The sequence below is a fragment of the Lampris incognitus genome, chromosome 7, assembly GCF_029633865.1.
Source record: "Lampris incognitus isolate fLamInc1 chromosome 7, fLamInc1.hap2, whole genome shotgun sequence".
NCBI classification, from domain to species: domain Eukaryota; kingdom Metazoa; phylum Chordata; class Actinopteri; order Lampriformes; family Lampridae; genus Lampris; species Lampris incognitus.
The window spans coordinates 66,606,377-66,737,009 of NC_079217.1; the positions used below are offsets into that span (position 1 = coordinate 66,606,377).

At 46.6% G+C, this 130,633-nt stretch overlaps 4 protein-coding genes across 5 annotated transcripts in view; 1 reads left to right on the top strand and 3 right to left on the bottom strand.

Moving 5' to 3' along the window:
• The window catches only part of LOC130115698 (protein IWS1 homolog), a 44,134-nt gene extending 9,010 nt beyond the window's left edge, over nt 1-35,124 (bottom strand). Inside the window, exons 1-13 of the mRNA XM_056283480.1 lie at nt 34,955-35,124; nt 33,068-33,150; nt 28,890-29,502; nt 28,077-28,136; nt 24,367-24,574; nt 22,232-22,289; nt 21,943-22,052; nt 18,913-19,063; nt 17,894-17,976; nt 17,557-17,686; nt 17,287-17,404; nt 8,898-9,009; nt 2,161-2,217 (exon numbers count right to left, since the gene is read on the bottom strand). Coding sequence (XP_056139455.1) covers nt 2,161-2,217; nt 8,898-9,009; nt 17,287-17,404; nt 17,557-17,686; nt 17,894-17,976; nt 18,913-19,063; nt 21,943-22,052; nt 22,232-22,289; nt 24,367-24,574; nt 28,077-28,136; nt 28,890-29,502; nt 33,068-33,150; nt 34,955-34,997 — 1,826 coding nt within the window. The 5' untranslated portion in view covers nt 34,998-35,124. The remainder of the gene's footprint in view (nt 1-2,160; nt 2,218-8,897; nt 9,010-17,286; nt 17,405-17,556; nt 17,687-17,893; nt 17,977-18,912; nt 19,064-21,942; nt 22,053-22,231; nt 22,290-24,366; nt 24,575-28,076; nt 28,137-28,889; nt 29,503-33,067; nt 33,151-34,954) is intronic.
• A 4,521-nt stretch (nt 35,125-39,645) lies between these two features.
• On the top strand, nt 39,646-44,160 carry wdr74 (WD repeat domain 74). Its single transcript, XM_056283255.1, has 2 exons — nt 39,646-40,328; nt 43,275-44,160. Exons 1-2 carry the CDS (start codon nt 39,723-39,725, stop codon nt 43,818-43,820), a joined length of 1,152 nt encoding a protein of 383 aa, XP_056139230.1. The 5' UTR covers nt 39,646-39,722; the 3' UTR covers nt 43,821-44,160.
• Nucleotides 44,161-48,616: 4,456 nt separating this feature from the next.
• On the bottom strand, nt 48,617-104,682 carry zgc:162872 (BAR_ACAPs and ArfGap_ACAP domain-containing protein). Its single transcript, XM_056282936.1, has 22 exons — nt 103,779-104,682; nt 96,585-96,642; nt 89,013-89,132; nt 86,702-86,755; nt 86,131-86,189; nt 84,720-84,903; nt 84,343-84,387; nt 80,444-80,539; nt 75,769-75,843; nt 75,527-75,630; nt 72,930-72,981; nt 69,715-69,815; nt 69,298-69,406; nt 67,538-67,731; nt 64,183-64,252; nt 63,495-63,589; nt 60,896-60,957; nt 59,697-59,851; nt 56,672-56,781; nt 50,499-50,609; nt 48,993-49,054; nt 48,617-48,825 (listed from the first exon to the last, which is right to left on the bottom strand). Exons 1-22 carry the CDS (start codon nt 103,829-103,831, stop codon nt 48,617-48,619), a joined length of 2,178 nt encoding a protein of 725 aa, XP_056138911.1. The 5' UTR covers nt 103,832-104,682.
• Nucleotides 104,683-109,173: 4,491 nt separating this feature from the next.
• ilkap (integrin-linked kinase-associated serine/threonine phosphatase) lies at nt 109,174-120,130 on the bottom strand. 2 transcript variants are annotated; one of them, XM_056283637.1, is made up of 10 exons: nt 119,151-120,130; nt 118,399-118,523; nt 118,057-118,174; nt 116,698-116,804; nt 116,315-116,408; nt 115,991-116,078; nt 113,962-114,095; nt 109,948-110,067; nt 109,681-109,762; nt 109,174-109,589 (listed from the first exon to the last, which is right to left on the bottom strand). In XM_056283637.1, exons 2-10 carry the CDS (start codon nt 118,499-118,501, stop codon nt 109,449-109,451), a joined length of 987 nt encoding a protein of 328 aa, XP_056139612.1. In that variant the 5' UTR covers nt 118,502-118,523; nt 119,151-120,130; the 3' UTR covers nt 109,174-109,448. The 2 variants fall into 2 exon arrangements, with proteins under 2 accessions (XP_056139612.1, XP_056139611.1); XM_056283636.1 differs by having other exon boundaries at nt 118,386-118,523.
• Between the last annotated feature and the right edge of the window lie 10,503 nt (nt 120,131-130,633).

Genomic DNA, 130,633 nt, shown 5'->3' on the forward strand with positions numbered 1-130,633 from the left:
TATGAATGCGTTTATATATCATACCATATTACTTATATACATGACACATAGAGTACATATATTATACATGTTACTTATATACATGACATATATACATATATTATATACCATGTTACTGATATACATGACATATATACATATATTATACCATGTTACTGATATACATGACATATATACATATATTATACCATGTTACTGATATACATGACATATATACATATATTATACCATGTTACGGCCCAGAGCCACTCCCCTTTCCCCCGCTGCCACCTGGAGGGGTCGTCCATATGTAATTAACTTTATGAACCAAGCAGCCCAAAGCCGCTCCCCTTTCCCCCGCTGCTGCCTGGAGGGGTCGTCTCCCCTTTCCCCCGCTGCTGCCTGGAGGGGTCGTCTCCCCTTTCCCCCGCTGCCACCTGGAGGGGTCGTCTCCCCTTTCTCCCGCTGCTGCCTGGAGGGGTCGTCTCCCCTTTCCCCCGCTGCCACCTGGAGGGGTCGTCCATATGTAATTAACTTTATGAACCAAGCAGCCCAGAGCCGCTCCCCTTTCTCCTGCTGCCGCCTGGAGGGGTCGTCTCCCCTTTCTCCCGCTGCCACCTGGAGGGGTCGTCTCCCCTTTCTCCCGCTGCTGCCTGGAGGGGTCGTCTCCCCTTTCCCCCGCTGCCACCTGGAGGGGTCGTCCATATGTAATTAACTTTATGAACCAAGCAGCCCAAAGCCGCTCCCCTTTCCCCCGCTGCTGCCTGGAGGGGTCGTCTCCCCTTTCCCCCGCTGCTGCCTGGAGGGGTCGTCTCCCCTTTCCCCCGCTGCCACCTGGAGGGGTCGTCTCCCCTTTCTCCCGCTGCTGCCTGGAGGGGTCGTCTCCCCTTTCCCCCGCTGCCACCTGGAGGGGTCGTCCATATGTAATTAACTTTATGAACCAAGCAGCCCAGAGCCGCTCCCCTTTCTCCTGCTGCCGCCTGGAGGGGTCATCTCCCCTTTCTCCTGCTGCTGCCTGGAGGGGTCGTCTCCCCTTTCCCCCGCTGCCACCTGGAGGGGTCGTCTCCCCTTTCCCCCGCTGCCACCTGGAGGGGTCGTCTCCCCTTTCCCCCGCTGCCACCTGGAGGGGTCGTCCATATGTAATTAACTTTATGAACCAAGCAGCCCAGAGCCGCTCCCCTTTCTCCTGCTGCCGCCTGGAGGGGTCGTCTCCCCTTTCCCCCGCTGCTGCCTGGAGGGGTCGTCTCCCCTTTCCCCCGCTGCCACCTGGAGGGGTCGTCTCCCCTTTCTCCCGCTGCTGCCTGGAGGGGTCGTCTCCCCTTTCCCCCGCTGCCACCTGGAGGGGTCGTCCATATGTAATTAACTTTATGAACCAAGCAGCCCAGAGCCGCTCCCCTTTCTCCCGCTGCCGCCTGGAAGGGTCATCTCCCCTTTCTCCTGCTGCCGCCTGGAGGGGTCGTCCATGTGCCGATGCTTCCTTACGCAGTACTTTACCCCACGTTGGAAATGACAAGATCGCACCCACGACATCATTGACTCAAACTAGCACGTCAGCGGATGCTCCTCTGTACGAAGTTCGGGGTCTTACTATAGTGAACCAAATCCTGAAGGACGAGTTACGGTCCCGTTGTCTTGCCTACCATGATATGGAATAGGTAAAGGACGCCTTCAGCTGGCGCCGTTTGTTACCCGGTTTATCATAGCTGGGGGCGTGTCGGCTCGCCGCTGTAGCGGAGGCTGACACCTTGAGAACAAAAGTGGCGTGCCAGAGACGATCACTGCGTTAGTAGAAGTACACGTGTGTTACTTGGTGAACAGATCTGGTGTGAGGCGTACAGGACCTGTGTGGTGCTGAAACACAGGCCTCCACCGCATTGTTTCATTCTGTGATTCTGTGTGAAACTCATAGGAAACCCAGTCACCCCCTCTAGCGGTGACTGGGGGTAGTACCATGAGAAACAGTCTATAACTTATTAAATTGATAATATTAATTATGATAATAATTATAAATAACTGAATTATAATTAACTGTAGAGACAGTTATAAACTCACTGGTGCTTCTCCAGCTGAGAAGCAGCAAGCTTAATATCAACCTGATCTGAGGTTAATATTCACTGAACAAAATAAGACAACAATTTGTTCAATCAGGGAAATGAATGGAAAAAAATCAGTGGTGCTTACTTTTCTTCTCCGGTCAGCTGCTTCTCCAAGTCTCTACGAGGCGTCTGACCCCCTGAGCTGCACAGACAGACAGACAGACAGACAGACAGACAGACAGACAGACAGACAGACAGACAGACAGACAGACAGACAGACAGACAGACAGACAACCAAGGGTTAAGGCAGTGATAACAGCCATTCAGGGAAAGCAGAGAAAGTCCACTATGACCAGTTGTTATTTTTCTGGCAACCAGCTTTAGAGGAGGTGTAAATTCACGGCTCCTCTACAGACTGAGGAGTTCCCAGCATTCCTGACAAACGTTCTGGCCAAGACGTACCAGCATCTGACACACTGCCGAGGATGAACAGAACACCAACAGACCCTTCATGCTGTTACTGCCATTGTGCACCATGCCTCAGTTAGTCAGATCATCATTCTAACACAACACCATCCTGCTTCTCCAACCGTCAGACCAACTGCCAGTCCAATCACACACAGAGCAGACTGGTCAGAGTTGGTGACATAACTTAGACAAGATGCAGCAGAATTACAAGCACGGCGAGAGAAAAGCCCGATATCTTAAAATGCCGAGTGGTTTCCAGGAAAACAGCCAACACATATTTGCTTTTGTGCAGCGCAACTGTGTCATCTGACTTGTTCAACGATGTGGCTCCTGGACAAGCTTCCTACAAGTCACCACCATGGTGGTACAAGTACACCACACCTACAAGTCACCATGGTGGTGACTTGTAGGTGTGGTGTACTTGTTCCACGATGTGGCTCCTGGACAAGCTTCCTACAAGTTACCACCATGGTGTACTTGTTCCACGATGTGGCTCCTGGACAAGCTTCCTACAAGTCACCACCATGGTGGTACAAGTGCACCACACCTACAAGTCACCATGGTGGTGACTTGTAGGTGTGGTGCACTTGCTCCTCGATGTGGCTCCTGAACAAGCTTCCTACAAGTCACCACTGCTGCATGGTGTCAGCACACATATGCCCCTTAAAGGCTTAAGTTGTGAAAGACCCTGCCTTTTTTAAGTCATTCTTAAATGACAGGGAGACCCGGCGTACATCTCCAGTCTCTTATCTGATATTTCCTCACCTCTCCATCCTCACTTGAACAAGTAGTTCTGGGCCGCTATTTGAAGGCCACCCCAAAGCTCTTATTTCTGCTCTGAGGAGCAAGGATCAAGGATGAGGAGGACTCTCTAAGTATCACAAATTACAAATGTGCCTCCGTGGGCTTTACAGCAACACAACATCCTGTCCTTAGACTCTCACAACAGCCTGCCCAGAAGACGCTCAGCTGAATGCCATGATGTATAACTACTCCACCCCGCAAGTGTACGTTATCTTTTTAAACCTTGCTGTAAATGTGTGAAAAGTTCTTTACAAACATAAGATGGCATGGTAAAATAGTAAACACTTCCTTCCCAGACGAAAGACCAGCATCAAAACAACCATGTATGAAACAAAAGAGGGGAAATAGAGGAACATACAGAAAAGGACAGAGAAAAAATAAATAAGTACATAAAATAAAAAATAAAAAATGAAGGACAGAACACCTGGGGGGGGGGGGGTCTCTGCAAGTTTATCTACTAAGTTGGCGTTTCAAAGCATTCTCTGTTAATTTCGGCGAGAAGAAAGAACGACGATGCTCCCTGTGGAACATGCAGGGATGTGATCGTGTTTTCAGGAATCTATTCTTGTGCAAAATAATTTTCCAAGAATAATTCATGGTTGGATAAATATAGTAAAATGTTGTTTCTGTTTGATGAGAAAGGACATAATTCCTTCAGAAAAGCTTTGAGGATTGTGGCGTTGGGCAGTTCTAGACTAGTGACAGCAGGTCCATCCACCACAAGTGTGGAAAATGAAGACAGACACTTTATTTGGTCACGTACAGTTGGTGGGTTACAGTGAATGTGTCCTCTGCATGTAACCATCCTGTTGTATAGCAGCAGTGGGCTGCTGCAGCGCCCGGGGACCAACTCCAGTTCTTCTTTCCACTGCCTTGCTCAGGGGCAATGGCAGGAGTATTAACCCTAACATACGTGTCTTTTTGATGGATTGGATGTGGATTCACATTACCGTATTTCCTGGACTACAGGAGCATAAATCGCACTCAGCAAAAAAATGCATTGTTGCAAGAAAAGAAATATACACGTTGCTTTGGTATATAAGTATATATTGGGCGGCATGGTGGCGCAGTGGTTAGTGTTGTCGCCTCACAGCAAGAAGGTCTTGGGTTTAAACCCAGAGGTTGTCCAACCTTGGGGTCATCCCAGCTCGTCCTCTGTGTGGAGTTAGCATGTTCTCCCCATGTCTGTGGTGGGTTTTCTCCGGGTGCGCCGGTTTCCCCCACCATCAAAAAGACATGCATGTTAGGGTTAATACTCCTGTCTGTGCCCCTGACCGAGGCATGGCAAGACCAACTGGAGTTGGTCCCCAGGTGCGTTCCTCCCTATCAAGGATGTGCACATCCTCATCCTTGAAAGAGTGGCCACCGGCCTGTAGATGGTGTAGACTGTGGAGTCCTGGCCTGTAGATGGTGAAGACCGTAGAGTCCTGGTCTGTAGATGGTGTAGACTGTGGAGTCCTGGCCTGTAGATGGTGAAGACTGTGGAGTCCTGGCCTGTAGATGGTGTAGACTGTGGAGTCCTGGTCTGTAGATGGTGTAGACTGTGGAGTCCTGGCCTGTAGATGGTGAAGACCGTAGAGTCCTGGTCTGTAGATGGTGTAGACTGTGGAGTCCTGGCCTGTAGATGGTGAAGACCGTAGAGTCCTGGTCTGTAGATGGTGTAGACTGTGGAGTCCTGGCCTGTAGATGGTGAAGACCGTAGAGTCCTGGTCTGTAGATGGTGTAGACTGTGGAGTCCTGGCCTGTAGATGGTGAAGACCGTAGAGTCCTGGTCTGTAGATGGTGTAGACTGTGGAGTCCTGGCCTGTAGATGGTGAAGACCGTAGAGTCCTGGTCTGTAGATGGTGTAGACTGTGGAGTCCTGGCCTGTAGATGGTGTAGACTGTGGAGTCCTGGTCTGTAGATGGTGTAGACTGTGGAGTCCTGGCCTGTAGATGGTGAAGACCGTAGAGTCCTGGCCTGTAGATGGTGAAGACCGTAGAGTCCTGGTCTGTAGATGGTGTAGACTGTGGAGTCCTGGTCTGACGTGTTAGCTCTCCTGTGTTGTGCCATCCTCTTGGCCAGCGTCTGTTTAGTTTCCCCAATGTACAAGTCAGGACATCCTCCTGTTACTTAACAGCTACACTATATTGCTCTGTTTGAGCCGGGGGACCCAGTCCTTGGTGTGGCCCAGCTTCTGGCGCAGTGTGTTTTGTGGTTTGAATGCAACTGAGATGCGGTGTTTGGAAAATACACATCTCAGCTTTTCCAACACTCCCACCACAGACAGAATCACCACTGGTTTACACCACAGACAGCTGTTGTCCTCCTCCTCTCTTCGATCGGCTGGTGCACTGTTTGGGCATCTTCCTGGCTTTGACAAACGCCTGGTTAAACAGGCCCTGGTTAAGTGTGGTTATCCTAACTGGGCATTTGGGACGTGGATGCAGTTAAGAGACTTGAGATGCACCCCAGGTGTGGATTATAATGCTCAATGTCAACACCACAATAGGCCTTACAAGGGTTACCCTTGAAAATTATTAGTTATGTAAAGACAAAAAAAAAAGTAATTTATTCGTAGGGAAACCACATGCTAGCAGCCTACTTCTCACATCTTAATACTCTCATGTCTACCACGATGACTATGATTTGATAAGGCTGTAGCAAAGCTACTTAGCTGAATACCGTTATTAAATGTAAATATGTGGCTGTGTAAGTTTTCTGGAGTGAGCAAAAAATTAAACTGCAGTTAAGAAAATAAAGAAACTAAAATCATGGACTCTACCTCAGTTGACATGAATATTAGTAAGTTTTCACAAAAAGCCAGCAAAGCAGATTCCTTATGTTGATTGTTAAATTGACGGATGGCAACACTTTTGCGCCTCTGTGAATGACGAAAATGTCTTAGTTAACACAACCCATAGTCAAACATTGACTTTATTTTGGCCCCATTGGCTGTTTTTTTATACAACCAAGACTCTGTGCATGCATTATTTTACTCGTTTGAGTTTAGGGATGGAACAGGACCTCTGAATATTGGTGGGTGACCTGCCCGCTGGGTGGTGGCGTAGGTTTAGTTATCAGCTTTAGATAAACAATTACAAGTTGAGTAACAGTGCTGGATAAGATGGTTTAAAATGAACTATCCCACTGGAGGATGCCAGAGAAGAACCTCTTAAACACCCAGAGACAGGAATGACCTCATACTGAAGGTAGAGAGTGAGCTAGACCACTTAGCTAAATGACCAGCTTGGCTCTGGTCATCTCCCGGCTGGAATACGGCAACTCCCTCCTTGCTGGTGCCCCGGCGTCGGCCATCAGACCTCTGGAGCTTGTTCAGAAAGCAATAGTTTATTCTAAACGTTGACATCTTTACTTTTTGTCCCAGGAAGGGAAAGAGAACTCGAGTCACGTTCAGGTTAAAGGTCACAGTTACAAGACACACTTGGCATGTGTACAGTGAGCACATTGGATTACAGTTAGAACAGAACACATCTGGGACTGTAGAAGTGGAGGACAAGTGATAGAGGAAGAAAATCCCTATCTTCAAGGCACTATAAGGTGAAAGACTGCCTGCCAACTCACCCCTCAAATGTTATAGTTAAGTTTGCAGATGACACCACAGTCATTGGCCGTATCACCAACAATGACGAGACGGCCTACAGAGATGAGATTCAGCACCTCACATCATGATGTACTACCAACAATCTTGTCCTCAATGTGCAGAAGACAAAGGAGCTGATTGTGGACTTTAGGAGGTCTAGAAGCTGCAGCCACTCCCCCATACACATCAACAGGGTGGAAGTGGAGCGTGTTTCCAGCTTTAAATTCCTTGGAGTCCACATCAGCGAGGACCTTTCGTGGACATTAAACACCCAGGCCCTTGTGAAAAAGGCCCAACAACGCCTGCATTTCCTGAGGAGGCTGAGGAGCGCCCGTCTACCCCCCAAAATTCTCCCCAACTTCTACCACTGCACCATAGAGAGCATCCTGACCATCTGCATCTCAGTGTGGTACGGCAACTGTACCTCAGTAGACCAGAAAGCTCTGCAGCGGGTCGTCAAGGAGGCCCAGCATATCACCGGTACCCAGCTCCCAGCCATAAAAGACATTTATCACAAACGCTGCCTTCGAAGGGGTCTGAGCATCAGCAGAGATCCCACCCACCCTAACCATGGACTGTTCTCCCTCCTGCCCTCTGGGAGGCGCTACAGGAGCCTCAGAGCCCGCACTACCAGGCTCAAAAACAGCTTCTTTCCACAAGCTGTTGCCCACCTGAACCTGGCTACCCACTGAATGTCTGTAGATATTTTAAATATTTTGTGCTCCAGCTCTCTTTTAACTTATTCTTAGCTTTTGGTCTTCATATGTGTATATCTTATATTGTGTTTGCTGTGTTTGTCTGTGTCTGTCTTGCACTGTTTGGTGAAGCCACAGCCCTCATTTCATTTTTAACATGTGCCTGCACATTGTTTTTAATGACAATAAAATTGAATTGAATTGAATTTGAATTGAATTGAATTGAAATAATGAAAACACCCTCGTACTGCCTTTGCTGGGGCACGGGTCAAGTCTGCTTTAGAGTCAGGATTGTGACTTTAACCTTAAATAACAGCTGCTTTGCATTCAGGATTGTGCTGCCAGATCATAAATGAATGGCAGCTTTTATTTTGACATGGAAGGAAGGAAGGAAGTTGAGTTTGGCGGTTTTTGTGCATAGGCCAGGAAGGAAAAAAAAAGATTTACGAAGAAGAAAAATAAAAGGTGCTCATGACAGGAGAGACAGACAGTGTGGTGTGAGCTGCAGATAGGTGCTAGTTGAGAACCAACTAGCCAACTGACCAACATTGCAGCAGGGAGAGCTTCATCTTGACGTAATTTGATAAAAGATGTAGAATCATTTGGTTCATACCCTTAAAAGAATGATTAAGTAAAAGGATAAAAGGAGCTTTAGTTTCTGTACATGTGGAATGGAATTAGCAGTAATGGCAGCGTTGTGTTTTTTTTTTCTTTTCTTTTTTTGTATTGTAAAGGTTTTCAACCTAACAACACAATCATCAAAAAGCTTGACGGGTGAAATAATTCAGTAAAACAAGACTACAGAAGATGGCTGTTTGAGTTGTGCCATAAATTCCCTCTGGTTGGGTCAAGCCTTTTTCAAGTTTGGGCAGAAGCTGAAGCAAATTCCCCTAAAGAACTTGACAAGGATGTGCCTTTAACAGTCACAGAGCTCCGAAACACACCAAACTTAAAGAGACACTGCCAGGAGGCGGGGCTAGCAGTGCAACCATGGCAACCATGCAGCGTCCAACTGAACCTGATTGGAGGAGAGAAGACGTCAGGCTCTTCAGCCCTCTCCAGCTTCTGGGGCTGACTGGAGGGGTGACGGAGGGATGGAAAGAGGGAGAAAGGAGGAGATGAAAGGAGGCTGACAGATGACATGAGTGAATGGAAGACTGAGAAAAAGAACAGATGAACTCAACACACTACTAAAGACAGAGAGAGAGACAGAGAGAGAGAGAGAGAGAGAGAGAGAGAGAGAGAGAGAGAGAGAGAGAGAGAGAGAGAGGCTGAATTCATCAGATAAGTGATTCTTGTATGAATGGGCTCATTAGGGTTTTGTGGTCAGACCTTAGCCGTCTTCTCTGGGGCATCTGTTGGTCCAGGTCTCTCTGCTGCCTCTCCTCCCTGGTCATTCCTTTATAGTTGGACGTCAGGCCAAAGATGGGCCTTGACCACTCATCTAGAGAGACAGAACACAGAACCCAGCATATGAGGAAAAAAACTCAGCTGACAAGAACAAGAACCAAAGAACCTGTTTTACCAAGCACCAGTCTGCCGAGGAGTTTATAGAGTACAGATTAGAGTATAGTTTATAGAGTATAGATTACAAAGAACAGAGTATAGATTATTGAGTATAGATTATTGACTATTGCAAACTGGTCTCTTCTCTCACATCTTTTCTCCCTCTCTCTGAATGATGTCTTCTCCTTTCTCTTCTTGTGTGTGTGAATGGTGTGGTGTGAGTCTCCCTTGTGGGCACATGCAGTCTGTCCTCCTCCCAGGTCTCCTTGGTGATGGTGGTCACCACCCGGACACTGCTTGGCATCCTCCTCATCATATTTTCTTTTTATATATCTTATAAATAAAGCCATATAATTTTGTTATCCTGTTTCAATGTTATATCCTTCTCTCATTCAGACGTGTGACTGTGTTTTTTGGTTTTGTTTTGCTTTTGTCTCCATGGTGATGGTGGTCACATGGCTCAGGTCCTGGGCTGTTCCGCTGGTGTCTGGACACTGCTCGGCATTCTGCTCATCATATTCTTCATATATTTTATAATTCTATTATAATTCTGTTATCCTCTTCCAGTGTTGTATTGTGTAAATTGTGTAAACACAACATCATTGCACGTTGTCCATCTTGGAAGATCTTCCTCTGGTGCTCTCCCTGAGGTTTCTTCCTGGTTTTTCTCCCTGTTAAAGGTTTTTTAGGGAGGTGTTCCTTACCCGATGTGAGGGTCTAAGGACAGGATGTTGTGTTGCTGTAAAGCCCCTGAGGCACATTGGTAATTTGTGATACTGGGCTATACAAATAAAACTGACTTGACTGTTCCTAGGGCGTTTTACTAGTTGGGCCAAGAACCCAAACTATCCATCAATACTGAAAACCTGGTTTTCTACCTGACCCATTGGGTAATATATATACATATGCGTATAGATATTTATATCATAATATGGGGCATGTGCATCAAAACTCTACAAGCCAGTAGAATATACTGTAATTGTGGAAGTATATTTTTCCCCTTTGTTATAATCAAGGGTTTTCCTTCAGACAGGAAGGCACCAAGTTCTGAGTCCCCCCCCCCAATTGTATTCGTCCAATTCCCCCACTCTTCCGAGCCGTCCTGGTTGCTGCTCCACCTCCTCTGCTGATCCGGGGAGGGCTGCAGACTGTCACATGCCTCCTCCAATACATGTGGAGTCGCTAGCGGCTTCTTTTCACCTGACAGTGAGGAGTTTCACCAGGGGAACGTAGTGCGTGGGAGGATCACGCTATTCCCCCCAGTTCCCCCTCCCCCCCGAATAGGCGAGGTGCCCCGACCGACCAGAGGAGGTGCCAGTGCAGCGACCAGGACACATACCCGCATCCGGCTTCGCACCCGCAGACCCGGCCAATTGTGTCCGTAGGGATGCCCGACCAAGCCGGAGGTAACACGGGGGTTCGAACAGGCGGTCTTCATGTTGTTAGGGTAGGCAACAGACTAGACCGCTATGCCAACCGGGCACCCTGTTTTCTTTGTTTTTATTTTTGTTTGTGTTTTTGTGTGAGTGATGTCTGCAAGTGCTAGAAGCTGCTGTGTACTGGAGTCAAATTCCTTGTGAGCATAGACACACTTGGACACGGCCAATTGTGTCTGTAAGGACGCCCAACCAAGGTGGAGGTAACACGGGGATTCGATCCGGCAATCCCCGTGTTGGCAGGCAACAGAACAGACTGCTATGCCACCCGGACACCCCTGAGTATCTCTATACATAGGTGCTTACTTAATTTGAGCCTTATTGAGTTATTGGTCACTTGATAATTACTCCCTGGGGGATTGGGGATACTTCCTCTCACGCTGTGAGACCATCGCCCTTCCTATATGCTAACTACACTTGTTTATGCAAACAACACCGGTCTAGGTCTCAGGCCAAACCCGAGGACATTTAATGTTCATTGATTTACAGTTTCATATTGCTGGGGGAGCCAGTAAGGCCAACACACTATAATAATGAAACTGATGCAACCCTGTGAGTTTAAATTACACCCTATGTAGAATCCTATGAAGAACTGTTCCCTTACATTACAGGAGCCAGTCCATCAGAACTTTTGTTCACTAGCACTAGTCTTCCTTGCCCGCAATCACAAGATTAAAGCAAACTGAAATGTTCACTCTAAAAGTGCTGACTTTGAGAACTTATTGTGCTGTAGGGAAAATTCTTCCACATAATGCATTTAACATCAGGCCCGATCAGTAGCAGTTCCACTTCCAGTGTGGGATGATGGCAGTGTGAATTCACGTTCGCAGCGGCCTCACCCAGTAACGGTGTGGGAAGATGGCGGCACGACGTCAAATTTGCAGCGGCCTCACCCAGTACTGGTGTGGGAAGATGGTGGCACAAATTCACATTCGCAGCGGCCTCACCCGGTACCGGTGTGGGAAGGCAGCGGCACGAAGTCACATTTGCAGCGGCCTCACCCAGATATATATATGTGTTAGTTTGGATATATATGTGTGTTATTTTGGATATATATATATATATGTGTGTTAGTGTGGATATATATATATATATATATATATATATATATGTGTGTTAGTGTGCATATATACATGTGTTAGTTTGGATATATATGTGTGTTAGTGTGGATATATATATATATGTGTTAGTGTGGATATGTGTGTTAGTGTGGATATATACATGTTAGTGTGGATATATATATGTGTTAGTGTGGATATATATATGTGGTAGTTTGGATATATATGTGTGTTATTTTGGAGATATATACACTACCGTTCAAAAGTTTGGGATCACCCAAACAATTTTGTGTTTTCCATGAAAAGTCACACTTATTCACCACCATATGTTGTGAAATGAATAGAAAATAGAGTCAAGACATTGACAAGGTTGGAAATAATGATTTGTATTTGAAATAAGATTTTTTTTACATCAAACTTTGCTTTCGTCAAAGAATCCTCCATTTGCAGCAATTACAGCATTGCAGACCTTTGGCATTCTAGCTGTTAATTTGTTGAGGTAATCTGGAGAAATTGCACCCCACGCTTCCAGAAGCAGCTCCCACAAGTTGGATTGGTTGGATGGGCACTTCTTTGAGCAGATTGAGTTTCTGGAGCATCACATTTGTGGGGTCAATTAAACGCTCAAAATGGCCAGAAAAAGAGAACTTTCATCTGAAACTCGACAGTCTATTCTTGTTCTTAGAAATGAAGGCTATTCCATGCGAGAAATTGCTAAGAAATTGAAGATTTCCTACACCGGTGTGTACTACTCCCTTCAGAGGACAGCACAAACAGGCTCTAACCAGAGTAGAAAAAGAAGTGGGAGGCCGCGTTGCACAACTGAGCAAGAAGATAAGTACATTAGAGTCTCTAGTTTGAGAAACAGACGCCTCACAGGTCCCCAACTGGCATCTTCATTAAATAGTACCTGTTAGAGCCTGTTTGTGCTGTCCTCTGAAGGGAGTAGTACACACCGGTGTAGGAAATCTTCAATTTCTTAGCAATTTCTCGCATGGAATAGCCTTCATTTCTAAGAACAAGAATAGACTGTCGAGTTTCAGATGAAAGTTCTCTTTTTCTGGCCATTTTGAGCGTTTAATTGACCCCACAAATGTGATGCTCCAGAAACTCAATCTGCTCAAAGAAGTGCCCATCCAACCAATCCAACTTGTGGGAGCTGCTTCTGGAAGCGTGGGGTGCAATTTCTCCAGATTACCTCAACAAATTAACAGCTAGAATGCCAAAGGTCTGCAATGCTGTAATTGCTGCAAATGGAGGATTCTTTGACGAAAGCAAAGTTTGATGTAAAAAAAATCTTATTTCAAATACAAATCATTATTTCTAACCTTGTCAATGTCTTGACTCTATTTTCTATTCATTTCACAACATATGGTGGTGAATAAGTGTGACTTTTCATGGAAAACACAAAATTGTTTGGGTGATCCCAAACTTTTGAACGGTAGTGTATATATATATATATATGTGTGTTAGTGTGGATATATATATATATATATATATGTGTGTTAGTGTGCATATATACATGTGTTAGTTTGGATATATATGTGTGTTAGTGTGGAAATATATGTATGTGTTAGTGTGGATATGTGTGTTAGTGTGGATATATACATGTTAGTGTGGATATATATATGTGTTAGTGTGGATATATATATGTGGTAGTTTGGATATATATGTGGGTTAGTTTCGATATATATGTGTGTTAGTATGGATATACTATATTTGTGTTAGTGTGGATATACATGTGTGTTAGTTTGGCTATGTGTGTTCTTGTAGTTCCTGAATGTGTTTTTGTGTGTATATTGCACTGCTGTGGGCTGGGGGAAATGGCATTTTGTTTCACTTCATGTGTGTAAGTACATGAGGTGAATTGATCCCTGAGTACACAGTATAATGGAGAAGTGACAGTACTATGGTAACAGTACTGGCAGGAAATGGTCAGTTTTCTACTATACATGACGTAACGTAGTGCACACAGGTGTCGCCATCGTTGTCCATGAAGCCATGTGTGTTCATGTTGTGTGGCATCATGTCCGCCATGGGGAACCCAGCGTAGCCGACACAACCAGGATGTGTTCTTGAATGGTTTCTTTACAGTAGACTAGAGCGGAGATTAGAAACCCAGGCAAACCTACACTGTAGTTTTTCTGGTCGTCAACTGACGTCATGATTCCTGTTAGCAGACGGTAACAAACCTGTTTTTCTGCCGGCTCAAAGACAACCAGAAACCACTGCAGGTGTTTTCCATGTTATCTCTGTTTAGATGGGGACAATGTTGGCCCAGAGACAACCAGAAACCACAGCAGGTGTTTTCCATGTTATCTCTGTTTAGATGGGGACAATGTTGGCCCAGAGACAACCAGAAACCACTGCAGGTGTTTTCCGTGTTATCTCTGTTTAGATGGGGACAATGTTGGCTCAAAGACAACCAGAAACCACTGCAGGTGTTTTCCATGTTATCTCTGTTTAGATGGGGACAATGTTGGCCCAAAGACAACCAGAAACCACTGCAGGTGTTTTCCATGTTATCTCTGTTTAGATGGGGACAATGTTGGCCCAAAGACAACCAGAAACCACAGCAGGTGTTTTCCATGTTATCTCTGTTTAGATGGGGACAATGTTGGCCCAGAGACAACCAGAAACCACTGCAGGTGTTTTCCATGTTATCTCTGTTTAGATGGGGACAATGTTGGCCCAAAGACAACCAGAAACCACTGCAGGTGTTTTCCATGTTATCTCTGTTTAGATGGGGACAATGTTGGCCCAGAGACAACCAGAAACCACTGCAGGTGTTTTCCGTGTTATCTCTGTTTAGATGGGGACAATGTTGGCCCAGAGACAACCAGAAACCACTGCAGGTGTTTTCCATGTTATCTCTGTTTAGATGGGGACAATGTTGGCCCAAAGACAACCAGAAACCACTGCAGGTGTTTTCCATGTTATCTCTGTTTAGATGGGGACAATGTTGGCACAGAGACAACCAGAAACCACTGCAGGTGTTTTCCGTGTTATCTCTGTTTAGATGGGGACAATGTTGGCCCAGAGACAACCAGAAACCACTGCAGGTGTTTTCCGTGTTATCTCTGTTTAGATGGGGACAATGTTGGCCCAGAGACAACCAGAAACCACTGCAGGTGTTTTCCGTGTTATCTCTGTTTAGATGGGGACAATGTTGGCACAGAGACAACCAGAAACCACAGCAGGTGTTTTCCATGTTATCTCTGTTTAGATGGGGACAATGTTGGCTCAAAGACAACCAGAAACCACTGCAGGTGTTTTCCATGTTATCTCTGTTTAGATGGGGACAATGTTGGCCCAAAGACAACCAGAAACCACTGCAGGTGTTTTCCATGTTATCTCTGTTTAGATGGGGACAATGTTGGCCCAAAGACAACCAGAAACCACTGCAGGTGTTTTCCGTGTTATCTCTGTTTAGATGGGGACAATGTTGGCCCAAAGACAACCAGAAACCACTGCAGGTGTTTTCCGTGTTATCTCTGTTTAGATGGGGACAATGTTGGCCCAGAGACAACCAGAAACCACTGCAGGTGTTTTCCATGTTATCTCTGTTTAGATGGGGACAATGTTGGCCCAAAGACAACCAGAAACCACTGCAGGTGTTTTCCGTGTTATCTCTGTTTAGATGGGGACAATGTTGGCCCAGAGACAACCAGAAACCACTGCAGGTGTTTTCCATGTTATCTCTGTTTAGATGGGGACAATGTTGGCCCAAAGACAACCAGAAACCACTGCAGGTGTTTTCCGTGTTATCTCTGTTTAGATGGGGACAATGTTGGCCCAAAGACAACCAGAAACCACTGCAGGTGTTTTCCATGTTATCTCTGTTTAGATGGGGACAATGTTGGCCCAAAGACAACCAGAAACCACTGCAGGTGTTTTCCGTGTTATCTCTGTTTAGATGGGGACAATGTTGGCCCAAAGACAACCAGAAACCACTGCAGGTGTTTTCCATGTTATCTCTGTTTAGATGGGGACAATGTTGGCCCAGAGACAACCAGAAACCACTGCAGGTGTTTTCCGTGTTATCTCTGTTTAGATGGGGACAATGTTGGCCCAAAGACAACCAGAAACCACAGCAGGTGTTTTCCATGTTATCTCTGTTTAGATGGGGACAATGTTGGCCCAAAGACAACCAGAAACCACAGCAGGTGTTTTCCATGTTATCTCTGTTTAGATGGGGACAATGTTGGCCCAGAGACAACCAGAAACCACTGCAGGTGTTTTCCATGTTATCTCTGTTTAGATGGGGACAATGTTGGCCCAAAGACAACCAGAAACCACTGCAGGTGTTTTCCATGTTATCTCTGTTTAGATGGGGACAATGTTGGCCCAGAGACAACCAGAAACCACTGCAGGTGTTTTCCATGTTATCTCTGTTTAGATGGGGACAATGTTGGCCCAAAGACAACCAGAAACCACTGCAGGTGTTTTCCATGTTATCTCTGTTTAGATGGGGACAATGTTGGCCCAGAGACAACCAGAAACCACAGCAGGTGTTTTCCGTGTTATCTCTGTTTAGATGGGGACAATGTTGGCCCAGAGACAACCAGAAACCACTGCAGGTGTTTTCCGTGTTATCTCTGTTTAGATGGGGACAATGTTGGCCCAGAGACAACCAGAAACCACTGCAGGTGTTTTCCATGTTATCTCTGTTTAGATGGGGACAATGTTGGCTCAAAGACAACCAGAAACCACTGCAGGTGTTTTCCATGTTATCTCTGTTTAGATGGGGACAATGTTGGCCCAAAGACAACCAGAAACCACTGCAGGTGTTTTCCATGTTATCTCTGTTTAGATGGGGACAATGTTGGCTCAAAGACAACCAGAAACCACTGCAGGTGTTTTCCATGTTATCTCTGTTTAGATGGGGACAATGTTGGCCCAAAGACAACCAGAAACCACTGCAGGTGTTTTCCATGTTATCTCTGTTTAGATGGGGACAATGTTGGCCCAAAGACAACCAGAAACCACTGCAGGTGTTTTCCGTGTTATCTCTGTTTAGATGGGGACAATGTTGGCCCAAAGACAACCAGAAACCACTGCAGGTGTTTTCCATGTTATCTCTGTTTAGATGGGGACAATGTTGGCCCAAAGACAACCAGAAACCACTGCAGGTGTTTTCCATGTTATCTCTGTTTAGATGGGGACAATGTTGGCTCAAAGACAACCAGAAACCACTGCAGGTGTTTTCCATGTTATCTCTGTTTAGATGGGGACAATGTTGGCCCAGAGACAACCAGAAACCACTGCAGGTGTTTTCCATGTTATCTCTGTTTAGATGGGGACAATGTTGGCCCAGAGACAACCAGAAACCACTGCAGGTGTTTTCCATGTTATCTCTGTTTAGATGGGGACAATGTTGGCCCAAAGACAACCAGAAACCACTGCAGGTGTTTTCCATGTTATCTCTGTTTAGATGGGGACAATGTTGGCCCAAAGACAACCAGAAACCACTGCAGGTGTTTTCCATGTTATCTCTGTTTAGATGGGGACAATGTTGGCCCAGAGACAACCAGAAACCACTGCAGGTGTTTTCCATATTATCTCTGTTTAGATGGGGACAATGTTGGCCCAAAGACAACCAGAAACCACTGCAGGTGTTTTCCATGTTATCTCTGTTTAGATGGGGACAATGTTGGACATGGTGAAATGTTCCCCCAGACTCCAGAGGGCAGGTTCTGTTTACCAAACTCGGGTACTTACTGATGAGTTTCAGCGCCAGGTCTTTGTTGGATCGGGATTCTTTGGGGTGTTTGTACAGGAACATGACGGCTCGCCCAATCCCGCTGTGTTTCAGTGTCTCCTGACTCACACTGGGGAGCTGGAGGGGCAACAAGGACAGGGCTGAGATCTGAACCCACAACCACCTGGACCACAGACTGGATGGAAGTCATGACAACACCGATAAGGAAGATCTCATGACAGTAGTTTGCTGCCACCAGTGAAACCAGCTGGTGTACCCGTGCTACTCACCTCTTGTAGGATCCTGAGCAGTTCCTCTCGAATCCGCAGGGCGGGGAGGCTCTTGTCTGGCAGGGGGCTAATCCACTCCTTAATAGCCGACATCACCCCACTGTCAATAAATGTCTCCTTCAGGTCCTGTCTGAAGACACAGTCAACGGGTTTGTTAGTTCAACAACACTTGTGTTCCTGCACTAGTAGTAGTTCAGACTGGAAGGTAGCATCATGTAAATATGAGTCTGAGGGGCTTTGGACACAGGGTCGAGAGTACTGCAGATGAGTCACATGACCAAGTGTGCGATGATGGAAGATGACTAATCTTTAAGGTCAGTAAACAGAGAAGGTTTACTTTTTCAGGTGCATTACAACTGTAGGGAGGAGAGTCAGTTTTTTCAGAGCTGGTTTCTTCTGGCTGTTAAGAGTCCGGTCCTCCTGAGAACAAACACACACACACACACACACACACACACACACACACACACACACACACACACACACACACACACACACACACACACACACACACACACACACACACACACACACACACACACACACACACACACTGTTGAAAGCTACATGTATTTGAAGTGAAGTATACTTAATAGCCTGCAGAATTTCACAATAAACAAGAAGGCGCCAACTTTTTTTTAGTCTTCGCACAAAATTGTCTTTGTGCAAGGAACAACAATGGCACGACAGTTTAATCACCGTTTGTCTTTTTTATTTTATTTTTGTAAATATTTTGCACAAAAATGATGCGCATCCAAATGTTTGGGTTTTAAGAGCAAAGGACACCCCAAAATAATTTAACCATGCCCATTTTTTTCCCCTTTTTCTCCCCAATTGTACCCGTCCAATTACCCCATCTTCTGAGCCATCCCGGTCTCTGCTCCACCCCCTCTGCCGATCAGGGGAGGGCTGCAGACTACCACATGTCTCCTCCCGTACATGTGGGGGTCACCAGCCGCTTCTTTTCACCTCACAGTGAGGAGTTTCACCAGGGGGACGTAGTGTGTGGGAGGACCACGCTATTCCCCCCAGTCCCCCCCCCGAACAGGTGTCCCGACCGACCAGAGGAGACGCTAGTTCAGCGACCAGGACACACACCCACATCCGGCTTCCCACCCACAGACACAGCCAATTGTGTCTGTAGAGATGCCCGACCAAGCCGGAGGTAACACGGGGATTTGAACCGGCGAGCCTCGTGTTGGTAGGCAATGGAATAGACCGCTACAACACCCGGACGCCACAACTGTGTCTTTCTAGCTGCAATGGCTGCTGCCAGCCTGACCATATGAATAGATTACACAGCATTTTCCATATTTCTTTACATCAGGAATAGGGCTTTTATTTTGACAGACAGACCTCTGCAGCTTCGTTCATCTTGGTGATCATGGCGCTGACCACATCGTCAGCGTCACTGATAAATGTTCCCCCGTCTCGGTTCCGTCTCCTCCTGCCGCTCTGGGCCTTTTTCCGAGCCAACATTATGTCAAAATCTGACATGAAACTGGTGCTGAGGAGAGAAAGATGGAGACATTCTGATTGGAGAACAATAAATGAGCTCCTACAGCAACCACTCATTTTCATTAGTTTTAGATCAACCACAGTGACAAATACATCATTACATTATACAGCAAGGACCCAGGAAAATGACAGCAACTTCACTACAGCAGCTCCATAACAACCAGCGGAAAGCTAGCGAGCTAGCGAGTTAGTTTACTGGAGAACTAGCGAGCTAGTTTACTGGAGAGAGCGTTGGGAGAAATGGAACAAATGGAAAAAACAAGACAAAAGGACAACAAAAACAAAAGACACACTTGCATTAAATACAGACGATTGGGAAGGTATGATGCATATTAAAACACACACAGCGGGTGGATAAGGGAGCAAGAGCTGACATGTTGACAGGCGGAAAGAGGTATTTGTAATGCAGGCTGGTGGTTCATGGGTGAGTACCACTGTGATAGGGTAACAGGGGTACTGTTAGGGAGTGGGGGGTCATGGGTGAGTACCACTGTGATAGGGTAACAGGGGTACTGTTAGGGAGTGGGGGGTCATGGGTGAGTACCACTGTGATAGGGTAACAGAGGTACTGTTAGGGAGTGGGGGTTCATGGGTGAGTACCACTGTGATAGGGTAACAGGGGTACTGTTAGGGAGTGGAGGTTCATGGGTGAGTACCACTGTGATAGGGTAACAGGGGTACTGTTAGGGAGTGGAGGTTCATGGGTGAGTACCACTGTGATAGGGTAACAGGGGTACTGTTAGGGAGTGGGGGTTCATGGGTGAGTACCACTGTGATAGGGTAACAGGGGTACTGTTAGGGAGTGGGGGTTCATGGGTGAGTACCACTGTGATAGGGTAACAGGGGTACTGTTAGGGAGTGGTGGTTCATGGGTGAGTACCACTGTGATAGGGTAACAGGGGTACTGTTAGGGAGTGGGGGTTCATGGGTGAGTACCACTGTGATAGGGTAACAGGGGTACTGTTAGGGAGTGGGGGTTCATGGGTGAGTACCATTGTGATAGGGTAACAGGGGTACTGTTAGGGAGTGGTGGTTCATGGGTGAGTACCACTGTGATAGGGTAACAGGGGTACTGTTAGGGAGTGGGGGTTCATGGGTGAGTACCACTGTGATAGGGTAACAGGGGTACTGTTAGGGAGTGGGGGTTCATGGGTGAGTACCACTGTGATAGGGTAACAGGGGTACTGTTAGGGAGTGGTGGTTCATGGGTGAGTACCACTGTGATAGGGTAACAGGGGTACTGTTAGGGAGTGGGGGTTCATGGGTGAGTACCACTGTGATAGGGTAACAGGGGTACTGTTAGGGAGTGGGGGTTCATGGGTGAGTACCACTGTGATAGGGTAACAGGGGTACTGTTAGGGAGTGGTGGTTCATGGGTGAGTACCACTGTGATAGGGTAACAGGGGTACTGTTAGGGAGTGGGGGTTCATGGGTGAGTATCACTGTGATAGGGTAACAGGGGTACTGTTAGGGAGTGGGGGTTCATGGGTGAGTACCATTGTGATAGGGTAACAGGGGTACTGTTAGGGAGTGGTGGTTCATGGGTGAGTACCACTGTGATAGGGTAACAGGGGTACTGTTAGGGAGTGGGGGTTCATGGGTGAGTACCACTGTGATAGGGTAACAGGGGTACTGTTAGGGAGTGGGGGTTCATGGGTGAGTACCACTGTGATAGGGTAACAGGGGTACTGTTAGGGAGTGGTGGTTCATGGGTGAGTACCACTGTGATAGGGTAACAGGGGTACTGTTAGGGAGTGGGGGTTCATGGGTGAGTACCACTGTGATAGGGTAACAGGGGTACTGTTAGGGAGTGGGGGTTCATGGGTGAGTACCATTGTGATAGGGTAACAGGGGTACTGTTAGGGAGTGGTGGTTCATGGGTGAGTACCACTGTGATAGGGTAACAGGGGTACTGTTAGGGATTGGGGGTTCATGGGTGAGTACCACTGTGATAGGGTAACAGGGGTACTGTTAGGGAGTGGGGGTTCATGGGTGAGTACCACTGTGATAGGGTAACAGGGGTACTGTTAGGGAGTGGGGGTTCATGGGTGAGTACCACTGTGATAGGGTAACAGGGGTACTGTTAGGGAGTGGGGGTTCATGGGTGAGTACCACTGTGATAGGGTAACAGGGGTACTGTTAGGGATTGGGGGTTCATGGGTGAGTACCACTGTGATAGGGTAACAGGGGTACTGTTAGGGAGTGGGGGGTCATGGGTAAATACCACTGTGATAGGGTAACAGGGGTACTGTTAGGGAGTGGAGGTTCATGGGTGAGTACCACTGTGATAGGGTAACAGGGGTACTGTTAGGGAGTGGAGGTTCATGGGTGAGTACCACTGTGATAGGGTAACAGGGGTACTGTTAGGGATTGGGGGGTCATGGGTGAGTACCATTGTGATAGGGTAACAGGGGTACTGTTAGGGAGTGGTGGTTCATGGGTGAGTACCACTGTGATAGGGTAACAGGGGTACTGTTAGGGATTGGGGGTTCATGGGTGAGTACCACTGTGATAGGGTAACAGGGGTACTGTTAGGGAGTGGGGGTTCATGGGTGAGTACCACTGTGATAGGGTAACAGGGGTACTGTTAGGGAGTGGGGGTTCATGGGTGAGTACCACTGTGATAGGGTAACAGGGGTAATGTTAAGGAGTGGGGGTTCATGGGTGAGTACCATTGTGATAGGGTAACAGGGGTACTGTTAGGGAGTGGGGGTTCATGGGTGAGTACCACTGTGATAGGGTAACAGGGGTAATGTTAAGGAGTGGGGGTTCATGGGTGAGTACCATTGTGATAGGGTAACAGGGGTATTATTAGGGAGTGGTGGTTTTGAGTGGACCCCCGGCCCGGTAACAAAGAAGAGAACTTACTCTTTTCCGCTCCTGTCAATTCCTTCATCAGAGTCAGAGTCTTCCTCTGCCTGCGCCTTCTCCTGCTTGAACTCCATTTTATCTCCTTCCAGCTCCTCTTGGTTAAAGCCCTATGCAGGGAGAACAGAAACTAATGCTACCCTGAACATACCAGACCTTTAAGCAAGGCACCAGCAAACTGGGCAGCCCCGCAGGTGTGACCGTTAAGCACGGTTTAAATTCTCCAAACGTCACAGGGAGCACAGACAGACAACAATGTTAAAAACATGATCAGGTTTGTCCTACTTACTGTGAACTCCTCCTCCTCCTCGTCTCCGGACTCTCCGAAGATGTCAGCGATCATTTTCCTGGGAGAGACGGAGCAATCAGCCTGCTAACCAACATCCATCCCCACTCACAACACACTACTGTCCCCACAGAATTCAGCAAAACACTGTTCACATCGGCACAACTTCTCTTTTCCAGCTCAACTGAGATCAATCCTGCCATGAACTGCAATGAAGACCCCACAGTGCTGCTACTCTACCACAACCATGGTGGGTCCAGCAGAACTACAGCATGACCCATGTTTAACAAGGTACCACTTGTAATACTTCAGCTTTGCTGAACCATCATGACAAGTGAATGTCATCATCCATCCATCATCCAACCTGCTTATCCTGCTCTCAGGGTGGTGGGGATGCTGGAGCCTATCCCAGCAGTCACTAGGCGGCAGGCGGGGAGACACCCTGGACGGGCTGCCAGACCATCACAGGGCCAGGAATGTCATAAGACTAGTAAATATCAGTATGACTAGCAAACATTATGACTAGTAAATATCAGCAGGTTGAATCGATCATCTGGACACAGCATTTACTGACAGACACGTTTCACCACTCAGTACATTTACACCATGGTAGAAAAAGTGGATTTATTGTGTTAGTCCGACTGAAACCGGACTTTTAAAACACATGTACACATGTTAGTCCCACTGAAATCCTACTACATGGACTTCCTGGAAGTGGGACTAACACACTAGATGATGCGGTTGGGGATGGATTTACTCTGGCATGTATACGCTTCAATCTGCCCCGAAGTGGCCTAGGCGTTCTGCGCATGATCCATAGTTACCGCAGCGGTCTTTCACCCGGGAGTCGAACAGCGTCGTATCAACAGTATTAAAAGTAAAGCACAGAGTCCGTATGAAAGGTACAGCGCTGTAAAGTTGTCCATGTTTTCACCGCTCCACATGGAACCTGCTCGCTAACTTGCTTGTGGCTTGTTTAGTATGTGATGCAACAGGTCAATGGGAAGAAGGTCCAATAGCAACCAGCTGAAAGGGGGCATATCACCACCTACCATACCGGGGTGGGACATACCTCCGTCAGTAAATCGATTCTCCCCCAGTTCTTGTATACTGGGACAATGACAGTAGTCCAAGTACATGTCCTGCTCGAGCTGTAACCGTAACGCCACTTACCTGTGCATGTAAACACACTGACTCATCTAAGTGACCTCTTCAGTCTCACCTGACTGCAGGTGTCCCACCCTTACAAACAATAGTGTCCTCACCTGACTGCAGGTGTCCCCACCCTTATAAACAATAGTGTCCTCACCTGACTGGTGTCCCCGCCCTCATAAACAATGGTGTCTCACCTGACTGCAGGTGTCCCCACCCTTATAAACAAAGGTGTCCACAACTGACTGCAGGTGTCTCACCCTTGTAAACAATAGTGTCCTCACCTGACTGCAGGTGTCCCCACCCTTATAAACAATACAGTGGCATAACAACCCAAACCAGCGACCACTTTCATATGCACTATTCACAGAGGATTTAGTACACATGAATAGTACACATGGCCATTGTAACTCTAATTAATGGTCAGGCCCATATTTGCATATGAAACTGGTGGTTGGTTTGGGTCGTTATGCCACTGTATTGTTTATAAGGGTGAGGATACCTGCAGTCAGGTGAGACTGAAGAGGTCACTCAGATGATGATGAAACATATCGGTCAGTAAAGGTTGTGTCCAGCTGACCTGCTTTAACCTTCTGTGATGTTCTTACCTGGATTACTGAGCAGCATCAAGACATCAGCAGGTGTTACTGAGTGGTACTAATTAAAACAAAGTAAATGAGTCAGATTTCTCCATTTAAAAACACAGGAGTCAGACCGGCTGTGTTGTTATATGATGCTCTACTCTCCCAAAAGACTCGGCTCACCCTCACAGCCCTATGCAGCCATCACAGTGAACTGGTTTCTACCAAAGGTGTTTCAAAATGGCATGTCAGAACATGTGCTGTGTATCTGCTGCCTCTCTATTTGAATTAGTTTGTCTTGTCCATTTTAATTTGTTGTTATTCGCATCACTGAACACTAGAGGGCAGGGTTCCAGTAGAAAGCCACACAGTTCCTTTACTCAATGAAAACCATCTGGTACTCACTCTTCCTCATCATCCCCGGAGTCACTGTCACTGCCGAATAGCGTCTTCTCATCTCTCTTCCCAGATGTATCCTTCATCCTGTCCTCCTCCTCTTCGCTGTCAGAGCCCAACTCTCTTAGTTTGGCAGCCATCTTTTTGTCAGGCCCAAAAGAGTCGCCGTCACTGTCTGAGTTCTCGTCGTCTGACACCGCCCGGCTCCTCTTCACCACTGCAGGGGGACAGAAAGGAGGACAGGGGTAACCTGCTTTATTCTGAATGGCTCCTACAATGTTTGAACAGATGTTCTGTTAATCTCAGGAGATGCGGTTCCTTCTCATAGATTATCGTGTCATTTTACTTTTTTGGTAAATGTTTTTGGAGTTATTCAGGAATTATTTGGTTGCAACTCCATCAACAGGCAGCCAGACCCATCATTCAACAGGTAACTGGTTTAACAAAAAACAAAAAAAAAAACGTTCCTCCATGACAGTCCTAGAATCCACTGGGTCATTTTCCACAGCATTTCTAGGTTTGGAAAATAGTTTCAAGACTGTTCAACGTGTTCCATGGACATGGAAACCAAGTAAATTGATGGTCGATGAACGCCAAAAGTTGACCTTTGGCCAACCTCTCTGAGCCGACAGTGTAAGTGACTGCTGGAAGGTTAGCAGAGCAGGTAGGTTTATCAGCTCAGTAGAGAAAGGACGGACTTGTGTTGATTTGTTGACCACACTTTAAACCAGGAGTTGGGTTGACTATGAATTAAGTAGCTCAATATACAGTGCTTTGAAAAAGTATTTGGCTCCTTCCTGATAGCCTCTATTTTAGCATATTTGTCACACTTAATTGCTTCAGATCTTCATACAAAATGTAATGTGAGACAACCCAACTCTTGATGCATGCTCAAGAATGTGCACCTGCTTGGTAGGGAGGTACGCTGGTTTGAAGGGAGTTACAGAGGCCATCTACGTGAAGAGGGAACGGACATCCCTGAACCCAAGAGGGGGGCGGAGTACATCCAGTGACAGCTGGTGGTGATATTGGGTGAGTGGGCTAACAAATGCTCTACACCCATCAATAGCACCCAACTTCAGCAACAGCAGCATCACATCCGTGATACCAAGTTACAGCAACAACACTATATGTATACCTTGTCATGCAAGTGCTCTACAACAACACTATAGACAAGTAGGCACAGGAATGGCCTGATGCCAAAAAAAGCTCTCTCTCCATCTCTCTCTCTCTCTCTCTCTCTCTCTCTCTCTCTCTCTCTCTCTCTCTCTGAGCAGAAGTGCGAGTGAGAGGACGGAGTAGCAGCGTGTCGCTTCAGTGTCAGTGAGTTTCTAAAACTTTAGTCTTGTCCTTTTCATGTGCTTTTTGTAGTCTTTAGTTAGGTTTTTGCAGTGGTAGATTTAAGTGGAGTTGTTTTCTTTAGTTTGGTAGCAGTACCACCGGCTTAGCGGGGCCACATGGCCATTGTGACTCCGGTGGTCACGTGCTCGGTGAGGAGCGCCGCCCAGTGGTAGGTGAACACGTGGGATATGGGAGCATAAAATGTGCATCCAGAAGGAAGAGTGCTATGGTCATGTTTCTTGATAGTGTTGATAAAGTCAACCAGGAGGTGGACAGCGGTGTGGTGATTAAGGACATGTTGACTCCCGTTCTGCCGCTGGTTAATCCTGCCACGAGAATCACCATTTCTAATGCTCCCCCCTACATGAGGAATGCCGCTTTAGAGAAGGAGCTTGCAAGATATGAACAGCTAGGGTCCCCGATTAAAATGGTCTCTTTGGGTTGCCATTCTCCTCACTTGAGACACTGTGTCCCATAGGAGACAAGGCTTCATGATTCTGAGAGATAATGCGGAGGATTTGGATCTGAAGCTTAAATTCAGGATTGACGAGTTTGACTACATTGTATTTGTTACATCCGGCATGATGAAATGTTTTGGCTGTGGGTCAGGGGGCATTTAGTAAGGTCTTTTCCTGAAAGAAGTGAGGGTAGGTCTGATCCTCAAGGGCCCCCATCCTCCCCTGATGCCGCCACGAGCTACGCATCTCCGTCTGGAGGCGGCGCTGCCAAGTCGGCACGGGGCAGACAGGAGGCCGGGAAGCGAGGGGAAGGAGAAACAGACCAGGTTGTGAAACAGAAAGATACTGAGTCTGGAGAACACAAGGAAAATGGACAGACTGAGCAGGCAGGAGAGGAAGGTGGGCTGGTTGAGCAGGTTAAAAAAGGTGATCACGATGAGAAGGTGACAGGACTTGAACAGGTGGAAGCTGATGGCCAGGAGGAGCAGGTAGGGGAGGTTGTACAGAACGAAAACGAAAATGAAAACAGCGAGAACGGGGAGTATAGCGAATTGGCTGGGCGAGATATGAATTGTGGTCGGAAGAAGCAAATACAGCAGACTGCTGTCAGAGTGGCAGAGTCTGTACTTGAGGAAGAGGAAGAGATGCTGTTGATGAAATGCCAAAAAAGTCTATTAAAAGGAAGCCCACAGAGGGTAGACAGGACTATTTAAAAGCAAAAGAGGGTTTCAAAATGTAAAAAGCCATCCTGCTCTTCATCTGAGGAGGACACAGAAGAAAGTGACTGTGAGTTAGTATCCACTCTTCGTACACAGGTGGACACTGAAGGGAGCTATGCTTTCCTGAAAATCAGGACGTTCTTACAGGTCACCAAGGGTTTGACTGCCCTCAAACCCTTGGTGACCTGTAAAATGTTTGGGACGATGGCGCTTGGCCACAAGCGGCATCAGAAGTCGATGGGGGCCCTTGAGGATCAGACCTACCTTCACTCCTTTCACGACACGACCTTATTAAATGCCCCTCCGACCCACACCATAAAACATTTCATCATACCAGATGTAACAAAGACAATATAGTCAAACTCGCCAAACCTGAATTTCAGCTTCAGATCCAAATCCTCTGCATTATTTTTCAGAATCATAAAACCTTGCCTCGACACAACGTGTTTCAAGTGAGGACACTGGCAACCGGCAGAGACCATTTTTATCGGGGACACTAGCTGTCCGTATCTTGCACGCTCCTTTCCCAAAGCTGCATTTCTCATGAACGGGGGGCGCATTAGAAATGGTGATTCTCTTGGCTGGGTTAACGAGCGGCAGAACAGGAGTAAACGTGTCCTTAATCACCACACCAACTTCCACCACCTGGTTGACTTTATCAACACGATCGAGAAACATAACTACAGCACTGTTCATTCTGGATGCACATTTTATGCTCCCATATCCTTGGAGAGTTGAAATGCGTGATGTTTTTCCTGTTGCAAGGTTTTGCTATTCCAAAGGTTTCCTGTCCTCATGCTGGCTGTTCAGCGCCCCCCCCCCCTCCTCCGTCCCCTCTTCCTCCACCCCCTCCATCTCCCCTACCTCTATCCCCGTTCCCCTGGGCTGAGGAAAAGAGGAAGGCCAAAGAGGAGGTTTATGGATGTGGTGAGGGAGGACATGCAGGTGGCTGGCGTGACAGAGGAAGATGCGGAGGACAGGAACAGATGGAAACGGATGATCCGCTGTGGCGCCCCCTAACGGGAGCAGCCAAAAGTAGTAGTGGTAGTAATAGTAGCAGATATGCAAAAATAGAGGAAATTAGGGAGGAGGAAATACGTTTTCACAGCACCGTATGCATAAAACCTCAACGCCATACGTGAATGCTGAAGCATCGTCCTGGAGCCACAGTGAGAGGCAGGACCAAGAGCTACGGTCTCACCTGGTTTGTCAGCTTTCTCCTCATCCTCACTGTCTGACAGCAAGGCCGCCTTCCTCTTCACTGCAAACACACAATAAAATGATAGATAATATTCAGACAAACAAAAAATCCATACATTTTTTAATGGTGAAGATTTAAATCTCAAAAAGAGATCTGCCCATGTGATTATAAGATGCAAAGTCGAAGGTCTGTCGAGATGGATAACGGTCTCAATGCTTATGGGCAACTACATGTTGACTGTGGGTGATTTCCTGGCAGCCAATCACAGTCCTATATGACTATGCCCTGCCTACCATTATAACATGACCCAGTCATCTGAAATCTGCCATGAGATGAGCTACACAGCAATAACAGTACAGATGTAGTATTAGGGTGCCAACACCTGCTACTGGATGAAGGGTTTTTATCAACAGTAGTGCAATGAAGACATATCAGAATCAAGTTTATTGGCCATGTAGTTTTGCACATACATGGAAGTGTACTTAACATCAAATAACAACACAACAATCTTTAGATATATACACAAGGATTGACAGGTGAAATAAGAGGTGATAAAGTGCAGTGGTGCAGAGAATATATCAGAGATGCTGAAATACATGTAATCAGCTTACTTACATACATGCCTGAGGTAGATGTACATGACAGAGTGCATACGTACATGTGAGTAAGTATATGCACTTGTATGTGTAGTGCTAGGAGAATGTCAACTGTACTGTGAAAATATGTGTGGAACAATGAGTATTACGTAGTACTATGAAAATATATGTACTGTACTATAAAGATATGATTTGATGTGTCCCGAGGTGAAGGTACCTGGTTTATCATCTTCATCATCGCTGTCATCTCCTGCCCTCTGCCCTTGTCCCTCGCCCGGCTCTCCCTCACTTCCTGCTGGAGCATTCCTCCTCTCTCCATCTTCTTCCTCACTATCCGATTGCATGACAGCCTTCCACTTTACTCCCTCCCCCTCACGCTTCTCTGCATCCTCTTCCTCAGAGTCTATCTGTGGCGTTGTGCGTTTGGCAGCCGTCTCTGTGTCAGAGTCACTGTCTGGTTCTGACCGCCTGACCCCCAATCCCTCCATTGCCTCAACCCCCTCCTTCTCTGAGTTGACCCCTCCCTCCTCCAGGTCAGAACTGCTCCCCCGACGCTTGGCAGGAGAGCTCTCTTCTTTCTGCTCCTCAGTGTCACAGGGGCTTCCCGTTTGTTTGACTGGTGAGTCATCGTCCTCGCTGTCTGCAGGCCTCGGGGCCTCTGGTTCAGACTCACTGTCTTTTTGGTTGTTGCTGAGGTCGTCATGACGGCCATCAGGGGCCTCTACCTCAGAGTCGCTGTTGGGCCCTCGGTGGACCTCGTCATCAGAGCCGCTGGCTGTCCTATTGGTGTCCATGGGGTGGGAATCCTCCTCACCATCACTGCCCTCTTCCTGTTAAACAACCAATCAGCACTGAGTCACCGTTTCAGTACAGGCCACGTGTTGGTTCCTCACCCAATCACATGACACATTTAATGAGAACCCTGCAGCAACACAGCAGCATAACATAAAGTGTCGTGGAAACGTATTTGCCCCCTTCCTGATTTCTTCTATTTTTGCATATTTGTCACATTGCATGGTTTCAGATCTTCATAAAAATGTAAGACAAGGAGAACCCAAGCAAACACAAAATACAGTTTTTAAATGATGATTTCTTTTACGGAAGGAAAAAGGTTATCCAACACCCACATCAACCATGTGAAGAACTGTCCCACTGAACTTCATGACTGGTTGTGCAAACTTTAGCAGCAACAGCGGCAACCAAATGCTTCCTATAACTGGAGCTCAGTCTTTGACATTGCTGTGGAGGAGTTTTGGCCTACACTTCTTAGCAGATTTGCTGTAATTCAGTGAAACTGGAGAGTTTTCGAGCATGAACTGCTTGTTCAAGTTCCTGCCACAGCATCTCTATGGAGTTCAAGTCCGGGCTTTGATTAGGCCACTCCAAAACCTTAAATTTTGTTTCTTTACCCCCCCCCCCCTTTTCTCCCCAATTGTATCCGACCAATTACCCCACTCTTCTGGCCCTGGACAGGCCACCACAGGTCAAGTCATCAAGGTCATATCAAGGTTGAGGGGAGTAACTTAATTATTGAGCATAAAAGACTCATTTGACATGGACTGGGCATTTAAAAGGGCAAAAACAATGGGAACAAGGGGCTTAGCTGGACTGGAGTCACTACAGCAGACTGGAATCAAATTATCTGGCCTGGGGGCGTCCGGGTGGCATGGCGGTCTATTCTGTTGCCTACCAATACAGGGATCGCCGGTTCGAATCCCCGTGTTCCCTCCGGCTTGGTCGGGCATCCCTACAGACACAACTGGCCGTGTCTGTGGGTGGGAAGCTGGATGTGGGTATGTGTCCTGGTCGCTGCAGAAGCGCCTCCTCTGGTCGGTCAGAGCGCCTGTTAGGGGGGGGGGGCGGGACTAGCATGATCCTCCCATGTGCTACGTCCCCCTGGTGAAACTCCTCACTGTCAGGTGAGAAGAAGCGGCTGGTGATTCCACATGTATCAGAGGAGTCACGTGGTAGTCTGCAGCCTCCCCGGATCAGCCGAGGGGACGGAGCAGTGACCGGGACGGCTTGGAAGCGTGGGGTAATTGGCCAGGTGCAATTGGGGAGAAAAAGGGTCAAAATATCCACAAAAAAAAAAAAAAAAAGAATTTTCAGTTTTCACTCGGGTTGTCTTTGTGTTATTATATTGTGTATGACGACCTAAAACAATTAAGTGTGACACATATGCAACACCAGAGGACATCAGTGAGGGGGAAGTGCATGAGACAAGTAGAACATCCTGAAAGGTAACAGAAGTCAACAATCACTAGCACAGGATGACAAACTGTCTACACTACACCAGTTCACTTCTTTTAACAGCTTCACAAGTCCTCTAACGACGACCGCTTATAATCTGTCCTCCTTCCTACACTCTCTCTCTGTCTGTCAGATTTATGAACCTGCTCCTCTGTCTACCTCAGCATGCACCGGGAGGACAGCAGGTTGTCATTCCTGGCTGAAAAGAGTCCCAGCTTTTGGAAGAGGAAGCGTGTGGTTCATGTTGGTACAGACGACATCAGCCGCCGGCATCCTGAACTCCTGAAGCATAATGTGAGCCTTTTTAACCTGCTGACAGGCCACCAAGGGAAAAGGTTCTTTATCTGCCGTCCAGTCACTACACTGAGTCATGAGACTGGCCGGCTCTCTAGTCTCAGTTTGCACACATGGATCCACCCACCAACTCTTTCACATGGTCGATTTTCATCTCACCTGACGTACATGTCTTTGGACTGTGGCAGGAAACCGGAGCCCCCAGAAGAAACCCACACAGACACGGGGAGAACATGCAAACTGCACACAGAGGATGACCCGGTGCGACCCCCAAGTTTGGACTACCCCGGGGCTCGAACTCAGAACCTACTTGCTGTGAGGCGACTGTGCTAACCACTGCACCACTGTGCCGCCCCCCAGTGATATATACTCTAGTGTAAACGTAAATGACACTAGGCCAAATGCACGCCTGCCTCGTCTGCAAACACACACTGTGAAGAACAATCTTCTACACATCACATCACAACTCCCTGAAACTACTCAGAAAACCACAGCCCACGAGTCATTCCATCTAAATATGGCTGTTTTAATGGAAGGGCATTACCCAACACCTCATTTGGTACGAATGACCTTACCTCTGACAATGTATGAATGACCTTACTGCTGACAATGTATGAATAACCTCACCGCTGACAATGTATGAATGACCTCACCGCTGACAATGTATGAATAACCTCACCGCTGACAATGTATGAATGACCTTACTGCTGACAATGTATGAATAACCTCACCGCTGACAATGTATGAATAACCTCACCGCTGACAATGTATGAATGACTCACCGCTGACAATGTATGAATGAGCTAGACTGTCCATGTACCACTGACACTTGGTTGGGTGTGGATGCACCAGCAACACTTAAAAGAAGCACCTCTTCAGCCTGTTTTTTTTTTTTGGGGGGGGGGGGTCCGCCTTTTTCTCCCCAGTTGTATCCAGCCAATTACCCCACTCTCCCGAGCCGTCCCGGTCACTGCTTCACCTCCTCTGCTGATCCGGGGAGGGCAGCAGACTACAACATGCCTCCTCCCATACACGCGGAGTCACCATCCACTTCTTTTCACCTGACAGAGGAGTTTCACCGGGGCAACATAGTGCGTGGGAGGATCACGCTATTCCCCAAGTTCCCCCTCCTCCTCAAACAGGTACCCCGACCGACCAGAGGAGGCGCTAGTGCAGTGACCAGGGCACATACCCACACCCGGCTTCCCACCCGCAGACACGGCCAGTTGTGTCTGTAGGGACACCCGACCAAGCCGGGGGTAACACTGGGATTTGAACAGGAGATCCCCGTGTTGGTAGGCAACAGAATAGACCGCTACACTACCCGGACTATGCTGTAAAATGTTACTCTATCTTATGATCTGTTATTTTATTATTATTAATATTCTCACATATTTTTATCCCACTGTTTGATTTTATTTGTCTTTGTTTTGTTTCACCTTTTAAATCTTTTTTTTTTTTTTTTTTTTGTCCAGCTTTTATTCAACTCTGTTTCCCATTATTCTCACATCGTTCTCTTATCGCTTGTCAGTCATCTGTGACGCACTCTGAACTGCACTAACCTGTATGAAAGGTGGTACATTTGATTTGATTCACTCATGGTCCAGGCTTACAAGCACCTACACACCATTTGTACCAAGTACACCTATACTACACAACTTAGACACCATTTTTACCAAAGTGCAGCTATGCTCTACACCTTACTCAGCGTGCAGAAGGACTACAATGGGCAGATAATTCTCTGATCTTCACGATGGATGCTGTCAAAAATGAATGCTGTCAAAAGCAAATGAGCGTTGATTCCCGAGTGCATGCACAGAGTGAGGAGATCCCTGCAGCTTGAGCACTGACCTCAGAGTGTTTGTCACTCCTCATCTCCTCCTCTCCATCTGAAGCCAGGTGTTCATCCTGAACCGGGGTCCCACCTCCATCATCTGGTGAGGAGGAAACAAAAGGTCAGACACAGCAGCAAACTCAGAGGAGCTTCTTTTAAAAAGCTGGAGAGCATGAGGAGCACGTTCATTTAATTCAAGCAGCGAAAGTACAAGTACATGCACCACTGACACGCACAGGATCCACATATAGATTCTGAATGTAACCTGAAGTTATTCCATTCACAAGCTGACCTAGTGCAGCTTCCAATAGTAGCCTTTTAATGTGCGCTGGGTCGGAAGAAACCAGCAAGTGAGTATCCCACGAGTTGTTTAACATACACAGTAGACTGGACACAGACAGCAAAATAAAACGTATTTCAGCTCAGAGGCGAGTGAACTCTAGATCAGTAGTGTTTAGTTTTAGCAGCATGATGTCAGGTGTCAGGTTAAATGAATCAAGGCAGAACTATTCAAGGAGGTGACATGAACATGGATTTCTATGGGCTGGGCGACAGACAAACTCAAACATATCTAACACATATGAAGTATTTCTGACTGAATAACTCCATACTGAAAATGTGACTGACTGTATTTAGTGGATGACTGATGGCGCTTTCCTATTATTTACACCGTGTTGATACATGATCATTAGTAATGTGGATGATGACCAAGCAGGCAGACACGCATTATTCATTCTAGTCCAGTAAGTTCAGAAAATGTTCCCCCTTTAATGTAACGCAGCCTTTAAGATCAGGGAATGACAACAACATTTAACTTATAATAATCATTACATTTATACAGCGCTTTATCTAGACACCCAAAGCGCTTCACAGTGGGGGGGGGGCTCACTTCAACCACCACTCATGTGCAGCACCACCTGGGTGATGCACCAGAACGCTCACCACACATCAGTGGAGAGGGAGGAGTCACTGAGCCAGTTACATGGGGGGGTGATTAGGTGGCCAGATGGAGAGAGCCAGGTTGGGAATGTTGCCAGGACACCGGGGACCCCCTAATCTTTGTGATAAGAGCCATGGCATCTTTAATGACCACAGTGAGTCAGGACCTCGGTTTAACGTCTCATCTGCAGGACGGCATCTCCTGCAGCACAGTGTCCCCGTCACTGCACTGGGGCACTGGCATTTTTGTTGTTTATTGGGACCAGATGGAAGACTGCCCCCTACTGGCCCACCAACACCATTCCCAGCAGCAACCAGCGTTTCCCGGGAGGTCTCCCATCCAAGTACTAGCCAACCTCATACCCGGTCATTCCGGGATGAAGATTCTGATTCTGATTCAGCAGAGCCAGGGTACATGCTGGTATGGCTGCCGGCCATACGTCACCGTATTACCAGAACCACGATCCCAAAACACATCTAGTCTCACATCAACCAGACTTGATGGACTTTGCACACGTTATTGAGTGCATCCAGCATGGTTAACCCTTCACTTTGGGGGAGAGCGGAAGTTTCTCTGCGGAGTTTCGGGTTAAGGGCTTCCATACATTGCAGATAACGTAATGTGGTTGTACAGCCCTATGAAACAAACTATGACCTATAGGTTTTACAGATACATTTAAGTGCATCCCTCCCCTCTTATTATCATTATTGTGATCTTAATGGGGGAGTGGGACCTGCCCGCCGTGGGCCAGGGGCCCGGGTGTAGTTGGGCACGGATGAGGTGAACTCCTGACACCGTAACCCCACATCGTGTCCACAGCACCACAGTAATGAACACAGTACACACTAATCACCCGGCTGGGGCGCAACTACAACGGGTCCTCCGCCCTCAACTCCACCACGGCCAGCTCCACCAAGTAGCGCCTGGGTCCGAGGACGAGGAAACAAAGCGCTGTAATTCTCACCGGACTGGTTCCCGGGCGTGAACTCTTCCCCCTCTCCGTCCATCACCAAGACCAGCACACGGAATACGACAAAGACTCCCTTTAACGCTCAGATACGAAGCAGCGAGTGAAGGAAACGACGTTATTTTGACGAAACGCCGCAGCCGGGAGACATTGAACAAAATGGTGTCGCTCTGGTCTTGTACGCATGCGCGGAGGTTCAAGTCGCGTCGTAATGACGTAATGGTTTTTATTTGCGATCTGAAACAAACAAGGCACATGTTCCTGTGTTGTTCAACAGAATCCCTCCGCCTCAGGCTGAGCAAAGGAAAACAATAACAAAACAAAAACAGGTACAAATGAGAGAAATACAATTAACAAGGAACGAGAGAATAAAAGCAGGGCTATCTCAAATTAACGTCAGTCTCTCTAATGAAGAAATGAGTTTGTTATGTTGGTGAGGGAATCGCGGGAGACGACTGCAGCAACACGTAGCTTCCATCCAACTTTCTGTCCTGGCGCTCTTGTTCTTCTTCTGTCCCCTTACAGCAACCCCTCTCCGTCATCCGTCCTCTCACAGTGCCACCCAGTGGCAATGGAATGCAGTGTCCACAAACGCAACAGAGTTTAAGGGCTTTCTTGTCCTTAGCAAGTTTTAGTGACTTACTCAAGAGTTTTAACTCATTCTTCCAATGGTTTAAACTACGTTTTGCTTTGAAGTATTTTTTGCATTTATGTACAAAAAACTTTCCCAATAACCACAGAATATTGAGAACAGAGTCAATTTCCCGTTTTCAACCAAACACCAAACTTGACTCTGTTCACTGTCAGAGGTGACAACTCTGTCTCCCTGGACTGTAGTCGGGCCTGTATATCACTCCAGAAAGACTTTACTGATTCACAACGAAATAACACATGTTCCACATTTTCAGCTTCCCTTTCACAAAATACACAGTTGTTCACATCGAAGTTAGCCCTCATTCTTAGGAAATCACCCGCTGAGTAAATCTCATTGGAAATTAACCTCTTTTACCTTAAGAGGAAGTGGGAATGAGATGTATCTGTTTCTTAGTTTCTAAACTTCTTCAGCTCCAAATTCCCTGAAAACATATTTGCTTCTAACTGGGTTGGTACGACATTCTTTCAGTAGAAAGTGTCTAAGAACTCTTTGTACATGTATTGTCACGGAAGTCTATTCCTTCGATGCAAAGCTTCCTCAGCCCCAGACAGATCTTTGTGTACAGAATGTCCTCTTTAACCGCTGACCCCGGAGAGACTGGTATGACTTTCATCATTCTGCTATAGTTCTTCACAGTACACTGGAGTTGGAATTTCTCACAGAACCCATTGTGTTGTAGTAGATTTTCTTTATCCTCCATAAAATGAGCAACAGCCCAAATCCCCCCGGATCTCCATTCCTCTAAGATTTCCAACATGTAATAAGCAGGATATAACATACAGATAAGCCACTGCCAATAATGTGAAGGGAGCAACAAATCCACACGTCAAACTCAGTCAAGTCTCCATATACATCAGATTAGTTGTTACATGTTGGAAAAGGACTAGGAGGAAGTGCACACTTGTTTTTTCCTACCTGTGTTTCTCCTACCTGTTTCTCCTATCTGTTTGTCCTCCCTGTGTTTCTCCTACCTGTTTCTCCTATCTGTTTGTCCTCCCTGTGTTTCTCCTACCTGTTTCCCCTATCTGTTTGTCCTCCCTGTGTTTCTCCTACCTGTTTCTCCTACCTGTTTGTCCTACCTGTTTGTCCTCCCTGTGTTTGTCCTCCCTGTGTTTCTTCTACCTGTTTCTCCTATCTGTTTCTCCTACCTGTTTCTCCTATCTGTTTGTCCTCCCTGTGTTTCTCCTACCTGTTTCTCCTATCTGTTTCTCCTACCTGTTTGTCCTCCCTGTGTTTCTCCTATCTGTTTGTCCTCCCTGTGTTTCTCCTACCTGTTTCTCCTATCTGTTTCTCCTACCTGTTTCTCCTACCTGTTTCTCCTATCTGTTTGTCCTCCCTGTGTTTCTCCTACCTGTTTCTCCTATCTGTTTGTCCTCCCTGTGTTTCTTCTACCTGTTTCTCCTATCTGTTTGTCCTCCCTGTGTTTCTCCTACCTGTTTGTCCTCCCTGTGTTTCTTCTACCTGTTTCTCCTACCTGTTTGTCCTCCCTGTGTTTCTCCTACCTGTTTGTCCTCCCTGTGTTTCTCCTACCTGTTTGTCCTCCCTGTGTTTCTCCTACCTGTTTCTCCTACCTGTTTGTCCTCCCTGTGTTTCTCCTACCTGTTTGTCCTCCCTGTGTTTCTCCTACCTGTGTTTCTCCTACCTGTTTGTCCTCCCTGTGTTTCTCCTACCTGTTTCTCCTATCTGTTTGTCCTCCCTGTGTTTCTCCTACCTGTTTGTCCTCCCTGTGTTTCTCCTACCTGTTTGTCCTCCCTGTGTTTCTTCTACCTGTTTCTCCTACCTGTTTGTCCTCCCTGTGTTTCTCCTACCTGTTTGTCCTCCCTGTGTTTCTTCTACCTGTTTCTCCTACCTGTTTGTCCTCCCTGTGTTTCTCCTACCTGTTTGTCCTCCCTGTGTTTCTTCTACCTGTTTCTCCTACCTGTTTGTCCTCCCTGTGTTTCTCCTACCTGTTTGTCCTCCCTGTGTTTCTCCTACCTGTTTGTCCTCCCTGTGTTTCTCCTACCTGTTTCTCCTACCTGTTTGTCCTCCCTGTGTTTCTCCTACCTGTTTGTCCTCCCTGTGTTTCTCCTACCTGTGTTTCTCCTACCTGTTTGTCCTCCCTGTGTTTCTCCTACCTGTTTCTCCTACCTGTTTGTCCTCCCTGTGTTTCTTCTAGCTGTTTCTCCTACCTGTGTTTCCCTGTTTACTTGTTTGGCATCCTTAAATCATTTGAACAGCTGAGAGAGGAGTTTATGCTTCCTACCACAGATTTTTTCAGGTATTTACAATTAACAAAACATAAAGAGTGGGATCGCATGTTGGCGCCCACTCCAATGGAAGAGTTCTTGATAAAATTACAAAGAGGGATCGGGGATAAGAAAGTCACAAGTCATGTTTACCAAATATTTTTAGGCTTGAATATGAATAATAGCCTGCAGATAAAAGGAAGATGGGAAACTGAAATGAACACAGATATACCGCAGGACATGTGGGAAGAAATATGCACTGAAGCAAATCTAGTAACCAATTCAAATACATGGAGGGACTTCCAATGGAAGGTGTCTATGAGATTCTTTCTCACACCAGAAATAGTGGCTAAAATGGGCCCAACACACTCAATTAAATGCTGGAGAAATTATGGAACACAAATTGCCAACCATACCCACATATTTGGGACATGCCCTAAATTAAGGACATTTTGGGAAGAGGCGTTTGAGGCACTTAAAGAAGTATTCCACCAAAACGTCACAAAAGATCCAAAGCTGGCGTTACTGGGATTAATGCCGGAAGGGGTCGATGGAAGAGCTAAAAAATACCTTTAGCAAATATTACTTACTAACAGCAGCAATTAAATGCATCACAAGTAAGTGGTTAGACTCTGACCCCCGTCCGCGGTGGTGTAGCGGTCTAAGCATCGGCTTTGTGTGGATGCAGTTGCCCACTGGGGACCGGGGTTCGCGCCCCGGTCTCGTCAGATCCGACTATGGCCGGACCCGGTGCAGCAGCAATATTGGCAGCGCCGTCCTGGGGAGGGGGGCGGAGTCGGCTTGTGTTCGTCACATGAATGCGTCTCTGGGGTGCGGGGAACAAGCAGTGGTTCGGCCTCCTGGAGGCGACTCCCTCCAGACTGCCGGCCGGAGAGACGCAGTTGGCGAACGCATGCGGTACGAGGGTGGGGGTTTGAATTAAAATGGGGATCGATTGGCCACTAAATTGGGGAAAAAAGGGAAAAATCAGAAATACATTTATAAAAAAAAAAATCTGACCCCCAACATCCAATTTATGGATTGAGATAGTATGGGAAATATACATCAGATGGAACAAATGACCTACTCTTTGAGACTCCAGAAAGCTCCATCTGTTAAGAGGTGGAGCCCGGCCAAGGCCATACTGACACAGTGGAGTGTTCCAGACCCTTGTGTGCAGTCCGTATCATACATGACGCGACTCTATCCTCTCAATGCACCCCATCTCTCACGCAGCCATACCACCACCACACACCCCCCCCATACACAGCTCCCCTCCCTCACCCCTCTTTCCCTGTTTTATTTATTTATTTATTCAGGCCTTTCATCCATACCCCCCCCCGTACACAGCCCCCCCACCCCTGACCCCTCCCCCTCCTTTCCCTGCTTTATTTATTTATTTATTCGGGTCTTTCATCCACACCGCCATCACAACTAACACTTCAAGCGGAAGGAAAGGCTTTTGTTTTAATTCCCTTTTGTTAAGTTATCTGTAAACCACGTGGGTACAGCTGAAAAACGGGAAAACCAGCAGGCAGCATTGTGAACGTGGTTGTATGAGTTGTGAAATTGAAATAGAAACTACGTGAAAAAGAAAGCTGTTAGTTTATGTGCGTCTTTAAACACCTTCGTGCCATGAACGAGAGTGGCCTGGCTGCTCTCGTGTCCCTTCGGCTTACGGTCCTCCGCCGCTGCAAAGCTTCGCCACGATAACGTTTCACTGCCTCGGACGAAAGAAAGACGGACCTAGCGTCACGCACTTCCGCTTCCGGCGTGACGTTCATTTGACGCGACAGTCTGTCGAGGAGCTCGTGTGTCGAAACATGGCGGGCGGCGCATAGGCGGCGGGTTTCTGGGTAGACTGTGCGCATTGAAGTCACCTGCGATGGCGGACAAGAGTCAGATCTGCGACACGTGGGTCGGCACGGAGACGGGGATCCTGAAAGGCGTCAGCCTGGCCGAGAAGAAGGCCTTCAGCTTCTGCGAGAGCAGCACCTGGAGCCGCGACCAGGAGGTGTGCGTGCTGTGCTGGGGCGACGCGGCGGAGTCGGAGGTGCTGGTCGCGGCCGCGAACGGCAGCGTCCGCACGTTCAGCGCGGAGAAAGGCCGCTTCACCGGAAGCAGGCCGTGCGGCGACGCCGCGCACGGCCGCTTCACCGGCCTGGCCGTCGCCGGCTCCGCGCTGGTGACGTGCGTGGAGAGCGGCCGGCTGCGCCTGTGGACGGAGGAGAGCAGCGAGCACGTGTCGGAGGTGCAGGCCGGCGGCAGCGTGGACCGGATGCGGCAGAACCCGTCCCAGAAGAGCACGGTGGCCACCGGAGGGAAGGACAACGGCCTGAAGGTCTGGGACCTGAACCGGCCGGACAGAGCCGTGTTCTCCGCCAAGAACGTGAGGAACGACTGGCTGGACCTACGGCAGCACGAGTGGGTCCGAGACGTGGCCTTCATCCCGGACTCTGAGAAGATAGTGACCTGCACCGGTTACCACCAGGTCTGTCTGTCTATAGTCTGTCTGTTTTCTGTCTGCCTGCCTGTCTAGAGTCTGCGTTTAGTCTGCCTGTCTAGTCTGGCTGTTTACAGTCCTGTCTAAAGTCTGTGTCTACAGTCTGTCTGTCTGTTTTCTGTCTGTCTGTCTAGAGTCTGTCTGTTTACAGTCTGTTTGTCTGCTTAACGTCTGTCTGTCTACGGTCTGTCTGTTTTCTGTGTCTACAGTCTGTCTAAAGTCTGTGTTTAAAGTGTCTTTACAGTCTGTCTAAAGTCTGTTTACACTTTGTCTGTGTTTACAGTCTGTCTGTCTGTCCACAATCTGTCTGTCTACAATCTGTTTACAGTGTGTGTCTACAGTCTGTCTGTTTACAGTCTGTCTATAGTCTGTGTGTTTAGTCTCTGTTAACAGTGTCTTGATGCTGCTCAGTAGTCCAGGTAAGAACATCACAGAAGGTTGAATCAGTTCATCTGGACACGGCGTTTACTGACAGACACGGTTCATCATCATCTAAGAGACCTCTTCAGTCTCACCTGACTGCAGGTGTCCCCACCCTTATAAACAATACAGTGTCCTCACCTGACTGCAGGTGTCCCCACCCTTATAAACAATACAGTGTCCTCACCTGACTGCAGGTGTCCCCACCCTTATAAACAATACAGTGTCCTCACCTGACTGCAGGTGTCCCCACCCTTATAAACAATACAGTGTCCTCACCTGACTGCAGGTGTCCCCACCCTTATAAACAATACAGTGTCCTCACCTGACTGCAGGTGTCCCCACCCTTATAAACAATACAGTGTCCTCACCTGACTGCAGGTGTCCCCACCCTTATAAACAATACAGTGTCCTCACCTGACTGCAGGTGTCCCCACCCTTATAAACAATACAGTGTCCTCACCTGACTGCAGGTGTCCCCACCCTTATAAACAATGCAGTGTCCTCACCTGACTGCAGGTGTCCCACCCTTATAAACAATACAGTGGCATAACGACCCAAACCAACCACCAGTTTCATATGCAGATGTGTGTGTGACCATTAACTAGAGTTACAGTGGTCATGTGTACTGTTCACAGAGGATTGGGGAATAGTTGCAGTCACAGAATTGTAAGATGGTGACAGATGTACTCTTAGCCCCCCCCTCCCCGGTTCAGGGATGGTCGTCCCCTCTTCACATAGATGAGACTGAAGAGGTCACTAACATGGAGGATGAAACGTTTCTGTCAATAAACGTTGTGTCCAGTTGAACTGATTCAACCTTCTGTGAACTTCTCTGAGTCTGTTTACAGTTTCTGTGTATGTGTGTGTGTGTGTGTCTGTCTGTCGGTTTGTGTGTCTCAGTGTCTCCTCTAGAATGTTCTTCAGGCCTGGTAGAATGAGCCATACTCCTCCTCAGCAGGCCTGCATGCAGGATGCACACTGCTGATGTGTGTCTCCACCAGATATAAAGCAACAAACCTTTTGTTGTGATTGTGTATCACAGAAACTGAAGAGGCCTCACAAATCAGGGAACATGTGATGCAGCCTCAGAAGGTGTTGGAATATTCTAGTGGGCCCAGGTGGTTTATCTCAGACCAGGCCTGTGAGGTGCAGTGTGCTTCACTTTAGATGGACGAGCACAGATAAGATGAGAAAAGACAGAGCTGGTGTCCAGAAGTGACATGAGAAAAGACAGAGCTGGTGTCCAGATGTGACATGAGAGAGGACAGAGCTGGTGTCCAGATGTGACATGAGAGAGGACAGAGCTGGTGTCCAGAAGTGACATGAGAGAGGACAGAGCTAGTGTCCAGATGTGACATGAGAGAGGACAGAGCTGGTGTCCAGAAGTGACATGAGAGAGGACAGAGCTAGTGTCCAGATGTGACATGAGAGAGGACAGAGCTGGTGTCCAGATGTGACATGAGAGAGGACAGAGCTGATGTCCAGATGTGACGAGAGAGGACAGAGCAGGTTTCCAGGTGAACTGGTTCAGGGTTCTGGTGAGAAAAGACAGACTACATGAAATCAGGTAAAACATTAAACTTAATAAATGTGAAGAAGTGACCAAATAAATACATAAATAAAGGTTAAATCAGGGCAGACAAAACCAATAAATGATGAACAGCTAATAAATAAAAGTAGAAGCACCGTCAAAAAGATAATTGGGGCCTCCAGGTAGTGTAGTGGTCTATTCCGTTGCCTACCAACACGGGGATCGCTGATTCGAATCCCCGTGTTCCCTCCGGCTTGGTCGGACGTCCCTACAGACCCAATTGGCCGTGTCTGCAGATGGGAAGCCGGATGTGGGTATGTGTCCTGGTCGCTGCACTAGCGCCTCCTCTGGTCAGTAGGGGCGCCTGTTCAGGGGGGAGGGGGAACTGGGGGGAATAGTGTGATCCTCCCACGCGGTACGTCCCCCTGGTGAAACTCCTCACTGTCAGGTGAAAAGAAGCAGCTGGTGACTGCACATGTATGGGAGGAGGCATGTGGGAGTCTGCAGCCCTCCTGGATCAGCAGAGGGGGTGGAGCAGCGACCGGGACGGCTCGGAAGAGTGGGGTGATTGGCCAAGGACAACTGGGGAGAAAAAGACACATGTTCATGTGGTAACACTGTTGTACTCATTGACAAGGTCATTTCATGTTGAAACGAGTTTAGCATGGTGAATGTTTTAGGGACTGTTGCAGGTGAGGTGTTGTGTTGTGTTGTGTTGTGTTGTGTTGTGTTAAACACTCAGTGTGTGGTAACTGCACGTGAATGTTTTAGGGACTGTTGCAGGTGAGGTGTTGTGTTGTGTTGTGTTGTGTTGAACACTCAGTGTGTGGTAACTGCACGTGAATGTTTTAGGGACTGTTGCAGGTGAGATGTTGTGTTGTGTTGAACACTCAGTGTGTGGTGATTGCACGTCCAGATGGGTTTCATGTAAGGGAAAAGTAGTATTCCTCCTTAAAAACAAACCTCTTCTCTTTCTTTAGGTGCGAGTGTACGACCCGTCTTCTCCTCAGCGCCGGCCGGTGCTGGAGGCTCACTACGGAGAATACCCGCTGACGGCACTTTCCCTCCCCGCTAGCGGCAACGCCGTTGTCGTGGGCAACACCCAGGGCAACATCGCCGTGCTGGACCTGAGGAAAGGGCTGGTCCGCGGCTGTCTCAAGGGGCTGGCGGGTGGCGTGCGTGCCCTGCAGTGTCACTCCTCCCTCCCCGTGGTGGCTTCCTGCGGCCTGGACCGCTTCCTGAGGATCCACAGCCTAGAGGACCGCTCGCTGCTGCACAAAGTCTACCTGAAGTCCCGCCTCAACTGCCTCCTGCTGGCCAGCAGAGACCTGCAAAGAGGAGGCAGCACTGCGGAGGAGAGCGGGGAGGTGGAGGAGGTGAAAGAGGAGGAGGATGAGGTGTGGAACAGCATGGAACAGATTGGACAGGAGAGGATGAAGAGAAAAGCCACTGAGGAGGAACAGGAGGAGGATGAAGGTACACAGAAGAGGAAGAGCAAAAAGAAAAAGAAAAAAGCTCAGCAATGACCAGAACAGATTTTTCTAAAAACTTGAGCCGGCAGAGACAAACCTGCCCTGACATGAGAGACAAGGGATTTATTTTTCCAACATTGAGGACTTTTGCGTTGATTTCCTGTTCACCTCCATGACAGGTTCAGTGAACTAAGAGCTGCGCTGAGCACGGGATCAGAACCGTTTAAAACGCAGCCATATTCAGTCCCAGTCGTTTGCATTTGTTGCTGTTTACTGACAAGACCCATCTGTCCCATCTGTCCCTACGGCTTTTTACAAAACTCTATTAAACTGTAAACATGAATGGAAATTGATGCCAGTTTTGTCATTGTTAGCCGCGTTTCCATCAAGCAAGTTTGATTGTAACTTGGTGAAAGAGGACAAAGATGTTACTTTAAAATGATGCAAATAAGACGTTTTGATTTGTTTCTCCTGCTGCAGGAGGAGGAGATGCTAACATGATGCTGTTGTCTGGTCTGCATGAAACAAGACTAGCCAGTCACTAGTCAGCTAGCTAGCTAGTCATGTGAAACAAGACGTGACTAGCTAGTCATAACTATTTCATGATTGTTTCATGGTGCAGCCAAGTTGTTTATGACCGCACCAGGACACCAGATGATCAATCACCCACCTGTAGGTGGAGTCATCCCCACCAAAAATAAGCCCAATGAAGGTGGTGTTGTCAGAAAACTTTAGGAGCATGACTGAGTGGTGACTGGAGGTGCAGCTGTTTGTATACAGGGTACAGGGAGAAACATAGAGGGGAAAGGACACAACCTTAAGGGGAACCGGTGCTGATGGTCCGAGAGTCAGAGACGTGTTTCCCCAGCTTCACTTGCTGCTCCCTGTCAGATAGGAAGTCGGTGATCCACCTGCAGGTGGAGTCAGGCATGTGCAGCTGGGAGAGCTTGTTCTGCAGCAGACCCGGGATGATGGGTGTTGAAGGCGGAGCTGAAATCCACAAACAGGATATTGGCATAGTTCCTGCAGAGTCCAGGTGCTGGAGGATGAACTGGAGTGCCATGTTTACTGCATAGTCCACAGACCTGTTGGCTCTGTAGGTGAACTACATGGGATCCAGGAGTGGGTCGGTGAAGGTTTTAAGGTGGCTCAAGGTACAATGTGCTCAAAAGACTTAATTACCACAAAACAACTCTATCCGCTGGTGTAAATGCGTGTTAGAGAACAATGAAAATAAAACACAGTAAATCTTATCCTAGCTAAAAAGTTGACCATTTAATAACACATTATTCCAGATACCCCCTGTTTCTCACCCCACATACCCCCAGTATGTGGGGTGAGAAACTGCAGATCCTCCAATTCAACATGTGGCTCTCCTCTGAACTAAAGCAGTCATACTTCCTCCTGTGACCAGCCATGTCCAGCTCTTCTAAATCATCATTTTAAAGAATATAATTGTATGTTTGACTGAAATACTTTGCAATGATTGTGTAAAACCTGGGGTTTATCAAGAAAAAATGTGGTTTTCAAGGGTTTCCAACATGTTGGTGCTGGGAAACATCATAGAGTTCTCATCCAGCCCAGAGATGCAGTCCGTCCGTCCATCATGTAAAAATCTGGAAATATTTTTGTAACTTCCGAGCTCTCGCTTCGACTACAGTCTGGAGCGATTCAAAAGGAGAAGCTCAAAAAATGAATGAAACATTTTATTCTGTAACAGCATCACATGACTAACATTACAGTCTGGAATGAGAGGAAGTCTCCACAAAGGGACAATCCACCAAAATAAATCAGATTTTACATATGGTTTTATGATCCATGATGCTCAAATCCAGATGAAGACGGAGAACTCTGCCAGAGTGACTCAGAATTTGTCTTCTAGTTTCAAGAAAACCTTTTATTCAAACATCTTGTAAAAGCATGAGCTATGAACACAGCATTAATGACCTGAATGACTTAAGTCTTTGTCCTCAGCGTTATGGCAACGAAGGAATTGTTCAGTCACTGACAACCAACCATATTTCTTTCATCAACGTCCATAGCAAGGGTCATAATGGCTTTCTACGGCCTGGGAGTTGTAACTCACGTAACATCAACATCCGCAGTAAATCTGTACGAGGTATTTTACAAACACCGACATGTGAATTCTGTTTGTTTTAAGGTGGATTTTCCCTTCAAGTTCTCTTGGTCCTCTCAACTGCTAAGAGTAAGCTCTTGACCTGTTCTTCTGGATTTCCAATAGCAACAGATGACCTTTTTAACCCTTGGTCACATATCAGTTCATGGGATGTGATTTTGGGGCTTCACACGTGGTTTGGTTTGTGTATTTTTGACCCTCTATTAAGTTTGGATAATTTCATCAGGTCTGAATGCTCCATGTGAACCGAGTTAGTTCAGAAGGTTTGCCAGAAATTTGAGCTCTCGGTCTGCTTCAAATTGGACTGTGGTGCAGACCTTTTCTGGTGTAACAGCAATTTCAATCAAGTCTGAACTGAATGATTTAATGTGTTGTGGGTTGAAGGTCAGACGTTTGATTTAATGTGTTGTGGGTTGAAGGTCAGATGTTTGATTTAATGTGTTGTGGGTGAAAGGCCAGATGTTTGATTGCTTTACAGCTCTACAGACTTGAGTGACAGAAGGGCAAGGCATCGCTCGCGAGTTATGGAAATGTAGGTATGTAAAGACGATAAATAATGCAGCCTGTTGTTCTGATAAGCTCTATCTCAAGCTAAAAGAAACCAAAATGTCACACTGTGCACCCACAATGCATTGTGAACAGGTCCCAATTTCCTCCTTTTGGTTCAGACATTAACCAGAAGGTGCAGCGTATTGTGTGATGTGAAATAAACCGGACCAACTTTAATACAGTGTTATTCTTTTGGACTTGTGGGAAAAATTTAATTATCCTTTAAGGACCATAGGAAACAGCCTGGAGACCAAGGCCTTGATGTGCCTCATGGCTCTAGAAACAGCATGGAGACCAAGGCCTTGATGTGCCTCGTGGTTCTAGAAACAGCGTGGAGATCAAGGCCTTGATGTGCCTGGTGGTTCTAGAAACCGCCTGGAGACCAAGGCCTTGATGTGCCTCAGGGTCCTAGAAACAGCATGGAGACCAAGGCCTCAATGTGCCTCATGGTTCTAGAAACAGCCTGGAGACCAAGGCCTCAATGTGCCTCATGGTTCTAGAAACAGCATGGAGACCAAGGCCTCGATGTGCCTGATGGTTCTAGAAACCGCTTGGAGACCAAGGCCTCAATGTGCCTCATGGTTCTAGAAACAGCATGGAGACCAAGGCCTCGATGTGCCTGATGGTTCTAGAAACAGCCTGGAGACCAAGGCCTTGATGTGCCTGATGGTTCTAGAAACTGCTTGGAGACCAAGGCCTCAATGTGCCTCGTGGTTCTAGAAACAGCCTGGAGACCAAGACCTTGATGTGCCTGATGGTTCTAGAAACAGCCTGGAGACCAAGGCCTTGATGTGCCTCATGGTTGTTATACAGCTCAGCTCACATCATTAAAAAGTGGTTAAATTCGTAACATTAAAATTTCACACACCTTAAAGTAACACTTTAGTAAAGATTATATAATAATAATAATAATAATAATAATAATAATAATACTATATGTAACACATGTAGCTCCAGAGAGAACTCCCTGATGGTCATTGTGAACTCCATGACCCATATTCAGCAGGGCTTTGGCTTCATTCATATTCAATTCAATCAGTTGCACATGAAAACCACAAACTGAAGGCCAGCGGCAGTTATCAGACCCTGGTGGGCTTCAGTTATCAGACCGGGGTGGTTCAGTTATCAGACTGTGGTGGGTTTCAGTTATCAGACCGGGGTGGGCTTCAGTTATCAGACCGGGGTGGGTTTCAGTTATCAGACCGTGGTGGGTTTCAGTTATCAGACCGGGGTGGGCTTCAGTTATCAGACCGTGGTGGGTTTCAGTTATCAGACCGGGATGGGTTTCAATTATCAGACTGGGGTGGGTTTCAATTATCAGACTGGGGTGGGTTTCAATTATCAGACTGGGGTGGGTTTCAATTATCAGACTGTGGTGGGCTTCAGTTATCAGACCGTGGTGGGTTTGAACCATCATCTCGAAATTTTCGAACAAGGCACCATATGCCTGTAACCTGTCAGTCAGATCTTCCACCTCATCATCATCATCATTCCTCTGATGGGGCAAAACATCTTCAGCCAGTTGTAATTACCAACATGATAATATGGGCGGAGATATCATGAGAACACACGAACACACACACACACACACACACACACACACCTCATGCGAAGGTTATGGGAGGCTGAGCATCACCAGAAGCAGATGTTACAGGTGTTATTTGTCTTATTAGTCTATGTACATACACAGGAGCAGGACTGACTGACTGGTTGTATTGTTGTGTGTCTCAGTAAATACACAACTGTCACATGACACTGATGTCTACTGAAAGACTGTCTATCACTACCTTTCTACCTGAACGTTTGTCTCGTGTTATCCAAGTTGTTGTTGCAGTTTACGTCATCGAACACATTCAGTAGAATTACACAACACCCATAACAATGTCCGACTAGATATTACTGTGTACTGGCCATCTGGGGGACAATAGGGGGCGCCACTGTCACTTCATGACATCCCAACCAGCAGATGGGTTTTCTCCACACTGACCTGAGTCCAGTAGCATAAACCTCCTCATAGGAACAACAGCAGGAGTGAAGGTCACACATTACATTTCGGCTACGCCATGTCTGTACACTGCAGGACGTGCTCCCACAACGCCACAGTCACACTGTGGAATTCTGGGAGAGCTGAAATGCCTGACGGCGTTCCTGTCCCGGGGTTTTGTTACTCCAAAGGTTTCCTGTCATCATGTTGGCTGTTCAGTGTCCCGCCCCCTCCGTCTCCTCCCCCTTCATCCCCTACTCCTCCTCCACCCCCTCCTCCTCCATCCCCCTGTGCCGCTGGGCTGGGGCGGCGGCGTGCAAGCCTGTCGGGGTCGTGCGAGGCCATGTGGCTGAAGTCACGGAAGATGTCCTGGAACGTCTCATCATCCCCTGCAGTCACAGAGGTTCATGATGAGCTACACCAGATCACCATAATCACTGACAGAGTCATCAATCAATCAATAAACAAATAAAAAGACTCCTGAAGTGGGTGAAAGGTCACCAACTTGTCATTAACAAACAGGACTTTGTGAAGTGTGTGTGTTCATGGTAGTTACCCATGGATCCAAAGAAGCCCTCCGAGTCCCTCATCTCCTCGTTCATCCTGGCCATGCGCAGCCTGCAAGTCAGGACGGCACAACCCACCATCAAGTCACATTTACTAACGAGGACACCTCATTTACTAACGAGACATTTCATTAACTGACAAGGACACTTCATTTACTAACGAGACACTTCATTAAGGTGCACAACACAGAGTAACTGATGAGTATTACTGATGTCTCTCTGACTACTGACAGTAACTGATGAGTATTACTGATGTCTCTCTGACTACTGACTAACTGATGAGTATTACTGATGTCTCTCTGACTACTGACTAACTGATGAGTATTACTGATGTCTCTCTGACTACTGACAGTAACTGATGAGTATTACTGATGTCTCTCTGACTCCTGACAGTAACTGATGAGTATTACTGATGTCTCTCTGACTACTGACAGTAACTGATGAGTATTACTGATGTCTCTCTGACTACTGACAGTAACTGATGAGTATTACTGATGTCTCTCTGACTACTGACAGTAACTGATGAGTATTACTGATGTCTCTCTGACTACTGACAGTAACTGATGAGTATTACTGATGTCTCTCTGACTACTGACAGTAACTGATGAGTATTACTGATGTCTCTCTGACTACTGACAGTAACTGATGAGTATTACTGATGTCTCTCTGACTACTGACAGTAACTGATGAGTATTACTGATGTCTCTCTGACTACTGACAGTAACTGATGAGTATTACTGATGTCTCTCTGACTACTGACAGTAACTGATGAGTATTACTGATGTCTCTCTGACTACTGACAGTAACTGATGAGTATTACTGATGTCTCTCTGACTACTGACAGTAACTGATGAGTATTACTGATGTCTCTCTGACTACTGACAGTAACTGATGAGTATTACTGATGTCTCTCTGACTACTGACAGTAACTGATGAGTATTACTGATGTCTCTCTGACTACTGAGTAACTGATGAGTATTACTGATGTCTCTCTGACTACTGACAGTAACTGATGAGTATTACTGATATCTCTCTGACTACTGACAGTAACTGATGAGTATTACTGATGTCTCTCTGACTACTGACAGTAACTGATGAGTATTACTGATGTCTCTCTGACTACTGACAGTAACTGATGAGTATTACTGATGTCTCTCTGACTACTGACAGTAACTGATGAGTATTACTGATGTCTCTCTGACTACTGACAGTAACTGATGAGTATTACTGATGTCTCTCTGACTACTGACAGTAACTGATGAGTATTACTGATGTCTCTCTGACTACTGACAGTAACTGATGAGTATTACTGATGTCTCTCTGACTACTGACAGTAACTGATGAGTATTACTGATGTCTCTCTGACTACTGACAGTAACTGATGAGTATTACTGATGTCTCTCTGACTACTGACAGTAACTGATGAGTATTACTGATGTCTCTCTGACTACTGACAGTAACTGATGAGTATTACTGATGTCTCTCTGACTACTGACAGAGTGACGATGTCGGCATGGGCGGTTTCCACGGCGATGGCCAGCGGGTCCTGCCCTCTCTCATCTACTGCATACTGATTGGCTCCTCTCTTCAGGAGCAGACACACCTGTCTGGAGAACCACACACACACACACACACACACACACACACGAGGTCAGTATTTCTTTTGTTGGGGAGGGGGATTTTTCCTCCTTTTTTTCTCCCCAATTGTATCCGTCCAATTACCCCACTCTTCGGAGCCGTCCCGGTCTCTGCTCCACCCCCTCTGCTGATCCGGGGAGGGCTGCAGACTACCACATGCCTCCTCCCATACATGTGGCGTCACCAGCCGCTTCTTTTCACCTGACAGTGAGGAGTTTCACCAGGGGGACGTAGCGCGTGGGAGGATCACGCTATTCCCCCCAGTTCCCCCTCCCCCGAACAGGCAACCCGACCGACCAGAGGAGGCGCTAGTGCAGTGACCATGACACATACCTACATCCGACTTCCCACCCGCAGACACTGAAGGTTTGAACAGCGAACTTTCACACCCCTCACCCTCCCCGGCTACAACACACAACCAACTGCACTCCCTGTCAGCCCCTCTCCCCTCCCCACCGAACCCCCACCCTCACTCAGGGTCTGTGTTGAGGACGTGTGCCAGCTCTTCCAGAACCAGAAGACCAGGGAGGCACCGGTCCCAGATGGCGTGTCTTCCTCCTCACTCTGTCATGTCCATCTACCTCAGACATGTGTGTAAGTAATAAGTGTAAGTAACACTGAGAGAGTTGTGTTGTACTGTTGTTATTCTATGTTCAGTACACTGAGAGAGTTGTGTTGTAGTGTTGTTATTCTATGTTCAGTACACTGAGAGAGTTGTGTTGTAGTGTTGTTGGTCTATGTTCAGTACACTGAGAGAGTTGTGTTGTAGTGTTGTTATTCTATGTTCAGTACACTGAGAGAGTTGTGTTGTAGTGTTGTTATTCTATGTTCAGTACACTGAGAGAGTTGTGTTGTAGTGTTGTTATTCTATGTTCAGTACACTGAGAGAGTTGTGTTGTAGTGTTGTTATTCTATGTTCAGTACACTGAGAGAGTTGTGTTGTAGTGTTGTTATTCTATGTTCAGTACACTGAGAGAGTTGTGTTGTAGTGTTGTTGGTCTATGTTCGGTACACTGAGAGAGTTGTGTTGTAGTGTTGTTATTCTATGTTCAGTACACTGACAGAGTTGTGTTGTTATTCTATGTTCAGTACACCGAGAGAGTTGTGTTGTTATTCTATGTTCAGTACACTGACAGAGTTGTGTTGTAGTGTTGTTGGTCTATGTTCAGTACACTGAGAGAGTTGTGTTGTTATCCTATGTTCAGTACACTGAGAGAGTTGTGTTGTAGTGTTGTTATTCTATGTTCAGTACACTGAGAGAGTTGTGTTGTAGTGTTGTTATTCTATGTTCAGTACACTGAGAGAGTTGTGTTGTAGTGTTGTTGTAGTGTTGTTATTCTATGTTCAGTACACTGACAGAGTTGTGTTGTTGTGTTGTTATGCTATGTTCAGTACATTGACAGAGTCATGAGACCAGAGTCACAGTCCATGTGTGTGTAGACCTACATGGTGGATACACCATGCTGACTGTGAGATTGATGTTGTCTTGGACTTGTGGACATGATTCACCACAGCTTGTTTTCTGCATGGAGCTGACATGCTCAGTATCAGGCTCAGGGTGTAGCCATGGTTAGCAGCATCGTGTTGTTGGGCGGGTGTAGCCATGGTTAGCAGCACCGTGTTAGGCGGGTGTAGCCATGGTTAGCAGCACCTTGTTGTTGGGCGGGTGTAGCCATGGTTAGGGGTACCATGTTTTTAGGCGGGGTGTAGCCATAGTTAGCAGCACTGTGTTGTTGGGCAGGTGTAGCCATAGCTAGCAGCACCATGTTGTTGGGCGGGTGTAGCCATGGCTAGCAGCACCATGTTGTTAGGCAGGTGTAGCCATGGCTAGCAGCACCATGTTGTTAGGCAGGTGTAGCCATGGTTAGCAGCACCATGTTGTTGGGCGGGTGTAGTCACACAGAAGTTGTTTGTCTATGTTTTCGCCCAACTTCCACAACGTACCCGTGCATTAATACAGGAAGAAACATGTGTGGACGGTGAGGACACTGCAGTGTCCCGTGTATTAATACAGGAAGAAACATGTGTGGACGGTGAGGACACTGCGGTGTCCCGTGTATTAATACAGGAAGAAACATGTGTGGACGGTGAGGACACTGCGGTGTCCCGTGCATTAATACAGGAAGAAACATGTGTGGACGGTGAGGACACTGCAGTGTCCCGTGCATTAATACAGGAAGAAACATGTGTGGACGGTGAGGACACTGCAGTGTCCCGTGCATTAATACAGGAAGAAACATGTGTGGACGGTGAGGACACTGCGGTGTCCCGTGTATTAATACAGGAAGAAACATGTGTGGACGGTGAGGACACTGCGGTGTCCCGTGTATTAATACAGGAAGAAACATGTGTGGACGGTGAGGACACTGCGGTGTCCCGTGTATTAATACAGGAAGAAACATGTGTGGACGGTGAGGACACTGCGGTGTCCCGTGTATTAATACAGGAAGAAACATGTGTGGACGGTGAGGACACTGCGGTGTCCCGTGCATTAATACAGGAAGAAACATGTGTGGACGGTGAGGACACTGCGGTGTCCCGTGTAATAATACAGGAAGAAACATGTGTGGACGGTGAGGACACTGCAGTGTCCCGTGTATTAATACAGGAAGAAACATGTGTGGACGGTGAGGACACTGCGGTGTCCCGTGTATTAATACAGGAAGAAACATGTGTGGACGGTGAGGACACTGCGGTGTCCCGTGTATTAATACAGGAAGAAACATGTGTGGACGGTGAGGACACTGCAGTGTCCCGTGTATTAATACAGGAAGAAACATGTGTGGACGGTGAGGACACTGCGGTGTCCCGTGTATTAATACAGGAAGAAACATGTGTGGACGGTGAGGACACTGCAGTGTCCCGTGTATTAATACAGGAAGAAACATGTGTGGACGGTGAGGACACTGCAGTGTCCCGTGTATTAATACAGGAAGAAACATGTGTGGACGGTGAGGACACTGCGGTGTCCCGTGTATTAATACAGGAAGAAACATGTGTGGACGGTGAGGACACTGCGGTGTCCCGTGTATTAATACAGGAAGAAACATGTGTGGACGGTGAGGACACTGCAGTGTCCCGTGTATTAATACAGGAAGAAACATGTGTGGACGGTGAGGACACTGCAGTGTCCCGTGTATTAATACAGGAAGAAACATGTGTGGACGGTGAGGACACTGCAGTGTCCTGTGTATTAATACAGGAAGAAACGTGTGGACGGTGAGGACACTGCAGTGTCCCGTGTATTAATACAGGAAGAAACATGTGTGGACGGTGAGGACACTGCAGTGTCCTGTGTATTAATACAGGAAGAAACATGTGTGGACGGTGAGGACACTGCGGTGTCCCGTGTATTAATACAGGAAGAAACATGTGTGGACGGTGAGGACACTGCAGTGTCCCGTGTATTAATACAGGAAGAAACATGTGTGGACGGTGAGGACACTGCGGTGTCCCGTGTATTAATACAGGAAGAAACATGTGTGGACGGTGAGGACACTGCAGTGTCCCGTGTATTAATACAGGAAGAAACATGTGTGGACGGTGAGGACACTGCAGTGTCCCGTGTATTAATACAGGAAGAAACATGTGTGGACGGTGAGGACACTGCGGTGTCCCGTGTATTAATACAGGAAGAAACATGTGTGGACGGTGAGGACACTGCAGTGTCCCGTGTATTAATACAGGAAGAAACATGTGTGGACGGTGAGGACACTGCAGTGTCCTGTGTATTAATACAGGAAGAAACATGTGTGGACGGTGAGGACACTGCAGTGTCCCGTGTATTAATACAGGAAGAAACATGTGTGGACGGTGAGGACACTGCGGTGTCCCGTGTATTAATACAGGAAGAAACATGTGTGGACGGTGAGGACACTGCGGTGTCCCGTGTATTAATACAGGAAGAAACATGTGTGGACGGTGAGGACACTGCGGTGTCCCGTGTATTAATACAGGAAGAAACATGTGTGGACGGTGAGGACACTGCAGTGTCCCGTGTATTAATACAGGAAGAAACATGTGTGGACGGTGAGGACACTGCGGTGTCCCGTGTATTAATACAGGAAGAAACATGTGTGGACGGTGAGGACACTGCGGTGTCCCGTGTATTAATACAGGAAGAAACATGTGTGGACGGTGAGGACACTGCGGTGTCCCGTGTATTAATACAGGAAGAAACATGTGTGGACGGTGAGGACACTGCAGTGTCCCGTGTATTAATACAGGAAGAAACATGTGTGGACGGTGAGGACACTGCGGTGTCCTGTGTATTAATACAGGAAGAAACATGTGTGGACGGTGAGGACACTGCGGTGTCCCGTGTATTAATACAGGAAGAAACATGTGTGGACGGTGAGGACACTGTGGTGTCCCGTGTATTAATACAGGAAGAAACATGTGTGGACGGTGAGGACACTGCGGTGTCCCGTGTATTAATACAGGAAGAAACATGTGTGGACGGTGAGGACACTGCAGTGTCCCGTGTATTAATACAGGAAGAAACATGTGTGGACGGTGAGGACACTGCGGTGTCCCGTGTATTAATACAGGAAGAAACATGTGTGGACGGTGAGGACACTGCGGTGTCCCGTGTATTAATACAGGAAGAAACATGTGTGGACGGTGAGGACACTGCGGTGTCCCGTGTATTAATACAGGAAGAAACATGTGTGGACGATGAGGACACTGCAGTGTCCCGTGTATTAATACAGGAAGAAACATGTGTGGACGGTGAGGACACTGCAGTGTCCCGTGTATTAATACAGGAAGAAACATGTGTGGACGGTGAGGACACTGCGGTGTCCCGTGTATTAATACAGGAAGAAACATGTGTGGACGGTGAGGACACTGCGGTGTCCCGTGTATTAATACAGGAAGAAACATGTGTGGACGGTGAGGACACTGCGGTGTCCCGTGTATTAATACAGGAAGAAACATGTGTGGACGGTGAGGACACTGCGGTGTCCCGTGTATTAATACAGGAAGAAACATGTGTGGACGGTGAGGACACTGCAGTGTCCCGTGTATTAATACAGAAAGAAACATGTGTGGACGGTGAGGACACTGCAGTGTCCTGTGTATTAATACAGGAAGAAACATGTGTGGACGGTGAGGACACTGCGGTGTCCCGTGTATTAATACAGGAAGAAACATGTGTGGACGGTGAGGACACTGCGGTGTCCCGTGTATTAATACAGGAAGAAACATGTGTGGACGGTGAGGACACTGCAGTGTCCCGTGTATTAATACAGGAAGAAACATGTGTGGACGGTGAGGACACTGCGGTGTCCTGTGTATTAATACAGGAAGAAACATGTGTGGACGGGCAGGACACTGCGGTGTCCCGTGTATTAATACAGGAAGAAACATGTGTGGACGGTGAGGACACTGCGGTGTCCTGTGTATTAATACAGGAAGAAACATGTGTGGACGGTGAGGACACTGCAGTGTCCTGTGTATTAATACAGGAAGAAACATGTGTGGACGGTGAGGACACTGCGGTGTCCCGTGTATTAATACAGGAAGAAACATGTGTGGACGGTGAGGACACTGCGGTGTCCCGTGTATTAATACAGGAAGAAACATGTGTGGACGGTGAGGACACTGCGGTGTCCCGTGTAGGAAGACACATGTGCCATATTAGATGGGAAACATGAACAAAACGCCACCACGTGTCAGAAAATGTCATCTTGTTGCACCTTCTTCTTCTGCAGATGTACAATGGCACCTGACTGCAAAATCAGCTCCACCTACTGCTCATCTCCATAGAAACCAACAACTCCACCTACTGCTCATCTCCATAGAAACCAACTGCTGATATTCACACAACTCTACAGGATGGAAATGCACACAAATTCACTTTCTTTTGCCAATTTTCTGAAAATTCGGCTAAAACCTGCAAAACATTTGGAAGGAAACCCCATGTATTTCTGCTGGAACATGTCTGTGTGCGTGTGTGTGTGTGTGTGTGTGTGTGTGTGTGTGTGTGTGTGTGTGTGTGTGTGTGTGTGTGTGCATCTACATGCTATACCCAGTGTGTCCAGCGGTGGCAGCAGCGTGCAGGGCTCCTTGCCCTCTCCGGTCTCTGTGGTTGACATTGGCACCGTTCTGCAGCAGGAACTCACAGGCCATCAGGGAGCCCTGAAAAAAAAACACGGACTTCCTGTTTGTTCATATGTGACCACTGACAGTATTACAAGTTATATTCCAACAAACCTACTACTACTACTACCACCGCCACTACTACTGCTATTACTACTACTACTACTACTGCTACTACCACTACTACTACCACTACTACTACCACTACTGCCACTACTACCACTACTACTGCTGCTACTACCACTACTACTACCACTACTACTGCTGCTACTACTACCACTACTACTACTACTACCACTACTGCTACTACTACCACTACTACTACTGCTACTACTACTGCTACTACTACCACTACTACTACTACTACTACTGCTACTACTACCACTACTACTACTACTACTACTGCTACTACTACTACTACTACCACTACTACTACCACTACTACTACTACCACTACTACTACTACTGCTACTACTGCTGCTACTACTACTACCACTGCTACCACTACTACTACTGCTACTACTGCTACTACCACTACCGCTACTACTACTACCACTACTACTACTGCTACTACTACTATTACTGCTACTACTACTGCTACTACTACCACTACTACTACTGCTACTACTACTACTACTTCTGGCTGCTGCCGTTAGGGGGCGCCACAGCAAATCATCTGTTTCCATCTCTTCCTGTCCTCTGCATCTTCCTCTGTCACACCAGCCACCCTGCATGTCCTCCCTGACCACATCCATAAACCTCCTCTTCGGCCTTCCTCTTTTCCTCTTCCTCTTCTCTTCTTCCCTGGCAGCTCCATATTCAGCATCTTATTCTCAGCATTTGTATTATATACCTACATCCAAACAAACCTGATGGAATACTTACAGCATGTTTTTACTTCACTATGCTAATATTCAAGTACACTTTGGTACACTTTAGGACCGAACCCCGCCACTGAGGATGCACAAGCCAGTGCATTCTTAGTGCTGGTCCCAAGCTCGGATACATGGGGAAGGTTGCGTCAGGAAGGGCATCCGGTATAAAATCTTTGCCAAATCAAATATGCGGATCATAAATCAGATTTCCATACTGGATCAGTCGAGGCCCGGGTTACCAACGACGACCACCGGTACTGTTGTCCAGCAGGGTGCCGGTGGAAACTATGCTACTGTTGGGCGAAGGAGAAGGAGAGGGGGAAGGCATGTCCAGAGGCAGCGGGAGAGGATGGAGGGCACGAGTGTGGAGGTGAGAGTCGGAACTTTGAATGTTTCTACTATGACTGGTAAAGGGAGAGAGCTGGCTGACATGATGGAAAGAAGAAAGGTAGGCATACTGTGTGTGCAAGAGACCAGGTGGAAGGGGAGTAAGGCCAGGAGTATCGGAGGTGGGTTCAAACTCTTCTACCATGGTGTGAATGGGAGGAGAAATGGGGTAGGGGTAATTCTGAAGGAAGAGCATGTCAAGAGTGTGCTGGAGGTGAAGAGAGTGTCAGACAGAGTGATGAGTATGAAGCTGGAAATCGATGGTGTGATGATGAATGTTATCAGCACATATGCCCCGCAAGTTGGGTGTGAGATGGAGGAGAAAGAAGAATTCTGGAGTGAGTTGGATGAAGTGGTGGAGAGGGTACCCAAGGAGGAGAGAGTGGTGATTGGAGCGGACTTAAATGGGCATGTTGGTGAAGGGAACAGAGGTGATGAGGAGGTGATGGGTAGGTATGGTGTCAAGGAGAGAAATGCGGAAGGACAGATGGTGGTGGATTTTGTGAAAAGGATGGAAATTGCTGTGGTGAATACATATTTCAAGAAGAGGGAGGAACACAGGGTGACGTACAAGAGAAAGACACTTTATTTCTGTCATTGTACAGTTTAAAATGAAATTTGTTCTCTGGGTGCGATGATGCATCCCTGTTTGACCCCTGTTCCCACAGTGAAGGGCTCTGACTCAGAGCTGCTGTTGCTTGTTTAAAATGGTGATGGACAGGTTGACAGACAAGATCAGGCAGGAGTCTCCTTGGACAATGATATTCATGGATGACATTGTGATCTGTAGTGAGAGTAAGGTGCAGGTGGAGGAGAGCCTGGAGAGGTGGAGGTATGCACTGGAGAGAAGAGGAATGAAAGTCAGTAGGAGCAAGACGGAATACCTATGCATGAATGAGAGGGAGGACAGTGGAACGGTGAGGATGCAAGGAGTGGAGGTGATGAAGTTGTATGAGTTTAAATACTTGAGGTCAAATGTCCGAAGTAACGGGGAGTGCAGAAGAGAGGTGAAGAAGAGGGTGCAGGCAGGGTGGAGTGGGTGGAGAAGAGTGTCAGGAGTGATGTGTGACAGAAGGGTACCAGCAAGAGTTAAAGGGAAGGTTTACAAGATGGTTGTGAGACCAGCTATGTTGTATGGTTTGGAGACAGTGGTACTGATGAAAAGACAGGAGGTGGAGCTGGAGGTGGAGGTGGCAGAGATGAAGATGATAAGATTTTCACTGGGAGTGATGAAGAAGGACAGGATTAAGAAGGAGTATATTAGAGGGACAGCTCAGGTTGGACGGTTTGGAGACAAAGCAAGAGAGACAAGATGGAGGTGGTTTGGACATGTGAGGAGGAGAGATGCTGGGTATACTGGGAGAAGGATGCTGAATATGGAGCTGCCAGGGAAGAGGAGAAGAGGAAGGCCAAAGAGGAGGTTTATGGAGGTGGGGAGGGAGGACATGCAGGTGGCTGGTGTGACAGAGGAAGATGCAGAGGACAGGAAGAGATGGAAACGGATGACTCGCTGTGTCGCCCCCTAACGGGAGCAGTCGAAAGTAGTAGTAGTAGTAGTAGTAGTAGTAGTAGTAGCAGTAGCAGTAGTAGTAGTAGTAGTAGTAGCAGTAGCAGTAGTAGTAGTAGTAGTAGTAGATCTTCATGACATGATGGACTGCGTGTTAACACAGTGACTGACAGATGACCCCTCACCCCGATAGCAGCTCCTATCAGCGCCGTGCGGCCCTCCTCCTCAGAGAGACTCCCATTCACTTCTGCTCCCTGTGCCAGCGCTACCGCCATGGCAACAAGGTCTCCCAGCAACGCAGCCTTGTATAAGCTCCGCCCCGCTGCCTCCATCCCTCCCTCTGCAAATACACAAACACAAACGTTCCTTAACAAATATAGATCTAAGCATTCTTCTAGTAAAATATAAAAAACAGGATTTTTCTTTCTCAGGCTTAACAGCGTTTGAGGTTAGAAAGAAAGTAACAAAGAACAAAAGAAAACAACGAAAGAAACAAAGAAAGAAAGAAACCAAGAACAAAACAATGAAACAACGAAAGAAACAGACCGAAACAAAGAAACAATGAAACAAAGAAAGAAAGAAAGAAACAAAGAATGAAAGTAACAAAGAATGAAAGAAAGAAAGAAAGTAACAAAGAATGAAAGAAAGAAAGAAAGAAAGTAACAAAGAATGAAAGAAACAAAGAAAAAATAAACAAAGAACGAAAGTAACAGAGCGAAAGAAGCAAAACAAACAAAGAACAAAAGAAACAAACAAAAAGAATGAAACAAAGAAAGAACGAAAGAAAAAAAGAAGAAAGAAACAAAGAAAGAAGGAAAAAGAAAGAAACAAAGAATGAAAGAAAGAACGAAGAAAGACAAAGAAAAAGAAACAAAGAAACAAAGAAAAAGAAAGAAAGCCACTTTATTTTGTCATGGTTTTCATACAATGAACTGTGATCTTACAATGAAGTGTGTTCTCTACATGTAACCATGCTGTTGTATAGGAGCAGTGGGTAGCTGCAGCACCTGGGGACCAACGCCAGTTACTCCTGCCTTGCTCAGGGGCACAGGCAGGAGTATTAACCCTAACATGCATGTCTTTTTGATGGTGGGAGGAAACCGGAGCACCCGGAGGAAACCCACTACAGCCATGGGGGAGAACATGTAAACTCCACACAGAGAGGACCTGGGACGGCCTGGGGTTCGAACCCAGGACCTTGTTGCCGTGAGGCAACAGTGCTGACCACTGAGCCACCGTGCCGCCCATGGTTAGGGATTGGGGTTAGCTACCAGCGTGTTTTAGCTCCAGTGAACAGCTTTTACCATCTGTCCCAGTCTGCTGTCCTGGTACACATTCACATACAGTAACTGACAGAGGACGCATCTGACTGGTTTGAACTTACGACTGTTCCGGATGAACCTCTTCTCAACATATTTCTCTTTAATCCAACTTTCTTTTTCTGGGCTAAAAGAGGAAAAAAACATGACACCTTGTTAGCCAATCAGAAAGCTAATGATTAGCTCCAGCCGCTACTCATATCTTCAGCCATGATCATAAACAAGTCTTAAAGGGACAGTTCGCCCCAAATCAAAAATACACGTTTTCCCTCTTACCTGTGGCGCCATTTATCCATCTAGATGGTTTTGGTGTGAGCTGCCGAGGTCTGGAGATGTCTGCCTTCTGTTGAACACAGTGGACCTGGACGGCATGCTGCTCGCGTTGCTCAAAGCACCAAAAAAATACAATTTAAAAACTCAACAGCACCGTCATGATCCAGTTACTCAAGATAACCCACGAAGCTTCTTGTGAGCAGTTTAATGTAGGAACTATTTTCTTACACCGAACTACACCTACGTGAAACTGCTCACAACAAGGTGTGTGGGTTATCTCGAGTAACCGGGTCATGATTTCTGGAAAGAGACGTTGCTGTTGAGGTGTTCAAATGTATTCTTTGGTGCTTTGAGCAACACAAGCCGAGTGCCATCCAGTTCTACTGTATTGGAGAGAAGGCAGACAGCCCTACGGCCGATAGCCCCAAAACTCGGCAACTCACGCCAAAACCATCTGGCTGGATCTAGATACACTACATGTAAGAGGAAAAACATGTATTTTTGATTTTGGGGTGAACTGTCCCTTTAATATTAAATAATAACCCAACAATACAATAAACAGTACACTGAGGTAGAAACATCAAATGTAAAAGTCACATCAAGAAAATATAATGTAAATATAATGTGTGTACTGTGTATAAGGTACTGATACAATATGATAACAGAATACAGTATAATAAAATATAATGTAAATATGTGTGTACTGTGTATAAGGTACTGATACAATATGATAACAGAATAGAGTATAATAAAATATAATGTAAATATAATGTGTACTGTGTATAAGGTACTGATACAATATGATAACAGAATAGAGTATAATAAAATATAATGTAAATATAATGTGTACTGTGTATAAGGTACTGATACAATATGATAACAGAATACAGTATAATAAAATATAATGTAAATATGTGTGTACTGTGTATAAGGTACTGATACAATATGATAACAGAATACAGTATAATAAAATATAATGTACATATAATGTGTGTACTGTGTATAAGGTACTGATACAATATGATAACAGAATAGAGTATAATAAAATATAATGTAAATATAATGTGTACTGTGTATAAGGTACTGATACAATATGATGACAGAATAGAGTATAATAAAATACAATGTACATATAATGTGTGTACTGTGTATAAGGTACTGATACAATATGATAACAGAATAGAGTATAATAAAATATAATGTGTACTGTGTATAAGGTACTGATACAATATGATGACAGAATAGAGTATAATAAAATACAATGTACATATAATGTGTGTACTGTGTATAAGGTACTGATACAATATGATAACAGAATACAGTATAATAAAATATAATGTAAATATGTGTGTACTGTGTATAAGGTACTGATACAATATGATAACAGAATACAGTATAATAAAATATAATGTAAATATAATGTGTGTACTGTGTATAAGGTACTGATACAATATGATAACAGAATACAGTATAATAAAATATAATGTAAATATGTGTGTACTGTGTATAAGGTACTGACACAATATGATAACAGAATGCAGTATAATAAAATATAATGTAAATGTAATGTGTACTGTGTATAAGGTACTGATACAATATGATAACAGAATAGAGTATAATAAAATATAATGTACATATAATGTGTGTACTGTGTATATAAGGTATTGATATGATAACAGAATACAGTATATACATGGCTATATGTATTCTGGTGTTCAATGTTTATTAGAATGTTTGAGTGTAAAAACTACTAATCCACCTTTACTTCTTCTTTCAGCTTGTTCCCCGTTTCTCAGGGGTCGCCATACTGGATTTGATAAGTTTCCATCGGTACCCTGTGAGGGCACAGCACCAATGGTGGTGGTTGTTAACCTGGGCCTTGACCAATCCGGTATGGTCTTGACTGATCCGGTATGGCCTCGACGGATCCGGTATGGTCTTGACTGATCCAGTATGGTCCGGTATGGTCTTGACCAATCCGGTATGGTCTTGACTGATCCGGTATGGTCTAGACCATACCACTATGGTCTAGATCAGTCTGGACCATAGCGGTATGGTCTAGACTTATCTGGTATGGTCTTGACTGATCCGGTATGGTCTTGTCAATCCACATACTGATTTGGCAAAATGTTAGGTGGGATGCCCTTCCTGACACCACCACTAACCCTGTGGACTAATCCACCTGTACTAGAGGCTAAAAGAGTGTCTAACAGGAAGGACATGACTGCTACATCCTGTGTCTGTTATCAAGCCCAGGTTAATCAGCTTCTCTGAGGTGTGTGTTGAACCAGATACTGGTTTCTGGAGTCTGGAGTGGGTAGAAATGTGTTTTACTCCATTAGGGACAAATGCTGCGACATTAAAACCTTTATGAATGAGAGCAGAACAAACCGTGGGCTGTGAGTGGCCGGTTTGATTCTCCCTTCCTCTTGACAGCGTGCCTCATAGATCTGGTTGATGACATCATTACCCAGAATACATAGCAGCTGAGGAAAAAGAAAGACCATTAATTAGGCAGCTTGAAGACTCAAGTCTGACTCTTCCTATAGCACGCATCCTGCATATATAGACTAGAACTGCTGTTTATTGTATAGCACAGACCAGCGGTGGCCTACCATATGCCATGGAGACCATGTGTATGCAGGTTTTCACTGCAGCCGGACTCCACACCAGCTGATCTCACTGATGAGCAACCCTCCAACCAAAGAGGAAGACTGTATCAGTGAAACCACCTGCTGTGGAGTCGGGTTGGAATGAAAACCTGCATACACATGGTCAGCCACCGCTGGTGTAGACCGTCATGTAGGAGAGGTTTGATCTTCTCTACAGGGAGAACCAGATGGGTGGAGTTTACCTACCTAAGACTAGACTAACTAAGACAGTGTGGATGGTACCAGATAAGTGGTCAATCACAGAAAAGAATAACATGGCTCAATACTAGACTGTGACAGCTTAGTCTGTGTGACGGCGTCTGTACTGCTCTGGGTAACGAACCTGACCGACCAGGCAGGCCTGTCAGGGTTTCACACAAACCAGCAGGTGTTTGGAAATACAAAATGGCTGAGGTGTGTTGTGTTACCTTGATCTGTTCAGACTCCCAGGAGTCCAGGGTGAGGGAACGCACTTTAGACAGATGAACCCCTAGACTCCTAAACACACATCATCATCACACATCACACACCATCATCATCACACAACACACAACACCATCATCACACACCATCATCAGACATGTGGTGTAACATTAGACACCTGATATCACATCACACTCACACTAGATCATCACACACCATCATCATCACACACCATCATCACACAACACACACCATCGTCAGACATGTGGTGTAACATTAGACACATGATATCACATCACACTCACACTAGATCATCACACATCACACACCATCATCATCACACACCATCATCACACAACACACAACACCATCATCACACAACACACACCATCATCAGACATGTGGTGTAACATTAGACACATGACATCACATGACACACTACATCATGACATGACGTTGAAGACGACATATATTCAAATGAGACACATGACTGAATAAAAAACACAAGAGCTGAGGGGTCTTGTTGTTTGACAACACCAACCCCCCCCCCCACACACACACAGTACAGTGAATGTGTGTAAAGGTGCTGTGTATGTTTGCTATTTAAATGACGTTGTCTTGTCTATGGAGATGTGCAGACAGCTGGACAACAGCTCAGCACTCGCATTGCATCAGTAACGTCAGCCATGTTGGTACCCTGTAGTAACTGTCCTATCATCTTTCACCACTAGAGGCACTGTCTCTCTATGTGCATTTTAAATTCTCTATCATATCGCATCATGACTCCCAGAGCTGGAACTCCATACCAAGGTGCAACATGACGAGGCGGACGGTGAAGTCTTTTACACCAGTGTCACCTCGTGACCAGCACGTCAGCCATGCTGTTCAGCTCTTCACCAGCACGTCAGCCATGCTGTTCAGCTCATCACCAGCACGTCAGCCATGCTGTTCAGCTCTTCACCAGCACGTCAGCCATGCTGTTCAGCTCATCACCAGCACGTCAGCCATGCTGTTCAGCTCATCACCAGCACGTCAGCCATGCTGTTCAGCTCATCACCAGCACGTCAGCCATGCTGTTCAGCTCTTCACCTGCACGTCAGCCATGCTGTTCAGCTCTTCACCAGCATGTCAGCCATGTTGTTCAGCTCATCACCAGCACGTCAGCCATGCTGTTCAGCTCTTCACCTGCACGTCAGCCATGCTGTTCAGCTCTTCACCAGCACGTCAGCCATGCTGTTCAGCTCTTCACCAGCACGTCAGCCATGCTGTTCAGCTCTTCACCTGCACGTCAGCCATGTTGTTCAGCTCTTCACCAGCACGTCAGCCATGCTGTTCAGCTCTTCACCAGCACGTCAGCCATGCTGTTCAGCTCTTCACCAGCACGTCAGCCATGTTGTTCAGCTCTTCACCAGCACGTCAGCCATGCTGTTCAGCTCATCACCAGCACGTCAGCCATGTTGTTCAGCTCATCACCAGCACGTCAGCCATGCTGTTCAGCTCATCACCAGCACGTCAGCCATGCTGTTCAGCTCATCACCTGCACGTCAGCCATGCTGTTCAGCTCATCACCAGCACGTCAGCCATGCTGTTCAGCTCTTCACCTGCACGTCAGCCATGCTGTTCAGCTCTTCACCTGCACATCAGCCATGCTGTTCAGCGCTTCACCAGCACGTCAGCCATGCTGTTCAGCTCTTCACCAGCACATCAGCCATGCTGTTCAGCTCTTCACCTGCACGTCAGCCATGCTGTTCAGCTCTTCACCTGCACGTCAGCCATGCTGTTCAGCTCTTCACCTGCACATCAGCCATGCTGTTCAGCTCTTCACCAGCACGTCAGCCATGCTGTTCAGCTCTTCACCTGCACGTCAGCCATGCTGTTCAGCTCTTCACCTGCACGTCAGCCATGCTGTTCAGCTCGTTAAGTAATTTTACATTATCCTCACACCCGAGTGCTGGAATAACTACTGCTGAGCTTGTGAGTTTAGTGTTGACTTTATTTTACTGATATTATTACTGATATACTGGGAGAACTGCCCACCGCCACAAGCCTCCTGCAGAGAGGCTGTCTGGTAGTACTGTGATACTGTGGAACTGATACTGTGTTACTGTGGTACTGTGATACTGTCACACTGTGATACTGTCATAGTGTGATACTGATATTGTGATACTGTGCTGCTCTGATACTGTGGTACTGTAATACAGTGGTATTGTGATACTGTGATGTTGCGGTACTGTGGTATTGTGATACTGTGATGTGTGATACTTTGATGCTGTGTTACTGTAGTACTGTGGTACGGTGATACTATGATACAGTGGTACTGTGATGCTGTGATACTGTGGTACTGTGATGCTGTGGTACTGTGACACTGATACTGTGATGCTGTGGTACTGTGATGCTGTGGTACTGATACTGTGTTACTGTGGTACTGTGATACTGTCACACTGTGAGCCTATCATAGTGTGATACCGATATTGTGGTACTGTGATGCTCTGATACTGTGGTACTGTGGTATTGTGATACTGTGGTACTGTAATGCTGTGGTATTGTGATACTGTGATGATGTGATACTGTGTTACTGTAGTACTGTGGTACGGTGATACTATGATACTGATACTGTGATACTGTGGTACTGTGATACTGATACTGTGATGCTGTGATACCGTGGTACTGTGATGCTGTGATACTGTGAAGCTGTGGTAAGGTGATACTGTGATACTGTGACACTGATACTGTGATGCTGTGACACTGATACTGTGATGCTGTGACACTGATAATGTGATGCTGTGATACTGTGATACTGAGACACTGTGATACTGTGATACTTTGATACCGTGAGCAGTCTGAATATAAGTCCCAGTCTGAGCCGGATCACCACAGTGTGATGTGATCGTGTGGTTGATCCTGTGGCTCCAAACCACAGCATCAACCACAGCATCAACAAACTACTCAGAACAAAGGTAACCACGTATTCAACCTTCCCTATTCACAAAGCACAAGACCCAGAAACCGTCTTGTGTTTTGACTGAACTGTACGATACTCTAGAGCAGCGTTTCCCAACCCAGTCCCCAAGGAACCCCTATCCTGCAGATTTTCATTGTAACCCTGCATAGGTATCCCTGCTTGTACTTACTCAACCAAACATCTCACAGCACTTAACTATGCAAGGTGTGCAACATCTGACATAATTCATTGCTGATTGGTTGAATAACTACAAACAAGTACCTATTCAGGGTTGCAAAGAAAATCTGCAGGATAGGCGTTCCTTGGGGACTGGGTTGGGAAACACTGCTCTAGAGAATCCATACATAAATACAACCAGGTTCTCATGTCCTGACGAAAAGCTCCAGATAGACAGGTACCTGTGTATTCCAGAACATTCTATACACATGGTGATTCCCAGGTTGACTGAGGCCCAGCGTGGCTCCTCCTCGCCACAGTCACAGCAGCGTTGGTTACCTGGACCCCTCAGGGCCACATCCAGTGCCGCAGCTCTCTGAGGCGGAGGGCCAGGCTGGGAGTTGCCACGAGCTGTCGACAGAGGGGAACCTTTGGGCTGAAGAACAGAGCAGTGTGCTAATGAGAGTCATTAGGATTAGTTGATTTGATAAAGTCCCATTTCCATTGGTCCACAAGTCACAGGTCCTGGTGCTGCTGTGACACCATTAATGGAGCAAGCCACTGAAACTACCAGGGTTCAATTCTCCACTGGCAGTAAATACATTAAACACAATCATAGTACAGTATTATGAGTGTATGATACTATGCAGTGTATAGTATAGGAAGGTACTTATTATAATTATTATGCAATCATATAATTTGAATCACTTAATTTCCAGGTCCCGTAAACGTCTGCATTGACCACAGGCATCCTGACATACAGTGTGATAAATGAGCTGAAGGTTTCAATACCTGCACCGCTTCACACACATTACACATCTTACCTCTGTGTCACCAGGTTTGTGCTTTTGATAAGTTAAGATATTTGACTGTAACTCTGTATCTGAATATGTATCAGAGTCAATGCACTACATATATCGAACAGAAGAATAAACTGTAAACTCTAATAACAAAATCTCTTTTAGTATAGTATAGATGAAGTTAGAATTTCCTTTTCACCACTGAGCTGTAATTCTGTCAGTGTGTTTACATTCACAGGTAAGTGGTGCCACGGTTACAGCTCGAGTAGGACATGTACTTGGACTACTGTCGTTGTCCCAGTATACAAGAACCGGGGGAGAATCCATTTATTGACAGAAGTATGTCCCATCCCGGTACAGTAGGTGGCAATATGCCCCCTTTCAGCTGGTCGCTATTGGACCTTCTTCCTGTTGACCTGTTGCGTCACATACCAAACTAGCCACAAACAAGTTAGCAAGTGGCAAGTTAGATGACAAAACATAAAGTTTGTCTCCTCGTCTGTCCAGAAATGCATGGTTCTCGCTCTAGCACTCGCCATGTTGACACAGTTGATACTACACTGTTCCACTTCTGGGTAAAAGACCACCGCAGGAACTATGGACCATGCGCAGAACGCCTAGGCCAGTTCAGGGCAGACTGAAGCGTATACATGCCAGAGTAAATCCATCCCCAACCGCATCATCTAGGTGTGTTAGTCCCACTTCCAGAAATTCCATTTAGAAGGATTTCAATGGGACTAACACGTTTACCTGTGTTTTAAAAGTCCAGTTTTAGTCGGACTGACACAATAAATCCACTTTTTCTAATGTCATGTACACATACTGAGTGTTAATATCCTGTTCTTCTCTCTTATGTTCTGTTCTACTACTACTACTACTACTACTACTACTACTTTCGGCTGCTCCCGTTAGGGGGCGCCACAGCGGATCGTCTGTTTCCATGTCTTCCTGTCCTCTGCATCTTCCTCTGGCACACCAGCCACCTGCATGTCCTCCCTCACCACATCCATAAATAAAATACTCAGCATATTCAACATATTCCTTATGTTCTGTTCTAATGTGTTCTTTTATGTTCGATTCGGTCCAGTTAAGTTTAGTCCAGTTCTGTTCCATTTTGTTCATTTGAGTCCAGTTTAGTTCATTCCAGTCTGTCTAGTCCAGTTCAGCTCTTTTTTGTTGATTCCAGTCATGTTCAGACTTACTTGTGTTGGTGACTCCTCTTTCTCCCTGTAGGCTGTGTCTATGCTGCCCTGCAGGGCACCGACCCAAACCTGCTTCAGCTCCTCTGAATCAGCCTGCAGCGCACAGCACCTAACACACACACACACACACACACACATACACACACATACACACATACACACCGCTGCATCAAATTTAAAAGTGACGGGGTTTAAAATGGGAGCACGTGAGAGTTGGTGCAGGACACAGTGGGATGTGAACATTCATACTGGTGTCCAGTGTGTCAAAAGGAGTTGAATGAAGTGCAACTGGACTTGGTATATATCCGTGAAGACGTTTCGCCTCTCATCCAAGTTGCACTTGATTCAACTCCTTTGGATAACCATGACCTGGATGAATGAAAACACTCACAGACACGGTGTCCAGTGTGGACTTACTTCTGAACAGAGACCAGCTCGAAGCAGAAGCGACGTTCTGAGTTGTCCAGAGATTTGATGGCACAAAGTCTCAGGTCCTCAAATAAAACCATTGGCTCCTCCTGAAAGACAAACAACAGCACCAGAATGACACTCTACCTCCTCCCCTCCCCCCAGCCACACCTTCTCTCTCGGTTCAGGAGAGGGATGCTAACAGGCTGTTCCGAAGACAGAACCCCCGCAAGGCAGCTGGACCCGATGCTGTCTCGCCCTCAACCCTTAAACACTGTAAAGACCAGCTGTCTCCAGTGTTCACAGACATGTTTAACACCCTCCTGGAGCCTGGAGGACTGCAAGATGCCAGCCTGCCTCAAAGCCTTCACCATTATCCCAGCCCCCAAAAAGCCAAGGACCACATGCCTAGATGACTACAGACCTGTCGCTCCGACCTCTGGAGTGTTGAAGACTTCTGAATGCCTTGTACTGCCCCACCTCAAGTCCATCACTAGCCCCCTCCTGGATCCACTACAGTTCACATACAGAGCCAACAGGTCCACAGATGATGTAGTCAACATGGCTCTCCACTCCATCCTCCTTCACCTGGACTCTCCTGGTACCTATACGCCAGGATCCTTTTGTGGACTTCAGCACCGCATTCAATACAACCAGCCCTGTTCTCCTCCAGGACAAACTATCCCAGCTCCACATGCCCCACTCCACCTGCAGGCGCACCACTGACTTCCTGACTAACAGGAGTCAGCGCGTGGAAACAGGGAAGCATGTCTCGGACCCTCCGATCATTAGCACCCGTGCCCCCCAAGGTGGCGTCCTGTCCCTGCTGCTCTTCTCACTTTACATCAATGGCTGCACATCCAGACATCAACCCATTTATGACGCTTTGCATCTCAACCACCTTTTGTTCTCCCTTTCGTATAATCTTGTAAGCACTTTTAACTTCATGTATGTGTTCTTCAACCTGATCAGTAGCACTTGTTTCTTTATCATTTTACCTACGTATGGCATTCATCCATCCATCCATCCATCCATCCATCCATCCATCCATCCATTATCCCACCTGCTTATCCTGCTCTCAGGGGCGCGAGGATGCTGGAGCCTATCCCAGCAGTCGTTGGGCAGCAGGCAGGGAGACACCCTGGACAGGCCGCCAGTCCATCACAGGGCCCACACACACACACACACACACACACACACACACGCCTAGGGACAATTTAGTACGGCTGATTCACCTGACCTACATGTCTTTGATTCACCTGACCTACATGTCTTTGATTCACCTGACCTACATGTCTTTGATTCACCTGACCTACATGTCTTTGATTCACCTGACCTACAGGTCTTTGATTCACCTGACCTACATGTCTTTGATTCACCTGACCTACAGGTCTTTGATTCACCTGACCTACAGGTCTTTGATTCACCTGACCTACATGTCTTTGATTCACCTGACCTACATGTCTTTGATTCACCTGACCTACATGTCTTTGATTCACCTGACCTACATGTCTTTGATTCACCTGACCTACAGGTCTTTGATTCACCTGACCTACATGTCTTTGATTCACCTGACCTACATGTCTTTGATTCACCTGACCTACAGGTCTTTGATTCACCTGACCTACATGTCTTTGATTCACCTGACCTACATGTCTTTGATTCACCTGACCTACATGTCTTTGATTCACCTGACCTACATGTCTTTGATTCACCTGACCTACAGGTCTTTGATTCACCTGACCTACATGTCTTTGATTCACCTGACCTACAGGTCTTTGATTCACCTGACCTACAGGTCTTTGATTCACCTGACCTACATGTCTTTGATTCACCTGACCTACAGGTCTTTGATTCACCTGACCTACAGGTCTTTGGACTGTGGGAGGAAACCGGAGCCCCCGGAGGAAACCCACGTAGACACGGGAAGAACATGCAAACTCCACACAGAGGATGACCCGGGACGACCCCCAAGGTTGGACTACCCTGGGGCTCGAACCCAGGACCTTCTTGCTGTGAGGCGACTGCGCTAACCACTGCGAGTCCTACTTTTACGGTATTATGTTTATGAATAAATCTATTTAATCGTAAAGTCATATTATGTGGTATGAGTTCCTCGACACTGGTTTGTAACACAGGTCTGTTTTAATGAAGAGGATGGAGAATCAAACACTAATCTCAGCATCTCTGTTGGCTGCTTTCATTGAGGACCTGATCCAAGCATCTCCTGATCCAGAAACAGCAGACAGATGGAAATATTTACACAGCAGCACCATTTGTCGGGAGAGGTTCACTTCTCGTACAAACACAATGCTGCGGTTAGGTGGTTAAATATATGACTCATAATCTTTTCTGAAACAGTCACAGAAACATGACGATGACTTGTGTTCCACTAAACATGCAGCAGTAAATGAAACGAGAGGGTGAACAGATAATTATATAAATATGTTTACATGACTGTTTATTACCGTTTTGGTTTACAATGGGACTGTTAGTCTGCATACAAACACACCCAGGCAGGCTGTATGACAAAGGCTGGCTGTACTCAGAGGTCAGAAATGTACCTCGAGTGTTAGTACTTGTCATGGTTGTGTGGTCTGGGTCATCAGGGCTCGCCTGGTCCCCATCCCCTGATTGGTATTTCAGCTCACCTGCGCCCCATTTGCCTGAGTGACCCTGATTGCCCCTGACTGCCCCATTTACCTGACTGCCCCTGCTTCACTCACCTGTATCCCTCTCCCCGACTGGCTGTTCTGTCCCCTCCCTGCCCTGCACACCTGCACCCAATCCCCCTGATTGGCTCCCCTACATATATATATATTCCCCCTGGTTGCCCTGGCTCCTTGTTGGACCGTCCCACACAGAGACACACACGTCCTGTTTTCCTGTTTCGAGCCCTCCCTGCTGTCTGTACCTGCTGCCTGTCAGTTATTTTGTTTTAGTCAAGCATGGTCGAGCCCAGTCTGTCTCTGACTCGTGCATTTGGGTCCTCCATCCCTGCCCTCAGCGTGACAGTACTACGTCACTGTGTACTCCCCGTACTCCAACAGAATGATTTTATAGCAGGGCTTACTGAGGCTGTACTTCCTCAGTGATAAGACAGTTATTACAATTATTACAGTTATTACTGTTATTATTCCTCTTTGTTACCCATTTGTTAACAATTACGTGATTAATACTACACCATTGATGGCGAAGTGCTTTAATTAAAAATGTACTCTCACCTTGTGGGACTTTCTGTAAATGAGTTGGTTATCTGTGATGGAAAACCAGCATCTGAAAAAACATATCAGAGAAATTACGTTTAGGTTTGGGAGACTACAAAGGTAAGGTTAAAGGTGACGAAAAAAGTCTGACAATTTCAGGAGAAAAGGAAAAAAACTCTTCATTTAACATTGCCGTGAAATACAGTGCTACACAACAGCTATCTCACTGTACCTGAAGCTATGCTACGTTTGTGTGTTGGTCTTACAGGCTCTTCTCATTTAGCTAATGAGTACACATGCTTCCATCTTCTCATTTAGCTAATGAGTAAACACACTTCCATCTTCTCATTTAGCTAATGAGTAAACACGCTTCCATCTTCTCATTTAGCTAATGAGTAAACACACTTCCATCTTCTCATTTAGCTAATGAGTACACATGCTTCCATCTTCTCATTTAGCTAATGAGTACACATGCTTCCATCTTCTCATTTAGCTAATGAGTAAACACGCTTCCATCTTCTCATTTAGCTAATGAGTAAACACGCTTCCATCTTCTCATTTAGCTAATGAGTACACATGCTTCCATCTTCTCATTTAGCTAATGAGTAAACACGCTTCCATCTTCTCATTTAGCTTAAGAGTACACACACTTCCATCTTCTCATTTAGCTAATGAGGAAACATGCTTCCATCTTCTCATTTAGCTAATGAGGAAACATGCTTCCATCTTCTCATTTAGCTAATGAGTAAACACGCTTCCATCTTCTCATTTAGCTAATGAGGAAACACGCTTCCATCTTCTCATTTAGCTAATGAGTACACATTCTTCCATCTTCTCATTTAGCTAATGAGTACACATGCTTCCATGTTCTAATTTAGCTAATGAGTACACACGCTTCCATCTTCTCATTTAGCTAATGAGGAAACACGCTTCCATCTTCTCATTTAGCTAATGAGGAAACACGCTTCCATCTTCTCATTTAGCTAATGAGTACACATTCTTCCATCTTCTCATTTAGCTAATGAGTACACATGCTTCCATGTTCTAATTTAGCTAATGAGTACACACGCTTCCATCTTCTCATTTAGCTAATGAGGAAACACGCTTCCATCTTCTCATTTAGCTGAGGAAACACGCTTCCATCTTCTCATTTAGCTAATGAGTACACATTCTTCCATCTTCTCATTTAGCTAATGAGTAAACACACTTCCATCTTCTCATTTAGCTAATGAGTAAACACGCTTCCATCTTCTCATTTAGCTAATGAGGAAACACGCTATTCCGTCTTGCTCCTACTGACTTTCATTCCTCTTCTCTCCAGTGCATACCTCCACCTCTCCAGGATCTCCTCAACCTGCACCCTACTCTTGCTACAGATCACAACGTCATCTGTGAACATCATCGTCCATGGAGACTCCTTCCTGATCTCGTCCGTCAAGCTGTCCATTTTAATGACAATGAATTTCAATTGAATTGAATATGAACCATATCATAACCATGTAGTGAATATTAACCATATCGCAACCAAGTACTGAATATGAACCATATCACAACCAAGTAGTGAATATGAACCATATCACAACCAAGTAATGAATATGAACCATATCACAACCAAGTAGTGTGGCTGCATCACAAGTAGTTCACCAACAGCGATTACAAGCTTATAGCAGAAGCAGATTACACTTACAACTTAGCCGCACAAGCCCACACAACGGGACACATGGGAATGATTTGACATATGGTACAGTGGGAAGATGGCGGCGTGAACTTAATGTTTGCGGCGGCCTCACCATCCATACAGTGTCTTTGTCTGCGTCTGGGTTTGTGTCTTTGTCTGATGGCTGGGAGAGCTGGCATTGGATCAGCTGGGGGAGCCTGGTCTGCTGCATCCTGTCGGCCCAAGGTACCATGGCCCTGACCGGAGCTACACCCAAAGAGGAAACACCAAGGGCGGTCTGACAGGATGCAGAGGCGAGGCAGGGTAAGCTAACTGCTAGCCCATGCAGAACGGCAGTTCTGACAGTCATCCTGGCTGGTGTTCGTTCTCTGGACAGTGATTTTTTTTTTGTGGATATGTTAGATATATGTGTTCTTGTCTTTGCGTTGCACTGCTGTGGGCTGCGGAAACAACATGTACTTGCGTGCAGGAAATGAAATGAAAAATGTCCCTGATTCCTGATATAACAGTCACACTTAAAGACCGCTAGCAACTTCCTGCTGGAACTCTCTGTTGCTGAATTACTCTGCGATGCATTCAGCCTCGGAAGTTTCCTCTGAAATCCCAAAAGGAAAAACAACTGAAGGCAGAATTCCAAGTTGGAAACTCAAGATTCCTTCATCTCAGTTTCTCCCAGCTGAAATCGTCAGTGTAAACTGAACTTCGCCACCTCCCTTTTATTATGTATTCAAACGCCCATCAGTTTCTTTTCAGCATTGTCCATCCATCCGCCTGTCTTAGTGAGCAGGTCATTCCAGCACTCCTGTAAGCCACCTGTCTTAGTGAGCAGGTCATTCCAACGCTCCTGTAAGCCGCCTGTCTTAGTGAGCAGGTGATCAGTAGACTCAGGTGAGTTAAAGAAGGGCTGCAGATCGCTACTTTACAGGACACTCTGTACCTCTTCCATGTCTTGCTCTTCCTCCGCGAACGTTTGAAGAGGTAGCCCTGGATGACGTCACTGCTGCCGGAACACGGACTGACGATGGGCTCTCCAGACGCATCCTAAACATAAACACACACACACGTTCATGTAATATACAGAGTATTTCATGAATAAAGTCTCTGACTGGATGTGGTTAATGGGAGAAGCTCAGTGTCGTAGTGAAGGTTATTTAGTGTGACCTAATTAAGGTTACTTACTCTCTGTTGAACCAGGAGGTGGACATTCTCGAGGTCCTTGTGTTTAGCTGCACACTCCTCAGAGAGGTGGGCCAACTGCCAGAAAACAACACAGCAACAAAAGTCAGGGTCTTACACCTCTCACCCGTTTCAAGCCTCCTACAGACTGTGCGATTTTAGCAAGCCATCCATTATCCAAACCACATATCCTGCTCTCAGGGTCACGGGGATGCTGGAGCCTATCCCAGCAATCATTGGGATAGGCTCCAGCATCTGCAAGCCACACTGTGTGATATGGATCTAATAAACTTGGGAACGACATCAAGTGTGATATATGTAGACTGTACGACGATAACGCTACTGAATCACAGGCTACGATGCAAGTCCAGAAAAACGTCATCAGCGTGCGTGCCGCATCAGTGCGTGTCATCAATCTACACCGCTGGTCGAGCAACATGACGCCAAGCAGGAATCGAGTCCTTTCAATAGTCGCCGCACCTCATTTTGTTGCTGGTTTTGTTGCTGGTTGTGTTGAATCCAGGGCATTTGGGTCACAGATGCTGACAGTGTGTTTGTTTGTGTTTAGCGCCAGCAAAGATTGTGCGTGGCGTTGATCAGTGCATCATTTCCTGCTGCAATTCTATTGGTTGGTCAGTAGACGTAGGTGGGAGCAGCAGTCACATTGTGAGATGGTCATCCTACATTTCTGACCCTGTCAGACTTTTGTCCCCGCTTATCTTCGGTCGCACAACCGTAATAACGGCCGTCTTTGAACCTGTCTCACAGTGCGATGTTGGACCACCGGTTTGCAGCCACGACCAAAGATATCACCACCTTTAGTCCTCTTTCTTCTGAGACGGCCCCATCACACAGTCTGTAGGAGGCTTTACACACACTTAGTATGGTGGGTGCTCAAATAAACATACACAAAATGTAAGTCTGTCACACTTGGGGAGGTGGCGTGTCTTTGTCCTTATTTAATTCTTATTTTCAGAGTCCATTAAAGAGCAGTGGGACGTGCACATCACAAACAACTATAAATCAGGTGCTGGACCAAAAAGAAACTAAAATGAAGACAAACGACCGGCGTCCGGTTTTGACATGACAAAGCGAGGACGTGTTCCAAAGCTTCTCCACTGAACTTTCATTATTTCCTACAAACACAGTGACTGAATTCTTGAAACAGTGCACACTGTTGCTGTAATTTACTACTAACTACTTCTTAATGTCCGGAGGGAATAAGAACAAGGTGGGAAACAGCAAGTCAACAAAGCTGACCGACAGCTCTCTGCTAGCTAGCCAAATAAGAGGTGAAATGGTGGCGCTGGACACTGGGGACGAAACGATGGCCACCGTCCGCACAGAGGTGAAAGCGGCAAAGCACTACAGGCAGAGACTATGGCAGAATTTCTTACAACAAGTGTGAAATAGCGAAGAAATACTTAAAGAACTTCGTTCCACAACGGCTTCACTACAGACATCAGTGACTGACCACACAAATAAAATCGCTGCCCTGGAAACCTCCCAAAATGCAGCTACGCACAGGCTGGCGGAGCTGGAGACGCGTTGTGCCGCCCTGGCTGCGGACAATGTCAAGCTCAAAGCCGCTGTGGATGGCCAAGAAAATCGCCCCCGTCGACACAGCATACGTGTGGTTGGCTTACCCGAGGGCACAGAGGGCACCAACCCGACTGCCTTCATGGGCCCCTTCCTGAGGGGAAATCCTGGGCGAGGGAACTTTCGCCAACACACCGGTTATAGACAGAGCACGTCGCGCCCTCGCAGCCACACTGACCCCAGGCAAACCTCCGAGAGCCATGCCGGTGCGGCTGCACTATTACCAGACAAAGGGGCTGATTATCCGCGCATCCCGTGATACCTTCAAACTCCAAACTTCACATCAAAGGTTAAGGCATGCGAGTACCACAGTATTGTTATCTTGGACCACGCCCCTACCTCTGTGGAGATCAACTTTTCTAGAAGCTACGCTCCTTCAAGGCAGTGGCACTTTAATTCCCCCATGTTGTCTGATAATACTTTTAAGGAGTTCCTTACCACTCAAATGGGATTCTTTTTTGAAATTGATAAAATCCTCAATGTCTCTCGGTCCACCGTGTGGGAAGCATTTAAAGCCTGCCTACGGGGTCAGATAATCTCTTATGTTTCACACGCTAAAAAGTCAGAAGCAGTCCAACTGTCTGAGATCTCTGATGAAATTTTACAATTAGAAAGTCAGTATGCAACAGCTCCAGCCCCGGCTCTGTATAACAGACGCCTTCACCTCCAGGCTGAGTTTGATATGTTATCAACCAGTGAGGCTGAATTACTTCTGCTCAAATCTAGACAACCTATTTTTGAGTCAGGGGACGAAGCGAGTACATTTCTTGCATACCAAGCTCGTTCAGCTGCAGCTTCTAGGCGAATCACTAAAATAAAAACCCCCACTGGTGTTCTTTCAGACACAAGAGACATAAACAAAGTCTTTTTAAACTTCTATTCAGATCTTTACTCTTCCGAATGCCCCCCAGATATTTGGGACCAGACAGTCCTCTTGACAATACAATACATGTTACCCTGTACTATAGATAAAACACTCTCCGGCAGCCTTGGTGGGCCATTTTCATTTCTTGAGATCCAAAACGCCATAAAATCAATGCAAAATGGGAAGTCCCCCAGGCCTGATGGATGTACACTGGAATTTTACAAAGCATTTTCCCACCTTATCTGCCCTGAATTACAAAGCATTTGAATGGCGTTCCCCCCGGGACTACCACTCACTCCCCTGTATTTTAATAGAATTATGTCTTTCGCCTCTCTTTTAGCGAGACGCCCAGCACTTCTGCAATGGAAACATGTATCGCCACCTGCCCACAGCAGACGGCTCAAAGATGTGTTATGCTGTATCACGTTAGAGAAGATTAGATTTTCCCTGAGAGGTTCACTGAGAAACTTTGACAAACATGGTCACCTTTTCTGGACTATGTAAAGACCTTAACAGTTGCTCCAGAGGATGGGGATAGCTAAAGCCACAGAAGGTTAGATAGAATGTTCTGCACACACACACACACACACACACACACACACACACACACACACACACGGGATCCCCTTCCCTTTTTTTCCTTTTTCTTCGTCTTTAGGGGTCCATGCATGTACAGCAGGAACCATATTGTTACTGTAATGGCATGACTTGGTGGTGGTTTACACATGATGCTGGACATCATTTACACATAATGCTAACTCTTTTCTCTGATCTGATGATGTCACCTGTGCTACAGGCAACATATATGGACTCTGTGTCTTGCTTCTTATTAGTTTTGCTTTTGTATTCTGAGCTCTCCCACTACCTATTCTGCACCTGATGGTCTTTTAATGCCAACACCTCCATCTTTTTCCTGTTTATCTCTGCTCCGGGGATGGCAGGGAGGGAAGGGATGCATATGCTTGATTGTTTGTTTGTCATGTTAAAAAAAATTGCAAAACCCAATAAACAGATAAAAAGAAGAAGGTAAAGGTCCAGACACTTTTTCATCACTGCTTTTCCATGACGTAGCTACGATGTCTCCATAACGTCAGTGTAATGCCCACAATAAAGAAACTGCTTTAGTACTGCCACTGACGAGGTGTTTTAACTAGGAGTGTAAATCACACGTTTCATCACGATACCGTTTCATACCAATTCTCTGGACAACGACAGGATACATATCTGCTGATATCACAAAGTGTATGATTTTGTATATGATTTTGATTCGATTCAATTCAGGGGTTTGCAGTCGATATGAGACGATATCATATGCCTATTCAACACAATCCATCGTTACATTTATATCAGCTCACTACAAGCAACTAAAAAATGATTCGACAATTTTGTTATTGAGCTCTCCCAGACATTTAAATGAAAAACAATCTATTCTTTTTAATAAAAAGAATAAAAATAGGCGTCCTGTTGTTCACTATTGTGCCACAAGTCTCATGTTTAAGTGCAACTGTTCTTTAGCTGAAAGAGTCCTCGATGACCTTTCAACTATGAACATAAACCATGCTCAGTGGTTTAGAGATATTGAGCTTTAAAATTCTACATCTTAGGCGTATCTTAAAGATGATATGGATCGATTTTTTCAATTTGCATTGATGACATTGGATCGTTGATCACTGACTCGATCGTCTCATCCCTAGTTTTAACACTACATATCATGTAAAAGTCAGCGTATACTTCAAATACTGTATATGAGACACTCTACTCTCAACAAATTCTGAAGCTTGTTGAAACTGCTCTTGTCTGGTATTCTGTCCAAAAGCTAGCTAGCCAACTGATAGGAGAGCTAGCCAGTGGAGGTGCATGTTAGCATACTGACAAACCGTTGCATGAACATGTCTTGATGCTTGCTCAATAATCCAGACAAGGAACTCAATGAACCGATTTAAGTTTCTGGGATGTTGCATGAACACAACGGACATTTGAAAACCCTAAAGAAATGGTTCAACCTGCTGTTCATTTCTATTCTTAATTGCTTTTTAATTGGTCAATCGATCATTAACAGAGCCGACGCTGCTTTAGTCTGATTTCCACGACTTTCCCAAAATTATATCTTTCCCAGGACCTGGAAATGTTATTTTCAAATTTACTGACTTTTCCAGGTTTTTCATGACTGTAGGAACCTTGGTTTTCAGTTGGTTCAGAACTTATGGGACTGACCTGCGCCGCCATAGTCTTCATGCTGGGCTCCAGGTCTCGCAGCAGATCGAAGCCTTGGTGGTAGAAAGTGTACTGGGCATGGAAGTAGGAGAAGACCTGACAACACACAGGAACACAGTAGTAAATAAATAATGAGACAACGAACACATAACACAGAACACAACACAAGAAGTCCTGCAAGACAAAGTCACCTTTATGACCAAGAAACAGTATCTCTCTTAACAACTATGTGTGATCTCCAAAAGTTCCACAGCCAGGTCTTCTATGTTCCTTAGGACGTACTCAGGAGCTTGTATGGGGGTAGCACATGTCTTGTTTAAGATGCTTCAGCAAGTGGGAGAAAGTTCATTAGTTCACTTGTTCTTGTTCTTTGTCATGTATGTTTTGTTTGGACTTCTAATGGTACTTAAAGTGCTCTATTCACCTTTTCTCTTGTCAAAGGATGACCCAACAGCCTAAGGGCCCAGACACACCAAACTGACTAGAGGTGACAAAGGCCAACTGTTGCATTGCCTCACGTCGCCTGCCGTTTGGGCCAAAACTAGCACTTGGACACACCGCATGTACGTTCTGCACCAATTCACTAAGCTGAACAGCCAATCAGAGTGAACTCTCTCACTGACGGGCTCCACCGATTCAACATGCTGAATTCGCTGAAAAGCTGCCAACAGGGGTCCAACTAGTGCCGACAGTTCGGGACACACTGCAAAAAACTAGGGTCACAGACACTCACCGACGGCCCGACATTGGCCAATGGCCGACCGTCGGCCTGGTGTGTCAGGGCCCTAACTTAAAAGGGCAGTCAGCTGGGAATACACTTAAGCTTTGTAGCTGGAACCGTAAAGGTGTAAAACAACCAATAAAGCATAGTAGGGTGCTCCACCATCTCCAGCATTTGGGAGCTAAGATTGTGTTCTTGCAGGAGACTCACTTGAAGGTCTAGGATCACTCTAGGTTGCGGAAGGGCTGGATTGGCCAATTATATCACTGCTTTCCAACGCAAAGCTAGAGGCGCTGCTATTCTAATACACAAATCTGTACCTTTTTTGTTTCCCCCAATGTCATCTCAGACACCAATGGTAGATATATCATTGTCACTGGAAACATCTATAATGCTAAGTTGATTCTAGGCAATGTATATATGCACCAAACTGGGATGACAAAAACTTTTTTCGCACTTTTTTTCCCAAGCTTCCAGATATGTCTTCACACCTTCTTGCCCTAGATAAGGGGGGGGGGTTAACTGTTGGTTGGGTCCTTTAGATCGGTCCTCAAGTAAACCTAGCAATCCATCTAAATCTTCCAAAGTTATTAAAGGTTTTCTTCAGGAATTTTCTGCGTTTTTTTAACCCCACAGGTAGGGCGTGTACGTATTTCTGCCCTGTCCATCACACTCGCATTGATTACTTTTTCCTCGACAATAGACTCGTACCCTTTGTTCGTTTATGTTCTCACAATTCCATTGTCATATCAGACCGCGCCCCTCTGACTTTAGATTTAGCAGCAGGTGGAGGATCTGAGTACTACGCACCCTGGCGTTTTAACCCACGCTTGTTGTCTGATGACAAATTTGTCTGATTTTTGACCGCTCAAATTGATTTTTTTAGAGCCACGAATGAGACACCTGATGTCTCACCATCTCTTCTGTGAGAGACCTTTAAGGCCTACATTAGGGGACAAATTAAGTCATACACTAGTTTTGATATGAAACAGAGGAAAAAGAGGCTGTCCCAGCTGATGACTTGGATATTACAGTTGGATAATACACATGCAACTTCACCTTCCCCAGTGGTGTACAAGGATCGTCTTTCTTTACAGGCAGAGTTTGATAACTTGTCAACTGTTCAAGCTGAAGACATGCTACTCAAATCACATTCCCAATGAGTATGGGGATAAGGCTTGTAAATTACTTTCCCACCAACTTCGCCAGATATCCTCAAATCATCAAATTCCTCATATTCAAACTCCCACAGGGGTAACGACTGATCCTCAAACAATTAATGATCAATTTAGGGGCTTCTATGCCTCTCTCTATACTTCTGAATAGTCAGCTGACCCCTCAGTTTTCGACTTTTTTCAGCAATCTCGTTGTCCCCACCGTTGATGCAGCTTCCAAGCTTAAACTAGAGCAGGCCATAACGACTGAGGAGATTTCACGAGCGGTGGGTGCAATGCAATGCTCCAAGCGCCCCGGACCAGATGGATTTCTGGTCGAGGTTTACAGGAAGCTTATGGTTAATAGCCCCTCTCCTGATTAATATGTTCACCTATTCATTGGACACTGCCTCACTCCCGCCACCTTTATCACATAACTCCATTAATATTAAAAAAAGAATTAACCCTTTTCTGTGGATCCTACTGCCAAATTTCAGTACTAACATGGACTATAAAATACTAGCCAAGCTACTGGCTATACGTTTGAAAATGGTCTTGCCCTCTGTAATTTCCCCTGACCGGACAGGCGTCATTAAAATAGATGTTTATTTGTTATGTACAACCCCTCAAACTCAAAGGACACCGAAATTGTTATCTCTCTAGATGCCGAGAAGGCTTTCGACAGAGTGCAGTGGGGCTATCATTTCCATGTTTTGGAGAAATTTGACTTTGGTGAGAGGTTTATTGCTTGGGTCCAATGATTGTACACCTCTCCACTTGCATCTGTCAGAACAAACAACAACCGCTAAAACTACTTAGCTCTCTTTGGGAGCATGAGACAAGGATGCCCGATGTCCCCTATGCTCTTTGCCATAGCCACTGAGCCCCTCGCTATTGCATTCCAATCTAACCCTCACATCACAGGTGTGATTGGAACGGCACTGAGCAGAGGGTATCACTTCACGTGGATGATTTGCTCCTCTATGTTTCCAAGCCTGATATAACTATATCTAATATACTCTCTGTTTATTCTTAACTCATTTGGTCTCATCTCTGGCTACAGGCTGAATTTTAATAAGAGTGAACTCTTTCCTCTAAATACTGCAGCTTACAAATACCCACTTCACACACTACCATTTAGAATAGTTCTGGACAGTTTCACATACTTGGGGGTCCAAGTCACTAACAAATTTAAGAATCTTTTCAAGTATAATTTTACTCCTCTTCTCACTTGAGTGCAGCAGGACTTTGAGAGATGGTAATCACTCCCTTTATCTCTAGCTGGTCGAATTAATTCGGTTAAAATGAATATCCTGCTTAAAATTTCCTTCCTATTTCAACGCATTCCAATCTTTATCTTTATGGTGGTCAAAGCAGCTGAAACTGAGTGCAGAGGCCCTCTGTCCAAGTCTGGCTTTCGGCAGCCCCCCATCAGAGCCTTTATGGATGACCTCACTGTCACCACATCATCAGTGCCTGGTGGTAGGTGGATCCTCCAGGGCCCGGAGAAGCTCATCTCCTTGGCAAGGATGAGTTTTAAACCAACCAAATCCAGAGCCATGGTGTTGAAGAGGGGAAAAGTGGTGGACAGGTTTCGCTTCTTTCTGGATGACATTGCAATTCCATCCATTACAAACAAACCAGTCAAGAGTCTAGGCAAGTTACCAATTGTGGCTATATTAATTCTGTTATTTTTGCGTATTTTGTGCTTTTGACACCTACTTCATGTCTGTCCATGCTTCCTGAGGTTTCTCCCATTTTTTTTTTCTTGATAAGGTTTTTCTTGTGGAGTTTTTCCTGATTCGGGTTTAGGGTCCAAGGATAGAGGGTGGCGTATATTGTACTGATTGTAAATGCCTTCGAGGCCACCTTGTGAATTTGGGCTATGCAAATAAACTTGACTTGACTTGACACAACACAGCGGTAAAGATGGGATGACGGCTTACTAGACGCAAACAACAGAACAGCAATATGTGTTTAAAACCTATGGAGGTCAAAAACCCCACACAAAACCCCAAACTTACCGAGTTTAAAATGTCAATCTTCTGCTCAGTCTTGAAATTATTTAGCTGAAAGAATAAGTTTTGAAGATGTCAATTAGTGTTTGATTTGTAGGGATCCTTGGTGTACTTTTCAGGTGTTCACACCCATCACAACTGACCAAAATCCATAAATCTTTCACAAACTTGTGGGCAATATGAATTGAAATTATTTATTTACTATATTATTATTACATAGCTATTTTCCTGTCTAGAGGATAATATCACGACAGACAAGAAACTCCAAATCACCTTTTATAAAGACTTATTTTAACCTTTAAAAAATATGCAGATGAAAAACATTTTGTGTACTTTGTTTCACCTCAGAGGTGAAACTGGGAAAAGGGAAACCTGGTGGTTACCTGCAGACAGTAGTCCAGGGCGAAGTGCTGGTAGCATTTGCGCGTGGCTAGCAGCAGGTGGCTAGCTCGCTCAGCATCCAACGCTTTGTGTCGGGAGACCTGAGCGTTCTTCACAGCCGCCGTCTCCAGATTCTCACTGATCCGCACAAACTCCCGACGGGTTTCTGCCAGCTGAGGCAGAAAGCTGACAGATAAAAACATCGTCAGCATTATACAGTTACGTATAATTACCTTACCTGTTTCAGATGACATACAGCCCCATCGAAAGTAGAAACTGCCGTAATCCAGAATACATGTAGACAATGTTAGCTACCCAGTCATTCTGTTTAATGTTTAAAAAGGGCCAACTGAGGAACTTAGTTACCGTCTATTCTTTGATAACAACCATTACTAGGGGTTCAAGCCAGAAGGGCTGAAACCCTATTTATTTATTTCCCCTTTGGAAATGTTTCTGATGGTAAACGATAGAGACATGAGATTTTGCCCATTGACTAGAAGTTGTGCGCAAGTGCTGCCCAAGAAATATGACCCAATCCGCCTGATGGGGACGCTATAATCAAAGGTCAACTTTGAAAATCCATACTCTTCGCCTCAAGCCCGATTTACACAAAACTTGGTACAGACTTCCACCTATTCTCACTCTACAAATTTGCCTCAAGAACCACAAAAATCTGACCTATTACATTTTCCGCCATTTTGAATATTTTGAAAAACCTGTTTTTGACATCGCCTCCTACACCGTAAGTCCAATTGCTACCAAATGTTCTGTGGATCATTACTGGAGCAAGCTTACCACAAGTTGCATAAAACTTCCACATATTGACCAGTGACCTTCAAGAGGGCGTAGTTCAGCACATAAATAGACCAAAGTAAACAACCAATCATTGCAAAACTTGTAAGATATGTCTACATAAGTACCTGAAACGGACCCCGAACGTTTCATTCAATTCAACCACTAGGCGGTGCTAAAATTACAAAAAAAAAGGGGGAGGAGGGTGTGGCAAAACGCAAATCAGATAATAAATCAGAAATTGTTTGCAGGACATGTTCCATAACAAGGTTGAACCACGTGTGTAAAACCACGCACAAATCGCTCAATAGGGGGCGCCACAAGTTCAAAACACATGCATTGGACCTGGTGCAAACTTGGCTATAAATCAATGACAGTTTGTTCAAACATCACTAAAGTTGGTGGATATTTCTAATTAAGCTAATGAAGTTTCAACTTCTAACAGCCTCTGCTGGCGTGAACCCTGGAACCGCTGCCCGTGGCCACAGGTTTAACGGTATACAGCAGAAGAGTGTCAAAGTGGACACGTGAGTTTTGACTGAATCTCATGGGTCCTCCAGTCTGAGTTTAAGTCTCATGTCTAATATAGTAAATGTGTGTGAGACATCATATTGGACCGACCGGTTCAAAAGGCTGGTCAGCTGCTGGCTGATGGCTCTCTGGGTCTGGTCAAACAGCATCTGACAAGGAGACAGGAAACACAACTGCTTTTTTTTCTTTTCTTTTACCCCGTTTTTTCTCCCCAATTGTACCCGTCCAATTACCCCACTCTTCCACCCCCTCTGCTGATCCGGGTAGGGCTGCAGACTACCACATGTCTCCTCCGATACATGTGGAGTCACCAGCCGCTTCTTTTCACCTGACAGGGAGGAGTTTCACCAGGGGGACGTAGTGCGTGGGAGGATCACGCTATTCCCCCCAGTTCCCCCTCCCCCCAAACAGGTGCCCCAACCGACCAGAGGAGGCGCTAGTGCAGCGACCAGGTCACATACCCACCTCCAGCTTCCCACCTCCAGCTTCCCACCTGCAGACACGGCCAATTGTGTCTGTAGGGAAACCCGACCAAGCCGGAGGTAACACGGGGATTCAAACCAGCGAGCCCCGTGTTGGTAGGCATGTCTGTGTGTTCATATGCATCTACGTGTGTGTGTGTGTTTGTGTGTCTGCATGTGTGTATGTGTGTAGAACTCACAGTGTGAAAGTTGACCATTTCTTGCAGGCCCCGGTTGAACTGCGTCAGACAGTTCTGTCAGGAAGAAGAACAGGATGTTAGAGAGGAAACAGGAAGTTCTTACATCTGACACACAAAAAAAGAAAAAAAAAACAAACACACACAAATCAACCGAGAAATAAAATAACATAACAGCATGAAGCTGCATGTTAGTTGTTGTTACTGGGACCAGCAGCAGTGGTGTCATGTTTGTTTGTGTTACTGGGACCAGCAGCAGTGTTGTCATGTTGGTTGGTGTTACTGGGACCAGCAGCAGTGTTGTCATGTTGGTTGTTGTTACTGGGACCAGCAGCAGTGTTGTCATGTTGGTTGTTGTTACTGGGACCAGCAGCAGTGTTGTCATGTTGGTTGTTGTTACTGGGACCAGCAGCAGTGTTGTCATGTTGGTTGTTGTTACTGGGACCGGCAGCAGTGTTGTCATGTTGGTTGTTGTTACTGGGACCAGCAGCAGTGTTGTCATGTTGGTTGTTGTTACTGGGACCGGCAGCAGTGTTGTCATGTTGGTTGTTGTTACTGGGACCAGCAGCAGTGTTGTCATGTTGGTTGTTGTTACTGGGACCAGCAGCAGTGTTGTCATGTTGGTTGTTGTTACTGGGACCAGCAGCAGTGTTCTCATGTTGGTTGTTGTTACTGGGACCGGCAGCAGTGTTGTCATGTTGGTTGTTGTTACTGGGACCAGCAGCAGTGTTGTCATGTTGGTTGTTGTTACTGGGACCAGCAGCAGTGTTCTCATGTTGGTTGTTGTTACTGGGACCGGCAGCAGTGTTGTCCTGTTGGTTGTTGTTACTGGGACCAGCAGCAGTGTTGTCATGTTGGTTGTTGTTACTGGGACCAGCAGCAGTGTTGTCATGTTGGTTGTTGTTACTGGGACCAGCAGCAGTGTTGTCATGTTGGTTGTTGTTACTGGGACCGGCAGCAGTTTTCTCATGTTGGTTGTTGTTACTGGGACCAGCAGCAGTGTTGTCATGTTGGTTGTTGTTACTGGGACCAGCAGCAGTGTTGTCATGTTGGTTGTTGTTACTGGGACCGGCAGCAGTGTTGTCATGTTGGTTGTTGTTACTGGGACCAGCAGCAGTGTTGTCATGTTGGTTGTTGTTACTGGGACCAGCAGCAGTGTTGTCATGTTGGTTGTTGTTACTGGGACCAGCAGCAGTGTTGTCATGTTGGTTGTTGTTACTGGGACCAGCAGCAGTGTTGTCATGTTGGTTGTTGTTACTGGGACCAGCAGCAGTGTTGTCATGTTGGTTGTTGTTACTGGGACCGGCAGCAGTGTTGTCATGTTGGTTGTTGTTACTGGGACCAGCAGCAGTGTTGTCATGTTGGCGGAAGTCATGGTCTTACTTATAACTGTACTAGCAGCAACAGTTGTGGTAGTAGTATGGGTCATTGTAACAGCGGTACTTCTAATAGGAGTAGCAATCATACAAGCAGTATTTGTATTAGTACTAAATACAGGACTTATTAATAAGTACTTTCTAATTAGTAAGAGTTATGTTGTGTTCTCACCAAACACGAAGCGAAGTTTCACCTCTTTACGTGCACGAGTTTGATCGTGGGATCATTTGTTTTTATTCGCATTTCTCGCGCAAGTTTGGCCACAGGATCGAGTACGCAAACCCGCAACAATCAGCTTGTCCTCCATTTTCTGACTCAACAGGATGTCAGTGATGACGTCAGGAGAATCTCAATGCTGATAGGCTTTGGCGACACAGCATCACGCGAATTTCTTGCTCAAGGTAAATATTTTCAACTCGCGCGAATACGCGAATGACACGAATTCACGCCATTTGCGTCACATTGGTATTATTAACATCAGTAACAGTATGTGCAGTACTTTTAGGTTGGTCATATTGGTATTATTAACATCAGTAACAGTACGTGCAGTACTTTTAGGTTGGTCATATTGGTAGTATTATGATCAGTAGCAGTGCGTGCAGTACTTTCAGGCTGGTCATATTGGTAGCATTAACGTGCAGTACTTTCAGGTTGTGCTACCAACCTGAAAGTACTGCACGTAGCAGTACGTAAAGTACTTTCAGGTTGGTCATATTGGTATTATTAACATCGGTAGCAGTACTTGCAGTACTTTCAGGTTGGTCACATTGGTATTATTAACATCAGTAGCAGTACGTGCAGTACTTTAAGGTTGGTCATATTGGTAGCATTATGATCAGTAGCAGTACGTGCAGTACTTTTAGGTTGGTCATATTGGTAGTATTATGATGAGCAGCAGCACATGCAGTATTCACGGTACATTTATATTGGTCCATACCGTGATGATGCTGTCCTTTTTGTGGTACATTGAGAACTCTGTCAGGCCAGCCAGGAAGAGCTGATTGGTGGCACTGTACGCTTGTCCCGCCTCCACCATTTTCCCACAGAGCTTCATCACCTGATTGGTCAGAAGCACAAACCATGAACCAATAATCTCCGTTCAATATGTAACAGTAACACAACTAACTGGAGAATTGCTGTGATCAGTACGTACTAATGTGATCAGTCAGCACTAATCAGATCAGTCAGCACTAATGTGATCAGTCAGCACTAATCAGATCAGTCAGCACTAACGTGATCTGTCATCAATAACGTGATCAGTCAGCACTAACGTGATCAGTCAGCACTAATGTGATCAGTCAGCACTAATGTGATCAGTCAGTACTAAAGTTATCAGTCAGCACTAACGTGATCAGTCAGTACTAAAGTTATCAGTCCGCACTAATGTGATCAGTCAGCACTAACGTGATCAGTCAGCACTAATCAGATCAGTCAGCACTAACGTGATCAGTCATCACTAACGTGATCAGTCAGCACTAACGTGATCAGTCAGCACTAATGTGATCAGTCAGCACTAATGTGATCAGTCAGTACTAAAGTTATCAGTCAGCACTAACGTGATCAGTCAGTACTAAAGTTATCAGTCCGCACTAATGTGATCAGTCAGCACTAACGTGATCAGTCAGTACTAATGTGATCAGTCAATACTAATGTGATCAGTCAATACTAACGTGATCAGTCAGCACAAACGTGATCAGTCAGCACTAACGTGATCAGTCAATACTAACGTGATCAGTCAGCACTAACGTGATCAGTCAGCACTAACGTGATCAGTCAGCACTAATGTGATCAGGCAGCACTAATGTGATCAGTCAGCACTAACGTGATCAGTCAGTACTAATGTGATCAGTCAATACTAACGTGATCAGTCAGCACTAATGTGATCAGTCAGCACTAATGTGATCAGTCAGCACTAACGTGATCAATCAGCACTAACGTGATCAGTCAGCACTAATGTGATCAGTCAACACTAATGTGATCAGTCAGCACTAATGTGATCAGTCAGCACTAATGTGATCAGTCAGCACTAACGTGATCAGTCAACACTAATGTGATCAGTCAGCACTAAAGTTATCAGTCAGCACTAACGTGATCAATTAGTACTAATGTGATCAGTCAGTACTAATGTGATCAGTCAGCACTAACGTGATCAGTCAACACTAATGTGATCAGTCAGCACTAATGTGATCAGTCAGCACTAAAGTTATCAGTCAGCACTAACGTGATCAGTCAGTACTAATGTGATCAGTCAGTACTAATGTGATCAGTCAGCACTAATGTGATCAGTCAGTACTAACGTGATCAGTCAGTACTAACATGATCAATCAGCACCAACGTGATCAATCAGTACTAAAGTTATCAGTCAGTACTAATGTGATCAGTCAGCACTAATGTGACCTGTCAGTACTAATGTGATCAGTCAGCACTAATGTGATCAGTCAGCACTAACGTGATCAGTCAACACTAATGTGATCAATCAGCACTAAATGTGATCAGTCAGTACTAATGTGATCAGTCAGCACTAATGTGATCAATCAGCACTAACGTGATCAGTCAGTACTAATGTGATCAGTCAGCACTAATGTGATCAGTCAGTACTAATGTGATCAGTCAGCACTAATGTGATCAGTCACCACTAATGTGATCAGTCAGTACTAATGTGATCAGTCAGTACTAATGTGATCAGTCAGCACTAACGTGATCAATCAGCACTAACGTGATCAGTCAGCACTAATGTGATCAGTCAGCACTAACGTGATCAGTCAACACTAATGTGATCAGTCAGCACTAATGTGATCAGTCAGCACTAACGTGATCAGTCAGCACTAATGTGATCAGTCAGCACTAACGTGATCAGTCAACACTAATGTGATCAGTCAGTACTAATGTGATCAGTCAGCACTAACGTGATCAGTCAACACTAATGTGATCAGTCAGCACCAAAGCTATCAGTCAGCACTAACGTGATCAATTAGTACTAATGTGATCAGTCAGTACTAATGTGATCAGTCAGCACTAACGTGATCAGTCAACACTAATGTGATCAGTCAGCACTAATGTGATCAGTCAGCACTAAAGTTATCAGTCAGCACTAACGTGATCAATCAGTACTAATGTTATCAGTCAGTACTAATGTGATCAGTCAGTACTAATGTGATCAGTCAGCACTAATGTGATCAGTCAGTACTAACGTGATCAGTCAGTACTAACATGATCAATCAGCACTAACGTGATCAATCAGTACTGAAGTTATCAGTCAGTACTAATGTGATCAGTCAGCACTAATGTGATCTGTCAGTACTAATGTGATCAGTCAGCACTAATGTGATCAGTCAGCACTAACGTGATCAGTCAACACTAATGTGATCAGTCAGCACTAAATGTGATCAGTCAGTACTAATGTGATCAGTCAGCACTAATGTGATCATTCAGCACTAACGTGATCAGTCAGTACTAATGTGATCAGTCAGCACTAACGTGATCAGTCAGCACTAATGTGATCAGTCAGTACTAATGTGATCAGTCAGCACTAATGTGATCAATCAGCACTAACGTGATCAGTCAGTACTAATGTGATCAGTCAGCACTAATGTGATCAGTCAGCACTAATGTGATCAATCAGCACTAACGTGATCAGTCATTACTAATGTGATCAGTCAGCACTAATGTGATCAGTCAGTACTAATGTGATCAGTCAGTACTAACGTGATCAGTCAGTACTAACGTGATCAATCAGCACTAACGTGATCAATCAGTACTAAAGTTATCAGTCAGTACTAATGTGATCAGGCAGCACTAATGTGATCTGTCAGTACTAATGTGATCAGTCAGCACTAATATTATCAGTCAGTACTAACATGATCAATCAGTACTAAAGTTATCAGTCAGTACTAATGTGATCAGTCAGCACTAATGTGATCAGTCAGCACTAACGTGATCAGTCAGTACTAAAGTTATCAGTCGGTACTAATATGATCAGTCAGATTCAGATTATTAGTAGTATTATTAAGTTAGTAAGGTTTATTTATGTGGCACAGACACAAGTCACAAACGGCTTCACGGTCAAATGAAATGAGGACAAACAACAGAGAAAAGGGTCTTTCAGTCCTTAAAGATAAACAGATAAAACACACCAGTGGATAAACACTGGTTAAAACACAAAACACCACATGCTGCCTAAATGCCAGTCTGAATGGATGGCTTTGTAACCGCGGTTTATACTGGCTTTAGTATGGGTTTATACTGGATTTACACTGGGGATATATTGGGTATATACTGGGTTTATACTGGATTTACACTGGGTTTATACCGGCTTTATACCGGGTTTATACCGGCTTTATACTGGGTTTATACTGGGTTTATACCGGCTTTTTCCGGCTTCATACCGGCTTTATTCTGGCTTTATACTGGGTATATACTGGGTTTATACTGCCTTTATACTGGCTTTATACCGGCTTTATACCGGGTTTATACTGGGTTTATACCGGCTTTATACTGGGTTTATACCGGCTTTATACCGGCTTCATACCGGCTTTATTCTGGCTTTATACTGGGTATATACTGGGTTTATACTGCCTTTATACTGGCTTTATACCGGCTTTATTCTGGCTTTATACTGGGTTTATACCGGCTGTATACTGGCTTTATTCTGGCTTTATACTGGGTTTATACTGGGTATATACTGGCTTTATACTGGGTATATACTGGGTTTATACCGGCTTTATTCTGGCTTTATACTGGGTTTATACCGGCTTTATTCTGGCTTTATACTGGGTATATACTGGGTTTATACTGGCTTTATACTGGGTTTATACCGGCTTTATTCTGGCTTTATACTGGGTATACACTACCGTTCAAAAGTTTGGGATCACATTGAAATGTCCATATTTTTGAAGGAAAAGCACTGTACTTTTCAATGAAGATAACTTTAAACTAGTCTTAACTTTAAAGAAATACACTCTATACATTGCTAATGTGGTAAATGACTATTCTAGCTGCAAATGTCTGGTTTTTGGTGCCATATCTACATAGGTGTATAGAGGCCCATTTCAAGCAACTATCACTCCAGTGTTCTAATGGTACAATGTGTTTGCTCATTGGCTCAGAAGGCTAATTGACGATTAGAAAACCCTTGTGCAATCATGTTCACACATCTGAAAACAGTTTAGCTGGTTACAGAAGCTACAAAACTGACCTTCCTTTGAGCAGATTGAGTTTCTGGAGCATCACATTTGTGGGGTCAACTAAACGCTCAAAATGGCCAGAAAAAGAGAACTTTCATCTGAAACTCGACAGTCTATTCTTGTTCTTAGAAATGAAGGCTATTCCATGCGAGAAATTGCTAAGAAATTGAAGATTTCCTACACCGGTGTGTACTACTCCCTTCAGAGGACAGCACAAACAGGCTCTAACCAGAGTAGAAAAAGAAGTGGGAGGCCGCGTTGCACAACTGAGCAAGAAGATAAGTACATTAGAGTCTCTAGTTTGAGAAACAGACGCCTCACAGGTCCCCAACTGGCATCTTCATTAAATAGTACCCGCAAAACACCAGTGTCAACATCTACAGTGAAGAGGCGGCTGCGGGATTCTGGGCTTCAGGGCAGAGTGGCAAAGAAAAAGCCATATCTGAGACTGACCAATAAAAGAAAAAGATTAAGATGGGCAAAAGAACACAGACATTGGACAGAGGAAGACTGGAAAAAAGTGTTGTGGACGGATGAATCCAAGTTTGAGGTGTTTGGATCACAAAGAAGAACGTTTGTGAGACGCAGAGCAAATGAAAAGATGCTGGAAGAATGCCTGACGCCATCTGTTAAGCATGGTGGAGGTAATGTGATGGTCTGGGGTTGCTTTGGTGCTGGTAAGGTGGGAGATTTGTACAGGGTAAAAGGGATTCTGAATAAGGAAGGCTATCACTCCATTTTGCAACGCCATGCCATACCCAGTGGACAGCGCTTGATTGGAGCCAATTTCATCCTACAACAGGACAATGACCCTAAACACACCTCCAAATTGTGCAAGAACTATTTAGAGCAGAAGCAGGCAGCTGGTATTCTATCGGTAATGGAGTGGCCAGCGCAGTCACCAGATCTGAACCCCATTGAGCTGTTGTGGGAGCAGCTTGACCGTATGGTACGCAAGAAGTGCCCATCCAACCAATCCAACTTGTGGGAGCTGCTTCTGGAAGCGTGGGGTGCAATTTCTCCAGATTACCTCAACAAATTAACAGCTAGAATGCCAAAGGTCTGCAATGCTGTAATTGCTGCAAATGGAGGATTCTTTGACGAAAGCAAAGTTTGATGTAAAAAAAATCTTATTTCAAATACAAATCATTATTTCTAACCTTGTCAATGTCTTGACTCTATTTTCTATTCATTTCCCAACATATGGTGGTGAATAAGTGTGACTTTTCATGGAAAACACAAAATTGTTTGGGTGATCCCAAACTTTTGAACGGTAGTGTATACTGGTTTATACTGGCTTTATACTGGGTTTATACCGGGTTTACACCAGGTATATACTGGGTTTATACTGGGTTTATACTGGCTTTATTCTGGGTTTATACTGGCTTTATTTTGGCTTTATACTGGGTATATACTGGGTTTATACTGCCTTTATACTGGCTTTATACTGGGTTTATACTGGGTATATACTGGGTTTATACTGGGTTTATACTGGCTTTATTCTGGCTTTATACTGGCATTATTCTGGCTTTATACTGGCTTTATACTGGTTATCTACTGGGTTTATACTGGCTTTATACTGGCTTTATTCTGGGTTTATACTGGCTTTATTCTGGCTTTATACTGGCTTTATACTGGCTTTATACCGGGTTTACACCGGGTATATACTGGGTTTATACTGGCTTTATACTAGCTTTATACTGGGTTTATACTGGGTTTATACTGGGTTTATACTGGCTTTATTCTGGGTTTATACTGGGTTTATACTGGGTTTATTCTGGGTTTATACTGGGTATATACTGGGTTTATACTGGGTATATACTGGGTTTATACTGGGTTTATACTGGGTTTATACTGGCTTTATTCTGGGTTTATACTGGCTTTATTCTGGCTTTATACTGGGTATATACTGGGTTTATACTGGGTATATACTGGGTTTATACTGGCTTTATTCTGGCTTTATACTGGCTTTATTCTGGCTTTATACTGGTTATCTACTGGGTTTATACTGGCTTTATACTGGCTTTATTCTGGGTTTATGCTGGCTTTATACCGGCTTTATACTGGCTTTATTCTGGCTTTATACTGGGTATATACTGGATTTATACTGCGTATATACTGGATTTATACTGGCTTTATTCTGGGTTTATACTGGCTTTATTCCGGCTTTATTCTGGCTTTATACTGGGTATATACTGGATTTATGCTGGTTATCTACTGGGTTTATACTGGCTTTATACTGGCATTATTCTGGCTTTATATTGGCTTTATACTGGTTATCTACTGGGTTTATACTGGCTTTATTCTGGTTTTATACTGGCTTTATTCTGGCTTTATACTGGCTTTATACCGGGTTTACACCGGGTATATACTGGGTTTATACTGGCTTTATACTAGCTTTATACTGGGTTTATACTGGGTTTATACTGGGTTTATTCTGGGTTTATACTGGCATTATTCTGGCTTTATTCTGGCTTTATACTGGGTATATACTGGGTTTATACTGGGTTTATACTGGCTTTATTCTGGGTTTATACTGGCATTATTCTGGCTTTATTCTGGCTTTATACTGGGTTTATACTGGGTATATACTGGCTTTATTCTGGCTTTATACTGGTTATCTACTGGGTTTATACTGGGTTTATACTGGCTTTATTCTGGGTTTATACTGGCTTTATATTGGTTATCTACTGGGTTTATACTGGGTTTATACTGGGTTTATACTGGCTTTATACCGGCTTTATACTGGCTTTATTCTGGCTTTATACTGGGTATATACTGGATTTATACTGGGTATATACTGGGTTTATACTGGCTTTATTCTGGCTTTATACCGGCTTTATACCGGCTTTATTCTGGCTTTATACTGGGTATATACTGGATTTATACTGGGTATATACTGGTTATCTACTGGGTTTATACTGGCTTTATAATGGCTTTATACTGGCTTTATTCTGGCTTTATACTGGCTTTATTCTGGCTTTATACTGGTTATCTACTGGGTTTATAGTGGGTTTATACTGGGTATATATTTATATTATATAGTTTCAGTATTAGTAATAGTACAAGAAGTAGCAATAGGTGTCTTTAGTAGCAACATTAGAAGTAATAGTTCTAACAATAGAAGAACTAGTTATTGTAGAAGTGACATTAGTAATATGAGTCAAGTAACAGTAGCAGCAGTCGTGGAAGCTGTCATTGGGAGTAGTAATTGCAGTAACATCAACAGGAATGGTAGTGATGGAAGGTGTTATCAGGAGTAATATTAGTAGTAACAGTAATATTAGTAGTAACAGTAACATTTGTGGTATTTAAACTTTGCGTACCTTCTCCACCTGTGCTTCCAGCAGGGAGACGTCAGTCTCAAAGTGTTCCAGGCTCAGTCTGGAAGAAACAGAGTGAACACATCAGAACTCTGTGAGGACTGAATCTAGTTTACCCACAAGCCCCTGGCCCTGCACCTCCCACACCACTAACATGCTGTTACCCACAAGCCCCAGGCCCTGCACCTCCCACACTACTAACATGCTGTTACCCACAAGCCCCTGGCCCTGCACCTCCCACACCACTAACATGCTGTTACCCACAAGCCCCTGGCCCTGCACCTCCCACACTACTAACATGCTGTTACCCACAAGCCCCTGGCCCTGCACCTCCCACACCTCCAACATGCTGTTACCCACATGCCCCTGGCCCTGCACCTCCCACACCACTAACATGCTGTTACCCACAAGCCCCTGGCCCTGCACCTCCCACACCACTAACATGCTGTTACCCACAAGCCCCTGGCCCTGCACCTCCCACACCTCCAACATGCTGTTACCCACATGCCCCTGGCCCTGCACCTCCCACACCACTAACATGCTGTTACCCACAAGCCCCTGGCCCTGCACCTCCCACACCACTAACATGCTGTTACCCACAAGCCCCTGGCCCTGCACCTCCCACACCACTAACATGCTGTTACCCACAAGCCCCTGGCCCTGCACCTCCCACACCTCCCACACCACTAACATGCTGTTACCCACAAGCCCCTGGCCCTGCACCTCCCACACCTCCCACACCACTAACATGCTGTTACCCACAAGCTCCTGGCCCTGCACCTCCCACACCTCCCACACCACTAACATGCTGTTACCCACAAGCCCCTGGCCCTGCACCTCCCACACCACTAACATGCTGTTACCCACAAGCCCCTGGCCCTGCACCTCCCACACCACTAACATGCTGTTACCCACAAGCCCCTGGCCCTGCACCTCCCACACCTCCAACATGCTGTTACCCACATGCCCCTGGCCCTGCACCTCCCACACCACTAACATGCTGTTACCCACAAGCCCCTGGCCCTGCACCTCCCACACCACTAACATGCTGTTACCCGCAAGCCCCTGGCCCTGCACCTCCCACACCACTAACATGCTGTTACCCACAAGCCCCTGGCCCTGCACCTCCCACACCTCCCACACCACTAACATGCTGTTACCCACAAGCCCCTGGCCCTGCACCTCCCACACCACTAACATGCTGTTACCCACAAGCCCCTGGCCCTGCACCTCCCACACCACTAACATGCTGTTACCCACAAGCCCCTGGCCCTGCACCTCCCACACCACTAACATGCTGTTACCCACAAGCCCCTGGCCCTGCACCTCCCACACCTCCCACACCACTAACATGCTGTTACCCACAAGCTCCTGGCCCTGCACCTCCCACACCTCCAACATGCTGTTACCCACAAGCCCCTGGCCCTGCACCTCCCACACCACTAACATGCTGTTACCCACAAGCCCCAGGCCCTGCACCTCCCACACCACTAACATGCTGTTACCCACAAGCCCCTGGCCCTGCACCTCCCACACCACTAACATGCTGTTACCCACAAGCCCCTGGCCCTGCACCTCCCACACCTCCCACACCACTAACATGCTGTTACCCACAAGCTCCTGGCCCTGCACCTCCCACACCTCCAACATGCTGTTACCCACAAGCCCCTGGCCCTGCACCTCCCACACCACTAACATGCTGTTACCCACAAGCCCCTGGCCCTGCACCTCCCACACCACTAACATGCTGTTACCCACAAGCCCCTGGCCCTGCACCTCCCACACCTCCCACACCACTAACATGCTGTTACCCACAAGCTCCTGGCCCTGCACCTCCCACACCTCCCACACCACTAACATGCTGTTTAGAAGCTCCTCGCTGAGGGAGGATGGACTATTCCACCAAAGTGTAATGTTAAGAGACCGACATCAAACAGGACGAAGTCTTATTATACTCCATCGCCCATCCATTTTCCTAGTTCTCAACAAGGATGATTAGCTTTTATTGTGTTCTATTTATAACTTTCTTATCTTTTATTGTGCTCTATTTACTACTTTCTTATCTTTTATTGTTCTATTTACTACTTTATCTTTTATTGTGTTCCATTTACTACTTTCTTAACTCTGCACATAGTAACAGCAATGTGCAAATATGCACTTGTGCACAGAAATATGATCAGACGTGATGCTTTCTCCCTCTGATCCTGAGAACCTTTTTAAAGAATGAGGCTGTAGATGTGGTTTGACTGTGGATCGGGGGTCTCTGGCATGTTTTTAATCTTGATCGAAAAGCAACATTCTTTCACAGAAAGTTGAATCAGTTCATCCGAATACAGAAACGTTTTATCATTATCTAAGTGACCTCTTCAATCTCCCCACCCTTATAAACAATACAGTACAATATTCATTCATCATCAGCAGCTTCTCCGGGGTCGGGTCGCGGTGGCAGCAAGCTAAGTAAGGCACTCCAGACGTCCCCCTTCCCTAGCAACGCCCTCCAGCTCCTCCTGGGGGATCCCAAGGCATTCCCTGGCCAGGTTGGACATGTAGTCCCTCCAGCAAGTTCTGGGTCTACCCCGGGGTCTACTCCCAGTTGGCCATGCCCGGAAAACCTCCTAAGGAAGGCTTCCAGGAGGCATCCAGACCAGATGCCCGAACCACCTCAACTGGCTCCTTTCGACGTGAAGGAGCAGCGGCTCTACTCCGAGCTCCCTCCGGATGTCCGAGCTCCTCACCCTATCTCTAAGGCTGAGCCCAGACACCCTACGGAGGAAACTCATTTCAGCCGCTTGTATCCACGATCTCACCCTTTCGGTCACTACCCAAAGCTCATGACCATAGGTGAGGGTTGGAACCAAGATTGACTGGTAAATTGAGAGCTTTGCGTCCCGGCTCAGCTCCTTCTTCACCACAACGGTCCAGTACAACGTCCACATTACTGCTGATGCTGCACCAATCCACCTGTCAATCTCCCGCTCCATCCTGCCCTCACTCGTGAACAAGACCCTGAGATACTTGAACTCCTTCACTTGAGGCAACAACTCATCCCCAACCCAGAGGGAGCAGTCCACCATTTTCCGGTAGAGAACCATGGCTTCAGACTTGGAGGTGCTGACTCTCATCCCGGCCATTTCACACTCAGCTGTAAACCGCCCCAGTGCACCCTGGAGGTCACGTTCTGATGAAGCCAACAAAACCACATCATCTGTGAAGAGCAGAGATGCAATTCTGAGGTTCCCAAAACGGACACACTCCTCACCTTGGCTGCGCCTTGAGATCCTGTCCATGAATATCACAAACAGAATAGGAGACAAGGGACAACCTTGGTAGAGTCCGACACCCACCGAAAATGTGTTTGACTTTGTGCCAAGAGGGCGGACACAGCCCTCACTTTGGTTATACAAGGACCGGATGGCTTGTAGCAACTGCCCCGGTACCCCATACTCCCACAGTACCCCCCACAGAGTGCCCTGGGGTACATGGTCATAAGCCTTCTCCAAGTCCACAAAACACATGTAGACTGGCTGGTCAAACTCCCATGCCCCCCTCAGCACTTCCTCTTAAACAATACAGTACAATATGTATCTTATTAACAATACAGCACAATATATATCTTATAAAGAACACAGCACAATATGTGTTGCCGTCCAGACGCAAGGCGCGTCTCCGCCTGAGTCTACTGGCAGGGTTCAATCAGCGCGCGCGTTGAGAGCGCAGCCACGCCCCAGAGGCTCCTCGGTGATCAGCACACATGGTGTACATCCGGTCAGCTAAACAGGTGAGTGACCGCCAGGCCCGCTGGGCGCAGTTCTTCCACCGACTCAATTTCATGCTGTCCTATCGTCCAGGCTCACAGAATTCCAGAGCAGACGTGCTCTCTCGGCTCCACCCGGGGGCGTCTACGAAGGATGGCACCCAGGAGGGTGCCCTGGACACCATCTTGCCTCCGACCCGTGTTGTGGGCGTCGTCACCTGGGCCATCGACTCTGGTTAGGACCGTCCAACGAACTCACCCCAGCCCTGGTAACGTTCCCCTTAACCGTCTGTTTGTGCCTGCCCCAGTCCACTCCAGGGTTCTCGAGTGGGGCCACTCCACCTGCCACCCTGGCGCCTCCAGGACACTGTCCTTCCTCCGGCGGCGCTTCTGGTGGCCTACCATGGAGGCTGACGTTCGGGAGTTTGTGGCGGCGTGTATCACCTGCGCCCGGAATAAGGCCTCCTGGCTGGTCTCCTGCGTCCCCTCCCGGTCCCCAGTCGCCCCTGGTCACATCTCCCCGGACTTCGTGACTGGACTCCCGGTGTCTCAGGGTAACACAGTCATACTCACCATGGTCGACCGTTTTTCCAAGCAGGCCCATTTCGTGGCGCTCCCCAAGCGCCCGTCCTCCGCCGAGACTGCCGAACTCCTGGTTGTCCACGTGGTCCGTCTCCATGGCCTTCCCCAGGACATTGTTTCTGACCGGGGTCCCCAGTTCTCTTCCCAGGTGTGGCAGGCCTTCTGTAGGGGGATTGGGGCCACGGTCAGTCTCTCTTCTGGTTACCACCCTCAGACAAACGGACAGGCGGAGTGCACCAACCAGAGCCTGGAGTCTGCCCTGAGATGTGTGACCACCAGCAGCCCCTCGACCTGGAGCAAGCACCTGGCCTGGGTGGAGTATGCTCACAACACCATGACTAGCTCTGCCACTGGAATGTCTCCTTTCAAAGGTTCACTGGGCTAACAGCCCCCCATGTTTCCCCAGCAAGAGACTGAGGTGGCGGTCCCGTCAGCCAGGGATCATCTCCGCCGTATGTGGAGGTCTCCTCGTGCCGCCCTGCTGTGAGCCAACGACCGGTCCCAATGCTCCTCTGACTGGCGTCGCGTCCCAGCCCCGGTCTACCAGCCTGGTCAGCGTGTCTGGCTCCTGGCCAAGGACCTCCCCATCCTGACGACCTCTCGCAAGCTCGCCGCTCGCTACGTGGGACCCTACACTGTGGAGAGGATCGTCAAACCCACTGCGGTGCGTTTGTCTCTCCCTCCTTCTCTTCGTGCACATCCCGTGTTTGATGTTTCCAAGCTGAGGCCTGTGTCCGTCAGTGCCCTCGCCCCACCTGTCGCAGCCCCGCCTCCTCCCCGTGTACTCCAGGACGGCGACCCGGTCAGGAAGCTGTTGTGTGTCCGCCGCCGTGGGAGGGGCTTCCAGTACCTGGTGGACTGGGAGGGCTACGGTCCGGAAGACCAGAGCTGGGTGCCCCGGTCTTACATTGCCGACCCCGCCCTCCTGTCGGACTTCTACTTGGAACACCCTGACACCCCTGGACGGTCGCCCGGTGGCTCCTCTGGGGGGGGGGTACTGTTGTGGTCCAGACGCAAGGCGCGTCTCCGCCTGAGTCTACCAGCAGGGTTCAATCAGCGCGCTCGTTGAGAGCGCAGCTACGCACCAGAGGCTCATCGGTGATCAGCGCACCTGAAGCCAATCTGCAGCCAGCTGGAAGAGAGGACGCTGACGGGCAGTCGGTGCCAGGTTGTGCCATCTAGTACGGTAGTTACCCAGGAGACCGCCAGACTCTTTGGCTGTGTTTCCTCCTGCAATTCCTGCGTAGTGATTCCTGAGTCCAATTCCGTGTCTCTCTCCCTCGTCCTCCCAGAACCCCCGGTGCCGGTGCTTCTCGGGCTCCGTCTTCCTCGCGTCCCTTGTGTTCCTCGGACCCCTCCCTTGTGCTCCCACGCCGCCTCCCGCAGAACCCCTACTCCTGGACTTGCACTTCACCAACACGCACAAACACCCTCCAGTCATTTACATTCCTGCACACACTCGCCCTGCACACAGACACATAGTCTTTACACAGCCCACATCCAGGACTCTAGTTGCAACATACACTTCCCGCATTTCCCTGCCCCGAACCGGAATAAACGTGTCTACGGGCTTGACCCTGCCGGACCCCTGCACTGGTTCCTTTCCGACCCACAACAATATGTATCTTATAAACCATACAGTACAATACGTATCTTATAAACAACACAGTACAATATGTATCTTATAAACAACACAGTACAATATGTATCTTATAAACCACACAGTACAATATGTATCTTATAAACAACACAGTACAATATGTATCTTGGAAACAGTACAATATGTATCTTATAAATAACACAGTACAATACGTATCTTATAAACAGTACAGTGGTGCATGTATGAGAGTGAAGAGGTCACTTAGATCAGTGGTTCTCAACCTTTTTGGGGTCCTGGACCCCCTGCGTATTTTTGATCTACCCTGAGGACCCCTCCACCTGATCTTGGGGGAGGGGGGTTGCAATTTGATAGAAACAGTAGAAACTGCATTTTAAATTGCATTATAGCATTTATTCACTCTTTGGGGCAAAAATAAGAGCTTTCAGTTGTAACTTAGATATAGTTAACAAAACAGAATTCTTATGCAGTAACTTTCAGATATATGTAACAAAACAGAATATGTATTCAGTAACTTTCAGATATATGTAACAAAACAGAATATGTATTCAGTAACTTTCAGATATATGTAATAAAACAGAATATGTATTCAGTAACTTTCAGATATATGTAACAAAACAGAATATGTATTCAGTAACTTTCAGATATATGTAACAAAACAGAATATGTATTCAGTAACTTTCAGATATATGTAACAAAACAGAATATGTATTCAGTAACTTTCAGATATATGTAACAAAACAGAATATGTATTCAGTAACTTTCAGATATATGTAACAAAACAGAATATGTATTCAGTAACTTTTAACAATGCAAACGGGAGCGAGATCTCTTATTAAAATACAATAAATTACACTTGTGAAACAGATGTAATTAGAGAAAAAAGTCCTGTTACCCTTTATAGTTTAGGTAGATAAAGGTCTCAGTCACATTTGAGTAAAATAATACTATTTCTATAAATGTCATAGGATCTTTTTTTTAAAGATATTTTATTTTCACGGACCCCTTGCAATTACACCACGGACCACTAGGGGTCCGCGGACCCCCGGTTGAGAACCACTGCCTTAGATGATGATGAATCGTATCTGTCAACAAACGTTGTGTCCAGATGAACTGATTCAACCTTCTGCCGACGTGGATATCGAGCACGCATCAACATCAACACATAATTCTCTTCCGGAACAACAAAGTGACTGACTGACTGACTGACTGACTGACTGATCGACGAGGTGTCAATACAAACCTGAATGAAGGAGAGTCCTTGATGCATTCTTCAAAGTCCAGAAACGACTCCATGTCGGCAGGTCGCAGTGGGAGTCCGGGCAGCGTTGCGGTCCGTCTGTTGTGGTTCTAGTCTTCAGGAAGCCGTCCACAGAGACAGACAGGGGGGCACAGTGCGGGCTGCAGACAGACACAAAGGACAGTCCTGTCTACACGTCATCGTAAAGGCTACCGACTCGGGAGGCTGGAGGAGGAGGAGGAGGAGGAGGACTGCTGCTGCTGCTGCTGCTGCTGCTGCGTGGTGGCTCGGATCCCGCCCGGAACATCCCGCTGCAGGTCCGTCTGCTCTTATTTCCAGCCGCGCTGGAACGGGACGCAGCCTTCTCCACGCGCTGCACTCACGCCGCACACGTCACGTCCGCACCAGCCAGCTCGCATTAATACCGATGTTATAACGCGTACTATCTTTATTTTGCAACGACAGCTGTCTCTGCACCGCGTCTAGCGAGGATCAGCTTGGAGGTCTTCTCCTTCTTCGGCTTTCTTTTCTTCTTCTCCTTCTTCGGCTTTCTTTTCTTCTTCTCCTTCTTCGGCTTTCTTTTCTTCTTCGGCTTTCTTTTCTTCTTCTCCTTCTTCGGCTTTCTTTTCTTCTTCTCCTTCTTCGTCGTCCTTTTCTTCTTCTTCGGCTTTCTTTTCTTCTTCTCCTTCTTCGGCTTTCTTTTCTTCTTCTTCTTCTTTCTATTCTTCTTCTCCTTCGGCTTTCTTTTCTTCTTCTCCTTCTTCGGCTTTCTTTCTTCTCCTTCTTCGGCTTCCTTTTCTTCTTCTCCTTCTTCGTCGTCCTTTTCTTCTTCTTCGTCTCTTTTCTTTAATTTTTATTTTAGTGGCGGTCGGCATCTAAATTGTTACTTTACCGCCATCTATTGGATTTAAACTCAAATTTCCACGGACTACTGCTACTACTACTACTACTACTACTGCTACTACTGCTACTACTACTACTGCTACTGGTACTACTCCTGCTACTACTGCTACTACTACTACTGCTACTACTACTACTGCTACTACTGCTACTACTACTGCTACTACTGCTACTACAACTACTGCTACTGGTACTACTCCTGCTACTACTATTACTACTGCTACTACTACTACTACTGCTACTACTGGTACTACTACTACTGCTACTACTATTACTACTACTACTACTGCTACTACTGGTACTACTACTACTGCTACTACTGGTACTACTACTGGTACTACTACTACTACTACTACTGCTACTCCTGCTACTACTACTACTACTACTGTCTCCAAACCATACAACATAGCTGGCCTCACAACCATCTTGTAAACCTTCCCTTTAACTCTTGCTGGTACCCTTCTGTCACACATCACTCCTGACACTCTTCTCCACCCACTCCACCCTGCCTGCACTCCCTTCTTCACCTCTCTCCTGCACTCCCCGTTACTTTGGACAGTTGACCCCAAGTATTTAAACTCATCCGCCTCCGTCACCTCCACTCCTTGCATCCTCACCATTCGGCGGTCCTCCCTCTCATTCAGCATAGGTATTCCGTCAGACCACAAACACAAGCAAGGACTAGCCTCACCCAGGCAACCGCCTTTTCACGCTGCTGCCCTCTGGGAGGCGCTATAGGTCTTTCAACACCCGTACTTCCAGACTTTTGTTTCTACCCAAGCGCCATTACAGAACTGAACTACGTTAACCAGCTGTAAGGTTGCAGTAGCATCCTGAAACTGCAGTAACACCTGTACATCTGGCATGTGCAGTAAAATATGCTGACCCGGGTTAGTGCGATATAGACTATGTATCTAGTGTAACAGATATGTATCTAGTGTAACAGATATTTATCTAGTGTAATAGATATTAGTGTAACAGATATGTATCTAGTGTAACAGATATTAGTGTAACAGATAATTATCTCGTGTAACATATTTATCTAGTGTAATAGATACGTATGTATCTAGTGTAGTAGATATTTATCTAGTGTAACAGATACACTTGTTTTTACACTTACGCATATCTATATGTTGATGCCCTGCAAATGTGTGTTCATTTGTATTTTGTCTATTTGTATATATTTTATTTCATTTTATCTTGTTTGTACCACTGGGGAGTTGCACTTAATGTTGTTGTACAGCTGTGCATGACAAATAAAGGCATTCATTCATTCACCCACTCATTCATTGTACTCCAGCAGCACAGTTAATTATCATTGTGAAAAAGGCCAAAAACTTAAATGAAAAACTCTGAATGCTTCCTGACTTACTTGTCCTCTAAACTTTCCGACCTCATGTGAAACACCCCATGGTGCAAAACTGGTGGTTAGAGACATAGTGATACCGTGTGTGGTGGTTAGAGACATAGTGATAGTGTGTGTGGTGGTTAGAGACACAGTGATACTGTGGGTGGTGTTTAGAGACACAGTGATACCGTGTGTGGTGGTTAGAGACACAGTGATACCGTGTGTGGTGGTTAGAGACATAGTGATACCGTGTGTGGTGGTTAGAGACATAGTGATAGTGTGTGTGGTGGTTAGAGACACAGTGATACTGTGGGTGGTGTTTAGAGACACAGTGATACCGTGTGTGGTGGTTAGAGACACAGTGATACCGTGGGTGGTGGTTAGAGACACAGTGATACCGTGTGTGGTGGTTAGAGACACAGTGATACCGTGGGTGGTGGTTAGAGACAGTGATGTCGTGGGTGGTGGTTAGAGACAGTGATACCGTGGGTGGTGGTTAGAGACACAGTGATGCCGTGTGTGGTGGTTAGAGACACAGTGATACCGTGTGTGGTGGTTAGAGACACAGTGATACCGTGTGTGGTGGTTAGAGACACAGTGATACCGTGGGTGGTGGTTAGAGACACAGTGATACCGTGTGTGGTGGTTAGAGACACAGTGATACCGTGGGTGGTGGTTAGAGACACAGTGATACCGTGTGTGGTGGTTAGAGACACAGTGATACCGTGGGTGGTGGTTAGAGACAGTGATACCGTGTGTGGTGGTTAGAGACACAGTGATACCGTGGGTGGTGGTTAGAGACACAGTGATACCGTGGGTGGTGGTTAGAGACACAGTGATACCGTGTGTGGTGGTTAGAGACACAGTGATACCGTGGGTGGTGGTTAGAGACACAGTGATGTCGTGGGTGGTGGTTAGAGACACAGTGATACCGTGTGTGGTGGTTAGAGACACAGTGATACCGTGGGTGGTGGTTAGAGACACAGTGATACCGTGTGTGGTGGTTAGAGACACAGTGATACCGTGGGTGGTGGTTAGAGACAGTGATACCGTGTGTGGTGGTTAGAGACACAGTGATGTCGTGGGTGGTGGTTAGAGACACAGTGATACCGTGTGTGGTGGTTAGAGACACAGTGATGTCGTGGGTGGTGGTTAGAGACACAGTGATACCGTGTGTATCACATCCAGTCACCCCACCACATGCTCCTTGACCTGGTCCCCTCCCCTCTTCTTCAGTCTATAGCACCTGTACCCCTTCCCTTTCTAACCCACCTCATCAACACCTCCCTCACGGCAGGATACTTTCCATCTGCCTTCAAGACTGCTAGAGTTACGCTCCTTCTCAAGAAACCACCACTTAACCCCTCTGACATCAAAAACTACAGACCGGTTTCCCTTCTACTCTTTCTATCCAAAACTCTTGAAAGTGCTGTCTTTAACTAACCAATATTCTTTGTACCTCCACCAGAACAACCTCCTGGACCCCAACCAGTCTGGGTTCAAGGTGGGCCACTCGACAGAGATGGCCCACCTTGCAGTGACAGAATCGCTGCACTCTGCGAGAGCAAACTCTCTCTCCTCTGTCCTGATACTCCTGGACCTGTCAGCTGCGTTCAACACAGTGACCCATCAGATCCTCCTCTCTACCCTCGAGGGGCTGGGTGTCACAGGCTCTGCACTCTCACTGTTTGCACCCTACCTGACGGGTCGCTCCTACCAGGTGACATGGAGGGGATCTGTGTCAGAGCCTCACAGACCGACTACAGGCGTTCCACAGGGTTCGGTTCTGGATCCTCTCCTTTTCTACCTGTACACAACATCCCTGGGTTCTGTTATTCGCTCGCATGACTTCTCTTACCATTGTTATACTGATGACACCCAGCTGATCTTGTCCTTTCCTCCCTCTGACACACAAGTAGAGACACACATTGCTGCGTGCTTGACTGACATCCTGGAGTGGATGGTGACACACCACCTGAAGCTCAATCTCGACAAGACAGAGCTGATGTTCCTCCCGGGTAAAGGTTGCCCGCACTGAGACCTGGCCATCACCATGACAACACCGTGGTGATGGCAACTCGGACTGCGACGAATCTGGGTGCGATCCTGGATGACCAACTGTCGTTTGCTTAAAACGTTGCATCGGTTCCTCGCTCCTGCAGATTTCTCCTCTATAACACCAAGAGGACTCGCCCATTCCTCACTGACAAGATGGCACAGATGCTCATCCAGGCTCTGGTCATCTACCAGCTGGACTACGGCAACTCCCTCCTTGCTGGTGCCCGGGTGTCGGCCATCAGACCTCTGGAGCTTGTTCAGAAAGCTGCAGCTCGTCTGGTGTTCAACCGCCCTAAGTTCTCCCACACAACTCCCCTTCTCATGTCCCTACACTGGCTCCCAGTAGCTGCTCGCATCCAGTTTAAGACTCTGGTGCTAGCCTACAGGGCAGTGAAAGGAACAGCTCCTTCCTATCTCCAGGTCATGGTCAAGCCCTACACCCCTGCCCGACCATTTTGCTCTGCTGCCTCGGGACGCCTGGTTGCCCCGTTGCTCAGAGGCCCCTGCTGCTGATCGACTCGGTCACGGCTCTGTTCTGTCCTGGCCCCATAGTGGTGGAATGAACTCCCCACTGATGTCAGGACAGCAGAGTCGCTGCCCATCTTTCAGCGCAGGTTGAAAACTCACCTCTTCAAGAACTACTACCCTGTTACTTGTTCTTAGCACTTATTGTATTCACTCATTAAAAAAATAAATCTCTTTCTTGCACTTTTACTTTAGCACTGGTTTTGCTCTTAGATGCTTGTTTAGAGAGAAGATGCACTTATGACCTCTGATGACTAGTAGTTCTCCTGATCGCCTATGTTAAATGATGCACTTATTGTAAGTCGCTCTGGATAAAAGCGTCAGCTAAATGACTGTAATGTAATGTGTAGCTGGTATTTTACTCACTTACATGTTTTTAAAGTAAAACATGAACACATGCCTGAGACTGGAGGGATCAAGACCCAAATGCCATGTCCAAAAAAACATTGGCTGAAAACAAAGTGATTTATCCTCCTCTTCATCTCATCTCTTCTACGTACCATCATCACGTATCATTCCTTAGTTCATAATGAATCATCTAGTTTAGAAAAACCAGCTTCAATTCTCACTTCACTTTATTCATGGACTCCTTTTAACAGGTTCAACTCCTCAACTCTCACAAACAAGACGGACGTGCGCATGTGTGTTCGAGTGAACACTGGCCAACACCACGTCAGTCTGCACACTCAGTGAGTTTATGTTTTCTTTTAAGACTCGGGGGTCAGAGGTCACAGAGATGTGTGCCTGACGGTGGTTTTGTCGGGGATTTCTGCAGGTGAACTTCTACACTGCAGCTTTGTGTGGTATTGGAAGAGTCTGTGTGTGTTTGGGGTCTGGCGTGTTTAAAAGCCAACAGAAACCAGGATCACGGTGACGTTGTCGGCGCAGCCCCGCCTCACTGCTTCAGTGGCCAATCGCTGGCAAGCAGCTTCGTACCGCCCCTCCTCTTCCGTCAGCCCCTCTTTCTTCTCCACACCCTCATCCTGCGAGACACAGTTAACAAGCTGAACACATGTACACACCCACACACACAACATGGTATATAAAAGGTGTGTCAGTGGCGTCTGTACTGACCTGTAGCACGTTGAGAACATATTTCACAGCTTCATCAGCAGAAAACACCTTGAACAGCCCATCACAGGCCAAGATTATGAACCTAGACATGGAAGAGGGACCAGTAAAACAAACTGGAGGACACTTGTAGAAACCACCTCCCAGTCTACTGGAAGACCTGCTGGTAGAGTACTGGCAGCAGCAGTAGTAACAGCAGTATTAATAACAGTAGTGGGTAGTGGTAAACAGAAACAGCAGCAGCGGTAACAGTAGGTGTACTAGTACTACCTGTCGTTAGGTGTGAGCTGGCGTCTCCTCAGGTCAGGAGTAGAGATGACTCCACAGCGTTTGTACTGACCGTCTCCAATAGACCGAGACACCTCCAGCACTCCCAGTACCCTGCCGTCCCTACAACACACACACATTTACCAGAAGTACAGTCAGCCTTGCAGAAGTGCTCTCCGTCTTTGAAAGGCTAATTAATTCTCTTTGTTTCAGAGTAGGATGAGTTCTCTCAGTGCCCTTAAGCAAGGCACTGAACCACAAAGATGTAGATCGTAGTGAGTGTCGGGGCCCAGACACACCAAACTGACTAGCGGCGACGAAGGCCGACTGTTGCGTTGCCTCATGTCGCCTGCCGTCTGGGCCAGACAAGAGCACCTGAACACACCGCAAAGACTACAGCCGACGGCCAAATAGCATTCGAATGATATCTCTCACTGACGGGCTCCGCCCATTCAACATGCTGAATCGGCTGAAAAGCTGCTGACGGGGGTCCAACAGGGGTCCATCTAGTGCCGACGGACACACCACAAAAACTAGGGTCACAGATGCTCACTGACGGCCCAACGTTGGTGTGTCAGGGCCTTTTGCCTGCTAAGTTGCTAGCTTGCTAACCCTGGAGTCCAACCACCTCCCACTGATCTGAGGCAGGAAGCTACATTTAACTGATTTAACCCTGGAGTCCAACCACCTCCCTCTGATCTGAGGCAGGAAGCTACATTTAACTGATTTAACCCTGGAGTCCAACCACCTCCCTCTGATCTGAGGCAGGAAGCTACATTTAACTGATTTAACCCTGGAGTCCAACCACCTCCCCCTGATCTGAGGCAGGAAGCTACATTTGACTGATTTAACCCTGGAGTCCAACCACCTCCCTCTGATCTGAGGCAGGAAGCTACATTTAACTGATTTAACCCTGGAGTCCAACCACCTCCCCCTGATCTGAGGCAGGAAGCTAAACTTAACTGATTTAACTGCACGAGTGCAAGAAGATACGCCACAGCTTATCTGTCTTGCAAAATGGATGAGAAGAAACATGAAGAACATGCCATGTTTCCTCCAAGTGAAAACAGCTTAACCCTGGAAGTCTTAGCGCCATCTGTCTGGATCTAGACACCAAACACGGACCCATATGTGGACACAGACCAACACAAGGTTTTCTACTACTTGTGTATCTTCTGTGTTACGGTGTAATGTTTGTCTTCCTCTGCCAACTGCAGTGTTTTCAAGTCTCCGTGATAATAATACACCTTCTGAGTTATGCTTCATGTTATCTGCCACTAACAGACAAAATAAACACCACATACCTGCATCAGCCCTCACCCATCATCACTTACTACAAATACGCAGATGATACCGCCATATTGGGACTACCTGATGACAATAAGTCCAGCACAGCCTACCGACACGCCACTTCTCATTTTACACAGAAAACTACCTCCAACTGAATGTGGAGAAGACAAAAGAACTGGTCGTTAACACACCAAACACAACCCTCACGGGACTGGAGCGTCTGGCTAGCATAGCGGTCTATTCCGTTGCCTACAACACAAGGATCTTCGATTCAAATACTTTCACTGTCAGGTGAAAAGAAGCGGCTGGTGACTCCACATGTATGGGAGGAGGCATGTGGTAGTCTGCAGCCCTCCCCGGATCGGCAGAGGGGGTGGAGCAGAGACCGGGACGGCTTGGAAGAGTTGGGTAATTGGCTTGGTGCAATTGGGGAGAAAAAGGGGGATTTTTTTTTTTTTTTTTAAAACCTCACTGGACTGAACCCGGTCTCCATCCACAGCAAGACAGTAGTACTGGTCAACAACTTCAGATATCCCGAGCTCTCTTTAGTCAGTAAACTCAGCTTTGATCAACACATCCCGGATGTCCACAAACGACCCCAGCACAGACTCCATGCCATCTGCAAGCTCAGAGCACTTCCTGATGCCCCCCACTTCCTGCTGTTACTTTACAAAAGCATAATCCAACCCATCCTGCTGTACTGTTTCCCTGTTTCTGTGCCATGCTGACAGCTCCACCAATAAAAACCTACCAGGATCACACATGCTGCCTCCAAGATCGCCCGCTCCCCTACACAACCTCCCCCACATGAACGACACAGCCACCACACGCCTTGCACTCACAACAGTGACTGACCCTGTAAGAGCCAAAATGTGATGACGCTCCCTCTAATGGTGAGTGACGTCATGCTCAATGGTTGAGTCCGACAGAAAGCTCTGTTTGGCACGGCAGCATATAGTTTTCCTGTCATGTGACACAATGTCATGAAACCTTTGTTCAGTAAACGTTTTTAAACTGGATTACATCTCCTGTCACTCATGTCAGACTGACGTTACTGAGCCTACAGCTCATCAGTAGCTTAACTTGACATCCAGATGGCAGCACAAATTCACATTTGCAGCGACCTCACCCAGTACTGGTGTGGGAAGATGGCGGCACAAATTCATGTTTGCAGCAGCCTCATCCAGTACCGTCCATGCAATGTCTTTGTCCATGTCTGCGTCTAAGTTTCTCATTTGATGGCTGGGAAAGCTGGCGCTGTTTCGGCTGGGGGAGCCTGGTCTGTTGTGTCCTGTGGTCCCAGGGACCGCAGCCCTGCCTGGAGCTGTGCCCGAAGAGGAAACTCCCGAGGGTAGTTTGACAGGACGCAGAAGTGGGGAAGGCTAACCTAACTGCTAGCCCATGCAGACCGGCGGTTCCGATAACACCGGGGGTGGTCTGGCGGCGGCCTTGCCTAGCATTGATTGTGTTTTTAGTGTCGTCATGTGGAGTGCGGAGAGGTGTGTTGAAGGTGTCTGGCAGGGAGAGCCGGCGTTGGATCGGCTGAGGGAGCGTGGTCTGCTGCGTCCTGTGGGCCCAAGGACCACGGCCGTGACTGGAGCTGTGCCCGAAGAGGAAACACTGAGGGCGGTCTGACAGGACACGGAAGCGGGGCAGGCTAAGCTAACTGGTAGCCCATGCAGACCGGCAGTTCTGACAGTCATCCTGGCTGGCGTTCATTCTCCTGAACAGTTTTTTTTTGTTGTTTAGTTTGGATATGTGTGTTAGTTTGGATATATGTGTTAGTGTGGATATATGTGTTAGGTCTTGGATGTGTTTTTGTCTCTGTGTTGTACTGCTGTGGGCTGGGGGAAACCATGTTTCATTTAATTTCATGTGCACAAGAAATGAAACGACAAATAGTGTTCCTGACGCTGATTCTGAGAAGGAATGCCACTACAGACACCGATCACCCCCTCAATTCATATTTTACCCTACCGTCATCAGGCTGCAGATACAGCACTGTGAAAAGGAGAAAGCTCTGGAACAAGTTTGAAAAGCAGAAGAGCTCTGGCAGAAGTTTGAAAAGGAGAGGATCCCTGGCAGAAGTTAGAAAAGCAGAAGAGCTCTGGCAGAAGTTTGAAATGGAGATGAGCTCTGGCAGAAGTTTGAAAAGGAGAGGATCCCTGGCAGAAGTTTGAAAAGGAGAGGATCCCTGGCAGAAGTTAGAAAAGCAGAAGAGCTCTGGCAGAAGTTTGAAAAGCAGAAGAGCTCTGGCAGAAGTTTGAAAAGGAGAGGATCCCTGGCAGAAGTTAGAAAAGCAGAAGAGCTCTGGCAGAAGTTTGAAACGGAGAGGAGCTCTGGCAGAAGTCTGAAAAGGAGAGGAGCTCTGGCAGAAGTTTGAAACGGAGAGGAGCTCTGGCAGAAGTTTTGCCCCTTCTGCTGCAGCAGTGCCACACAAACTGCCCCGCTGACCTTTCAGAGAGCCACGGTTATCTGTGAGTGTGAGTGAATGTTGTGTGGTTATCTTTGTGTTCTTGTATCTGTACATTAGGATGTGGTTGTGTGTGTGTCTGTGCATGTACTGGCTGTGAAAACACATGTTCTACAGGACAATAAAGACTACATCTACCTATCAATAAATAACACAAATCCAACAATTACACATGTTGATGCAGACCCCATGGGACTACCTCATGGCCCCCCCCCAGGTCCCAGAGCTGTGGTTTAGGAGCTGGGCTGTCCCACCTGACTGTGCCTCCTGCCCTCTGGATTCTCATGCGCTCCTCATAGATGGTGGGGTTGTGCTCCTTACTGAGAGCCAGAGTCACCGACCTCCTCTCTGCACATCCCTCCTCCTGCTCCGTCCGACACAACACCGCCTGAACAGGAGGAGAAATCCATCACTGTGGAAACGGCACGGTCCAACATCATCATCAACATCATCATCATCAACAAGGCTGCTGGTGTGGACCTCATCATAAACAGTAAAGGGTAGTTTATTTTCTTATAACCTGGATCTTATTCTTGCAGCCACTGTAGCAAGACGGGGAGTAACATGATAAATCTGATGTGTGCACTGGTAAAAACTACACAATAAGACCAGGTTGTGAAATAGATAAATAAAATTAGCACAAAAAGTAAGGAAATTTGTGTTTGGTAGATTATTTCTTTGTTGTAACAATGCTACTTAGCAATAAATCTTATATCAGGTAGCTGATTGTCAGCACCTGGGGTACCAGAAGCTTAAAACAAGAGTCAATAGCAACAGCAAAATAAGCTGTTTGGCACTGGTAGAGAAGATTTGGCAAATTTTTCATGGGCGCAGCCCACATACTCAGCTCTGCTGCTCATCCCACAAATGCAGGTTCCTTACAAATGTGGCGCCATTTAAAAGGCAAATAAACAGGCTTTCCAACGGTATAAGATTTATTGCCAAGAAGCATTGTTACAACAAAGAAATAATCTACCAAACACAAATTTCCTTACTTTTTGTGCTAAGTAAATATAAATAAAACAATTATCCTCCACTATTAGTGCACCAGTGGAGCATGGAGTCGCTACATGGACTTGACGCCTCCTGGTGGTCAAGTTGGGTGCAGCTCAGTAAAATAATGACCGTTTCGACAAGGTGAGCTCGATGAGGTTTATTTGCCTGGCGGCTTGTTTTGGCCTGGAATCTAGTTTCACCTCTGATGTGTTGGCCAGAGGGTAGATGATGTCAGGTTGAAACAGCCTGTCAGTGGCTAGTAGGTGCATGTCAGTGTTGATATCAAGTGAAAAGTCAGCTTGACAGTTAGCGAGCTAATAAAGCAAAAAACTGTTTGGTTTGCTGAGGTGAGTAGAATATTCCAGCTACAACTCAAGGATGCTTTGTTCTAACAGCTAGAAACAACAGTTTATTCTGCCTCAGTAACCTACATGTGACACATCATCAGTCCATTCACCTGTAAATGTATACTACTACCACTACTACTACTACTTTTGGCTGCTCCCGTTAGGGGGCGCCACAGCAGATCATCCGTTTCCATCTCTTCCTGTCCTCTCCATCTTCCTGTCACACCAGCCACCTGCATGTCCTCCCTCACCACATCCATAAACCTCTTCTTTGGCCTTCCTCTTTTCCCTGGCAGCTCCATATTCAGCATCCTTCTCCCAATACACCCAGCATCACCTGTACATTCACATTTACATTCACCTGTAAACGTATATATTACTTTATAGCTCGACACCCAGCACTTCTTTTCTTTTCCAGATCTCTCTCTCTCTTTCTGGAGTTGGTGAAATATATTCAAGACAAAATAGGGGTGGCACGGTGGGGCAGTGGTTAGCAAGGCCGCATCACAGCAAGAAGGTCCTGGGTTCGAGCCCCAGGGTAGTCCAACCTTGGGGCTGTCCCGGGTCGTCCTCTGTGTGGAGTTTGCATGTTCTCCCCGTGTCTGCGTGGGTTTTCTCCGGGTGCTCCGGTTTCCTCCCACAGTCCAGACATGTAGGTCAGGTGAATCGGCCGTACTAAACAGTCCCTAGGGGCGAATGTGTCGGCCCTGTGATGGACTGGCAGCATGTCCAGGGTATCTCCCCGCCTGCCGCCCAGTGCCTGCTGGGATAGGCTCCAGCATCCCGTGACCCGAATTCGGATAAGCGGTTTGGATAATGGATGGATGGATATTCAAGCCATGATTGTGTAAAAAAAAAAAATCGGCATCCTCTAGTGACAGCTCCCAGCTGCTAGCAGCCATGCTAGCAGCAGGACCTTGGCTGATGGACGCAATCTTACCCTGCTGTCTCCCAGGTTAGCTATGTACACCACGTCATCCACCACCAGCATACAGGTGGCTGTGGAGCCATCCTTCCAAGCTGGCTTCCTGTCAACCAGGTAGAAGACAAAGCACACACTCAACTTACTTTACCACTCAACAGGAAGCAGGTGAAACAGCCTTTACTACAATAACCTAATTAAAAAGCTACTTTCTGTTGCCATGCACACATGGCTGATGATCGTGTAAGTCATTTGTTCACTACTTTGTGAATAGGTTCCAAAGAAAGACACTTGCAGGCTACTAGCTGGGGTTTTGGAAAGTATTTTAGGGGTCTATCTTACTGGCTGGAGGCTTTCTTGAGAAACTCTTCGTCTGTGTGGCGGAAAGTGTCCAGCAGACTTTTCTTAATCAGTTTGTCCAGGTTTTCTGGGTCTCCTGGAAGAGAGTTTCAAGTCCACCCAACTATGAGGTAACACAAGGGGAAGTAAAACAATATGTATGGGATCAAGAGACAGCTGAGAGTCCCTTCTCTTTACACTTAAGAGGACGTTGAGCATGAAGGACATAAAAAATAGAAGCACACTCGCTCAATTACTACTGTCCAACATCCAGCAGGAGAAGACTGGTGGTGCTGGTCCTCCTCCGGGTGTAAATGTGCAGCAGAGTGGTGTTGACGGAGGGGTGTGACCCTTGCTGGGGTAACAGAGGGTTTGAATATACTCACCTCTGGGGAAGTTCCTGCCCAGTGTGTGAGGGAGATTTTCTGCTGCAAAACAAGAAGCGCGAGCTCCACCGTGGCCATCAAACACTGCAAAGAATGACACGCAAGACCTGGAGAACAAGATATTTAAATTAGAACAAAGTCATTTATTTGAGTCAGCAAATGCAGCAGCAGGTAACGTTTTGCTTTAACATAATTATCAAATTCATTGTGGTGGCAGAGTTTGATGGCTACAGGAGAACAACACAATCCCTCTTCCTACAAGTTCTCTAGAAGTTCTCCAGGAGTTCTCTAGATGTTCTCTAGAAGCTTTGTTTCTTTTTGCATTTTATCTGTTTTTGAATTTTCTCTCCCCTTTTCTCCCCAACTGTATCCAGCCAATAACCCCACTCTTCCGAGCCGTCCCGGTCGCTGCTCACCCCCCTCTGCCGATCCGGGGAGTGCCACAGACTACAACATGTCTCCTCCGATACATGCGGAGTCACCAGCCGCTTCTTTTCACCTGACAGTGAGGAGTTTCACCAGGGGGACTGATATCTGATTCTAATGACGGTTTTGAAACTCAGCTGGCACTCTAACACACAGGCCTGGGTTTCGTTATTACTTCTGTTAGAGCACAAAAGAAATGTGCCTCTCAAGCTGACAGTCCATTTTGATGGTCTTGATGGTTTTACTGGAAATTTGTAGTTCACAGGACAGAATCTGTGTTCAGACTTAAAAAAATGCTATTAAACAATAGCATTTGAATTTAAATATACGTCCTTTGTGGTGATTCTACATTCATTCCATGATGTTACATGTAAATATGCATTATTACAAGTTTTACTGTGATTTTACATTTAAATATGCGTTATTACAAGTTTCAGTCTCACAGAAAAAGTGATTAATAACAGCAAATTGTGTGATTAATTAGTGAGTTTTTTTTAAATCAATCAACAGTCCTAATGACTACTAAATGTGGTAATATGACTGGTAAATATCAGTAGGTGTTATTGAGGGGTACTGGTTAGAACAAAGTAAATGAGTCAGAATTGCCCATTTAAAAACACAGGAGCTGGACTGGCTGACTGGTTCTGTTGTCGTCTGTCTCAGTAAAGTGTACAGCCAGCACAGTAAAGTGTACAGCCATAACAGGAAAGTGTACAGCCATCACAGGAAAGTGTACAGCCATCACAGGAAAGTGTACAGCCATCACAGTAAAGCGATCTACTGACGGAGGCTGAACATGAAACATGCGGTGTAGCCACGCCCTTTCTATGTGAATTAGTGTGTGTTGGTTGGATGTGTTGTTGTTCATGCTGCTGAGCTACAGGTCACACAGACACACACAGCAACACACATCTAGGAATAATAAAAGCTCACACTTGAGTCGGCAGAGCAGACACACAGCCCGTCATGTCAGGAAGGAGGACGTGGGCATCCTGCATCTCCTCCCTCTCACCACGCCTCGCCGCAACATAGCCTTTTAAGACCGGGAGACCTGGGAACACGTTCACACATACACACACACACACAGACACACACACACAAACGTCAACCCATCTTTCCCTACACAAAAAAACGACTGACACCCATCTCTCTCTCTCACACCCACCCACCCACCCACACACATGTGGACAGGCGTATTGTGCACACTCATGGCTTTGGAAGAGAAGAAGTAAAACAAACATTGTGGTGGAACAGTTGAAAACCTTCTTTACAAACTTTCTTGATCTCCCCCACTTCCCTCGACTCCTCCCTGTCCCTGTGTCTTCTTTTCAAACCCCGGCTCTCTTCTTCGTTGTCTTCTGTACACCGGGGTTGACATGTCACTGTAGATGCAGCTGCACCTGAAAGGATTACGTCATATCGTTAATGCAGTTGTTCTCAATCAGGTCCTCAGGAAGATGGTGACACTTCTTTAGTATTTGTCATTGTACAACCGAACGTGTTCTCTGCATGTAACCCATCCTCTGCAGCACCCGGGGACCAACTCCACTTCTTCTCTCCCCTGCCTTGCTCAGGGGCACAGGCAGGAGTATTAACCCTAACATGCATGTCTTTTTGATGGTGGGAGGAAACCGGAGCACTCGGAGGAAACCCACGCAGACACGGGGAGAACATGCAAACTCCACACAGAAGGGACCTGGGACGGCCTGGGGTTCGAACCCAGGACCTTCTTGGTGTGAGGCAACAGTGCTAACCACTGGGCCACCGTGCTACTGGTTCTGTATTCTCGCAGGTAGCACTGCTGGTACCGGAGGACCTGACTGAGAAGCGCGGGTCTAATGCGATCCAGAAAAGGTGAAATTATTGAACCAAAGCATGTTAAGTGAGCCAAACGTGAGGGACGGACGCGGGAACAGCTAACTGACAACGAATGGGGGAGGTGACTTAGCTGACACGCCAACTTAAACTAGTTCAGTTAGCTTCAAATTCCAATTTAACCACGAGTTCTCCGTTCAAGGTAAACTCACCAGCGCTTTGGGTGGGCTCCGGGAGGTCGTCGAAGAGATCCATCCTGCTGGTAGCAGGGAGGTTAGCCAGGAGCTAACCCTCTCTCAGTGTGTTCTCCTGCTGGTGGTAGCAGGCTAGCCAGGAGCTAACCCTCTCTCAGTGTGTTCTCCTGCTGGTGGTAGTAGCAGGCTAGCCAGGAGCTAACCCTCTCTGTGTTTTCTCCTGCTGGTGGTAGCAGGTTAGCCAGGAGCTAACCCTCTCTCAGTGTGTTCTCCTGCTGGTGGTAGCAGGCTAGCCAGGAGCTAACCCTCTCTCAGTGTGTTCTCCTGCTGGGGGTAGCAGGCTAGCCAGGAGCTAACCCTCTCTCAGTGTGTTCTCCTGCTGGTGGTAGCAGGCTAGCCAGGAGCTAACCCTCTCTCAGTGTGTTCTCCTGCTGGGGGTTGCAGGCTAGCCAGGAGCTAACCCTCTCTCAGTGTGTTCTCCTGCTGGTGGTAGCAGGCTAGCCAGGAGCTAATCCTCTCTCAGTGTGTTCTCCTGCTGGTGGTAGTAGCAGGCTAGCCAGGAGCTAACCCTCTCTCAGTGTGTTCTCCTGCTGGTGGTAGCAGGTTAGCCAGTAGCTAACCCTCTCTCAGTGTGTTCTCCTGCTGGTGGTAGCAGGAAGGTTAGCCAGGAGCTAACCCTCTCTCAGTGTGTTCTCTATCACAGCTAGCAGCGGTGGCTAGCCGCACCTGTGAAGTTCCTACGTGCTCTGATGGAGCTCGACTCGTCGCTATACAGGCTAATTTTGACTAAAGAGCTCAAAATGTGACGGTAAATCGCTGCTTATTCAACGGAGGGACTTCCACAGAGGCCAAACGTCGATAAGCGGTGAAGCTAAGTAGCTATTAGCAACGCTCCGAGCCGTTGCTACAGTCCGCCGCGACGTCAGCTTCGTGCGTTTTACGGCGGTTGACAAACGCTCGTGAGCATCATTGCCACACACAGCTAATTTGTGAACCAATCAATTCTAATATGTAGTAAAGCGGGCTATCCGCTAGAGGGCTATAGAGGGTCTCTGAAGGCAGACGCTGGGGTAGAGAAGAAGATGCAGAGCAGCCTATCAGGAAGAGAAGAAGCAACGCGAAGCTGTTCACGAGAGTATTCTGTTACGCAACAATAAAGTACCCAAAATTCCCGATAGGCTGCTCTGCATCTTCTTCTCTACCCCGGCATCTGTTTTCATAGGCCCTCTACTGCCCACTAGTGGATAGCCCGCTTGACTACACTTACAGAGACCGAGTAGCTTGTAATGAGAATACTATTAAAAAGATGGAGATGGTGTAGCGCGAGTGAAATGTTGTGGCTGCAGGAGTCAACACCTTTCAGGCTGTTCGAAGAAATCTCATGGATACATTTATTAGCCGGCTTAATGAGTCTGATAATGTAATCATCACTAGTTTTACTACTATAAGATTCTGATAATGTAATCATCATGAGTTTAACTAATATTAGATTCTGATAATGTAATCATCATGGGTTTAACTAATATAAGATTCTGATAATGTAATCATCATGAGTTTAACTAATATTAGATTCTGATAATGTAATCATCATGAGTTTAACTAATATTAGATTCTGATAATGTAATCATCATGAGTTTAACTAATATAAGATTCTGATAATGTAATCATCATGAGTTTAACTAATATTAGATTCTGATAATGTAATCATCATGAGTTTAACTAATATAAGAGCCTAATAATGTAATCATCATGAGTTTAACTAATATAAAATTCTGATAATGTAATCATCATGGGTTTAACTCACATAAGATTCTGATAATGTAATCATCATGAGTTTAATATTAGATTCTGATAATGTAATCATCATGGGTTTAACTAATATAAGATTCTGATAATGTAATCATCATGAGTTTAACTAATATTAGATTCTGATAATGTAATCATCATGAGTTTAACTAATATTAGATTCTGATAATGTAATCATCATGAGTTTAACTAATATAAGATTCTGATAATGTAATCATCATGAGTTTAACTAATATTAGATTCTGATAATGTAATCATCATGGGTTTAACTAATATAAGATTCTGATAGTGTAATCATCATGAGTTTAACTAATATAAGATTCTGATAATATAATCATCATGAGTTGAACTAATATTAGATTCTGATAATGTAATTATCATGGGTTTAACTAATATAAGATTCTGATAGTGTAATCATCATGAGTTTAACTAATATGATTCTGATAATGTAATCATCATGAGTTTAACTAATATAAGATTCTGATAATGTAATCATCATGAGTTTAACTAATATTAGATTCTGATAATGTAATCATCATGAGTTTAACTAATATAAGATTCTGATAATGTAATCATCATGAGTTTAACTAATATAAGATTCTGATAATGTAATCATCATGAGTTTAACTAATATAAGATTCTGATAGTGTAATCATCATGAGTTTAACTAATATGATTCTGATAATGTAATCATCATGAGTTTAACTAATATAAGATTCTGATAATGTAATCATCATGAGTTTAACTAATATAAGATTCTGATAATGTAATCATCATGGGTTTAACTAATATTAGATTCTGATAATGTAATCATCATGAGTTTAACTAATATAAGATTCTGATAATGTAATCATCATGTGTGTAACTAATATTAGAGTCTGATAATGTAATCATCATGAGTTTAACTAATATAAGATTCTGATAATGTAATCATCATGAGTTTAACTAATATAAGAGTCTGATAATGTAATCATCATGAGTTTAACTAATATTAGATTCTGATAATGTAATCCTCATGGGTTTAACTAATATAAGAGCCTAATAATGTAATCATCATGAGTTTAACTAATATAAGATTCTGATAATGTAATCATCATGAGTTTAACTAATATTAGATTCTGATAATGTAATCATCATGAGTTTAACTAATATAAGATTCTGATAATGTAATCATCATGTGTGTAACTAATATTAGAGTCTGATAATGTAATCATCATGAGTTTAACTAATATAAGATTCTGATAATGTAATCATCATGAGTTTAACTAATATAAGAGTCTGATAATGTAATCATCATGAGTTTAACTAATATTAGATTCTGATAATGTAATCCTCATGGGTTTAACTAATATAAGAGCCTAATAATGTAATCATCATGAGTTTAACTAATATAAGATTCAATGCCACACGCCACCAAATCCAGCAGTGGGACCACTGGTATAGCTGCTACCTTGTAAGACACTGATTTGTTCCATTTATGCTATTTTATTGTGTTTCCTTCATGGATTGTCTAGGGTTTATCTTTTACCGATGGTTCTTATCTTTTATGGCTTTATTTCATTTACCTTGTCTTTGTCTGTTATGGACCCTGAGTCTGCAGTAAAGTTTTGAGTGGAGTTGAGTTGAGAGGTTTTGATGTATCCGTTCACCAAACTCATTTACTACTACCACCACCAGTACTACTACTACCATTACTACTACTACTACTACTACTACCACCACTACTACCGCTACTACCATGACTAATTCTACTGCTACTACAACCACCACCAACACCACCACCACTCCTACTACTCCTACTACCATTACTACTGCATTGCAAGGAAGGAAGGAGGGAGGGAGGGAAGAAAATGACCGTGGAAGTTAGGTCTGAAGAAAGGAAGGAAGAGAGGAGGACCAAACTCAGTGAATGTGGGGTGAAGGAGGTGAAGGCAGAATGTAAATGGTTTGGAACGAGGCCGTCGTCTTGTATCCTCCCCCCGCCGTCCATTGGTTCTTTGGTTCCTACTTGTCGGCGCTCCGTTTTTTTTGGCCCCTCACAAAGCGCAGAGAGCGGACCTGCAGGAGCACAGCGGACCTGCAGGAGCACAGCGGACCTGCAGGAGCACAGCGGACCTGCAGGAGCACAGCGGACCTGCAGGAGCACAGCGGAGTTGCAGGAGCACAGCGGAGTTGCAGGAGCACAGCGGACCTGCAGGAGCACAGCGGAGTTGCAGGAGCACAGCGGAGTAGCAGGAGCACAGCGGACCTGCAGGAGCACAGCGGACAGCAGCTCCTCATCCCGACTCCTTCTCTCAACCTTTAGGTGACACCGACTTCCGAGTGTGCAGGTTAAAGGAGTTCAGAGGTTCCCAAGTTAAATGAGCTGAGGGAGCGCTGAGTCCTAGCGGATCCGTTTCTCGCCCCTGGTTTGTCCCGATGTGGTGGCCGGTTTGGGTTTCTGTCTGATGAGGGGAAGCGGGCTCAGATGCCCTCAGCTGTGTAGAGGAGGCTCGTTAGGATCCACGTGTGGAGGACCTCCGGATATGTCCGTGTGGAGGATTCTTCGTCCTCTGTGTGTTTGGACCACCTGTCTTTTCATCTCAGCCGTCTCTCCGTCTCCGTCCCCCGGGAGCACCGTCACACCGGCGCTCCAGGCCGGCAGCAAGCCGGAGACGCCCGGACCGGGACACCCTCCCTCCTCCGGACCGGGACACTCTCCCTCCCCCGGACCGGGACACCCTTCCTACCCTGGACCGGGACACCCTTCCTACCCCGGACCGGGACACCCTCCCTCCCCTGGACCGGGACACCCTCCCTCCCCCGGACCGGGACAACCTTCCTACCCCGGACCGGGACACCCTCCCTCCTCCGGACCGGGACACCCTCCCTCCCCTGGACCGGGACACCCTCCCTCCTCCGGACCGGGACACCCTTCCTACCCTGGACCGGGACACCCTTCCTACCCCGGACCGGGACACCCTCCCTCCTCCGGACCGGGACACCCTCCCTCCTCCGGACCGGGACACCCTTCCTACCCCGGACCGGGACACCCTCCCTCCTCCGGACCGGGACAACCTTCCTACCCCGGACCGGGACACCCTCCCTCCTCCGGACCGGGACACCCTCCCTCCCCCGGACCGGGACACCCTTCCTACCCCGGACCGGGACAACCTTCCTACCCCGGACCGGGACAACCTTCCTACCCCGGACCGGGACACCCTCCCTCCCGCGGGCTCGTCACGGGAATCAGCGGGTAAGCAGACAGAAAGGGTGTGTGTGTGTGTGTGTGTGTGTGTGTGTGTGTTGGTCTGAAGCGCAATTGTCTGTCAAGTGTCTGAGTGACAATCAAATGATAGACGAACACACACACACACACACACACACACACACACACACACACACACACACACACACACACACACGGCAGGTAGGGGCCTGAATGAGCACAGGATTCACCACTAGTTGGACTCTCAGCCATTCAACACTGTATATACGGAAATAACAATGAATAACACAAATAAACAAGAAATCAGAAATCCCACGACACGACACGACACAGCACGACACGACACAGCACGACACGACACAGCACGACACGACACGACACGACACAACACAACACTGAGGGTCTGTGAGGCGCCTGCTATTCATTATTCTGCCCTCCTGGGGATAAAAACCAACAAGTCCTCCAACCCATACGACCACATCGGTCGTTTGTCCTCTAATACGACCCACAGGAGCGTTTCCTAAAGTAGCGCCCCTAGCGGCGGCAGGAGGTATGCCACCGATACGTTTCGCCTCTGTGCGTTGTGGGTTTTTAAAACAATGTGAGAACAACAGAATATGCAGTCAGTGCGTGGTTGTGTTGTTTCACCGTCTGGTGTAGTAAGTAAGATTGCTATTGGCAGTGCGTTTACCTATGAATGACGTCATAAGAGCTAACTTAACGTTAGCCAACAGTTAGCAAGTCAGCTAGTGTGGTCATTATAACCGCTATGTGACGTTGCACTTTGCTTTTATTAATATGCCTTCTCACGAGAGCTTATGGAAGGAGGTGCTTATTGTTACAGGGGAAGTGACGTGTTATAATTACGGAGGAGCGCGAGCACGTAGCTTAACACCTCGTAGAGGAGGTAACAAGCTGCTGCACAAACCGCCTATGGGGTCGGGTTTTGGTGGACAGTCGCGTAAAAACTGTGTGTGAGGTGGCTGGTGGAGCTCTGATGCTCTGTTAGCGTTGTCCTGAGGGAAGCAGGAGAACAGACCATGTGCTGGGTGGACGGTGTCCTCCATCACGTGCTAGGTGGACGGTGTCCTCCATCACGTGCTGGGTGGACGGTGTCCTCCATCACGTGCTAGGTGGACGGTGTCCTCCATCACGTGCTGGGTGGACGGTGTCCTCCATCACGTGCTGGTTGGACGGTGTCCTTCATCACGTGCTAGGTGGACGGTGTCCTCCATCACGTAATGGGTGGACGATATCCTCCATCGCGTGCTGGGTGGATGGTGTCCTCCATCGCGTGCTGGGTGGACGGTGTCCTCCATCACGTGCTAGGTGGACGGTGTCCTCCATCACGTGCTGGGTGGACGGTGTCCTCCATCACGTGCTGGTTGGACGGTGTCCTTCATCACGTGCTGGGTGGACGGTGTCCTCCATCACGTAATGGGTGGACGATATCCTCCATCGCGTGCTGGGTGGATGGTGTCCTCCATCGCGTGCTGGGTGGACGGTGTCCTCCATCACGTAATGGGTGGACGGTATCCTCCATCACGTAATGGGTGGACGGTATCCTCCATCACGTGCTGGGTGGACGGTGTCCTCCATCACGTAATGGGTGGACGGTATCCTCCATCACGTGCTGGTTGGACGGTGTCCTTCATCACGTGCTGGGTGGACGGTGTCCTCCATCACGTAATGGGTGGACGGTATCCTCCATCGCGTGCTGGGTGGATGGTGTCCTTCATCACGTGCTGGGTGGACGGTGTCCTCCATCACGTGCTGGGTGGACGGTGTCCTTCATCACGTGCTGGGTGGACGGTGTCCTCCATCACGTGCTGGGTGGACGGTGTCCTCCATCACGTGCTGGTTGGACGGTGTCCTTCATCACGTGCTGGGTGGACGGTGTCCTCCATCACGTAATGGGTGGACGGTATCCTCCATCGCGTGCTGGGTGGATGGTGTCCTCCATCGCGTGCTGGGTGGACGGTGTCCTCCATCGCGTAATGGGTGGACGGTGTCCTCCATCACGTAATGGGTGGACGGTGTCCTCCATCACGTGCTGGTTGGACGGTGTCCTCCATCACGTGCTGGTTGGACGGTGTCCTCCATCGCGTAATGGGTGGACGGTATCCTCCATCGCGTGCTGGGTGGACGGTGTCCTCCATCGCGTGCTGGGTGGACGGTGTCCTCCATCGCGTAATGGGTGGACGGTGTCCTCCATCACGTAATGGGTGGACGGTGTCCTCCATCACGTGCTGGTTGGACAGTGTCCTTCATCACGTGCTGGTTGGACGGTGTCCTCCATCGCGTAATGGGTGGACGGTATCCTCCATCGCGTGCTGGGTGGACGGTGTCCTCCATCGCGTGCTGGGTGGACGGTATCCTCCATCGCGTGCTGGGTGGACGGTGTCCTCCATCGCGTGCTGGGTGGACGGTGTCCTCCATCACGTAATGGGTGGACGGTATCCTCCATCGCGTGCTGGGTGGACGGTGTCCTCCATCGCGTGCTGGGTGGACGGTGTCCTCCATCGCGTGCTGGGTGGACGGTGTCCTCCATCGCGTGCTGGGTGGACGGTGTCCTCCATCGCGTGCTGGGTGGACGGTGTCCTTCATCGCGTGCTGGCTGTGTAATAACTCAGGGAGAGTCCAGTCAAACGGAGCAGGTTAGGTGTCCACTTTATTCAGCTCACATGGATGCAACACGACCTTCACACAGTCTACTGTCGTTAAACCCCTTTCATGTACAGCCACATCTCACAGTTTCCGTCACTGTCGTGCACATTACCGTATTAACTGTAATACTATGACATCTCCCCCTTTTAGTTTTCCTTTCACCTTCTAAAGTAAACAGGTATAACATTATGTTAAACATTATGTAAACAGTGCTATTCTTCTGTAGCGTCAATAAAACTCTTACCACACTGACAGCAACAATAAGGCTTCAACATTCAGTTTAACATTTCACAACCTATTACACTCTGGAAATCTTTTGACATTTCCAAATAACTCCTTAGTTATATAGTTTACCATTTGGGACTGTTTTTTTTCTCTTTTGTTCACCCTTTTCTTCCCCCCTATTTTCATAAATGTATGTCCCCCCAAAGGCCATGAGATGTGAGAACACAGTCACTCACAAGTCCAGTCTAACAACTGGTTTAATGACCCGTCCAGACCTGGTCTGTGACAGTTTCTCTGTACCAGCATGTATGCTGACACTGGGGGTGTGTGGACCAGTCCCCTGTCCAGCTGTGTCATAGGGCTCTTGACTGGCATCCTTGCAAAGAGGGGAGACAGGCACTATGCTCCCAGCTGGCCCTGGAGCAGGCATCGCCTGGAGATGGTGACGGTTACGCCGGAACGTTCCACCCTGCTGTGTCTCGATGAGGTAAGAGTGTGGTGTGACACTCTCACTGGTCACTACTGCAGGAGTTGTCCAGGATCTCTGGTGGTCCAGCTTGGTGAGACCATGACCTCCTGGCTGCAGTGGAAGTAGGGATCTCACCCCGTGATGTTGGTTATAATAGAAGGCTAGCTTCTTGTTTTCGGCCTTGTCCTTCTGCTTGACCGTTGCAAATTAGGCCATCTAGGTTGCAGGTTTCTCTCGAGGGTAGGAAGCGTTGTCCTGATCTTCCGGCCCATTAGGAGCTCAGCTGGGCTGGCTCCCGTGGTGCTGCATGGAGTTGACCTGTAGCACATGAGTGCAATGAGAGGGTCCTTCTGTTTCAGGATTCTCTTTGCAGTCTGCACGGCCCTTTCAGCGTGACCATTTCCTTGTGCGTTGTGCGGGCTCGAGGTGATCTGTTTAAAATCGAGCTCATGGGCCAGGTCTTGAAACTCGGCGCTCAAGAACTGTGGCCCATTGTCACTCACAACCACATCCGGTTTGCCGTACCGGGCACATGTTGCTTTTAGCTTCAGAACAACTTGAGCACTGGTTGTTGTTGTCATGTGTAGAATCTCTATGTATCTGCAGGAGTAGTGTGAGATAACTAAATAGTTGTGTTTGTTGTACTCACACAGGTCCAGAGCTATACGCTTCCATGGCCTGTCAGGGAGCGGAGTAGAGATCAATGGCTCCTTTTGCTGTGCTGCTCTTCTTGACTCACAGCAAAACTGACACGACGAGACCTTGTGTTTTATCTGTGAGGAAACGCCCGGCCACCAGACAGAGGCGTTTGCTCTCTCCCGACATTTTGTGAGGCCCTGATGTCCATCATGAATCCTATCAAGAATGTCTGTCCCCAATGTCTCAGGTATCACTATTTGGCATCCCCTAGTAACCATTCCCTTATACTCTGAAAGTTCACTTTTCATTGGAAAATACTCTCTTATGTTACCTGGGACTTCACTCCCATGTCCAGGCCACCCTGACCTGATGTGTCTGATCACCGTCTGTAGCGTCTCATCCGCTGCTGTGGCTGCTCTGATGCTGGCCAGCTTCTGTGGAGTAGCAGGCATGTTCTCGATGACAGCTGCCATGTAGCACTCCACATCTGAGTGTGTATCCCTCTCGTTCTCCATGTGGCATACAGGGCTCCTTGACAGTGTGTCTGCCACAACCAGTGTCTTTCCAGGTGCATCCTCAGGTATGGGTTTAAACCTCATGAGCCGCATAAGAAGTCTCTGGCACCGTAATGGAACATTGTCCTTGCTTTTCATTAGTGGGACCAAGGGCTTGTGGTCTGTCACTAGTTTGAAACTCTCGAGGCCATAAACACTCTTTTTCGATCTGCACGTATCTGGTTTCCGCGTCAGTGAATCTCCTGGAGCAGTATGTTACTGGCTTCCGGTCTTCCCCATGGAGCTGCAGAAGCACGCCACCGATCCCATAGCTACTTGCATCAGCTGAGACTGCGGTGGGTTTGTTGACGTCGTAGAATGTCAACACAGGCGATGTCATCAGGACCTCTTTAAGCCTCTTAAACGCTGTCTGTTGTGCTGGCCCCCAGGTCCATGCTGTCTTGGACCTTAGCAGCTCATACAGTGGCTGGCCCATTGTGGATAGGTTTGGCACGTATTTACCGAGATAGTTCACCATGCCAAGGACTCGTTTCAGGTCCTGCACATTCTCTGGTGTGGTAAGCTCTCGGATAGCCTCCACTTTGGCTGGATCTGGTCGCACCTCAAGTGATGATGATGATGATGGTGTGTGTGTGTGAGAGAGAGAGGGAGAGGGGGGAGAGAGAGAGGGGGGGGTGTGCGTGTGTGCTGGTGACATTATAAAAAGGCCAGAGGAGTCTAATCTAGGGAGCTTTGGTACCTTCTCCTGCTGTTTTCTCTCTTACCTTTTCTTACTGCTGCTTTTATGTTTGAAGGCCTGACTGCTCTCAGCTTCCAGACTGGCAGCTGATCCATCCTGGAAGAGCTGCCAATTCGTCCGCCCATCCCAGACCTCGACTACTCACCAACTTTTCCTAGAAGTACTTGCAGCCATTAATTCCCTCAACAACAATAAGTCCGCTGGCGATAATAGTATCTCAGCAGAACTCTGAAAACAAGGAGGATACTGGTGCACCAGAATGATCTATCAGTACATCCTACAGGTCTGGGACCAGAAGAGTGTCCATCAACAATGGAGGATGCTAAAATTGTCACCCTGTACAAAAACAGGTGTGACAAGTCTATCTGTGGCAACAGTCATGGCATAGCCCTGTTATTATATAGCTGTTGCAGGCAAGGTCCTAGCAAAGGTCATGCTATGCAGGATGGTGACGCACTTGACAGAACATGTGCTGCCAGAGTCACAGAGCTGTTTCAGGGAGAACAGGACTACTGTGGATATGATTGTCACAGTAAGATAGCTACAAGGAAAGTGCCGAGAACAACATCAGGACCTTTTCATGGCTTTTGTCGACCTCTCCATAGCTTTTTGACACTGTGACTCGAGAGCTACTTTGGAAAATCCTGAGAAAGTTTGGCTGTCCAAGCAAATTCGTGAGCATTCCATCACAGTTCCATGATGGGATGGTGGCATGGATGGCCATAGGAGGACAGAAGTCGGCGCCCTTTAATGTATGCACTGGAGTGAGGCAGGGGTGTGTGCTGGCACCAGTACTCTTCAACATTTACCTCCTATGTATCATAAAGTTTTTCACAAAGATCTGGAAGACAGTAGTGGGATCACAATAGATTTCAGGCTAGATGGAAACCTCTTCAACATCCGAAGGTTCCAGGCAACCACCACGTTGTCTGCAGTGCAGGTCCTTCAGCTACAGTATGCTGATGACTGTGCTCTTGTAGCTCACACACCAGAAGACCTGCAAACCATCCTTGCCACAGTTGTGAATGCCTACAGCAGGCTGGGTTTATCAATCAACACCACCAAGACTGAGGTGTTATGCCAGTGGAGGTCCTGCCCCCCACCCACTACGCCTGTCTTCGCTATAGAACACCAGCCACTCTCAGTGGCTCCATCTTTCAAATACCTGGGAAGCATCCTTTCTGAGGGCGGCAATGTTGATCACGAAATTCAAAATAGAATCAAACAAGCCTC

Coding starts and splice junctions, on each gene's coding strand:
- wdr74 (XM_056283255.1), top strand. CDS start 39,723: ATGGCGGACAAGAGTCAGATCTGCGACACGTGGGTCGGCACGGAGACG. Junction 40,329..43,274: donor CCTGCACCGGTTACCACCAG/GTCTGTCTGTCT, acceptor CTCTTTCTTTAG/GTGCGAGTGTACGACCCGTC.
- zgc:162872 (XM_056282936.1), bottom strand. CDS start 103,831: ATGGAGTCGTTTCTGGACTTTGAAGAATGCATCAAGGACTCTCCTTCA. Junction 86,190..86,701: donor AAATGGTCAACTTTCACACT/GTGAGTTCTACA, acceptor TCTCCTTGTCAG/ATGCTGTTTGACCAGACCCA. Junction 80,540..84,342: donor AGATTGACATTTTAAACTCG/GTAAGTTTGGGG, acceptor GTGTGTTGTCAG/GTCTTCTCCTACTTCCATGC.
- ilkap (XM_056283636.1), bottom strand. CDS start 119,193: ATGGATCTCTTCGACGACCTCCCGGAGCCCACCCAAAGCGCTG. Junction 118,175..118,385: donor CAAGAAAGTTTGTAAAGAAG/GTTTTCAACTGT, acceptor ACGTGTTCCCAG/GTCTCCCGGTCTTAAAAGGC. Junction 110,068..113,961: donor AGGGCAGGAGGCACAGTCAG/GTGGGACAGCCC, acceptor TGTGTGTTGTAG/GGACGGCAGGGTACTGGGAG.